The sequence below is a fragment of the Rosa chinensis genome, chromosome 6 (assembly GCF_002994745.2).
Source record: "Rosa chinensis cultivar Old Blush chromosome 6, RchiOBHm-V2, whole genome shotgun sequence".
Lineage (NCBI taxonomy): Eukaryota > Viridiplantae > Streptophyta > Magnoliopsida > Rosales > Rosaceae > Rosa > Rosa chinensis.
Genome location: NC_037093.1, coordinates 53,212,238 through 53,354,361, shown reverse-complemented (window position 1 = coordinate 53,354,361; position 142,124 = coordinate 53,212,238). Strand labels below are relative to the sequence as shown.

Here is a 142,124-nt window from a genome sequence, read left to right as displayed (position 1 = left end):
CACGTTTACAAGTTACAAGTGTTAGATCATTTTTAATTTCTATAAGTTTTTGAAAAATTCTGTGAGCTGCACACCTCGTGCTCTATTTTTGTTTACTCGTCTATAAAAGGAGGCAAAATCCAGGAAGCTCACGTATAGGTAGGTTTCCTTTTTTTTTTCCCTCTCTTTTTTGTTCTTCAGGGGTGTTTTGAGGCCTAAGGCGAAATATTAGAAAAACATTCTTAGCTCTTGATAAGAGATATATCCATTGTGTTTTAAATCTAGAAAAAGGGAAAGAAAAAAAAAGTTTACCAATTGAGAGACAAGAGATAGACAAAGACTAGCTAGAGCAGAATTGATGAGAAATTTCAAGTCGTTCAGGAACCAAATTCACATTTTTAAATAAATGGATAATATGAAGAGGCTATTCATTTTTTATTTTCATTTTCTATTCCCTACAGATAACAAAAGGCAAAAATTTTGAGGTTTGTTAAACTAAGGCATTAAGCTTTTTGGATAATCCGATCTATGCGATGGTTTTATAAATTCTCATCACAAATTAGGATACAAAATAGGCTAGTCAATTTTAAAAAGCCTAAACTCTTATCTCATAGGAAAATATGAGGCATTCCAAAGCCTGAGATCTATGACGACCGCCTTAGTTGCCTTGGCCAAGGGACGGCCTTTCTGGCCTATTGCATGTTTTGCCACTGTGGCATGAGTTTGTTACGTGATGGAGTTTGAGTGGGTTGGGGTGGATATGAGGTTCTGTTGACACGTGTTAGGTTAAGGAGTTGATTAGTTCTTTGACAGTTATTTGCTGGCAATTGATCGACATGGTTGAGGTTAGATATTTCTCTGATTAAAATTTAGAGCTACATTGTTAGGGTATAGAATTGATTGGTCGTTAGATATTTCTCTAATTAAAATTTAGAGCTACATTGGTTAGGGTATAGAATTGATTGTTCTCTAATTAATTTAGACCTAATTAAGTTAGGGATTTGACCAAAAAAGAAATTTATGTAATGTATTGCATGTTGCTTTAGCAGCTTTACATGCAATAGGCTAAATATCAAGAGTATTATAGAGCAATTCTTGCGATTGCAACTGCAATTTTATTTCACTTTTGGAGTTGTCTACTACTTCTTTAGCTCTCTGATATAATTAGATTGTTATTGGCAATAACTAATTAACTAAATTTGAATACTTGATTACAATCTTAATCATTTCATCATTTGAGTGTTTGATCTATTGATCGACAATACTATATTTGTATATTAATTTCTACAAAGATGCGCGATTTTTTTTTTTTTTGATCAAGTAAGAACTTCATTAATAAAACGAAGATTACAATAAGAATGAGAGATAAAAGCTTCGACCGAAACTTTTCCCACTTTAGACGTCAACCTTGACGTCTATACTAACGCACTGTGGAAACCACACTAGGCCCCGACTCCAAACATACTAGAAAAAACTTAACTAAAAAGACTAAACTGGCAGAAACAACAAAACGTTTTGGAGCAGAATCAACCAAGAACACTAACGCCCACCCAGAATCCACCTAGCCAACATTTGATCGACCAAGCCAACACTTGTCATTGCTTCAAACCCGACCAAAGGGATTGCTGGACAGTCAGACCTAGAACTAAATAACTAAAAAATGTAAAAGAACAATGATGGCGCTTTGAATGGAAAGTTGATAAATTATAGTCTAGAAGGTAGAACTGGTAGAAGTGGGGTTTCTAATTGTTACTGTTGTTTACATAATCAACAGGTAAGACTCGAGAGTCACTGACTTCCTTTTGGTGAAGGGTGTGATCGAGTTACTATATATAACTATCAGTTATAGATTCCACAACTAGCATACATGCCCGCGCGTTGCTGCGGGTTTTGGAACCGACTGTGCAAGTTTTGAATGACAACATTTAGTTAATATATATAAAACAACTGCTGTTAAAACAGCTTCTCAAAAATACATCGATTCATGCTCCATATCAGGAGCTAACATTACCATTAATATAGATGTTCTGGTAATGTTCAAATATATATTACAAATGCTGTTAAAACAGCTTCTCCAAAATACAGTGATCTACTTATAGACTAACCTAGTGACTATATCAAAAGTGACGTCAGTTGCTGAGAGGTTGTTAGCCTAGTGATGATTAGCTGTGGAGGTTGTCCAAAAAGTTGCTGCCTCCATTTCTATTTACGCAAAAAGTGACATGATATTTCAGTCCATTTTTTCCTTGTTCATAGTGTTTGTGGATGATGTTGCTAATTCAGTGCTTCCTTCCCTGTTATTGTGAAAGTAAGAAGTTATAGAAGAAGTCAAAGAAGTGATAGGTAAACAAATGAAATTGACATGCATGTAGTTGTTACTTGCGGGGCTTTTTGTCTGGATTGCTAGCTGCCTGCCGTCTCTCTCTGAAATCTCACTGCTGTCAATTAAAACATTTAGAAATCATAAATTTATATCAAACCAAATATCAGAATACTTATATATAATATTCAATCAGCAAACCTAATACTATAAAAATCAAAGAAAGGAAAATAAAGACCATTACTAAAGAATCATCATCAACCTTAAGGTAAAGGACTGTATAAGGCAATTGTTAGGCTCCAAAAGTTATTCTTGTTAAAAGTGAAGAAAGAAGATAATATGAAATCGTATAAAAATATTCATTCAATCTTTGGAAGCATAATACTGGAAGCATACATTCTTCATGATTAAATAATAAGGCCGGTAATTAATTTCAAACCATAGTAACTTGCAGTAAACACAAAGTTCTAAAAAACGCTAGGCGCTAGTCGGACGGAAGGTCGGGGACTAGGCGGTTTTAAAAAAAAAAAAAATTATAACATATAATTATATAAATAAAAATATAAAAGGTATTATAATGTTTGAAAATAGTAAAAATACTCAAAATATAGATAAAATGTTCAACAACAATGAGATAATGAGTTCTTAATAATAAAAAAAAAATTGCAAATTTGATTCTTCCATCTCCGACATTGCTGAACAACAACCAATCAACCATTTGACCATTTCTATATATGCAATTCAGTTTACCAAAACTGAGCCTAATTCAAAACTTTAATGAATTACCAAAAACTCAAAAAGTCCATAACAGAGCATAATTAAAAACTGAGCATAGGCAATAATCAATCACTAATCATGCAAAATAGATGAATCAATTGATTCAATTCCCATTCACAGAGGCCAAAACAGATGCAATTCAATTAATCAACTAATTCAATTCCCATCCAAAATAGATACAGAGGCCAAATATCATCATCTCAAAACAATGCAGTAAGCAAAGTCCAAAACAGCTCCAACAATCATGAATCAGAAACACCACAGTCCAAAATCCAAAACTTAAGTATGAGATACACAACTACAAATCAATTAAGTTTATAACATTCACCGAGCTTGCAGAATGCCAGAATCACTTCAATTATGACTCAAATCAGTGAAATCACTCAATGCCCAGCAACTTAACAAGACTAACCGAGCTTGCAGAAACACCGAATCCAAAACCCATAAATCGAGCTTGAAGAATCACCAATTGAACCCAGAAATCGAGCTTGAAGAATGAAGAATCACCAAGCTTCGAGGTTGAAGAATCACCGAGCTTGAAGCCTTGAACCCAGAAATCCAACCCAAAATCAAACCCAGAAAGCCCTGAAAAGTGTGAACCCAGAAATTGTGAGATTGTGAGAACAAAACCTAGAAATTCGATTGAGAGTAAAACCCAGAAAGACTGAGAATCGAGTTTACTTGCGAGTTGGAGAGCTAAAGAGCTGGCCGGAGAGCGACTGAGAATCGAGTCAATCGACTGATCGAGAGAGAGCCTGTAGGATAGAGAGAGAGCGACGGAGCGACGAAACCCAAAAGAGAGAGCGACGGAGCGTTTCGCGTTTTGAGTTTTGACTTTCAACCCAGAAAATAGGGTTCTCTCACCTATCTTCGCGTTTTGGTTAAGAGAAAAAAAAAAAAAAAAAAAAAAAAAAAAAAAACCCAAACGCTTAGGCGCCGACCGCCCAGCCCCCACCCAGGACCGCTCAGCCCCACCTAGGCGGCCGACTTTATCCCCAGCGCCCAGCTCGCTCGACTAGGGGGAAATCGGAATGGAACTGATGTGCCTAGAGCCTAGGCGGCCGCCTAGGCCGATTTTTAGAACCCTGAGTAAACATAGATCTCATCAGGAAAAAAATAAAAATAAAAGACGAACAGTTTTCATTTTATTAAGTTTTAACAAAAAATCTGAATAGGTAAATTCAAATTCATCCATCAAACTTGCAAAGTAATAGCTGAAGTTGAAGTTGATGTTCAAGCTCTCTCTATGCTAATCTGCAATGCTGCAAAAACAACACTTTAAATGAATAACTAACTCACTCTTCCTTCCATTGCTTCCAAGTGCTAACACTTTAACATATAGTTTCAAATACATTAACCAAGCATACATTTAATCACAATTAATTAAACACCAAAACTGTAGATTTAAAAGAGGATAACAAATATAAACTGCAACCAAGCCACTCGAAGTAAAGAATCAATCTAATAAACAAAGAGGAGCATATTATGCCAATTTGTTCAATACCAATACCAATACCACAGTAGCCACTTTAACCAACCATATTTGCAGAAAAGGATTTTTCAAATCCCAAAGCATAACACAAAACAGAGAAAAACAAACAGAATTTTCTTTTTACGAAAAAATATTTAGCGTCACATGATCAAAATAAAGCAAAAACAATGATCAAGTTCATACAGTAATGCTAATGATCAATTCCATACAATGATCAATGTCACACATGTCATTGTATTAAAATATGATTGAAAATAATCTTCACTTTTGCCCAATCTGCAATCACTGTTCAATAATACTAATGTTAATATCCATATATTAGTGTTGCTTAGATGGATTACATTACATAAATATGTAAAGAATAAGCAACAGAAGCATACTTGGAAGACTTTGACTATTGATAGGGTTGCACTAACATTATTCTGTACTTATTATTATGCCAGCTTAGTAAACAATTTATTCTTTTATGCGCACTCTAGGATTTGGATCCGGCTCCTCTAAAGTGAGCAAGTCATGAAGTTCGTGAATTTCATAAAATCTCAAACCTCCATTTAATCTAATGGCTCAAAAATTTCCATGCCAATTAACAAAATTTTAGAAATTTCTTTTCCATATTAACTTTGATGCTATGCATTTTTTTTCCTTTTTTTTTTCTTTATTCAGTCATCACCTTCGTGATTCTCTGCTTCTAAGAACCCAGGTTTCCATGGATCTCATAGAAAACCATGAGTGCTTCAGTCCTTCATACTCCACATAGATAAAATTATTGTAGTTCATGAACAATTGGGATTTACTCCAACGAATTTATAAACCAAAAGCCATAAAATAGCCAATTGGAAACCCATCATCTCCAGTAATCAATATAGGATATAAACTACAAAGCCCATAAATGAATGGTAGAGGAAACTGCAAAATCTCAATTTGATAGTGAAGAAATAAATTAAAGCTTTTGCTATTCAAAGCTGAAAACAATCCTAAGAAAATTAGCATCATGTTTAAACTTATGAATTCAGATATGAAAATTCGCTTGATCATAAAGGCAGGCAAGACATTTTTTTTCCTCTTTTTGATAGAGAAAAACATGACTTATATATAAATGAATAAATAATCCAAATAGTTGGTATTTTTTAACGTGGATATGTTTGAGCCATTAGATTAAATGGAGGTCGGAGATTTTATGAAATTCACGAATTTCATGACTTGCTCACTTTAGAGGAGCCGGATCCCTCGGATTTAGCCTCAACCTTACAGGTTCGCTTTGACATTGTATATTCATTTGTCACATCTTTGCATATTGGCAGATAGTTGAAACTGAAAGATTATTAAAGTCAATCCTTTCATTTGAAGAAGTTCTGAGTTCTTTCTCGCGAGTCTTTTAGTACCCAACTTTCTTGTATTCTTAGTCTTTATCTTCTGTCTCAATAAAAAGAATTATTGATATTGGATTCTTTCCCTCTTTCCTCCCTCCACTCCCCTGCTCCTATTTTTTAAATTTATTATCATCACTCAGGCTTATAGTAATTCTCTCCTAATATCTGTTGTTTATCATGCCCATCATAAAGTATTCGGATTGCACTATCTTTTGCCTAACTTAAGACTCCAAATGCAAACAAACCTTATAACAAATAATGAAAATTTATAAGAATATAAGCATATGTTATACTGATCAGTAAGATGTAAGCTTACTTACATGCAATCTCTACTTGTTACACACCTTCTTATATTATTCATATAAGGTATTACACATTCCATTATTAACCATAACAATGACATAAATATGAAAAACAGAGGAATATAGTTATTACCTGATCTTGAAAGATAGGACAGGTGGCAAGAGGGAGAAGTTCTCGTCTCTGATCTCTTCTGATATTCTGCTAACAGACCGTGCAGTAGGAATTGTTTTGATCATACTGATATGACTCGAATTATGAATGTAGCAAAGCAGGAAAAGACATGCACTTTTACAGGTTAGCTTCTTTGAAAAGTCATGATTCCTAGTTTCTACTAATGTCTTATTATTATTAAACTGTTATAGGATTTTCAAATTACAAATTTCTTGTTTCCATAGAAATAATGATCAGTGATGATCAGATCATTGATTAATGACCATAAAATATTGTAAAATAATATGTTTCCATAGAAAGTAAAAAAAGGAAGAAATAACAATCATGACAAACCATACCTCAAGAGAAAGGCAACTGCATCAAGGAAGCAAAGAACAACAATCCAAAAATCAGAGAACAGAGCAATACTACCACCTCCCGTTTTTGTTTATTGAAATCCCTACCAAATGCAAACAATATTACATTACTACAATAAAAAAGAGAATACTGAAAGATAAACCACAGAATCTTAGATTAAAAAAACAAAACAAAACAAAACCAACAAATCAGATCAAATACCTTCCAGTTCTTTTCTTTCAAGCAAACAAAAGCTCCTCTCTTCTTCCTTCTCCGTCTTTCAAGCAAGAAGGATTCCTCTCCTCTCTGTTTGAGAAATAACAAAACTTCAAGTACAAATAACAAAACTATCAAAACAAACTCACTTTACAAACCTTTGATCCATAATTAAACTTCATAATCTCAAGATTATGAACAAATCGAAATAAACACATCAAAACAATCAATGCTAATCAATAATAAACTTTCCGACAAAAACCAAAATAAAATAAAATCTCACCTAAAGTCGTATTCTTTGTAGAGCCTCCAAAGAATATCTCTATCCACACAAAAATATGATGCAGCCTAAACAATAAACGATTACCTCACAAATCAATTGATTTATTCACAAACCAAATCAATTAGATTAGTCCAAAATCAATAGCTCACTCACCTGTTAATCTTCTGCTGTCAATTCTTCTTCCATTTCCTCCACAATCACTCTACCTCTCCTACCACAAATCAATCACACACCGAAGAATCTGACACGAAAACATCAAATTAGACACACACCAAACAGTATCTCACAAAAACCCAACAAATAAGCATCGAACCGAACACCAATACACAAAACAACAACATGTAGAACCCATCACCCAACAACTGCATACCTTTAGATGCGAAAAGCCCAGCCAAGAACAAACACAGAAAGAAACAGAGAAGATCACGCTAATCACCCCAACACCTTTTGATCTAACAAAATCCAAACCTCATCATCCCTCTCCTTCCTAAGAACAAATGAAAACACAGAGCTCATCAGAAAAACCAAAACGCCAAATTAATCACATGCAAGGAACAAACAAACTCTCAATGGAAGAAAAACAAACAGGACGACGACATGCACAACCTATTCTCCCTAAATATCACCCAAGAACGCAGAGGTGAGGCAAAAACAAAGAGAATGAACGAAGAGAGAAAGAAGATCGCATCTCTGACCCCAACACCTTTTATACCTAGGTCTAACAGCAGATCGCAATTAAGCAAAGAATGAAGGGCAAAACGGTCTTTTAACAAAATCGGCTCCGCTCAAGCCGGTACTGTTCATAAGCCGATGAACAGTTAACTGAGAATTAGAAGATTATAAATTTTGACAAGAAAGTACAAAAACTGCGGCTCAACTACTACTGGCATGAGTCTGCTATAAGTCTGGTTGAAGCGAATTTAATTGCAGCATATGTATAAATATATAAGGGTTAAATACTGTTTAGTCCCTGCATTTTGTCTCTCTCATCGTTTCAGTCCCTGACATTCTAATTTAATCTAAAAACTCCATGATCTCAGAATTTCCCTCTAATAGGTCCCTTCCGCGTCAAATTAGGAGTTGGCCTTGGGTGAAATGTCAAATATACCCCTCTGTTATTTCTTTTTCCTTTTTTTTATTTTTCTTTTTTCCTTTTTAATTTCTTTTTTTCCTTTTTTCTTTTTTCTTTTTCCTTTTTAATGATCATCATATCTTGCTGCATCAGTAGCGCCATGTCGGCGAACCAATCCAGATCAACCCGAAACCCCAATTATTGTTCTCCACGCCGGCGGCCATTTTTCTTTTCCATCACTATTCTTCTTCTTCACTTCTGGTTTTGGTCAACTTGGCCATCAAAAACCACCATTTCAACCAGACCCAAAATCCAAATCACCATTTTGAGCAAAACCCAAAAACCTCAGAGTCTGAAAAAATGGTAGTTTTCAGTGAAAAGTTTCCAAATTGAGGCCTGATGTGGAGAGAGAGTGGGATTTGAGTGGGAGAGAGAGAAGTAGGCTGTGAAAACAAGAGGGGAGTGGTTGAGCGGCAAATTTCCGAGCTGATTGGGATCTGCTTATGTTTGAGAGATGGCGTCGGCGACGATGGAGACGATGGCGGATCCGCTAAGAGACAACGGAGGGAGATGGCTTCAGAGAAAGTGAAGAAGTGATCGATCAGCTCCTAGCCTCTTGCTTTTGCTCGATGTCCATCTATACACTGCCAAGCTAGGTCTTTGCTGGGTTTGGTTTCAATTTGGGGAGAGAAACAGATGAGTTGTGGAGTTTGATCGGAATGGGATTGGTGGGTTGAGGAAGGAGAAAGTAGGTAGAACGAAAAGGAAAAAAAAGGAAAAAATAAATAAAAAGGAACAAGAAAAAAGGAAGAAAAAGAAAAAAAGAAATTAAAAAGGAAAAAGAAAAAAAAGGAAAAAAGGAAAAAGAAATAACAGATAGGTATATTGGACATTTCACCCAAGGCCAACTCCTAATTTGACGCGGAAGAGACCTATTGAAGGGAAATTGTGAGGTCAGGGAGTTTTTAGATTAAATTAGAATGTCAGAGACTGAAACGATGAGAGAGGCAAAATACATGGACTAAATAGTATTTAACCCAATATATAAACTCGTTTTCAAGTTTGACTGAATTAGCGTAAACCAGTGAAATGCATGTTCTCGGTTTGCAACTGATGGAATATCAATGCCTAACATTGTTCGATCTTTCGTGGATACAGAATTCATGGTCGACTCGACGAGCCAAATCCCTAAAGTCGGATCGCGCAGCCGGTGGAAATCATTCTTTATATTCCCACTTTGATAATTATCTCTTTGCTTACATCATATCTTTCATCTCTGTTTGCTTGTTTAAGTAATTGCATGTGTCATAGATAGAACAGTTCATCTTCTTTCTTTTCAAGAAGAAGATTAAAATATAAGCATTTTGTAATCTTCTTAGACCTAATAGGGAAGGAAAGCAGAAGCGTTTTGATTTCTGAATGTTCGTTCTAGTTGTTAGAGTACCAAACGTAACATCATTACTGTATAGTACAGTGGAGTGTACGTACGTGCACCCAATTCGGCAAATTGACCTAAAGATGAATAACTCTATCTCACAAATCACAATCATGCATTAATCAATCAAGCATTAAGGTTAAGTTTGAAACGCTATCTGACCTTAACCTGCATGGGCCACGGCATATTCGGAACTTATCACTTTCTCCCGGCCATTTTGACGTCCTACGGCTTGAAAGTTTTGGGTCCAGTTTGACCCAGGTCACCTCAACCCTAGAAAAATCTCTTGCAAGAGTAATTAACCTGTCAAGAACGTCATACGGCCACGTAATAACAGTCTATTTTTTTTAATTAAATAGTGATAAATCAATGGGAAAATGTCAATTTACCTAAATTTGAGCTAAACTAACCCTATTTACCCAAACATCTTATAAGATTGCCCATTTATCCAACAAATTATATATTTTTTTGCCCTAATACCTAATTAAGTTATTTTTTTATTAATTTTTATTAATTTTTGGGACAATTTTGCCCACTCTCCCTTTGTCACTTAGAGAGAGAGAGACTTTACCGGAATTCGGTCTCCTGAATCAGATCACCTGCCGCCAGAATCCGGTGACAGGCCGCAGGAATCCGATCATTGATGGCCGAAATCCGGCGACCGGTGTCTTGTTTTATTGCCCCATAATAAACTTTTTATTACCTCCAATAATACCCAATAAACTTTTTATTACCTCAAATAATACCCAATAAACTTTATTGCCGCCTAATAAACTTTTGATTGCCCCCCAATAAAAATAAACTTTTTATTGTACCCCAATAAATTTTTATTGGGGGTTAATAAAAGTCTCCGGCGACCTCTTTGCGAACTTCTAGCAACCTTCGGACCGGTGACCGAAGTCCGGCATCCATTTTTATTGCCCCCAATAATATCCAATAAACATTTTATTATCCCCCAATAAACTTTATAAAAATTTATTGGGGGGTAATAAAAGTCTTCGGCGAGCTCTTTGGAAACCTTCGGTGACCGGTCAAGGGATTCCGCCGGCCGGTAACCCGAGTCCGCGCAAGGTCTTCAATGATTTTTTAATTATTTAAAGGACAAGCTTGTCTTTTTACATTTAAATTGGGTAAGTGAGCATACAAATCTTTTAATTGAGTAAGTGAGCATTTATTAGGCCCAAATTTACCCAGAGCCCTAAATCAATGTTAAAATCGTACGTGCTTATAAATGTTATTTCTTTCACAATAGTCAAACATGTTTTTAAAGGGTTACAATAATTTTCAGATCAGATTAAAAAAGGGTTACAATAATTTTCATAACCAGTTTAAATATTTTATATTTCGGAGGTTATAGAAAAATTGCGTTAATTTCTTGATGAAGCACTCGAGATTTTAATTTATTTTTAACTTCTTTGAGATTCTAAAATTAACACAAGTGTTTTCAGATTAATAAAGACGTGACAGTATTTGGCAAAAGAAGTTAAGAGTCTTTTGTAATTACACGAGCACTTTCTGTAATTTTTTAAGAAGCACACTACTTCAAGTACTTTTAATTGTGCAAAATATATTAAAAGAATCATACATGCGTTGCACACTTTTCCAACAAAAGATATAATTCTCCAAAAAGAGTCTTTAATCTTGTATATGCATTTTTGTTCCCAACAAAAGCAACTCCAAACGGCTCTTCATCTAAAATTAAGCTCTAGGATCTTGAGCTCTGCTCAAATTATCTTTAACCCCAATTCTTAATGTGGCCATTGGAAGTCTCTGAAAGACACAACAAGATCGATATATGGGGTCTCATTGTCATGATAATTAAGAGGCGTACTTTTATGTTTCCATGTTCTTTTGGTCAGTTGTAGTGGTCTTCCGGTACCAATATGTTAGCTTTAATACCAACTTTAATTTTGACCATCCAATAAGGTCTTAGAAAGACGCCCACGTACATACCTATCATTTTTGAGTGAAAGTTCGATATCAAATCCAATTTGATCAGCTAGATCGAGAACATCCCCGTGATTAGGATTATTGTCTTATTTAGAAAAATCATCACTAAAATTATTCAAGTAGCTATTTAACAAGTCTGATGGTTATGATCTAGGCTCTAGCCAGGGTATGTACATCTCATATCTGCATACCGTTAATAATGTGAACCATAGATTGCCAAATTAAAGAAATAAACATTTTTTTGTTTGTGACAGTGTCACGGGTATGAGGTTCACATAAGCCAAAGTTGGACAACTAATTAAGGACGTTTCTAATGTGTACGTACACACTACTATCTCAGAAAAAAAAAAAAGTGTCCATCAAGCTGACAAAATTGGCTAATCTTATTATTAGGCATAATATTGATATTTTATTTAGCCCTTTAGCACCTTCATTAGTAGCTTCATAGTTTAATTACAAAAATGAATAATTGTACTGGATAAGCCCAGGCAACCAATAAAACAAATCAATTGATTAAAAAAGAGGAATAGAGGATTCAATTTGTTTGAATACCTAAGATTTAGTAATTAGTAGACGAGCGTCTTTTAGGTTTTAGACTTGTCAATAATGTTGCTCGATATCAATAATGTTGATCGAGTAGTATTTTCTTAAAGTAAGAAAACAAAGGTGTAAGTAACAATTAGTAATTATATATTATTTTTGGTTAGAGCTATTAGGTCTTTTTCAATGAGAAACTGAGGGGTATAATAATCTATATCTCTGTCAAACACAATGAGACATTCCAAAAACTATAAGCTGGTTTCGAGTGTATTGGTGTGAGCTAGTCTATACCTACCACACAAACTGTGTCTTTTACCAATAGTCAAAAGTTTATTATCATTTTTCACTTTTCTAAAAGAACGCATAAGAATGGAGCTGAGATTTATATCCAATCCGGTCAAGTTCCTTCAATTGTTATTTAAACAAAAAAAAAAGTTCACGTTTTTCTAACTATGCTATATATTCTAGTGGGATACACATTATTCTCTCAACCCCACTTATAATTTCATTAATTTCATGAATGCTAAATATTAAACATAACATAGCCGTTGACACAAACCGGCCAACCCCGACTGCTCGGAGGAACTAAACTTCTGCATGCCAGCAGTGACTAATATATATAGTTCCGGCCCCACGAATAAAGGGTTTCTCTAATTTCTATTTATCATATTTAACACATGCTTATGTTTGGTCTCTGAACCCTAAAAATTGGGAGCCACAGACACACATTTTAATTTGGAGAATCAGATCGATGCATAGTCACCACACCAGAAATTAATAAAACTGCAGAATGAGTAGATCGATTATGCATGTTAAGTTTGTGATCGTAATTAACAAAGATTTTGTGAGAAATGTGGTCACTTAGAGAATACATTTATGGATGGGAGTTAGTTAATGTTCAATATTTATTACAAATATATAGATAATTAACATGAAGACCACAAAATTTATAAGCAATTATGTACGTGAATGCTAATTATTTGTGGCGAGAGTTGACAAATTTCATTTGTTTTCCCTCTTTTTTCTTTTTTTTTTGGATTTTTAATGTACCATGCTTTTGTCATTGCTAGGTATATTGAATCCGATATCCCACTTCAAATATCTAGATAATGCATGTAGAAGTCTCTGGGTTCAGAAAAAACCTGCTCAAGTTAGAACCTTCCTAGACAAAACTTCCATGACATTTCCATAAACCCAATCGATCGATTAATTTCAACTTCTTTTGCTTTATTCCAGAGACCCAGAACTTTCTCAACTACTCATCCATGTTGCTTTGGATTAAAATATTTGTTTTACCTCCACTTAACCTTAATAATGGGTTACACGGTGAAGAAATTATGAACTCGATGATTGAATAAGCATAATATCCAAAACTTGTGGTATTGGTGAAATGCACAATCATGTCCAATATCCATGGTTTATCTCAAGTGGCAGAATAATTGAACATAATTATTGCTCCTACGAAGAATTTGATTTGGCCGGCTTTCATTGTTTCGTCTCTCGGATTTCCGTATGGATATGGTAACTAAAAGGAGCCACTCCAAATTAGGGTTCAAGGTGTCTGCCCACAGGGGGCTAAAAAGCCAATGAAAACCTGCCTTTACTACGATCCCATCATCTGCTAGACCTTATTATTTCAAGTTGTTTAAGTGAAACACGTAGAAATGGGGAAGCTTTCTTAGCAACAATGGATCAGAAAGTCGATCATTCATGCAGAGATGCACTGATGCACATGCTCTGCTTTACTCCAACTTCAGTAAAGGTTGATTTTAAGAGCTTAAGGGTGTTTTGGAGGTGTTCTAACAATGTCACAAAATAGCTGGCCTATCCTAAATTTTAGGATTTAGGGTTGGGCCGAGCCGGGTTTAGTTAAAGTTAACAAAATTTAGGGCCGAGTCGAGCCTGGCTGGGGCTTAAATGCTAACCCTTACCCGCCCATTAGGGCTAGGTCGCTAGGGCCGAAAGAGCGGGTCGGCCTTCCGAATATGGCCAATTAAGGCCGAAAAATGCCTTATTTTTTATAACAAAAAGAAATATATGTTTTTTCTTTCTCAAAATGTGGTTCAATGGTTATATAGGTAATCCAAGACCTTTTTTTTTTGTTGAACATATTTAATATATATATATATTTTAGAATTAATTTAATAACATTTATAAAAATTAGTCAAGGTGGTTATATTCAATTAAATATCTCTCTAAATCTCCGAAGGGAGCTTCTATTCATACCTCTCAATTTGACATTTTGACCTCCCCACTTAATAGACCTCCAACTTACTTTTACAAATAACCAATTTGCTATCTACACCTCTCTAATTTTCCTATAATGACCATCGTCCAATAAAATCAATAAAAGTCCTTTTTTTTTTTTAGATTCTATTTATACTTTCAAAAATTAGTAGTTAGACCTCCTTTAGTTTTTGAAGATTTAGAATTGCAGCAATTTTTTTTTTGGAATTTCATCCTCCATATACAAGTAACAGAGGAATGGGCGCGAGCAACTGAAGGAATACCAAAATTTTTATGATCTTCAAGAGGAGCATCATATTAGGCCAGTGATCATTTTGTTTGATATGGGTGATGAGGTATTTCGTAATATGTTGCTTCCAGAATTTGTATATGAGACCTATATGTGGAGTTATGTTTTGCGTCTTATGGTGTGGAATGAATCTGTAGCTATTTTTGGCCTAGATCATGGTATAAGTTTTCATGAATCCTGGGGATTATGGGTGGTGGAAGACTTTGGTGGAGTTACGGGTTATTGGATAAAGCAATTTTTTTTATTTTTTTTTGGAAGTTCATCCTTCATTTTACGAGGGAAGTCAAATTCTGAAAATTTTGACTACAACGTTAAATAATGTTTGACGATATATATTTTAAGGTTTACATTAGAGGAGAAAGTTTTTCCCAAGTTGAAGACTATTATTGTTCATAGAGATAAAAAGATATTTTTTTTCCTTATTAATGTCTTTATTAGTAATTTGACATGAGTTGATCGACAAAGTCAACTATTACTTAGAAAAAGAGAGAGGTCTAAATATCAATTTTGGAGGTATGAATAGAAGCATATTATTATTATTATTTTTTTTTTTTTTGAAATAGAAGTTGAATTCATTAGATCAACAGCAAAATGGCTGAAGTCTATCAAAATTTACGTAAGAAATCCGGCAAGAAAATCCCGAGTAACCTACCTAAGCTAAAGTAAACCTTTAAAGATCACTGGGACGCTCACATTTAAGCGAGCCTATACAAGAATGAAAAAACCTCGCCTCCTATGGAAAAGAAATCATTTAACTAGCCCTCACTTGTCAATCACGCAATTGTGGTATAAAAAAGTAACTAGAAATGTCATAGAAGACTCACAGAAGTTAATCCAACCTCACATAGGCTCATACCTTAATATATTAGGGCCCAGATTTTCTTGACCTGAGCCCAAGTCCGTAGGCCTAAACCCAAGTCAAAACCTTCCTAGTAGGAATAGTCCCCTGCCCCATCAGCCCAAAGTTGAGCCCAGGCAGAAACCCAAGCCAACAAGGGAGGAGCATCCCTGCTCACTGCTCCTTTGCCGCCACCGTTGTCCTATCCTCCGACGTAACACCATTCGAATAGCTCTGACGGCCAACTTCTCCAACCGTACATCACCATCCTAAGCAAAGATCGCTGAAGCCTCTTCCTGCTACACCTGCAGTAGAAGCAGCCGAAGCTCCGAGATCCCAACCTCTCAACCAACATGATCAGATCACTGCCCCCAATTCAGGCACGATCAGCTGCAACACCTCCTCAACTGCCCAATGGCTGTCGCGATTAGAGCCTTACTGCCTCAACCTGTTTCCGTCGAGCACTCCACCCGATCAGCGACGCCACCGAACAAGAAGTCTGCACTCCTTCCCCTCACCGTCGCTGTCCTTGCTGCCTGGTCTGGGGACCTCTAGGTCGCTGCCGCCACTACACGAAAAACCCTAGGTGGGTTTTGCCGCTCGAGATCGCTCCGAAAGACTTGGAGGTCCTTGCTATTTTGCTCCTTTATGAAGCCTGGGTCTCCCAATATTAATTGTTGTTTAACAAAGAAAATAAAAATTAAAGAAAATAAAGCTTACAAACAAAGAGATAAGTTGTATGTTATAGAAAAAACAGAAAACATATTTAAAAAATAGAAAAAATATAAAATTATTAGGGCAAATCAGGCGGGCTTAAAGGGCTGGGTCGGGCTTCATTTGCATGGCCCATACCCTGCCCTATTTGAGAAAGGGTCGGGCGGGCTTGGGGCGGGTTTAGGGCCGAAGGGCCAAATGATTACCCCTACCACAAAGAATCCCTTAAATGGCCAAAGAAAAGATCCCTTAGTGGAAGGGCGGTAATATAGTCATATATATACATGGCTCTTCTAGTGAGGGATCTATTGTTTTTGTCATTTTAAGGGATCACTTATTAGACCAACTTTTCGATCACATATTGGATCTCGACCGTTCAGCTTTTAGGTCCTTATGAGTAGATCATTTCTGTAAATTTTCAGCCAAGTTGATAATCGTTAAGGTACCGAACTAGATCAAATCAACGGACGAACCGAATATGTCCAACCTGAACCGTTCATGTTCATAATTGTAAATCAGGATTATGAACACCCAAACGATCATTAATTTGGCTGAAAATTTGCATAAGTGATCTACTTATGGAGACCTAAAAATTGAACGGTCGAGATGCCGAAATGTGGTTGAAAAGTGTGTGCCACAATGAATCCCTTAAGATTGCAAAAAAAAGAAAAAAGAATCTCTTAGTGGAAGAGCCCACACACACACACAGATATATATATATATATATATATATATATATAGAGAGAGAGAGAGAGAGAGAGAGAGAGAGAGAGAGAGAGAGAGAGAGATGTAAAAGATCTTCTTCTCCGATCCAACCTTAATATTTTCCTTTGTTGTTTCTAAAGGTTTCTCTGTGATCAAAACTGTTCATTTTAAATTGCGTTTAAAGATTAAATCATTAAGTTTTCATGCAATCAATCAAGTCAAAAACGTTTAGTCTTCTAATTACTATCTGATATATAAATAAACAATTACGATGCAAATTCATAAGTAAACGATCTTCAAATTAATTGTGATAAAAAAAAGAATAACGGTTCCTATCAAATAACTACTCTGAGAATGATCGGAGAATGAAGAAAGTTCCAAGAATAATACACTGATATTTTTAGCATATCTCAACGACATGAGTGTATCTTCTCAAAAAAAAAAAAAAAACAAAACAACATAAGTGTATCGCACAGTCTGCGCGGCTTATAACACTGAAGTCGTGAGCCATTCAAATTAATGTCTAATCTTACATTACGAGTCTTTAGTAATACTACATTACTACGAGCACATGCATAGCTTCATATACTAGCTGATAGCCTGATATGACATCAACAACTGATGATCGTTTCAACTTTCAAGTACGTAAGATGAAGATGATATGACTTGCTAGCTATTCCAGTGTTGTATTAAACAGGATCATGCATTTTGAATTTGCTTTCAGGAATAATGCAGGATTTACGTTGACTTAATCTGGATTATTGGGGTTGACTTCAATGAGAATTTCTGGAATTTGGAAGACACCATAATTTGCGTTTCCAATTCTAAAAGAAAAGCAAGAGAGCATGATTACACTATGTCCCTGGGGAGCAAAATATGTGGATATAGAAACAAGGTACCAATATTCTACCTGAACTATGGTACCAAAATCCAGCTTTCTTTCGCAAACACAGTGTACTGTTTCAACAAATCCACTATGCTATAATTGAGTAACAAGACATGTGGATTGTGATCCCCCCCATTTCAAATGTGGAAGCACTGTTGTTTCCATCACAATTTTGATTATTATTGAGTTAAAAAGATTTTGGTGCCTATATACATGTGGTTGTTGAAATCATTGCAGTTCATGTTGCGTAAGAGCATTGTATCTGTGCCTTACATTGAAGGTTCATTTGCTTTCACCAGGTAGAAGGAATTAGAAGATATATATATATATATATATATATATATATATATATATATATATATATATAGGGACCCCCATACAAAAAGGAATATACGACCACTTCAGATGAAATAATAAAAGTATAAATAATGGCCTTTGAAAAGGGTATGTAATGGTGGTGGTGGACTGGTGGGGGTGACCCCACCAAAGATGCTTCTGATATTGCCTTCTCAAGTCGTAGAACACAGCAAATGCTGTCCTTAATTTCAGGTTTATGGAGGTCATTGGTCAAAGAGTGTGTGGTTCTATAAGAACCAAGAGGAAAAGTGGAAGAGATTGATAATCTCCCTGATTCCGCAATCGGCATCAGCTTTTTGGTGTACTAATAAGCTCACAATTTTTGTATTTTTATAATTTGAGATTGTTAAAAACTAGTCTTGATCAGCTTTATCAACTTTAATCGTCCTCTCTCACTAACCTTTTCCTCTATTTTTCCACCAAATGAATTTTTCTCCATTTTGAAAACCACCTTGACCTAATAGGAACTTTCAATAAGAAGAAGAAAATGAAGTGAAGGACTCATAATAATGGTAGTTGAGGATACCATGGGTAGTTAATTAGAGTGGATCGGATTGAAACTAAATAAATTTGAAATTATGCATATACAAATAATAAGCAAAAGAAAATATAAAAAAAAGGAGCAAAGTTTAGATAACAACTAAAAACTTTTCAGTCATATCAAAATAATTAACCCCACTCCATCCGCCACCTTTATGCACCTTTCTGGTGTTGTATGGATACTTTTGGCCGGTGAAAGTTTAAGCTCTTTTAGGGATCACAAGAAAAGTAGAAAACATATCAGTAAAACAAATCAATATATATGTTTTTTTCGATCTCAAAATATTCTGAGCTTTATCGTCTATGTGATCAGAGACTCACTATACGTACTGTTATCAGTTATCACTATAAGAGCAAGTCCACCGGTTTGTTTTTGACCGGTCACCAGCTAGATTTGGTGAGGTGGTGACCAGCCAAACACCAAAACTTGTTTCCACCGGCCCTTCCTTGACCAGCCAATATCTGGCCTTTCTTGACCAAGTCGAAGAAAAAGGGCAAAGCCCTGACTAAAATTATGACCAGTCAAAGGAGACGCCAGCTCGGCCCAAAACTGGACTTGGCCGAAGTCAGCGATAGACAAGCAGAGAGAGACGCGGAGGAGAAGATGCGTGGAGGTGATAGACAAGCAGAGAGAGACGCAGTTGACTCGTTTGTCGCCTAGCGACAAGAATTGGGTGGAAGAGAGGAGGCGTTTGTTGCCGGAGGACGATTTGCTCCGCTTGGGGTTGCTTCGATCTCGGCCTGGGGGCAGCGTCTGGGCGGGATGACGCCACGGAGCGGCCTGACGAGGTGAGACGACCTCGGGGGAGCCGGGTCCGTGGACGGAGGACGCCGGAGGAGGGAGAAAAAAGCGGGTCGGGTCGGACAAAACCCGCCAGGTTTGGGGGGGAGAGAGAGAGAGAGAGAGAGAGAGAGAGAGAGAGAGAGAGAGAGAGAGAGAGAGAGAGAGAGAGAGAGAGAGAGAGAGAGAGAGAACCGGAGGGGGGAAATGAAAAAAAGAAAATTTTTCGTCCTTTGAAACAAAACAGATTTTTTTTTGTTGCTATTTATAGAAAATTTTCAGATTTTAAAAATTCATAATAAATTCATATGAACTCCGAATATTGCGTTCCATATATGCACGAGATCGTATCGACGAGCTCTACAATTTTTATGAAAGAAGTTTTCACAAATTCCGAACGTATAAAAAGTCAATTTTCACGACCCCCTAAATAATGTTTGTTTCGAAAATAAAAATAGATTAGAAACCGAATTTCTCGTACAACAACTAAATAACATTGTATTTTACTTATTCCTAGTTTTTCATTTATGTAAGAAAAAATCGATGAGCAGTGAAAAATGAACAGTCTTGACTGGTCAAGAAAAAAAGAGGGTGGAAACCCATGTCTAATGGCAGTGAATAGTTACTTGACTGATCGACGCCTTGACATTTCTTGACTATGGGTGAACTTGCTCTAATGACCTTCGCTCGATCTCTAATATTCCCTCCACCATTTTCATTATAAAACACCCAGGCCTTATCAGATATTCTCTTGCATTCAGTATTCAACCATATCAAGCCATCAATTCATTTCCATATCTCCTGATGCTTTTTTGAGCATTTACCTTTTCCAATAATTAATATATAAATTACAAGATATAATTTGCCCAGCTAGTTTTTTTCCTTTAAAATGGCATTCATATACGATTCCTTTTTTTTTTTACATAAAAAATACATGATTTTATGCATTGCAGCAAGAGTTTTGCAGATGAGATATGAAATCTACCCTCATTAATTTTTCTTATATATTAATTTGTTAAATAAATGATGTGACTAATATCCTCTCTAAAAAGTTATATATGTATGAGTATAGCTAGAGCATGTACTTTATATATATGGCTATTGATCGATCCAGAACATCTCATATATTAGCTTAATTATACAACATTATAATCCTTTTGTCATATCATATTGAAGGAGACAAAACATAATGTGTAGAGATTGGATCGATCGAGAAGAATAATACAGAAAGTAAAGGAGAGAAAGATACATATATCTGCAAGAAAAGGATATAAAATGTACCTACAGCTGCAAAAGTACCAGTAAACCCTAGAATATCACATTTTATTGACAAAAAACAACGCTTCTCCCTCTTGTCCTTCCCCAAATTCGATCAATCACCTTTTCCCCATCAAAATAAAGACGCAAACCCTACAAATCGATCACTCGCTAGCTCCATTCTGCAGATACCTGTCAAGTCTTGACTTCTTTAAATTTTGCGTGAGATTGAAGCTAGCAAAGGCTAATCCCACCATGTATACTTATATAGCTAGAGCAGTTGAATATGGCCGGGTCGATACTTGATATATACCAGTGTGTACGTAGTGTAGTGGTTCAGAATCGGAGATATGCTATTGGATCTTGTGAAAGAGGGTATTGATGGATCTTGTGAAAAGAGGGTGTTGATGGACCCTTTAACCTAATTTATATATATAACAGCTTCAGGATTGACCCTACCTATACATATAAATATACTTGCTACCATATCATAAAATCCAAACGAGTCTTATCGATCCCATACCTGATGGCTGATGATCTGCTTTACGACTTGCAAGTTGCCCTGGTAGAATAATGCAGGACTCGAAAGAGCACGCAAGTACTGTGACTGGCTGGACTAAACCACAAGAAACAAATCTAACAGAATATGCAAGGGAAAGTTTCTTGTAACTTAATTTTCTCTCATTTCAAAAGTGCAAGATTGATGGACAGGCTACGAGACTAGTCGATCACTCACGGATAAAGACTTGATAAAAACAGAAGAAGAAGTGATTTTCCATGAAGATTCATCACTAGCTAGCTCGAACACATTTGCAAGATGCTTTATAAATTTCAGAATTCTTTATCTAGGCTCCGATTGTACATTGTTGAAACGGTTTGCACTTTTATCTATTAGGATCATGCTTTAGAGAGCTTCAAAAGCCAACAGAATAAACAAAACTAGTTTCAAGTTTAAAACTCGAAACACAATTTATTAGAGAGCTTTAAAGTGCTTCAAACGATTATTTAGTAACTGACCTAAATTGTTACAAGACCTTAGCATGTCGTGCATTGCTTGTCGATCTTGTCCAGAACTTCGAAATGCCATCACACACTACATTCTTACACCAACTCAGAAAGTTACCCTTTCAACTACTTCAGCACACATCAACAAATAGAGACATTTGACCACAAGTGTGTCCCAACCTTGTCTAAAATCGCCGGTGTGTCAGCAGCATCTAGGTCCTGATCACCAGAAAAAATCAAGTGAATAAAACCGAGTGTGGTACCACAAACTCAATCAAAGGTCAATTCCTCAATCTGTTTGTTCATCTTAATACACTACAAGACGGGCACAGTTGGTTGGTGATGGTTCCGCACCACCTTATTTGATACATCGTTTAGAGAAGTCAGAGGCCCATTGGCAGAAAAGAAGTCCGAGGCTCAGTTGCAAATTTGAAGTCCCAAATTTGGTTTCTTATGGGCTATGGGCCATGCCCAAATGCAGAGAATTGGGCTTAGCACATAATAATAATAGACTTATATTTAGGGAGTAGAGCATCTCAAGAGTCTCTACTCTCTAGTCCTCCCCAAATGTTACTTTCCAATTCATTTGAAGGACAAGGACTTCTAGCTGCTTTGAAAGCTTCCACCCAAGTGAATCTAGGTTGAAGGAGACTTTAATGGTCATGTTGATATCCTTTGGCCAGCATTGACCCTTATGAGAAGTATTGAGTGCCTCTTTCATTTCTTTGAAGCTATCACCTTAAAGTTATCAACCGGAGTCCTTAATACCATGACGAATATAGGACATGACATCACAAATTACAGGATTTGGTACATAATGTTGCCAGCAAAGGCCGGCAAAGCTTTTGCTCCGTTGTTTTGACCATTTTAGTTTCATTAGAGGCAATACACCCTCAGTGCGCCCATACTTTTTTATTTTTTGAAGAGAAGGACGACAAATTTTATTGATAGGGCTCAGTTGTACACGAACTAGAAAGAAGCCCATCGAGATCTGGAGGGACACTCCCCCTCCATGAAACTTACAGCCCTGAAACTATGGCATGTTTAGCTAACTTATGAGCTAACATATTCGATTCCCTATAGATATGAGAAAAGAAAGAACCTGCTAGATAAGGAAGAGAAGCAGAAATATCATCAACAATCCTCCCCAAGTCAGAAGTATCATCACCCTCAGCTCTAATGGCTTGAACTAGTTGAAGGCAATCAGACTCAAAAATTACCGGAGCTAGATGATTATCCGTCACCACACTGCAAGCCAACCTACTAGCTAATGCCTCGACCACCAATGGAGACCAGACATCATCACATTGCTCACATACTTGATTTGGTACGAATAAAACTCGAAAAACATAAAGACTACAACATATTTTAAATCCATCTATTTCGATAAAAGTCCCGCCGATATCGAAATACACCGATAATAATTTAAGGTTAAAGGGTTCGACTTATTTATTTTTCTAATATCTCAACTATAAATACATCAAACATTGCTGTGATTAATGTCAAGACTCCTCTCAAAAGTCTCCCAACATTGAATCTCAAAAATCAATGTTTGGTAGAGGAGATGCTGTTGGGCCTATCTGGGATTTGTATATTTGTTTTCATGTCGGAAAAGAAAAATTCTCCGTCAAATTTGAAAACAAAACCAGAAAAAGGGAAAGAGGGGCAGAGCCTTGTTTTGGCTCTTTCCTCTCACCCGTGCAGTGGGCCCCTTTCTCGATTTCATGTCAGTCTCCCTCGAGAATCTTTCCACTCTATTATTCTACTCAACTCCCTCTCTCTCTGTACTTCTACCCTCTGCAAATTTTTGAACTTGAATTCTCCCATTCCTGTTTTAGCTTTGGCTTTGCTTTCTTTCTAATTCTATTGGCGCTCAATCTCTCTCTTTCTCTCTATGTGTCTATATGAGCAGCAATAAAGTAATTAGGAGAATTAGGTGAGGGGCTCTTGTCTAATCTCAACTCCTAATTTTTTTTTGTCCCTGTGTGTGAAATATCCACTTCACTTTCCTACCTCTCACTCCCTTTCAACTTTCCTTAAGCTGGGAGATTCACTTGCTCCTAAAAAAATCTCTTCTTTTTCTTGGAGCTCTATGCTGCTCTTGAATCTTGGTGAGTTATGCTCTTGATTTCAGTTTCTGGTGCAATTTCTTTGTATGCTGTTTCATGTTTCTTAGCCATTGTTTGGATTTAGCTGAAAAAAGATATGTAATTGAGTCTTTAATTGAGCTCAAGGTGTTAATTTGGTAGGGGTTGCTCTGAATTTATTCTCTGTTTATAAAAATTGTGCCTTTCTGAATTGTGATTTTGCCAGTTGCTTGCTTACTGCAAACCCAAGTTTGTTTCTTCATGTTTAAACCCTTAAACAGTAGAAACCAGGTTTCTGTGTATAATGTCTGTGAGACCTGACCCCTTATGGTTTTTGGCATTCTTTGTAGGAGTACAGGCGTTTTCGAAACAGTGAAGAAAGAGGGTGGTTAAGATGGACCAGTATGAAATTCTGGAGCAGATTGGGAAAGGTTCTTTTGGTTCTGCTCTTCTCGTGCGGCATAAGCACGAAAAGAAGAAGTGCGTATCCTTATACACTACATATGATAGTATAGTCATTTGAGTCTTGAGATGAAGTGTTTTTCATATATTCGTTCATTTATGCATGGATAGGTATGTGCTGAAGAAGATCCGTCTTGCTCGTCAAACTGATAGAACCCGCAGATCTGCTCACCAGGAGGTTGGTGTTGTAACATTTGGTGTAGAACTCAATTCCATGAGCACATGTGATAGTAATGAGTAATACTAAATTGCCGTCTTGGTTTGTTGTGATGCAGATGGAGCTTATTTCCACAGTGCAGAATCCTTTTATTGTGGAGTACAAAGATTCCTGGGTTGAAAGGGTGAGCATCGCATGAGAGTTATTGTTCTTTATTTCCTGATGAGCTTGTAGGAATTCTTGTTCCTCAGTATTCTCTAGTTCTGCAATTGATGCTTCAGTGCTTTCACTTTCAGGGTTGCTTTGTCTGCATTGTGATAGGCTACTGTGAAGGAGGAGACATGTAAGTTTTGCTTCTTGGTTAAGTCTGTTCATTGCTGCTACTTTAGGAATTGTTATGAGTCCCTAGTTTCTGCTACTTTTCTTACCTCTCCATGTCACTGTTTTGGTGTTGTACAGGGCAGAAGCTATAAAAAGGGCCAATAACGTTTATTTTACTGAAGAGGTTGTTACATTAGCAGCGGAGTTTCCACTTGCTTTTGTAAATCTACAATTGCGTGCTAGACATTTTATCAAATTGGGATACTTCCAGTAATTTTTGTTCATACTTGAAAATTGGGAATGTGCAGAAAATTTGTAAATGGTTAGTTCAACTCTTAATGGCGCTTGATTATTTGCATGCCAACCATATTCTTCATCGTGATGTCAAGGTCAGTGTTAAGCAGAGACTAGTTGACTTACTTGTTTAAAATTTCAGAATTGCTTTGCTAAAAACAAAAATCCAGAATTTTCCATGACTGTGTTCCTTTTTGCTTCAGTGTTCAAACATATTTTTGACAAAGGATCAAGACATACGTCTAGGTAAGTTATTGTTCTTTTGGTATTCCCCATGCTAATTGATACTACAAGTTTGTTTACACATCTTTTAGTTAGCCTTTGGTAGTTGTGTAATAGTATTAATAATACATGTCTAAATGTAGGTGATTTTGGTCTTGCTAAAATGTTGACTTCTGATGATCTAGCTTCCTCTGTGAGTATCTCAGCTCATAGATACAATTTTATATTTACATGCTGTCCTTTTGTGTGATTCATGATTTTACTGCTTCACATGTAGGTTGTGGGAACTCCGAGTTATATGTGCCCTGAGCTTCTTGCCGACATACCATATGGTTCTAAGTCGGATATTTGGTCTCTAGGTGAGTTTCCCCTTTTCCTTGGCAGCTCTTAACATTTGGTGACTTGATCAGCACACCTCCCCACCTCTGCTGCACACAATTTCTGTGTTACTTTTTAAGAAACACATAAATGTAATGAAGTGCATATTCCAGGGTGCTGTATATATGAAATGGCCGCTCACAAGCCAGCATTTAAAGCCTTTGTAAGTCTCTGCAGATTTTCTGAATTATGAATGCTGTGCACTCTTTCTGGTATTTGTTTATTAAACAACAATTGTAAGGAATGATGAAGTGAATGGAATGACAAATTTAGCTTTGTGCTAGATAACTTATGAATTTTATTTTCAATGCTTCTGCTTATGATTCATATTGCCTTTGCTTCAACATTGTTCTCTGGTGTACTCAGTCAGCACCATTTTAAATTTTCATTTACTTTTATTTCTGACGCCTCCTCCTCCCCTGCAGGATATACAATCTCTGATCAACAAAATCAACAAGTCAATAGTGGCTCCACTTCCAACAGTTTACTGCGGTGCATTGTAAGTTTACTTCCCTCTTCATGTGCCTCATAGTCTCAAGTTCTATTGTGATTGTAATTTCATACCAAATGTTAGTAATTGGAGTTGAGTTTAGACATTTGCACTGGAAACTTTAATGTATCATGTTTTCTTTACAATTAATGAAAGGTGTTGCTGCTACTGTGTTTTTTTTTTTTTTCTTTGATATGCAATAGAAATTTTGAGATAGTTTTGTCAATCCATCTTTGCATGTGCTTGTCAATGAATCTATTTGTTGACTGATAAAGTTGTTTCCCTCATATATTCTCCTGCTTTCTTCCTTTCGCAGTCGAGGTCTTGTTAAAAGCATGCTGCGCAAAAATCCAGAACTTAGACCAAGTGTAAGTTTAAGTTATCTATTTTGCTTTCTTGACAATATATTCTTTTATTGATACCTGCATGTAATACCATGTCATTGAGGATTCAGTCTGAGTTGATTTCGTGTGTTGCATAATGTCTCTTAAGCTGCTTGGACTTGTTTCTTGGTTTTGTGTGGGTGTATGACAAGTGCCATCTAATCTTTGTGTCTAGATACTTGGCCTGGGTTTGTTGGAATAGTGAGATTGATTTTTTAAACGACCTTTTTTCTTATGTTTTGTCATTTATAGGGGGCAGTCCCATTAGTGAAGAGAGTAGATAGGTCAATTAAAACTGTCATTGCATGAAGTATAGATTTAAATTTGATGCATGGACATATTATCTCCATCAAAACACACAACTTGTTATGATTGGCATGCCTTCCATGTTTTGTCTATGGGCATGCCTTGGGTACAATTACAACTTGTTATGATTCTGCAGCATGTTTATACAAATGATGGCTTCTGTGGATTCCTTAATGACATTGAATTTTGTTCATATTTTGTCAGGCTGCAGAGTTGCTTGGCCATCCCCTGCTTCAACCGTATGTTATTAAGATCCATCTAAAATTAAATAGTCCTCGAAGAAATACGCTCTCAGGTGACTGGTTTCACTCCAGCTACGAAAAGAAAACAAGATTCACAGAGCCTGAAGCTATCCCCATTAACTATATCAGAGAGAAAAGGCGGTCATACAGCAATGACAGGAACTTAAATCCAAGTATTTCTGGAACTGAACAAGACTCTCTGGGTTCTAGCGTGAGAGATTATGACATCATAAAGTCAGTGGCGACAAAGTTGACTGTTGCCAATACTCCAAGATTGACACCAGCAAAAGTTTCTGCTACCCCCAGGAGACAAATAACACGATCAAAAATTTCTCACATCAGCTCAAAACGTGATTCAGTAAGTTCATGCTCAATTCATGCATCTTAAAGGTTCATACTTACTGGATTTTTCTTATATTTGACAACTTTATGGGGGAAATTTGTAAAGTCACTGAGGTTCATACTCACTGTAAAGTTATTCTCGTAATATAACCCTACTCTTGTGACTGTAGCTTCCAGTGTCGCATTCTCCGGCAAGGAAATCTTCCCTGTCAACACGAAGACAATCTCTTCCATTGTCAACAAGAGCTACTCCTTTCCAAACCCCATATAGAGCCATTGCTGGTCGACTGGGGAGTGTGGAGTCACCTGACGTTTCTGTCAATGCCCCTCGAATGGACAAGATGGCTGAATTCCCCCTAGCCTCTTCTGAAGATCCATTCATTCGCATGCGTGGAACTTCATCCACATCAGCACAATGCTCTTCTACGACCCCAGACAGCATCAACCGCTCTATCACAAAGGACAAGTGCATGGTCCAGGTTGTTCACAGAACCTTCTCCAAGTCCAATGTGATCGATGGCAACCATGAAGCTGCTCGAAATGGCAGCGAGTGCTCTGAGCAGAATCCTGCAACTGCTGTTTCAAGCCATTCTTCTTCTGAATCACGTCAGAATCGGTTCGACACCTCATCGTTCCAGCAACGTGCAGAAGCATTGGAAGGGTTGCTCGAGTTCAGTGCACGCCTTCTACAACAAGAAAGGTTTGATGAGCTTGGTGTGCTTCTGAAGCCCTTTGGACCCGAGAAGGTTTCGCCCAGGGAAACTGCCATTTGGTTGACCAAGAGCTTCAAGGAGACGACGGCCTAGTTCGTTTTCCGTTCACTCTGATCTTCTTGTTGTAACTTGTATATTACCGGCTTCCTTAATGTCATGGAAGTCAGAAAGTGAGTAGCGGTTAAGAACCTTCATGCTGAAGGTGACATGGAGAGTGTTAAAGTGTGGTAAAAAAAAAAGAGTGGATTTTTAGACCGACAACCAAAGACAATTTCCAATGGATTTGAATGTAATATTGTTGGTTTCTTGTTTCCTTAATATCTTTCCTCATGTTTCATCAAACCAAGTGAAGAAAGTCCCAACTTTCACACAAGACCCTCGTACTAAATATATTCAACATATTCTGGGTCAGCTTCCTAAACCCTAAACCATGGAAGTCCTACAACTTTATGAGCTCAGCTACTCTGATCTCCTACTTGTGTCGTCAAACGATGTTTCACCGCCGTCACCGGAAGAGCTTGAAAGGGTGGAGTCAACTAGCAAAGCTATAATGGAAGCCCTAGGGCCCATGGGCCCAGGCTTGCTGTCGATCACCGGCGTCCCCAACGCCGCCGCTCTCCGCCGGAATCTCCTCCCTCTGGCTCGCAAGCTCGCCCTTCTGGAACCCAATCACCGCAAGCTCATTCTCAAGGTATGTTCAGCCTCTGCTAAAAAAGACTATCAATTTATATTTCTTGTGCCTAGGTAGTGAATTTGTGTGTTTGTTTAGGATCACAAATTGGGGAGTGATGTGCCTTTGAAAAACCCAGAGAGAAATGTTTCATCTTTCGCTATGCAAATCAAATATTCACATGATATTGAAGATACCCAGTTGAATTCAGAGCATGAATCAGTGAGTGGATTTGAGAATCTTGGAAATGGGTTTAGAGATTTGGGAATTTGCATGATGGAGCTTGGTCTCAGACTAGCCAGAATTTGTGATAGAGCCATCGGTGGCCAAGAGCTTGAGCAGAGCTTATTGGAATCTGGCACTGCCAAAGCTCGGCTTATACACTATCATTCATTTCTAGAGAAAACCATTTTGGTTCAGGAAGCTAGACCCAAAAAGGCTGTTAATTCGAAGAGGATTCGGATTGGTGATGAAGATAAACGGTCAGGCGGAGATGATTCTAGTAATCTATGGCAACAATGGCATTATGATTATGGGATTTTCACTGTGTTAACAGCTCCATTGTTTGTGTTGGCTTCTAATGCACAAGCACCAGAAGAAAGGGAAGAATGTGCTTACCCAAATGGGCATACTTATTTGCAAGTATTTGATCCAAGCAAGAACAATGTGTTCATGGTGAAGGCTTCTCCTAAGAGTTTTATCATTCAGGTTGGAGAGTCGGCTGATATCATATCGCGAGGAAAGCTTTGTGCCACCCTTCATTCGGTTGCTAGACCTCCCAAGTTTGAAAATTTGAGCAGAGAAACTTTTGTTCTGTTCTTGCAGCCTGCTTGGAACAAAACTTTCTCTACCGAAGATTATCCCATGAACCAGATCTCAGGGACATCTTTTGAGGTAAAACGGGATGATGAGTTGGAAAGGAGTAGGCTAACTGAAGAAATACAGAAAATTGTACCACCTCTGGCAATGCGGTTGAAGAATGGGATGACATTTGCAGATTTCTCGCGCGAAACCACCAAGCAATACTATGGTGGCACTGGTTTGCAGTCTAATAGATAACTGTTTCTAGCAAATCTATACTGCTAATTGCTAATTTCAATATGATCAAATGGATTCTGTAATCATATCGTTCGAGTCTTTTTCTTCATATTATAGATGCTGAGCTGCAAAGCCTAAAAAATCAAGAGGCTTTCCTTGTTCCTGTAAACATTAACTAATGGTTAGCAGTACTTCTTGTACCTGAAGTATTTTGATTGCCTCTAGAAACTTATTTCTGTTACTTAGTGTGAATGTTTCTCAAGTACTTCCATCGGAAATGATAGTGTTTTAAGGACATAACTTAATTACTGCACCTCGTTTTGGTGGCCTTAGAGACCTAAAATACATTTGTATATATCAATCCATGGACGGAGCCATTGTAAAACAACCTCTTCTCACATGCTTGAATGCTGGATCACTCGTTGTGACAGCGGATTATATAAAACGGTTGATCACTTGTATGCACGAATTTCTCCATCTTTAAAATCGTAACATCTTAAATGGTATTTGTGAGGATCATCGTTGGACATCCAAAACTACATTATTGCATTTGAGTCTTGAGTCATTGATTCCATAGTCGAACCTTGTATGAAAACCTTGCAAAACAACCTCTTTCTCACAACCATGTCATAATTTCCCGTATTTGTGAGGATCATCATGGTTGAAAATGCAACATTACTACCTCTATCGTGTTATACTCATCATTTACTCAATTTTTACTACTGAACTGTAGGGGACAATTGAAACTACTAAAGCCAGATTCAAGCATCCTACTATAATTTGCCTTAATTATTGCATTTGGGTTCTGTGTCATAGATTCCATAGTAAAGCAAAACAGAATCTGCAAACCCTCGTCGCAGAAACAGTCTGATGGAATAGTTTCAACTTTGGTTCAGGCAAATGTGGTACCAGGGGTCTCTTATCTATTGCAGTGAGTGATTGATCCTCATACTCTTATTAAAAGGTATGTATGGCTGTAATCTATGATGGAACCATTTTAAAAAAGCTCTACAAGAAAAAATGGAAGCCTGGTTTGTCTCAAGGAAAAATACAGATAAGTTGAGCTTCAACCATAGATTCTCTTGTAGGAAACCTAGCAACAAAATGTTGTAAATGTGATTTGTTCATGAAAATGAGGCAAAAGGAATAAAAGGGTGTCCCTTTGAGTCAAATATTCATTTGCTAAGAAACAAAGAAAGCCTTACAGGTTAAACAAAAGGCTGCCCCGATCTCTTCTTTCCCGCCTTTTGATCGGAAAAGTTTGAAAAAGGGTCTGTATATTACGATGTAAAAGCCAAAGTTGAAGATGATGACGTGCGCAGGCACGCGTATTTTAGCATAGGTCCCTCTCCGGTGCGCAGCTTTGTGTCCCAAAACAGCACAGTAGAGAAGCAAATGGTTCGTTTTCAGTTTGTCTTGACCTCCAAACATGTCGGTCTTGGACGTTGCCTACACCTTTAGCTTAGAAAACACAATCACTCATGGTTCACTACCACTTCTGACATCTCATTCTTATGTTATGTGATCTACCTCTATGTCACCACCACTCCAACTCTAGCTTAAATAAATGCTTCATTCCGAGTTTGTTGTTAATACAAGCCCAAATTAGGGGTTTATGCATTTGCTAAATGTGTGGACCTCCGGATTCTATAATGTAACTCTATAATTCCATTTATTTACATCTTTGCGCAATGATTTCTTGACTATTTGGATATAATAATTATCATTGTTGATTGATCGGACGAGTTGTACTTACTAGAATAGTTTAGATTAGTAAGAATCCTATAAAAGAACTTAAAAAATAAATGATTCTGACAATTGGATTAAGGATTTTATAATGTAATTCCATGATTCGGACAGTTTATTTATATATTTGGGCAGTGATTTCTTAGCCAGTTAGTTATAACAATTACTCAATTATCATTTGTTGATTAATCGGACAAGTTGTACTTACTATAATAGTTTAGATGAGCGAGAATCTTATGAAAGAGCTTAAAGAGTAAACAATTTTGATGACTGAAATTAAGTACATGAAAATAGAAAGGAGTAGAATGCAAACTCTCTATTTCGTGAATGTCCATTTTTCTCTACTAAATTGCTCGATGCATGTGATGGATTTGGGTAAAAGCCTAAAGGGGTTTGGTATGCTGTAAAAATGGTGTTGATCACTTTTGTTTTATTTGGGTGTGTGTGTGAAGACTGAACTAGAGAAGCGGGTTGATAAGTTTCCTATCATTCTAGCAAAAGCCCCTTTGAAGAAAGATGATTAGTCACATGATCAAACTAGGTCCAAAGTTGGGCCTAAACCCTAGAAAGCATCCTAAAATCTCTTTTTGCACAAATATGAAATATCCAATGTATAAAATTGTCATTTATGCTCTAATCATCCCTTACCTTCAATCCTTCATAATCTCCAAAAAAAGCTCATAAAACACCAATCTTTCCATGTGGCACCACCAAAAGTACTTCAAAATTCAATTTGACCAAGTGACCTATGTGGACTCATTGAGCATTATTCATACAACATGGGCATACTTTAGTGTATATATATCTCCAGTGTGTTGATCCCCAAAACCCACTTCTTCCTCTGATCAAATTCAAACCCATTTCCTCTGTTTCACCAAGTCCAAGAAAGAACCCTCCTTTCATGGAAGAAACACTCCCAATGTTGAGCTCTCGCCGGCCGGAGCAGACTCCGGTGGGTCTTGACAACCTCCCCAAAAGCCCAAGAGTCCCAATGGAGTTCCTCTCAAGGTCTTGGAGTGCTTCTGCTCTTGAAGTCTCCAAAGCTCTGTCTCAACCACCCCCTGTTCCTCAATGCATGAACTCTAAGTCCACCCACAACTCTTCTTCTTGCACCACCACCACAGCAGCTTCTATACCCGAAGATGTAGCCGGAGAATCTGAAGAGACTCCAGTTCTGTCTGGGAATCAATTCTACTTTGCTACCTCTGCTACTTCTCAGTTGGTCCTGGACCGCATTATGTCACAGTCCATGAGAGAGGTGGCTCAACTTAAGTTTTATTCTTGGATTTTCATTTCTCCATTTATTTTTGGTCAAATTTTCATTTGGGTTTTGTGGGTTTTGGCAGGAAGTGTCACCATTAACATCAGGGAGGCTTTCACACAGCTCTGGACCATTGAACGCCGGAGGCTCATTTGAGACTGATAGCCCTCCTGTTTCTCCATCGGAGGAGTTCGACGACGTCGTTAAGGTCTTCTTCTTCCCCTCCTCTGTTTCTGAGCTCTTTTGTTTTATTAAAGATCATATAAATATGTTTAAAAAAATTCCACCATACTTGTCAAAGAAGGAAACAAGGGGACCAACCAATGTACTCAGCTGCATCTCTGTTTCCTTCTGTCACCCACAGACTATCTGATGCTCTCTGCAGTGTTACTGTTTTAGTTTAGTAAAATCTTTTTTTTTTTTTTAATTATAGTAAAGAGAAAATAATCAAAATATGCTTTTTCTCCTTTCTCTTCTTTTTAGGATTAAGAAGCCTTTTCTATATTTCCTTTAAAATCTGGAAAAGAGTCTTATCAACAAAGGCATTATTTTCTTTCTTCAAGTCAAAATTGAAAAATAAAAAGGAGTGGAGACAAAAATTTAAATCATGGATGCAGTAAGATTGGACCTTGCTTTGGCTTCGGTCAAATCCAGGCTCTCTGCCTTACCTTAGAGCTGACAACGTGTCTAAAATGAAAAGACCGGTGGAGTGTGCAAATGAATTAACTCAGATACTTCAGTTTGGTAACTAAAATCTCTGTGCTCAGTTATGGTTCTCTGTATCTTTGCCTCTTTTGTTTCTCGTAAGCAAAACATGGTTGGATTACAAAAGAAAAAAAATGCTGGTAAGCCAGATGGCACTGACTGAGCTTTGTAGAGTCTCCCACCTCACCTTGCATAAGAATCATATGGGAGATGGAGTGTGCATATGTGATCATGATTAACCTGGTTTAAAACATTTACACATTCTTTCCAACTATCCTTCTCTTCCTATGTCATTATGTACAGTTAAATTGTCAATATGCATACCAGATATGTAGTACAAATTTTTTTTACCTTTTTCTTAAAATAACCCTTTTCTCTGTTAAGTTGAAATAATGTTTTTCTTTGATCAAAGATAAAAGTTGTGTGAATTAAACTCTATGCTAACTTTGGATGCAGTTCTTCCGCAACCACAACAGCATAAACCAGCTGTTCAACAACGGCAGTCGGAGCAGCGCTGTAAATGTCAGTAGTACCCCTGCTACCGGGGGAGCCAAGACAGTTGGGAGATGGTTGAAGGATCGAAAAGAGAAGAAAAAGGAGGAGACTAGAGTCCACAATGCTCAAGTCCACGCAGCCGTTTCAGTTGCCGCAGTGGCTGCTGCTGTAGCTGCCATTGCGGCAGCCACAGCCGCTTCTTCTTCAACCTCATCAAGAAAGAACAACGAACAAGCGGCCAAGACGGATATGGCTGTGGCATCTGCTGCTACATTGGTAGCTGCACAATGTGCTGAAGCTGCAGAGGCGATGGGAGCTGAGCATGACCATCTTACTTCTGTGGTTAGCTCTGCAGTCAATGTTCGCTCTCATGATGATATTACCACTCTCACTGCTGCCGCTGCCACAGGTAACGAGCTTTTGCTAATTACTAGACAAATTGTCCCCTGCATACTTTATTAGTTTATTAAACAATAGAGTAATGTGAGACTCGCCGAATTTGTTCACTAAATGATGTTGCGTTGTTTTGTTTAATTATACTTACCAAATATTGTTCACTAAATGATTATAGTGCATTGTTTTATTTAATTAAATGCGAAATCATAGCCTCATTTGTATCTGAGACACATATCAATTAGCAAGTAAATTTAGTGTCACTAGCATTATTATAGAGCTAATTCAATAGAATACCAACTACTTTTATTCGCCAAAGTGTTAAGAATTTATGAATTAATTCAAACATTTATAACCTCATTTATATCTGACAAGCAACAAGTATAATACCGGCCTATCTTTGGTGACCATACAATTGTTATTGAAGCTCATATCAAATATTGTCCACCAAATAATGTGACATTGTTATAATTAGTTCGGCAATCCAATTTTCTTTCTTGAGAACCGAGTTAGTTCTCCTTTCAGTGATATCAAAATCTGTGTTGATTGTGTGCACAGCTTTAAGAGGTGCAGCGACTCTCAAGGCAAGGGCAATGAAGGAGGTGTGGAACATAGCAGCAGTGATACCAGTGGAAAAAGGAATGGGAATCGGGGTCTGTGGTAAAGGCAATAACAACAGCAATGGCAGCTTTAGTAGCAGTGAAGAGCTTGTCCCTGCTCCTAACACTTTTCTTGGGGCCTCTAACCAAGACCTGCTTGCTAGGGGAACTGAACTCCTCAAACGCACCCGAAAAGGTTACTACTCCCAAATCAAACAACTCTCCATATATCTTGACTCTTGTACTGAACAATATTTGGTTTGCACCTTGCAGGTGATCTTCACTGGAAAGTAGTATCTGTTTATATTCATCGAACAGGCCAGGTAAGATCCTGATGTCTGCTATAAGACTTTATTATTCAGCATAGTGTCTGTCCTATATAATTTATTGATCATTCATGTAACTGTACGTCTTTTATAGGTGATGCTGAAAATGAAGAGCAAACATGTTGCAGGAACATTCACCAAAAAGAAAAAGAGTAAGCTCTATAACTATACTTGGTTCTTACTTCCTGTAGCTATTACAGCGCTTTAGTGATGTGGAACATACTATCTGACAATTTGACAATGGATAACATAAGTTTCTTTTTGGGTACATAGATGTTGTGTTGGAAGTGTGCAAGAACATGCCGGCATGGCCTGGGAGGCACTTGTTCGAGGGTGGAGAGCAGCGCCGTTACTTTGGACTGAAAACAGAATCGCGAGGAGTCGTGGAGTTTGAGTGCAAGAATCAGAGGGAACATGACGTCTGGACTCATGGAGTTTCGAGGCTGCTCTCTATTGTAGCCGAGAGAAAGAACATGCATTAATATGATTGAAATCCTAGCAGAGCAGTAGCCTTGTAATCTCTTGAGTAGAAGGTAGATGAATAATGTTAGGTGATGTTATCTAGGGCTATAATATAAAAGGTCATGAGCAAAAGCACTGAATTGTTTTAGTAAAAAGGAATTGCAGAGAGAATTGTGTTGTATTATTGATAATATGAATCCTTTATATAGGGAATTACAGAGTACAAGAAATGTAATAGTATCCGATCATAACTAAGATATCTAGAACCTTCTTCTATTACAATTCTTAACATTAAATCCTAGTTTGGAGAGGCACACATGATGTCGACATCCTTTAACATTCCCCATTGTGCCGCTCAAACTTAGTGATGACCTTTTGATCGTTGCCTCGTTAAAAATCTTGCCAGGTAACAAAAATCTTGCGGGACAAAAATAACCCTGGTCGAAGGACAAAAAGAGCATAACACGTCCTTCACTCTTCGAGATCGAACATGTAGACATCATGCCTCCTCCTGATGTCAATATCTCCTTCTAATTGCTACAATCATGGGAGTTCTGATAACTTTCTCAATTCGATGCTCTTCACATGTTTCTCGAAGGTGGATTTTGGTAACGACTTAGTAAATAAGTCCACTACATTATCCTCTAATCGGATTTGGTTCACTTCAATATTTAGAAGTGCTTGTTGTTGCTGATTGTAAAAGAACTTAGGCGATATATGCTTGGTATTGTCGCCCTTGATGAAACATAATTTCATTTGCTCAATACATGCTGCATTATCTTCATAAATGCAGCATAGATTCATCTGTGGCAGACTTCAAACCACAAGTTCCTCGAATGTGTCTAACTACAGACCTTAGCCATATGCATTCTCACATGGCTTCATGTAGAGCAATAATCTCTACATGATTTGAGGAAGTAGCAACAAGGGTTTGCTTTGTAGACCTCCAAGATATCGCAGTAATTCCCATGGTAAAGACATAATCCGTTTGGGAGGGTCAGAGAGATACCCTATATCAGCAAATTCCATCAAAACATCATCATCGTTTTGATGCAAGGGAGGAGGATGGGTGGCCGGCGGCTTTGCCGATCACGGCGTCTTCGACAGTGCCACTTGGGCTAATCAAATCCGTTCTCATTCTTCGGTCATTCTTTTCTTTCTGAAGGGATAGAACAAGCCCATATCTATCGTACATTTTAAGTAACGAAAAATTGTCTTTATACCAATCCAATGGAGTTGCGTTGGCACAGGGCTACATCTAGCCAACAAGTTCATAACAAATGAGGTGTCCAGTCTTGTATTGTGTTAAGTACAATAATGCGCCTATTGCACTTAGGTAAGACACTTCTACCAATTAACACGTCTTCGTCATCATCCCTGGGACGAAACGTATCCCTCTTAGGGTCAAGACTACGGACGACCATGGGAGTGCATCTTTGACTTTATCAAAATGCAAAGCATTTATTGACACGGTATACAAGTTCTAAATCTAGAAAAAACCATGTTCTCCCAAGGTCTTTCATCTCAAAACTCGGATTTCAGGTGTTCGGCGGTTTCCTTTAACTCTCAAGGATTCCAATTATTTTTATCAACATAAACCGTGACAATTGCAAATCCAAAACTTGTCATGAAAACGCAGGGGCATAGTTCATCATATCCCTTCCCAATCAAGTAGTCACTTTAGTGAGCGTTTCACCCTCATTGCAAACACGCTCCGTGATCAAGAGCCACTTGATTTGGGTAAATGAAGTCCACAAGAACCTTCATTATATTCTGTATCTAGATCCCCATAGAGATACGTAGTGACCACATTCGTAAGCTACATGTTCAGTTATTTAGAAACTACTAAACTGACAAGGTAGTGGAGTGCAATGACATCCATTGCGAGAGAGTATGTCTTCTCGTAGTCGATTCCAGGGGGTTTTGTGAGAAGCTTTGCGCCATAAGGCAAGATAATCATCTCTTTTTCTCATCACGCTATCTCACGAATACCTATTAATGTCAACAGGTTTTATGTTAGGAGGTGTTGGCATCTCAGGCCCGAAATCCTTCCTCTTCGTTAGTGAATCCAATTCAACCTGGATTACATCTTTCCATTTAGGCCAATTTTCTTTACGTTGGCATTCTTCAATGGAGTAAGGTTCGATGTCATTGGTCTCAATAATTCCACATCTTCATGTACACTAGTGTAATTCGTAGAGATCTCTATATTCTCAGGAATTGGTTCTAACATTGAGGCGTCCCCCAACGATGTCTCCTGGACATAATCACAATCCAGAATATTCTCATGAGACGGATTTTGAGTATCAATGATCAATGGATCAAGTTGTGCCAAACTCGCTCTCTTCCTAGGGCGAGAATCCATCGAACCTATGGGTCTCCTACGCTTTCTAGCGGAACCCATGGCCTATGACGCCATTATGCCACCTTGTGGCGTCACCATACCACCATTCATGGTAGCGGTGCAGTACCCATCTCCTCTAGGTGGCACCATGTCCTCCTGTAGGGACATCAATCATTGCAGACATGTTTGCAGCATGTATATGTGATCTCGTCACTTTTAGGGGACCAAGATGAGACATAGTGGGGACAGACCATGACAATTCCTATCGTTCCTGTTGAACATTGACGTTCTAATCTCCCCTTAACGACGGGAAGACTGTCTCATCAAGGTGACAATTCACAAATCTAGCCAAAAAAAGAGATCGCCTGTCAAGGGTTCTACATAGTGGACTTATAGTTGGAGACTTATGTCCAACACAAATATATATATATATATATATATATATATATATGCATTCGTTGCATTGACTCATGTTGATGCGCTGTGGCAGCGCAATTGGCACATAAACCGCACACTCAAATATGCATATGTACGAGATATTAGACTCGAACCCAGTCACTAGCTGTAACGCAAATAAAAGTTGAGTGGCTGCTATGAGTCGTAGACGAAGTAGCATAGCTGCATGCGATATTGCATAACCCAAGCGGAAATATTGGTGCACATTACCAAAGTCCGGGCTACCATCGTAGTCTTTTAATGGTGGCTTTTCCGCGAGACCAATTGGGTGTGTACATGGGAATATGATACTTAATATCAATACCCAGTGATATGAAATAGTCATCGAAAATTTTCGATGTAAACTCTCTAGCATTATCAAGTCAAATTGACTGAATGAGATGATCTATGTAGTGAGCCCGTAACCATATGTTCTGGGCTAGGAGTTCCTCATAAGCAGCATTATGAGTGGATGATGGTGCGATATGTGACCAGCTGGTCCGCACATTAACTAACACCATAAAAGATCTAAGCAGTTCGCAAGTTAGTTGAATTGATCCACAAAATCCCCTTGGATTCTATGTAAGAATGTAATTATTTCTTTAGTGTCATTTGCATAGGATGGTCTTGATCCTAAAAAACAGGCTTTATAGAACGAAAGATTGGTCTTAAAATCAACCAATAAAGGTTTTGGTTGAGCCAGAATGTCACAATTTACTTTGAGAAGTACAGAGAGGAGCCAAGTCTCCATACATGGAGTCAATGCCATGTATTGGCCGCAGGGGGTAGGCGGTGTCGGACATGTGTGGCTAGTCTTGCACAATCATGACGCCATGAGGCGCATGTGCAGCTCCTCGAACCAATTCTTGGTTCTTACTTCTTTTCATTCTGAAAAATGGATGTCTGTGTGAAATCTTTAATACACGGATCATCATGTCACAACCTGGGTGTCCCAAAGGGTCATGTCAAAGCCTATATGTGTCAGAATCCCATAAATCATCTCTCATGACGTAGTTGGATTCAATGACTCAAATAGTGGTTGCATACAACCCACTAGAGCGACACATAAGTTTCTCTAATACTCGTTTATGTCCGTAGTCATTAGAGGTGATGCAAATGAACTCTTGTCCATTCTCACAATGTGTTTCCACATGAAAACCATTGGCTCTTATATCTTTCAAATAATAAAGTTTGAATTAAGGTATGTCCAGGACATTAAGTAAAAGAATCGACACTTTATTAATAGTCAATGATTACATCAAAGTTTCCAAAAATCTAATCCAAAATAAAGAACATCAAACTTAGACAAATTGTAGTTACTCAGTCCGTTTGGTAACTCCAATCAAATATGACCAGGAAAGTAGAGAGAGATGTTGGTGGAGCGAGGCTCTCTTAAGTACCACTAATCTCAAATACTTTCCTAGACATCATATTTCATTGAGTGCGCCACATGAGAAAGAGTTAATACAATTGTCATTTATTGACTAAGGCATATTGCCATTACAAAATTCATGGAAAATAAAAAGACTATTCTAATCAAAGTCTGTGGCATCCTTGTGCACTTTATCTCCAGCTTTGAAGTCCTCTATGGTGAGATTGACATCTTCACCATCTTCTTCTTCTGCAAGGTATACTTCTTGCTCCCTCAGGTCCCTGTATGCCCTGTATCCTACAACAAGTTTCTCGCTTGCCTTGCATTGCTTGAACCAATGCTCACTTGATCTACATCGATGACACACATCATTGTGGTTGCCTCCCTTTAATTGAGGTGCACGTTGTGGGCATTCCCTAGGAGGGTTGGTGCCGCCACCACGACCCATAGCGCTACCACCAAGGCCAGGGATACCACGACCACCTCTCCCACGTGTGGCATTGCTACCACTTGTATCCGCACCAAACTTGCGGTTTCCTTCCTTGTTAGGGCGGTTATATGGACCCATACGTCCTTCATGTCCCTTATTAGGGTTCCGCTCCTTGCGCCCTCCTTTGGGTGAATTATAATTCGCCTCATGAACGCTCTTAGTTCCAATGGGCCTTGAATTATAATTCCTCACGAGTATGTTATCATGTTTCTCAGCTACAGATATAACATTGATAAGCTGATGAAACCTCGTGATCCGTCCAGCATTGACCTCAGTACGATATTGCTTTGATACCACAATGGCTGAAACGTGGAAGGTGGAGAGAGTTTTCTCAATTAGCTCTTGCTCTGTGACAGGTTGTCCACAAAATCTCAACATGGATTGTAGGCGAAGAGTTTCTGAATTATATTCAGCAACAGACTTGAAGTCAGCGAAGCGCAGATTGTTCCATTGAACATTCAAGTCAGGGAGGAGGGAATTTTGGACATTGCCAAAGTGCTCTTCTAGCGCTACCCATAGCTCTCTTGCATCTTTGATTGACATATACTCCAATTTGAGTGCTTTGTCCATATGACGTCGCATCAAAATAACTGCTTGAGCATGCTTTGTAGGTGTTCGTGTGAACACGAGGTCCGGGTTAGGTTCCTGGATTATGGGTAATATTCCCTTTGAAGTGAGGTGGTTCTCAACATCGGTTACCCAACTATGGTAATCCGAGCATGTTGAGTCAAGCATGGGAAAGTCGAGTCTAGGTTCATTCGACATCCTGAAAATAAGAAGAGAAAATATATTAGTTTCGGAGCTAAACTTTTACGAAAACTAAAATAATAAGATTTCCGAGGTATGCTACCAAGAAATCAATTTCCAAGAATATTTGGATTAGACCAAACAATGATATTTTAATATGGTCACAATTTGATGCTTACGGACTCTCTTAGTCAGAGCATTATGAACACTCTTAGTTCGTTTAATTATGAACACTCTTAGTTCATTAGTTATGAACGCTCTTAGTTCGTTAAGCGTGAATCCTCACAATTCCGCTCATTAAATACTCAAAACCATGTTCATATATTTCAAAATTCTATAGAAAATAAAAGTAATTTAAAATACATGAAAGCAGTAACTTTAGTTACAAAAACTTACGTGATGATTTGGGGTTTGAGAACACGCGCGTGTTGGAGCAGGCGTGTTAGGGCAGCAGCAGCAGCAGTAGCAGTTTTCAGTACAGTTTTCAACAGCAGCAACAGTTTCCAGCAGCAGCAGCAACAGCAGTAGCAACAAGTTGCGGTAGGCAGCAACGCAGGAAAGCAGCAACAGCGGCAACAAGGGCTGCAGTGAGGAGGTAGGTTGGCGGGCTTGCGGCTAGGGTTTGAGGCTGCGGCAGCTTTTAGGTTTTAGGATTTTTTTTTTCTTTTTTTTCTTAAGTTAGGGTTAAAGCTCGTGCTGATAACGTGTTTTAGTAAAAAGGAATTGCAGAGAGAATTGTGTTGTATTATTGATAATAGGAGCCCTTTATATATGGAATTACAGAGTACAAGAAAGGTAATAGTATCCGATCATAACTAAGATTTCTAGAACCTTCTCCTATTACAACTCTAACACTAAACCCTAGTTTGGAGAGGCACACATGATGTCGACATCCTTCAACATGATTAGTATTCGGAAGCACATGTACAATATTGATGAAATTCTTTGTGGGAACATATCTTGCTTAGTTTCATATTTTCAATTCAAAAACCATAGTTAAGTACAGGCAGAGTTAAAAGTGACATACACTAGCAATAAGCACATACATTAGCAATTATACACTACGGGTGGTATAGATTGTGGGATTTACAGTTTCTCCTCCTAATTAAAACCCAAACAGAGGCTCCAAATATCATCACATAGATCTTACCAAGAGGGAAAAATGCCTGCAACCAATTAGCCACATCATATATCAATTTTCACAAACCCTAACAGTACTCGAAAACCTGAAAAATTGAAACACAAGGAAGTGCCTAGACGGTTCAAAGTTCAAACAAGCACAAGATACATACCTGAATGAGTGCATAGACAACCAGACAATGCAAGGCTTCAAATAGGAAAGTGTTGAGGATATATACATCCCACATGAAAAAAATGGGACCTTACCTATGGGTTCATAAGGGTTTGGGCCACTCCATCCATTGCCAATTGGTTTTGGATGTGAACCTCAGATTACTTTATTAGAAAGGTTCTAGTAAGCTATGACTAGAATGTGTATAGTGTGAGAGTAACAAAAGCCACAACGGTTATATCCTTGTTACCGATCAGGGATGTAGCCAAGATGCAGATTTGGATTTTGAGACTAAATTTTAGAGAAAGACTAAATGTTGTAACTAAAGAAAAAAAGAGAGAACAAGATGTGGAAAGAGCAAAGAAAAACAGACAAGATTTGCCTTTAAGAGAAATTTTTTTTTAAGCAATACTAATAGGAAAAACTGATAGAAAAGTTGTAACAAAAGAAGGGAAAAAAAAAAAAGAGAAAAAGGAAGGAGAAAATGGGGAAAGAGGCAAAAAGAAGAAGAAGAAGAAGAAGAATAGGAACTAAAGAAATGAAAACGATGCAAAAAATGGAGAAAGATATGAGTTAATAACAAACAAAACAACTTAGGGGACTCGAACCCAGGTTAGAACAAACAGCCTAGGGGACTCGAATCTAGGTCAGAACTTCAGAAAGAGATACAGAAGTTGTCACTTTGCCAATTGAACCAAAATCTAAGCCTTGATTAAGTAGCACACTTATACAATGTAAAGAATTGGAAGAATTTTGGGTTGGGCTACCCCTCACTTGGCTTCGTCCTTGTTACCAATTGAACAAAAATTACACAATGTGAACCAATTATGGTTGCAAAATCAGAAAAAAGAAGAAGAAGAAGATATATTTTTCGAATTTAACTATCCCACTATAAGTGTACTGTGTACATTAACAAATTCTGCAAGATCAATACTCAACCACTATATCAAAAAGTCAAACAATAAAGAATATGATCAGCACATACTGACCAGGGGTGAGTACACAAACAATTCTGACTTAGAAAGCAAGGGAGACAGTGAAAATTGCGATCAAGAAGCAGTTAATCGGCTTGAGGTGGCTGAGACAAAGCATTGGGATCAGCACTGTGATCGATCAAGCCAAAGCAACAAACAGTCAAAACCAAAGCCCACCTAAAACGCTAAAGGAAGAGAAAGAAGAAAAGGAAGCGCACCAACGAAGGGTGTGGGGATGATGACGACAGAGACGACAATGTCGGCATGGGTTTTGAGCAAGAAGTGGGAAATTGAAGGGACCAATCTGAAGGTGGCACCGACACCAAGGGTGACGAGTAATTGAAAGGTGAGGATGGCATAGACTTTTCCAACGAAGGACCAGCAGTTCATCATCTTGGAGGATTTTCAGGGAAACCAAGAGCTGAAAATTATTGTGTGTGCAACAAATGGAGAGTCTTAAATATTCTTAAGGAATTTGGAGTTTAGTCATTATTCAACAGGTGCAACTCCCTCGTATGGTTAGGTGGCTTTCTCCGACTTACTCCCGGGTTAAGCTCAACATTGATGGCCTTGCTAAAGGGAACCTTGGGCCAGCTGCATGTGGTGGCATCTTTAGAGTTTATGGTGGGCATTATGTTGGAGGCTATTGTCAGAACTTGGGTTTCTAGAATGCTTTTTATTCAGAGTTAATGGCAGTGATTATTGGAGAGAGTTTGCTTATCAATTTGGTTGGCATACTCTCTGGTTAGAGAGTGATTCTATGGGTGTGATTGAAGGGTTGAAGTCTTCTACCTTCATGCCCCCTTGGCCTCTGCGTGTTCATTGGCACAATTGTTTATCTCGTCTTAATTTCATGCTTCATTGTAGTCATATTCATAGGGAAGGCAACTCGGTGGTAGATTGCTTGGTAAATTTGGGATTGGCATTTCCTTCTCTTACCTGGCTCCCTACGGCTCCAATGGAGATTGTTTCTAAGCTTCGTGATGATGCCTTAGGAGTCCTTCATTATCGCTGAATTGGTTGGGATTCTGCAGTTATGGGTTGCAAGTATATTTTTTTGGTGCTTTTGGAAGCAACATTGTTGCCGCAGCATTTATACTTGGGGCAAGCTTTTGTCTTGTCAGAGTATGCAGCTAGAAGCATATCTTTTAAGTTGAATTGGAGCAACATGTAAACCAAAGGCTACAAAGTCCTACCGATTTGCAGCTTGCACTTTATATTTGTTGTTGCATAGCCACCTATAATTGTTTAATTATATGGTGCATTATTGCAGCTGCAGTGAGTCTCTATAATTTATTTTTTGTTTTCTTATGGCTACTTTTATGGGTGATCCAAATTTGCTATGGCCACTCGTATATTAACCTATAGCCTTTGTTGTCTTGTTTTTAGTCTAGAGTTGTTATTGTTTTCTTTTTAGGGGAGAAGTTTTGGTCTAGTCCCCCTTTTCCTTTCTTTTTGTATAAATGGAATCGGGCGTGGGGTTGAGCCTCCCAGTTAGGTTGGGTTCCAAACCCCTTTAAAAAAAAAAAAGAAAAAAAAAGGAGAGGCTTAAACAAAGCACAAAAAATTAAACAAGAAAATAAAAAGGAGTGATAGAGCTATCTCTATCTCTGGGTTACCAAGCTAGCTAGCTTTACTTGGTTAGGAAGTGAAGGAATCATTAATATTGTAAGAAAATTCGAGTTTAGATATAACAAGATAAAAGACAACATTGTGACTAAGGCCCAGTTTGGCCTTGAGGTGATTAATTTAAAAGCAGTCTTAGTTGTGCTATGTGATTAATTTGCTGTGAAATTTATTAAGTAGATGAGTGTTTGGTAAATTTTGGTTTTAGAAGTGTTGTAAAGTCAAAAGTTGGCAACATGGGTATATTAGACAAAAGTTGGATGGCTTTTAAAAGCCCTGCTTATAGTTATAGTATGGGGAAGTGAGAGCGTGTTTTATAAGTGGCTAGCTTTTGTACCACCAAACCCAATTTACAATTTAAATTATTTTTTGGGGTCCTTGACTCAAAGCACCAAAATGAGCCAAAATTATTCCACTTACTCCAACAACGTATTTTTATTCACACTAACCTAATTTAAAGTAAAATAACTATTTTGCCCTCAACCTAATTAATAAACTACATCATGCCACTCTCTCCAGCACGACCCCGTCACCGGTATTCTCTCTCTCTCTCTCTCTCTCTCTCTCTCTCTCTCTCTCTCTCTCTCTCTCTCTCTCTCTCTCTCTCTCTCTCTCTCTCTCTCTCTCTCTAGATTTGATCTCGCCAAGCTCCGCCACATTGCCACCGACCTACTCCTCATCGCTGGTGAAATTTTCAGCGTTCCTTCCACGACATCAAGTTCTCCTTCTTCAACCACAAAACCGGCTCTCTCTCTCTCTCTCTCTCTCTCTCTCATCATCTCTCTCTCCTCTCTCTCTGCAAAATAGCCGCCTCAGCCCGCTTCCGGAAAATCTCAGTCAGTCGATCCCCCTCTACCTCCGCCTCGATACTCTTTTCTTCCTGCTCTGGGTACTGGATAGGAAACATGCATAATCAGTCTGGGTTCGGCATCAGCAGCTGCTCTTCTGGAATCGGAGGTTGCCGCCGTGCACCGTTATCATCATCTTCATCCTCAGCGATGGAGCACAATTCCAATCTGACCAGTTCGACATCGCGAATTCCTTGAACACTAGAGCGAAGTTGTAGCTGTACTTGCGCTTTTTAACAGTGACGGAGTCAAATTAAATCATGCCTCGTCTCCTTTTTTTTTGGGGGTAAAATAGGGGCACAAGGCCCAGAAAGAAAGAAAAGAAGGAAAAAAAAAGTTTTATTGTCTCCTAAAAAACATTTATTGGAGGGCAATAAACGTTTATTAGGGGGCAATAAAACATTTTCCAACACTTATTGCCCTCCAATAAAAGTTTTGTACTAATGTAATCTCCTCATCTTTTTCTTTAATCAAAATTTTATTTGTCTAATTTTAGAGAAATCAGTTCCCATTCCTGCGACCTAAAGGTTTATTGGGGGGTAATAAACCTCTCCGGCGACCTATGAGATCTTTGACCACCTCTTTAGCGACCTCCGGCAAGTTTTCATAAACTTTTATTGCCCCCAATAAATGTTTATTAAGGGGGCAATAAACCTCTCTGGTTACCTATGAGATCTTCGATGACCTTTTTGGAGACATCTAGCGAGGTTTTCAGATAAGTCTGGCGGCTGGAGTTCGGTGACCTGATTTCGGCGATATGTGACCAGAGTCCGGCTGCCTGTGACGGGACTCCAGTCAAGTCTCCTATGGCTTCTCTCTCTCTCTCTCTCTAGATCTCTCTCTATGTAACAAAGGGGTGATGACAAAATAGTCTAAAAAAAGAAAAAAGAAAGAAAAAATTTAATTAGGTATTAGGGAAAACCTTATTAATTAGAGTCTTTATGGATAAGTGGGAAAAAAATAAGTGGATGGTCTAAGGGAGAAAAAAAATCCCTAAAATTAGGGTAAATGGTCAAAAACCCTATTTTATAAAATTATAAGCCATAAGTTCATAAGCACCAGAAGCCAAATTAGGCTTAAGTGACTCTATTCTTTTGTGGATTATATTCTTATTTAGGGGGACTACTAACGAAACAGCACCCAAGCATAAGACTGAACAACTATCTTTATTCTTCTTTGTGAACAAAAAATTATAACAGATAATATGTGATAATAATCTACTATACAAATTACATAATTTGCACTTCAATTCATAAGACAAAAGTTTCATTTTTTTTTTTTGAAATAACAAAAGTTTCATTTCTATTACAAAATAGAATAATACAATTCTTGTTCAGTACGTAATTATCTCTGGATGCACATATTAATACCATTCATAAATTCTCTACGTTAATGAGGGATAGAGTTTAATAATCTTGAACCAAAACTGTCACTTGATGATAAACATAAAGAGCAATCACGTTAGAGAAAGAGTAAGCTCTATAGCCTAGCTACTGTACTTGGTTCTTACTATCTTGATCGTAAGTCGTAACTACCTGTATTTTGAGGTGGCAAACGGGCCGTTAAGCACGAGCACGGCACTGGCCCGGCAAGATTAAAAGAGGCCCGGCACGGTCCAAGTCCGTTAGTGGCCCGGCATGACCCGAGCATGTTAGAATAATGGGCCGGGTTGGGCCTAAGAATATTGGCCCATTGGCCCGGCCCGGTCCGAGCACGACATATTGTGGGCCGGCCCGTTACAAACACAAAATTTCATTTTTGTTTTTAAAAATATTTAAAAACCACAACGATGAGATTTGAATATTAGACATCTTTATTTAAAATCTCATGACAATTCCACTAATGCTATTTCTTTATATTGTCAAAATAGTGAAATAAAACATTATATCCTTATTTTGACATAAAATATTTTTTCTAATCTCATAATAATACAACTATAGAATGAAGGAAAGAATAATATGATACTATATCTTAATTATATTAATAAAGATTAATCTCGCAATAATATACTACAAGCAATATATTTTGACTTATTTTTTTTTTCTTTCTTTTTTGTAGTGGAATATAAAAAATATTAAAAAACTAATCTTAAAAAGCTAAGATTAAGAAAAATATTGTAGAACTTAATTTATTTTAATTTTCTAAATAGTTAAATAAAATTAATTTTTATTTATTCAAATTAAAATTTTAAAATCGTGCTTTATAGTAGGTAGGCATGAGCACGGCCCGTTTATTGGTCCGGCACGAGCACGGCCCGACACGATATGGGCTCGGGCTTAATGTTTAAGTAAATAGGCCGGAACGAGCCTGACACGATAATAAATGGACCGGTCCAAGCATGGCACGAAGCACGACTAGGCCTGCGCCCGTTTGCCACCTCTACCTGTATTCCAACTTACAGTGGTGCTGAAAGGCACTTGCTCTATATACAGTTCCAAAAGTTACTGCCTCTGTGACATTATGCCTGGCTCGAAGGCACTTGTTCAACTTTACGTGGAAAGACCAACTTCTTGTTATCTAGGACTGGAAACAGAATCCGAGAAATCATAAAGCCTGCATGCAAGAATCAGAGGGACGCGCTGTGGAGTTTCGAGGCTACTCGATATCTATAGAGAACAAGAGAAAGAGCAGGCATCATGTGCGATAGGATTGCAAACATTATTTGGATTTTGGATGTTGGAGATCAGGAGACTTGTAATGTAAGGAAAGTCCTGAGCAAAAGCAAACAACTCTTGAACTCCAAGGACAATCTGTGTGCCTTATTTTTCCTGTAAACTCAATTTGAAGCTGCATATTATTCAACGAACCAAACCTTCATAAGGCAAAGTTGAAAACCTATAGCTAGCTAGGTTCATAAGGTCAGCTACACATACAATTACCCACTTTGGCAAAGCTAGTGCCTTAGCATAGGTACCTTAAACTAGTAGCCACTTTTGAAACAGATATGGCAAAATGAAGAAACAAGAGCAACCTGAGTCAAAGGACTAATGATCTAAGAGACTCAGTTTCCATTGAATGAAATCAAAGCATTAATCACAATGTGATACATAATTATGGGCTAAATACTATTTAGTACCCTGTGGTATTGTCAAAACCAAAAGGGGGGTATTTGTGGAATTCGATAGAGTCTAGGTTGATTAAGCCTGGAGTCGATTGGGGTTTTGGTTCTAGTAATGGCGAGGATTTCGAGGAGATCGATGTGCTGCTGAGGCTGAATGGGATTGAGGAAGAAGGCGATGGAATCATTAAGGATGAAAATGGGGGTTTGGTGGTGTAGTGCCCTCTATGTGAAATCTACATTTCTGAGCTGAGCAATGAAGAAAGACAGCTCCACACTAATGATTGTCTTGACAAACAACAAGTTCGACTTCCAAAGGTAAGTTTAAAGTGTTTTAGATTGTAAAGATTTGGTCTTTTTGATTGTGAGTGCTGATTTTTACTGTAGGGTATTCATTTCCTATAGGAACAAGAGGCTGATGATCTGATGGGGCCTCGAGTTTATGGGCAAAAGTGTGACGATGATGACACATTGTTTTAAAAAAAAAAAAAAAATTCTTATATAGATATATATTATTTTTGTTTGCAATATATCAATACCATGCAAGTGGTCTGGTGGTTGGGACTTTCATTTGCATATGTGTTGAGGGAGGTTTGAGTCTCCCCAACCTCAAAGTGTGAAATTTATTTTGGATTTTTCCATATTCAGTTGGCCAGGGACAGTTTGGGAATTTCACTTCCATGTGGGCCCCACTTCTGATGAGTTGGAAATGCCACGTCAGCACTTAACTGCTGAAATTGTCGGAATTGAGTGGATTCAAAATTTTTTTGATCGGGTAGTTAGCTGTTAGTAACTCACACACTCATGTAGTGGTATCCCAGCACATTTATTTTGTGGTGATATCACTAACCTATTAAAACTTGTCACGTCATATAGAATTAATTGAATACTTAAAATATAATTTTTTAATAAAACATCACGATAAACTATAATTATGTTTTATAACACGTGATAGTTTTGTATTGAGTGGTGGTATCACCACCAATACTTTGGTGGTGAGCAAATTTGAATCCGAATTGAGTCGGATGGACCTATTGGACGAGAAAATGATATTGTAGGGGTGTTTTTGATGAAATTGAAAGTCGAGGGATTGAATCGATGTTTGGCTTAATCCACATGGTACTAAATAGTATTTAGCCCATTATATATAAGAGACTTTCAGTTAGTGGTTATGAGTTAGGACATTCACAATTACACCGGCCTAAACTTGTTACAAATCTCAAACTAAAGCAACAGATATAGGTCCAGAAAAATCTTACAAAAATTCAGTAGACTGGAAGAATAGGAAAATATCAAAATACCAATCGAGCACAACCTTCTTAGCTATCACTAGCTGCGATCACATCCAAATACAGCTCGATTGCAGCCAGCATGTAGTCGTCATAGTGGTGGCGCTTAATCAGCTTATCCATGTCATAGACAATGTAGTAACAGAAGATGATACAACCCACAATGCCGTATATCATATGACTGATCTTACCCAAAGGGTGAAAAATCTGCAGCCAGCCAGATATATATGATGATTAATACAACAAACAGTTAAAAACCCCAGCAACTGAACACCTAGCCTGCACACAACCATTGGAATTAATTGGAAGTTTGGAACCATCTCAAAACAGAAAGAGCTAGATAACTGAATCAAACCAAATCCAAGAAGAACAACCAAAGCTGCAAATAGAAAAGGACCAAGAAAGCCGAAATCGCGGCCTCTCCTTGTAGCCCAGAATGTGTACAATGTCAAGCCAATGAAAATCACAGTGGTTAGACCCCAAGCCTCCAAAATCACCTTCTCTGTTTTCCAATTCATCAAACTGCACAATGTCACCCAATTGCAACTAGATATATCCCCAAATCCCCAAATCACTAGAAATACATGATCCAATTGATCAAAATCTAATGCAAAACTATCAAATCAAAACATTCCCCATTTCCCTATCAAAATCTTAATGTAAATAAAAGAGGACTGACCAACCACTCCAACCATAAGTCCAAGACAGATGGTGAAAAGCCCAATCAAGAGGTTATTCACCGGGTGCTTAGTGGCGTAAAAGAGCAAAGCAACCAGCACTGCAATTAAACCCTAATGTTCCCAATCATTTCACCAAATAATTAAAAAACCACCCTAAAAATAGAATCGTCTAATTAAGCTTATTATACAGCCGAGGGCAATGACGAAGACGGCCGGTGATATTGACAGCAAGCCGGCGAGGGTTTTGAAGAGGAAGTAAGCGATCGGACGGACCAAATCGACGGTGGCGGCGACGGCAATGGTGAGGAGCAACTGGACGGTGAGGATGGCATAGACTTTGAGAATGAAGGCCCAGCGGAGCTCCGGGCTGTCCACCATCGATGGGTAGAGTCGGCGGTGGCGGAGGATCTCTCCGACTTCCAAGTTGATCTTCGGTGTCATCATCTTCTTCCAGCTCTTTGCAAAATTAGTGGCATGGGGTAATAGTGTTTGTTTGGCGCAAAAGAGCGGGAAATATGTGATGGTTTGGACTTTGGTCATCCCAGACTTGCAGTTACAGCATTACGAATAAAATTGGGTCAAAAAAAAAAAAAATATATATATATATATATATATATATATATATATATATATATATAGACAAGTTAGTGTACTAGTGAGTATGAAATACCCTCATTTACAATTATTTAAACAAAAATTTACAACTATTTGAACCAAAATTACAACATTGAGAACAAAACTTATCATATTTATTTACACTATTTACATATAGTTAAACAAAAATTACAACATTGACTACGAATTTGTTCAAAAGCTTGTAAAAATGTCGTAAGAGGTGTAATTACCATTATTAGAACTAAGATTACAACATTGACAACGAATTTATTTAAAAACTTGTAAAATGTCGTAAGAGGTGTAATTACCATCATTAGAACTAAGATTACACAAAGTAGGACTCAAATTACAACTTTGACAACAAAATTTGTTCTCACTTTTGTAAATGTGGGTATGAGATACCCCACCACTACACTAGAATATATATATATATATATATATATATATATATATTTTGGGAAGTTTCCACATTTTTCATTTCTCGACTAGTGATGAACTGATAACATTCTCAAATTATTCCTAAACAAGAACTATTACAAAGTAATGTATCACTCATCAAGTTTTGTTCACCAAATAATATATTCGGAGAGCCTTTAGTGAGGATTTTAAAATGAAGACTCAATGAAGAGTTGAAGACTTTCAAATTAACGGTTGGATGAGTGGTCTCAATTTTAGTTGAGATTTTAATTCTACAATACACATGTCATCTAGCCATTGATTTGAAAGTCCTCACCTCACCCATAATATATGTATCTTATGAACTAAATATATGAAGATCTAATTCTTTTCTTGAGAACCTTTCGAACATCAGTATTATCCAAGAGAAGCGCCAGCAATGCCAGTGCAAAAGAGAGAGAGAGAGCGAGAAAAAAAACAACAACAACAACAACAGCCACTTTAGTAGTAATAAAGAGTTCCTTTGGGTCTCTAATCGGCTTTGTAGGCCGGTCGTAGGCCAAGCAGATTGGTATGTGGCCCATAATCCAATGAGGCCCAAAATAATTACATATAAAAAGACACATAGTTTTACCAACAAAGAATTCATTGCACAAAACATTTCATGAAACAAAAGAGATATATCTTTGCCAACGAAATTTTCAGCTTAGAAGTCTCTCCGATCCCATAGGTCGATCAATTAACCTCTCATAATTTACATTTTAAAAGATAAAGTAATTTCATAGGTCATATAATGTTACAATGTAATTCACTTGCCAATATTACATTTTTGTCACTTGACTAATAATCTCAAACCAACAGTCACTTGTCATGAATTTGATGACTATCCATTTATATAGTTGATGAAGGACGTACACGTCACACAAAGAGTAAGCTCAATACCTAGCTACTTTATGTGCATGGTCTTTACTAGCTCCTACTTCCTACTTCTATTCCAACTCATTAGTGGTGCTGAAAGTCAAGAAATTTCCTCTATTACTTGGTTCTTTACTAGTGATTTCTACCTAATATACTTCCTTCCTTACTGTATTATTGTCATCATCTTGCCTTACTTTCTTGTGAAATCCATTATAATGCTGCATTGTTCAATGCACCAAACCACAAAAATAAAGCTTAAAATGAAAACGAAGCCAATCAAGCCCAGGTACACATATAGCTAACCAATTTTGGCAAAGCTAGTCACCGAACATATATAGGTCAAGTCTTCAGAATCTTAGGCACCTTGAACTAGTGGGCATCCCAGTCAGTCAAGTCTTCATCCCAGTCAGTATTCACATTTGCAACAGAAGGTAAAGTGTAAATCAACAGCAATCTAATAATGGATTCAATGGTAAACAGATCTACAAGTAATCTTCCATTTAAACATCCATTAGTTATTTGTCATGACATTCACAATTTTACCTAAACCATAAGTCCATAACTAGGACCAAATGCACAAAAGAAGGTTACTGATCTGAGTTAAGCAACAGCTTCAATTCTCAGCTATCAATAGCTGTGATCAAATTCAGGAAGAGGTTGATAGCATCCAAGTAGAGCTGGATTGCAGCCAACATGTACTCATCATAGTGGTGGCGCTTGATCAGCTCATCCGTATCATAGACAATGTAGCCACAGAAGATGATACATCCCACAATGCCCAATATCATACGACTGGTTTTCCCCAGAGGATGGAGGATCTGCAACAAACCAGATATGATCATCATTAATATATGAACCCAACAAACCCAATCAATGAAACACACACGCATCAGAATTGGAAAGAATTCAATACAGCAAGAGCCTATAGGCAGGGATCAAAGCCCCAACCAGAGAATTCAATCAAATTAATATACCTGAATCAGACTAAATCCAAGAAGAACAATCAGAGCTGCAAACAGAAAAGGACCAAGGAAGCTGAAATCATAGCCTCTCCTTGCAGCCCAGAATGTATAGATAGTCAAGCTCATGAAAATCACAATGGTCAGACCCCAAGCCTCCAAAAGTACCTTCTCTGTTTTCCAATTCATCAAATCACACAATGTCAGCCAACTGGACTAGATATCCCCAAAATCACTACACAGATATATGTACCAATTTATCAGACCCATTGCTTCAAGAATTGAAAACCATGTACCAATCCTAAAGAAAACTATCAAAATTTTACATCCCCTTTAAGAAAAAATTTACAGAATCACAATATAAAAAGAAAGAAGAGCAAGATTATGATTATGGGAACCAACCTTCAGTATAAGCACAACCCACTCCGACTATGAGTCCCATCAAGACTGTGAAAAGCCCAATCAAGAGGTAATTCACCGGGTGCTTCTTGCCGTAAACTCTCAAAGCCACCAACACTGCAATTAAGCCAAACAATAGTCAAACACCGAAACCCTAATCTCCACAGCAAAAACCCTAAAGAAACCATCTTTACGGAAAAAGAATTACCGGCGAGGGCCATGACGAAGACGGCGATGTCGACGCCCAAGCCGGCGCGGGTTTTGACAAGGAAGTGAGCAATCGGACGGACTAAATCGACGGTGGCGGCGACGGCGACTGTGAGGAGTAGCTGGACGGTGAGGATGGCGTAGACTTTGCGAATGAAGGCCCAGCGGAGCTCCGGGCTCTCAACCATGGACGGGTAGAGCCGGCGGGTCGCTCCGGCGTCCAAGGCCAAGTCCGTCTCGCTCTTCGGGTTCGACGTCATCGATCCTGTTCTTGCTAATCGGAGAGAGGAAACTGGAATTTGCTACTAGTGTGTTTGTTTTGGGAGATTTTGTTGGCGTGAAAGTGCGGGAAAATGTTTTGGTATGGATGTAATACTTATAGACCCTACTTATAAAGAGGCTGGGTGAAGTTAACCGACTAAATTGGAGGAGAATGGTAGCTACCTTCTCTGGTAATACTTTACTTTCACCGTCGGTGCATAGAATAATTTCCATTACTTTTTATCTTTCTTGTTTAATAAGTGACATGTGAATTTCACTGAAATTTAAAGCTATATCAATGATAATACTTTGCTAATCATACTTTTCAAAGCTGACCATATCCAATTTTGAGAGGACATGTGTCCATTTATAATTTTTAGTTTATTTAATTGTTGTTCTTACCATTTAACGTTAACAAACCTCGTTCTGCTAAAAAGCTGCAAGAAGGGAAATAAAATGTTTCAATTACTGTTATTCGGTTTATGGTGCGATTTGAATCTAAACCCCACGATCATAGAACAAGAAGCTAGGGGTGGGCACGGGTCGAGCCGGCTCGGTTTTGGGCCCAACTCGAGTTCGACCCGCATTGATCGGTTGGGCTAAAATTTGGACTGACAACTGTTTTATAATGGACTGGGTCGACATATTCAGGTTACTCGAATTTTCAGTTCATCCCAGTGCGGTTTCGGTGTTTGTTGGCGACGGGGGCGTTGTGTAGAACTGCAGATTGAAGGCGAGTTGAAGGTCAGCGTTGTGCAGATTGAAGGTCGACGGCTGAAGGTTGGGCTCGATGTTGTGCAGATCAAAGGCTTTGCCCAGAAGTACAGATGAAGTCGAACTTGAAAAACTGAAATCAAGACTAACAAAGATGACGGCGTCGTTGGCAGGCGGCTTGGTCGGCGGCGTTGGTCAGTGGCTGTGACTCTGTGAGAGGGTCGTTTGAGTCTAGACCCGAGAGAGATGAGAGGCTGATGAGAACACGAGAGAGAGATTAGGGTTTTCTTGAGAGGAATCAGGTACAATAGATTCTATGTGCAACCTGATTTCATCCAATGAGAATTCGACAACTAATTTAAATAAAACTAATGTTAATTTAAATAGAAATTAAATAAATAATTATTCGGCCAATTCGGTTCTGTCAGATCGGTTCAGAACCTGAACCCGGTTTCAAACCGGAAAAATCCTGTCCGGTTCAGAATAGAGAGTTTTTCTGCCGTATTTTGTCTGGTTTGGTTCCCAATTCAGTTTTCAGGGCCGGTTCGGTCGGTTTTGCATATTCGGATCGGTTTATGCCCAGCCCTACAAGAAGTAGTGGAATCACTGATTCAGGTGACGAGCTCAGAAGGATCGAACAAGAATAGCGGATCGAACACAAATAGCTCAGATGAGTCGAACCTTGCTTGCTTGGAAACCGTGACCACGTCAAGAAGCTTCTTTTCCGGCCAAAGGAGAGGGCAAATGTGCAAAGAGATAAATTAGGTATTTAATACGTCAATTGAATGACGCGTTTTTAAATTTTAGTGGGATCCAACGTCCGTGAACTTTTCTTTGTTCTTCCTTTCTAAGGAAGTGGTGGAATGAATTGAGTGACGAAAATTGGAGAAGCATCTAAGGTAAAATCATATTGGTATGTTTACAAACTAGAAATAGAAACCAATTGGTCATAGTTTCTATATGGAAGGTTTGGCGTGTGGATTGGTGTGGTACTAGGGTAGAATATTGAGTATAGGGCGTGTTCAAAGAAAAGCTATATGTGTCAAATTCCATGCAGAAAAATAGAAATGAAGGAAAAAGAAATTTCATCTTCCAAGTCTACTTCGTTAGTAAATAGGTCGTGGACTACTCTGGCTTCCAAGTCTTCGTCTTCGTCTTCGTGTCAAATTCGAAGTGAGGAAACTGAAATTAGCTCGCGTTTGTTTCCGACTTTCCGAAGTGAAAGTAAAGTGTGTTGAGTGAACTTGGCCTTGGCTGCCTCACGTAGTATCGTTAGTAAGGTATTAGGACGTTTGGGGTTTATTGCCTTTCAATCGATTAGTATGAACTAAAGGCGTCAAAGTCATATCCAACAAGGCAACAACCAACCAGTAATATATGAAGTTACGAGCAAATAACACTTCTGAGTAACATAAGAAAACTATTCACTGTCTTATTAAAAAATATAAAAAAACTATTCACTGTTACGTAATTATAACATTTTCGCTTACTTCTCAAAGTCTCAAACATAACTACGCAAACAGCATTTTCTCAAAAAAAAAAAAAAAAAACCAAGCAAACAAACAAATGAACTAATGATTTCCACGGATTAAAGAGGTCACATCATCATTATTGGCCTTAGAAATTCTTGGGAAACTTGATCAACTCGAGGAAGAGATTAACAATTAACATCCTAATTTGAGATGGACTAGAGCCAAAACGTAGTCAATAAAGTCCGTAGTGGCGCTTAATTAGGTGACTGATGGCATACACAATGCTGTAAGGAGCTATGCTCAGTCCCACACTCCCGTATTGATCATAGCAATACTACCCTGAAAGCGGTAGAGGACCATAAAATTCGAAATCAGACCAAAGCCGACGAGACCCATCAACCCTGAAAGCGGGAGAGGACCATAAAATTCGAAATCATGGCCTTCCCTCATTGCGCACATTGTGTCTGGTGATACTAGTGAAAACCGCAATGGTTGGAATTGCAGCTTCTAAAATCTTTCTCCCGCCATTTTGGCTGACCAAAAAGATGGTACCGACTGCAGCTAGAGTTGCGAGTATCTGAACCCCGATGACCTTGATCGTGACGGCAGAGTCGTCAACCTAGTTCTCAGTATTCACTAACACCAAGTTGAAGAAACAAAACTACAATTAGCCAGTGCTTTGGCCTTGGTTTGTGATCTGAAAAGGAACCTGGCGTAAAACACCACTGGCCACATGATTCGGCTAGCTGGAAAATCATATCCTACCTGCAATTGGACAAACTCTCTCTGTATGGATCATATTCCATAAAAACTTGGAAACTTCCAAATATATTAGCCTAAAGATTAACCGAATTAGATGAGATAATGTCACTCTTCACGTTTGCTTGGCCATCATGTAAATAATATGTTTGCTTGGCCATCATGTAAATAATATGTTTCTCTTATGAGAAAGGGATTGAACACTGCTTATAGTCTTATGCTACACAAGTCGTCTCAGTTGACAGATATGAAATTGGCAAAATAGAAGATGGAGTCAATTTTGATAGGTCAGCCAAATTGAAGTCTTGAACAGAGCTCTGGTGATTCAATGATTATATACTGGCAAGAACCAAGAATCATCCATGAAATCAACTATGTATCGACGTACAATGACAGAGTTTTAGTTCTTTATGACATTCACAATTACTCCTACACCATATCGAGGACAAACAAGAGACACAAAGAAAGCAGAGATTATCTCCTCAGCTATTCAGCACTTCTGAAAATAGTCAGCAATGCAAGGAACAGGTTGATGATATCCAAATACAACGAGACCGCAGCCCAAATGTACTCGTCGTAAGAGTAGCGCTTGATGAGATTGTCTGTGTCATACACAATGTATCCACAAAAGATGATCGATGCCAAGCACCCGTATATCATCACAGAGAGCTTACCCAGAGGGAAGAAAACCTGCAACCAGAAATGCATATAAATCCGAACAGTTTAAATCCGAATTCAACATTAGACACATTGCCAAGAAGGTCCAAACAAGCACAACATACCTGAATCAGAGAAAACACAATGAGAACGAGCAACGCTCCGGTCAAGAAAGGACCAAGAAAATTGAAATCATGACCTCTCCTTGCAGCCCAAAATGTGTACAGGGTGAGAGCAATTACAACCACAACGGTGAGTATCACAGACTCCAAAATAACCTTCCCTGTTTCCAATCCAACAAATTGTAAAAAATTTCACAATGTCAGCCCCAACTGGAATTGAGTCCACACAGTAACAGTCCTACACTCCACTGCTCACATAGACAATTACTTCAAACCTCTACTAAATCATTCCTATCATGAACTTCAATTATCAAATTCACCATTTCCAATCGAAAATTATCAAATTCACCATTTTCAATTATCAAATTCACCATTTACTAACCGCTAGTAAAAGCGCAAGTCAATCCCACCACAAAGGCAAGAGAGATGGTGAAAATCCCAAGCAGGAGGTAATTCACAGGATGCCTCTGGTGGTAATAGTACAGCGGGCACAACACTGCGTCCAAACCAAAACCAAAATCAGAAACCCTAATTTCACAACAAGCTCACAAAAAAACCAAAAGGGGGATCGACCAAGTAGAATCAAGAAGGTACCGATGAAGGGAATGATGATGAGGACTATGTAGAGGGCCAAGCCGGCGCCGGTACTGACGAAGAAGTTGGCAATCGGGTGGTAAGAGACGACGGTGGCGGCGACGGCGATGGTGACGAGCAGTTGGACGGCGATGATGGAGTAGATTTTGCGGATGAAGGACCAGCGGAGCTCGGGGCTCTCGAGCATCATGGGGTAGAGCGGCCGGGATCCGGACTCCAAGTCATCTTTCCGGTAGGGTTGGCTCCACATCTCGAGAGTTGTCGGTTAGAGTGAAGATGAAGAATACTGGAAATGGCGAGTTGATTCTTGTTAGAGCAAAATGAGGGGAAAACTGAGTCTGTCTTAACTCTTAAGAAGTAAAGGGGGCGGTTTCCTCTTTCTTGTTTTGGGGGCGGTTAGAGGCTTCGGGATGGGTCGCGTACACGTGTGAGATTGAGGCGGTTGATTCTCGGAGTGGCGGAAATGTTCTCGATGTGTCTCGGGTTTGCTCCTTAAGGAGTTCGTGATGTGACGCGGGTGAGAAGTCGTTGAAAATGTGAGAAGACTTTGATCCTCAGCATATACTTTCTTTAATTTTAATTTTAATTTTAATTTTGGGTCCTTTGACCCAAAACATCAAAATTAGTTAAAACTATCTTACTTACTCTAAAAACAAATTTGTATTCTCACTAACTCAATTTAAAAAGAAATGACAACTTTGTTGATAACTTAATTAAGAAATTGCAACTCTCTCTCTCTCTCTCTCTCAAACGAACCAATGATAGGACAAAAAAATATGACGATATTATTGAATATGTCCCTCATTTTAACCTTGTTTCTCCCTTAGTTTAATGTTTTGAGTCATTAAGTCATTTTGAGAGTCTTGTTGAGTGTTTGGAGTGAAATAGGCGGAAAATGTAAAATTCATGAAAAATCCTAGTTGGATCAGGATTCCTCACTGTCGACTGTTTTTGCGGTCTTTACATTTTAATTCCCTTTATTTTCTCTAGAAAATTCTGATATTCTCCTGCTTGTTGTAGGAAACATTGCCTGCTGGAAATCTTGGAAACAGTAATGATGGAGTCATAAAATAAAGCATTAAGATATTTGATCGAGCAATGAAGAAGGGAAATAAAGGAGAAAGACGTTTTCAGTTGGGGAATAAAGGAGAAAGACGTTTTCAGTTGAGGCATAAAAGAGAAAGATGTTTCAACTGGAAAATAAATAAGAGAAAGATGTTTCAGCTTGGAAATTAAAGGACTTGCCCCATTATGAGAGGAGTTAAGGCCTTAAAGGAGCGAGATGTTTCAGTTGGAAAATTAAAGGAATTACGATGCAATCCCATCCGTCCAATGATGAAGGGTAGGATCGACAAAAGCCAACCAATGCTCTCCTATAAATAGGCAACTTCCAGACCAGAATTATCATCACTTCCCAGCCAAGATCACTTCCCAGCAAAGATAATTCATTGCCTATCACTTTCTGGCCAAAAACCATTCCAAGACTGCCCAATTCACTCCTCAAACCTCCATCTCCTACAAGACCGTGACCACCATCCATCCATCAATTTACGAAGCTCTTAGGCGCAGAGTCAAGGACGCTCCACCACCATAGCAGAGACAAGTTCATCACCTTGTTGCTAAGCCGCTGAGGAAAGCTTCAAAGTGTAACTATGACTCTACTTATAATTTTTGTTTCGGTTTTGTTTGTTTCAATTTGCGAGTTGTGTAATTGGAGACATGAAATTTTCAGAATATTTTTATTAATATTTTTGAGATTTCAGTTTATTATTGAGTTAATTTCGAGAATTCTTTTATGATGCATGTTACAATCTTGTGCCATTTTACGTGTTTAGGTAATTTTCAGAGTTAGGTTAATAAGTTTGCATGCTAGAATAACGGTGAGAGTTCTTGTGTGTTTGCTTAATTAGCCAAGAGTAATTGTTATTTATTAAGACGCTGAGTTAAACAAGTAGTAATTAGTTCTAACGAGTGGTAAAAATCATGCTTTAATGATTAAATGATTATGGAAATTACGTGTTAAATTCTATGTGTAATGGTTAATTTGTACGTGTGAGTTGATTCGAGGGTTAGATAATACTACTAGTTAAGAGAATTACGCTGAGTGTTTTCGAAAATTAGTAGTATTAGGCTTGGTAAGGACTTTTCCGATCCAAGCCTACATTAGAACGAATTAGATAAATGGATTGATCCGCTGAGGCTTTTCATTTGAGCTCTTATCTAGCATTTAAGATGGGCACATTTTTGTAGCATGTTGAAATGGATTTTCTGTTTTTACACTTAGTAATTTCCAAGTGGTATTGGTCTAGGTTAGGGAAGTCGATCATTGTATATAGGTTTATTTGTTTTATTTTTATTTTAAGTAGATTAGGAACCAAAATTCAAAACCCCCCATTTAATTCTTTTATTTGTTAATTGACCTTTTTATGTAGGTGTACCCTACAATCCCCAGACTGAACGATCCCTGCTTATCCTATACTGACAACTACATTTTGCAGGGTTAAATTGTGAGGCTATTTCAGCCGCATCAACCAATCACCTCCTTTATACCCAAACTAGCCGAAAGTCCAGTCTACACTAAAGAATTTCGATTCCGAAGTGAAGGTAGAGCTTTTAATCTGAAGCGAAGGCAGAGCTTTTGATTTCTCTCTCCGGAGTTTCTCTCTCTAAATTTCCAATTTCCAAATATCAAAGGTACGGTCTCCGATCACAAATCAGAGCGACGAAAGAGGAAGGGGTGGTGGTGGAAGAGAGGGAAGAGGAGTTGATCAAGAAAGTGAATGGCGTTAGTGGTAGTGGGAGTTGTGTTATTCTTAGGGCTGTAAATAGACTCGATACAGCTCGTGTTTGACTCGTATTCGGCTCGATTTTAGCTCGTTCGGCTCGTGTTTGTAAGATAAATGAGCTGAGCTTGAACTCAATATTAAGCTCGACAAAAAAAAGAGCCGAGCTTGAATAAAGATATATTCAACTCATCTAAATCGTGAGCAACTCGTTTTTTCATGAGTAGCTCGAGCTTGTTAAAACTCGGCTATTTTGTTAAAGCTCAACTCATGAAAATTTATATATAGTATAAATAAAAATATAATTTTTCTCTCAAATCTTTAATTATTTTTATTACCTTTCTTTTCAATTGGAAGAGAATCTGAGAATCTAAGTAAAATATATTCCAATAAAGTCAAATTTGGATTATTATTTTAAATTTTCTTTCTTCCTTCTTTATTTTTTAAATTTAAAGTCAAATGAGTCAAGCCAAACTTATTGAAGCTCGAGCTCGTTCAATAAATCAAGTTGAACCGAGCCAAGCTCGGGCTTAAAAAAAAAAATTCAAACTGAGGCGAGTTTGAGCATGGAAAAAACAATTCAAGCTTTAGCCCGGCTCGAGCTCGATAAAAAGCAAATCAGCAGAACATGAACACTTTGGTATTTGCTCCGACTCGACTCATTTACACCCCTAGTTATTCTCGACGATTTCATTCACCACCGTGAAAGCCATTGCTAATAGCGTAGCTCTGCGCCAAAAACTTTGTTGGCGTGGGTGCCCAAATCAAATTTTTTTTTGTTTTTTTTTTTTTTTGGATAAAATGGGGGCAGAAAGCTCATAAGGGAAGAAAAAAAACTCTATTGGGGGGTAATAAACATCAATTGGGAGACAATAGACGTTTTGAATTGATGTAATCTCTTCGTTTTTTTTTTAATCAAAGTTTTATTTGTCTAAATTTAGATATATTAATTCCCATTGCAGTGACTGAAAGTTTTATTGGGGGGGGGGGGGGGCGAGGAAGGGGCAATAGATATATATTGGGGGCTAATAGACGTTTTGAATTGATGTAATCTACTTTTTTTTTTCTTTAATCAAAGTTTATTTGTCTACATTTAAGGAGATTAGTTCCCCATTCTGGTGATCGAAAGTTCTATTGGGGGGCAATGGAAGTTTATTGGGAGACAATAAACCTTTATGGAGACCTCTGAGATCTTCGACGACCACTTTAGAGAGCTCCGGCGAGGTTTTTAGAGAAGTCTGGTGGGTGGCGACCGTTGACCGGATTCCAGTGACCAGAATCAGGTGATCGGTGACCGGACTCCGGCGATGTCTCTCTCTCTCTCTCTATGTAACAAAAGAAGTGAGCGTAAAATAGTCTTTAAAAAAAACATAATTAGGTATTAGGGAAAACCTTATTAGAGTCTTCACGGGTAAGAGGGAATTAAAAACTTAATAGGGTAAGTGGGAAAAAAATCCCTAGAATTAGTGTAAATGGTCAAAATCCCTTTAATTTTTTATCTAGGCCAAAAACAAATATTTGGTTATTTCTCATCAACTTTTTTGACCTGTTTGTAATTAGTCTGTTTCCTCAGCCTCCCTTGGAGTTTTGATTTAATATTATGTTCAAATATAAGCAGCTGGAATGTTAAATTGAATTTAGTGCAAATTTTTTATTGAGACTAATAAGAAAAATCATATATTACTTTGACAAATTTACTTATAAAAATGTAATGACATTTACATTAGGCGATGTCAGAAAATTATTGCCTAGAAACATGTTGATATTGTCAAGAACGTACGGGAATTATTCATATTAAGTGTTTGACAGTGTTGCAGATGCCGGTCTATGTCTTTCATTGTTATTGTGAACTCCTCTCTTCATCTTCAAATCGGGATTATGAGTAGGGTTGTCGTTGGCTAATGCTCATTAGAGAGTAAAAATTTAGTGAGCAAATAACAGTATACAGTATTAAAAATAAAAAGGGAGACCAGTACTACGTAGAATGTTCTCTTGTTCTCAAAACAAGAAAAACAAAACAGACTATTCCCTTTTAATTCAAGAGACTTCTCTTGACCAGACAAACAAACTCTAAGCCTCAATCACATCAAATCTTCGCAATTCAACTGCATTTTTCTCTAGGGTGTGGTTGAGTAAACAAATTAGTCACAAGGTAGCTAATTAAATCTTCTACTCCAAGACATAATTCAAAGGTTTCTTTCTCCCAAAAAAAAAAAAAAAAGGAACTACTGTATGTTTTAGTTCTGAAATTGAGGGTTCCATGACCTTGGCCCATATCATCTCGCATATTCATTGGGCTTTGAAAATTTCAATGTACAATAATTGGAAACCTTGGCCCATAAACAATGACCTGAGGAACACCTTGTGTATAAGACCTAGAAGGGGCAAGAGAAAGATGTCGGTTCCTTTTGTTTTGAACCCTAATTATGATGGACGCCGACTGGTCTGATCTTCCTCCAGATCTTGTTGCATCCATCGCTAAGAGAATTGTCTGCTTGGAAGATTTTGCTGCTTTTGGTGCTGCTTGTAAATCATGGAGATCAAAAGCTACCAAGGAAAACTTTATTGGGGAATTCACTCATCAAGTTCCAATCCGGCAATCCTCATGCTCCCAATGAACGAAGACGACGTAAACCCTGTGTGTTATAGTATCACCAAAGGCTCAACCTGCCAGAAGCTGAAGGCAACCAGTGTTTTTCTTCTCTAGGTTGGCTCCTAATTGCATATGATATCACGCTTGGAAATTGACTCTATTGCATCCTTTAAATCATACACGAATCGAGCTGCCAAGATTTTCCAACAGTAATTACGTACTGGAGAAGATGGAACTATCCAACCTCCCGTCCTCAAGTCATAAGTAAGTTTGGACTGTCATCAAGCCCTTCTCAGTCATCGGATTACACTGTCATACTCATATATGAAAGGAAACATTTGGCATTTTGCAGACCAGGAAAGGATGAAAATTGGGCAAGTATTCGTGTTAGTTATTATCTAGATAGAAGTATAGTGGATCTAACTTGTTTCAATGGAGAATGTTATGTTGTGGACTATTTGGGGGAAGTTTTTGTTCTTCATTTTGTAAATATAATCAAAGTGAGGAAAGTTGCTGCACCACCAATGCCAGGTTGTTCTGGTCGTTACAAAATACAAACTATACCTTGTGGAATCAGCAGCGGCCTTACTGGTGGTTTTATGTTATGTGCAATTTAAAGGCATATATAATGGGTGCCACAGCCGAAGCTACCATATCCGAAACTATTCAACAACTGCAACAAGTTTTAGGGTTTTTGAAATGTCATCCGGAAATCGCTTTGGATATTCGGAGGTAAATAACTTAGGGAATAGTCTCTGTTCCTTGGTGATAGAAGTGCATCAATCTCGGTTGACGTCTCAGACATATGTGGCTGCAAAGCCAATTGCATTTTCTTCACGGATGATGAAAGTCAATCCCTAGAAGAAGGAGCAGTCATGGACATGGGGATTTTTGATATGGATTTTACACTTTGGGAAGTCTTATTCTATGGTTTTGCAGAAAGAAAACCTTCTAAATTTCATGAACGACATTTGTGGATTCAACCAATTAAGTTTATAAGCTGGATATCCTTACCTTCTTACAATAATACAGATAAATTGTTCACATCCAAAACCAATTGCCAAAGGATGGAGTGGCCCAAATCTTTAAATCCTTATAAACCGATAGGCAATGTACCATTTTTCCCATGTGGGATGCATATATTTTCAACACACTCCCGCACGTGTGGTGAATTTTCAAGCCATACACGTGAACAACTTTGGGTGATGTGGAGCCCGTACGTATGGCCACGAGGCATGCACACGTGGGATAACTCACTCTGATACAATGATAAAGTAATTTGAGATTCATATCCAAAACCAATTGACAATGGATGGTGTGAACCAAACTCTTATAAACCCATAGGTAAGGTCCTATTTTTCCCATGTGAGATGTATATATTTTTAATAGATGCATATACATCAGTCTCATATAATCTCTCAGTCAATTTTATGTAAGGCAATTGTTTTACTATCATCATCCCCAATTAGTTGTACTGCACTCAGTAATCAATTTTGTTTTCAAAACACTTATATGGAATGGGCGCAGGATGACAAAATTGAATTATGAATATCATTGCCATTTTGATGTAAAATAATTAAAATTTTAAATTAAGGAAAATATTCAGTTTACCCCCTTGAACTTTGGGCCTAAAATCAGACTGGTCCTTAAACTTTTTTTTAATCAGGCTGGTCCTTATACTCTCAAACAAATCACCTGAGTCCAAATTTTGAATCCGGGTCCAAAAATGACGTCATTATAGTCGTTGGAGCCGACAGCATGGCCCACAAGAAGGGCAAAATGGACATTTTAAAATAAAAAGATTTTTTTTAAAAAAAACTCCAACCTCCCCCCTCCTCCTTCTCTCCCCCTCTCTCTCTCACACAAAAAAATGCAACCCCGAGGCCTCAAACGTACACCGCCTCACCGACGGCCGTTCCATTACCTTCAACGCCCAATTCGCCGACAACCACCAATCCATTGTCTTAATCTCTCGAATCACCAATCCATTAACTTCAATGCCCACTTTGGCCTCACCCCTCACCGCCGCCCTCACTACCGCCGATCTTCGCAGCGCCACCTAAGTAATCTACTCCTGAACTCCCTCTAAGATCACCCAAATTCAATCAACTCCAGATCTGCAATTCAAGATCCAAAATCTGAAATTTCCAGATCAAACATATATTTAAAGAAGGAAGGAAGGGTGAGTTGCCATGTTTTACGGTGATGTTTGGATTCCAACCAGGTATCAAACTTCGTCTAATTATCGACCTCTACATGTCTGTTACTTTGGATTTCACTTCAAGTTCATATTTTGAGAATTGGGATTTTGATGTTACTGTTCATTTAGGGTTTCACTGTTCAAGATTGTCTGTTGATATTTGTTGGTCCATTTCCGACTATATATATGAACATGAGATCGTGATTCTTATTGTTGGGTATAACTTAATTCAAGGTTTGGTTGAATTTGGAGAGTTGGAGTTTTGGGTTTTGTGGGTACTGTGTACTCATGGATCCGGTTTGGTACCGGCTTTGGGAACCATTGTGGGTCTTGTGACCGAGGCCATGGTTGGGCAAGAAGGGGAAGAGGTCGCCGAACAAGGGGTAGCCAGAGTAGTTGGAGAGGAGATTGAGGTTGAAAGTGGAGGGGAGCTGCCGAATGTGGATCCAATGGTCGGTGCAGTCTGTTGGGTTGGAGTTGAATTGATCGATTAAAGACTCGGAAGCTACCAACGCGAAGAAAAAGAAAGAGATTAGTAAGCGGAGTTGCAGGAGGCCATGATGGAGAAGAAGAGAGAAATGGGGAAGTGGGATTTGATGGGTTTGGGTGGTTTGAAGAAGAGTTGAAGGAGTCGGGTTCTTGGCCGAGAAGAGCATGCGAATGTTGATGCCCATGTACTGGACGCCTACCTGTTGTAGATCAAACTGGGGGTTCTTGGGTTTCACGCGCGAGGATGACGGCGAGGACCAGCAGGGGAAGGAAGGAGAAAAGCAGTAGCAGCCTCTGAAGGAAGTAGGGGTCGAGGAGGACAACGATGGATACGACATCGTTGGGTTTTTTTTTTTTGGGTGAATTTAGGCCCAAAGGTTAGTTTGGGAATTTAGCCTATTTGGGGATTGAAAAGCTGAAAAGTGGAGCCCCATGTCGGCTCCAACTCAGCATGTGACGTCACATTTGGAGGATAATTTGAAATTTGGACTTGGTTGATGTGATTTGGAAGTACAGGGACCAGTCTGATTAAAAAAAAAGTTTAAGGACCAGTCTGATTTTAGTCCCAAAGTTCAGGGGGGTAAACCGAATTTAATCCTTAAATTAAATATGAATTTGTTGAAGGAAAATTGACTTTGTGTGCCTTATCAAACTAAGATTAGTTTCGTGGTTGTAATAGGAGAGAAGGTTCTAGAATTCCTAGTCCTATTAGGAACAAGGTTCTAAAAATCGGCCTAGGCGATAGGCGCGTCCTTACCGTTCGGATTTTAGGCTAATCGTTGGAGCTGGGCGGTGGGAGGAAAATCGGCCGCCTAGGGGGGTCGTCCTGGGCGCTGGGCGCTGTGCGACTAAGCGCTGCTTCCTTTTTATTTTTTTAATTTTTTAATTTTTTTATGGACACTCAGTCACTCACTGTCGAACACTCAAACACTCACTATCGTCGTCTCTCCTCTCTCTCTCTCTCCGACACAGCGACACGGCCTCTCTCCGTCTGTCTGTCAAGGCCGCATGACCTCACGGGATCATGACCTCTCACCTTGAGGACCTTGACTGACTCATCTCTCCTTCTCAGCGTCTCAGATTTTCTGGGTTGAAATCGTTGAATTGCAGAATTGGTAAGTTGAATTTCTGGGTTTTGAATTGATCTGTTGTGGGTTTTGACTTTGGAGTTTTGAATCGATCTGTTTCTCACTCTTTCATGAATTTATGGGTTTTCATGTCAAGTATCGAGCTCGCCTTCAACTGGTCGCTTCTTGCCTTCTTGGTTCGATTGAATCGATTCAGAAATCTTCAATTTTTGGGTAAGTTGTTGCCTTGCTTAGTTGCTTTTGGTTCGAATAATGATTATTGAATATTGCTTTTGGTTGGATTGAATGAATATTGAATATGCTTATGTTTTCGACTTGAATTAGATATATGGGTTTGTCTATTTGGGATTCTGGGTTTGTCATTCAAATGAATGCTATGTATGTTGTGTCATCCATGATCCATGATGCTGCTGTTTGATTAACAGAAGTTGTGTTTTTCTGAGATTCTGAGATAGTGAGATTCCGAGGCCTTCCTATTCTGAAACTTCAAACTTTTAGTTATAATATCATGGAGAACTTAATAATTATGAACTAGGAGTCTAGGACACGATATTGGTGTGTTGCATTATGGTGGTGTTTGTTAATTTGCTTAATGCCTTGCAGCCCTTGCTCTGTATCTGTTTTGAACTTTCAAAATTGTTAAATGCTTTTCCTTTTTTAACTTAATTTCAGCATGCAGTTTTGATCATTTGGTAATTGAATATTTGTTTGCATCTATTTTGGTAATTGAATATTATTTGCATCTATTTTGGTAATTGAATATTTGAAATGGTTGTTGAAGCAACATTTTAACTTGTTTAGGATAATCAGGAGGATTATATATCGGATGAAGAGGAAGAAGATGAGATGGATTTTGAGTTTGAGTCCGATGAGGAGGGAGTACAAGAGGGATATGGAGAAGAAGAATTTGAGGATTAGGCTTGGAAGAATAAAGTTTGCATTTTTTTTTCTTCTAAGAACTCATTATCTCATTGTTCTTGGACATTTTATCTATATTTTGAGTATTTTTACTATTTTCAAACATTATAATACCTTTTATATTTTTATTTATATAATTATATGTTATAAAAAAACAAAAAAAAAACAGCCTAGTCCCCGTCCTTCCTCCCTACTAGCGCCTAGCGTTTTTTAGAACCTTGATTCGGAATAGTTTTCCTTGTAACATTAGAACATGTACATTGTAATCCCTATATATAGGGCTCCTATTCTCAATAATGAAACACACAATTCTCTCAATTCTATTATTCTTAAACACGTTATCAGCACGAGTTCTAACCACAAAAACCTAAAATCCAAAAACCGAAATTCTCTTCAACATCACCTTTTCCACCGTTGCACCTAGCCCGAGCTAGCCTAGCCGCTGCTGCCCACCTGCGCGCCCCTGTACTGCACACTGCCCCTGCAGCCCTTACTCACCCCTGTGCAGCCTATTGTCCCTGCAGCATCACCGCACGCCTGCTGCCCCTGCAGCACAACAGGATGCTCGTTCCTGTGCAGATCAGCCTGCTTTCACGCCCCAAAACGTCTTGATTTGGACCTCATATCAAAATCATTTCTTCATTAAAGTTATTCGTCCCTGTCTCTTCTATCTGACCTCCAAATTTCAGCCATATTGGAGTCTTTTTTAGATCGATACATCAATATAAGTGAGAGCTGTTCAGAAGCAAATCTGCTCTGAATTTCAACAAGTAAGTTTTTAAATTAAAATTCCTGCTTTTGAAATTTAATTTCATTCTTCTTTTTCCTTGGGGACTTGCAACCTCCCTTCTTCTACATCCCACCTTTCTTATAACGTGGGTTCGATTATTGAGAAAGCGGAATCGTGGGGATTCACTCTATACGAACTAAGAGCGTTCATGAGCATCGAAATATTACTAACTAAGAGTGTTCGTAAGTTTCGGACTAAGGGCATCTGTAAGCATCGATTTATGACCATATAAACATCATTTTCGGTCTAATCCATTCTTGGAAATCGATTTCTTGGGAGCATTAAGGCTCAGAAACCTTATATTAGTTTTCGTGGAAGCATTGACTCCGAAACTAAATACGTTCTTGCTTTCCTTTCCTGGATGTCAGACTTGAATGAGTTCGATTTTACTCCATTGGATTCTATGGGTACTGGATATTTTCATGTGGGCTCATAATGTTGAGCTCCACCTAATTGCCCTTTATTTATTGCCTACAATCCAGGAGTCTTGTTCTAAAGGAACCACTCAAGGCTCTCAAACTGAGATAGATAATTCCAAGACATTTACCCTGATCAAGCACCACATGGAGATGGCCCTCCAGTTTGAGTACATGAATGAGGATACCGCTAAGAACCTTTGGGTTGCGCCTCGTAAACGTTTTAGTAACGTGTTCACGATTTTCCGAACTTAGAAGCACGATGGAATAATATCCGCTTCTCTAAACTTTGAAAGAGTTATGAAATATTATTCGGAAGCTCTCCGCATGAGATCATTGATGCATGATTGTAGAAAATCACAAAAGAAAAAATTGATTGAGAAAATCCTAACATGACCATAGGAGTCATGATGTTGAGGGTATAAGGTTGGACACCATGGCATCACTTTTGGCCATGGTAGCACTATTCCAACGCCATTGGTCCTAGGGACTATATGTATTGCGTCAATACATCTTAATCAAGAGAGTATCCACTTCATGGTATTTTAAGGAGTACCTGATCAATGGTGATCAAAATATCGAGCAATGGAAGACTTTAAATCTGGCGATAGACAAAATGGTGCAGATTTTATTAGTATAGTCTTTTATATTTCTAAGAATTACGTAATGGCAATTATGGCTTAATCAATAAAATAGCTTATTGGATTAACGCTTTCTCACCAGGCTCATCTAATTAAGTATGATGTCTAGGAAAGTAGCTTGAGATTAGTGATTACACGCATTTATATGCATGTAATTGTATCTAAAACACTAGAATTAAGCTAATCCTCATGCCAATTAATATGTAATTAATCCATTTTTATTTACTTTGTAGAAAATAAGCGAAATTGCGGAAACGAGAGAAAATGGTGCGAAATTGGAGCAAATTGGAGTTTCCAACAAAAGGACGAAAAAGTCAACATGGGTCAACACCATGAAGGGAGCGGAATCAAGCCATCTCTGATAATGTGTGGAAGTGCATTGAAGAAGAAGAGAAGAAAGAAAAAAATGGGGAAAAGAAAGAAAGATGAAGAAAAGAAGAAAGGAGAAAGAAAAGAAAAGAAAAGAAGGAAAAAAAAAAGGGAAAAATTCACCAACGGTGTCTGGACACTTAAGGGACTTTCAGAATGATACCTGAACTTACAAAGTTATCAATGTGATACCTGGACTCATTTTTTCGTATCAATGTCGTACCTATGACTAATTTCCGTAACGGCTCCGTGACGGAAATTGGCCGTAGGTATCACATTGATACGAAAAAATGAGTCCAGGTATCACATTGATAACTTTGTAAGTTCAGGTATCATTCTGAAAGTCCCTAAGTGTCCAGACACCGTTGGTGAATTTTTCCCAATTTTGCACGTGAGTCACTTAATGAAGACAAAATGACCGATTTACCCTCAAATTCTTTCTTTCTTTTCCTTTCTTTTCTTTTTTTCTTTATTCTTCTTTCTTTCTTTCTTCTTCTTCTTCTTTTCTGGTTTCTTCGTCCCCTGATTTGAATCATCAAGATTCAAATCATCTTGCTCGTCCGATTCCCACCGCCGCTGCGTCTCAATCCACCGCCGCCCACCACAGATGTTTCTGGTTCCCCCAACTTCAAATCCTATAGCAAATTGAAATTGTGCATTGAGGCTTCACTGCACACTCCGAGTTAATCCCCGCCGCAGTCGCCAATGACTTGACCACAACAACCTCCACCACCGCACAACAACGTCATCCTCCGCTGCTTCTCGATTGGGTTTGGGGATAAGGACTGCTTCTTCCTCCACCGCTAGCGAAATCGTGGAGGCTCAAGGCCACATTCTAAGGGCCACCAGCCGGAAGGACAACCACAGCAAGGTTTGCACCACCAAAGGCCCTAGGGATCGCAGTATCAGGCTCGTCGCCCACACCGCCATTCAATTCTACGACATGCAGGACCGGCTTGGATACGACCAGCCTAGCAAGGTCGTCGATTGGCCGCACAGGACACGCTGAACGTGAGCCTCAATTTCTCAATGGTGGAGGCTCTGAGTCCTTTGTTTACTAATCGGCGAGGCACAATGGTGGGTAGCAGCGGAGTGGCGAAGCTGGTGAATAAGAACAGCTCGAATTTTTTGCAGGTGAGGATGGTGTTGAGGCCGAAGTTGTTAATCTTTGTCTGCCGAAAATTGCCTCTGATCGAAGTTGGGCTAGAGGCCGAAGTTGTCGGCTAAACAGATGAAGTTGCAGGTGAGGATGGTGTGGAGGTGGTGTTGCATGTCGGGAAGAAGGAGAGGATGGAGGGGTGTGATTGGAGCTGTGATTTGAGAGTGCAAGGCTGGCGGGGTCTGAGTTTCTGATCAATGGTGTATAAAAGAGGGTCGGAGGAGAGAACGAGAGTGGTGGTGGTCAAGTCATTGGCGGCGGCGGCGGGGATGAACTCGGAGTGAACGGTGAAGCCTCAATCCACAATTTCAATTTGCTATAGGATTTGAAGTTGGGGGAACCAGAAACATCTGTGGTGCATGAAGGTGGATTGAGACGTAGCGGCGGTGTTTGATTGGCGATCGGCGGTGGGAATCGGACGAGCAAGATGATTTGAATCTTGATGATTCAAATCAGGGGAAGAAGAAACCAGAAAAGAAGAAGAAGAAGAAAGAAAGAAAGAAAGAAAGAAGAATAAAGAAAAAAGAAAGAAAAGAAAGAAAGAATTTGAGGGTAAATCGGTCATTTTGTCTTCATTAAGTGACTCACGTGCAAAATTGGGAAAAATTCACCAACGGTGTCTGGACACTTAGGGACTTTCAGAATGATACATGAACTTACAAAGTTATCAATGTGATACCTGGACTCATTTTTTCGTATCAATGTGATACCTACGGCCAATTTCCGTCACGGAGCCGTTACGGAAATTGGTCATAGGTACGATGTTGATACGAAAAAATGAGTCCAGGTATCACATTGATAACTTTGTAAGTTCAGGTATCATTCTGAAAGTCCCCTAAGTGTCCAGACACCGTTGGTGAATTTTTCCCAAAAAAAAAATCTGGACTGTGCTGACGTCATCATGACGTCAGCAATATCATCATTTTTCCCCACGTTGTGCTGCGGCTTCTTTTGATTTTTATTATTTTTTTTCTCTCCAATGATTTGCTGCCACATGTCATTCATTTTTATCATTTTCTCTTCCTCTTGCAGCCACACAAACCAATTCCAACCATCCTATTCTCTCTATTCTCCCATCAGACATGACCTAATTATATATATACACACCTTACCACACGAAGAGGAGCATAGCCGCACACACCACCAGATCCCATTACTCTCTCTCTCCCTCTCACCCTTCAGCTGCACACCACCTATCACTCCTCTCTTCTTCCTCAAAACACCACACCACCATCCATACCCACTTTATATTTTCTATTAATTTTCACTACTCTACATCAAATCCTAATCAATTTCTCAAGGGATTTCAAGGAGCATCAATATTTGAGTTGGATAAAAGTGGGAAATCATAAATCAAGGCTTGTCATACTTGCTCCATAGCAATTTGTGACTTGTTCTTGTTGCTTCTCACTCCTCTTCACCTTTTTCTCTTTAATTGATGTATATTTTTGTTGATTTATTGATGGGTTGTGACTAGTCTATTTAGAAAGCTAGGGTTTCAGCCCTAGCATGGATTTAATGTAATAAATATGTTTTGATTTAATAGTTTTCAATTTCGTGTTTGGCATATGTTCTATTCTATAATATTTGGCTTAGATGCATGTTTAGGAACTTGATTAACTCTTGAATATGTAGATGAGCATGTCTAGAACAAGTTAGGGGACCCAATCACTTCTCTAATTTATAGCTAGGACACTTGTTTAGAACATGGTTAGCTACAATACCAATTTCGATTGTCGTATTGGCTAGCTTAGGAACCTTGATTCTAGGACTCTTCGCCTTTTGGTGCAACTAGAGGCCCTAATAAGGCTCTAGATTGTCCCAATGGAGTTTCTATGACCCTTGATCCGGAGTAGGAATACCCTTTAAGGAATCTAATGACCCTTGAGCCTTGAAAAGCCTTAGGTACGGTTCTTGATGCCATTATGAATTGAATAACCATTGTCGGAGCATATTTATGCATTAAATTTGGCTCGGAGGATACCCTAGTGACCTAATTTTCATTTCTTGATTAGTTTATATTATCTTTATCTTTAGTCGCAATTTTAATTTTCAATTGTCAATTTTATTTTTCAAAATCAAAAATCAAATTTCACAAACCACTTTCATTGTCCATACCATTTGGTTGTGAGTTTCCGCATTCACTTGTGGTTCTCTTGACCAATTTTAGGCTTGGTTGTTCCGAGCCGGGCATGTAAATAGCTTGGTGCTATTTTTCTAGGTTTTTTTTGTTGAATTGTTGGTGACTTAGTAATCGGCATAAACAAGGATTAAAGTTAGCTTTTCAATCCCCGCGGTACGATAATTTCGGGTTCAAATATTTCCCACTTCTTTGATGACCGTGCCCTTATTGTGCGTAAGTTGCATTTAAGCACTCAAATCAATTAGTGGTACTTAAGTGAGCCTCGCTCCATAGATATCTCTTCCCACTTTCCTGGTCATATTTAATTGGAGTTACCCAACGGATTGAGTGACTACAATTTGTCTAAAGTTTGATTTTTATTTTGGATTAGATTATGGTCACGAAACTTTGATGTAATCATTTGCTATTTTATTAATAAAGTCTCGATTTATTTTATCTCATGTTGTGGACATAATTTTCGAACTTTATTACTTCAAAGATATAAGGGCCAATGGTTTTCATGTGGAAACACATTGTGAGAATGGACAAGAGTTCCTTTGCATCACCTCTAATGACTACGGACATGAACGAGTCTTAGAGAAGCTTATGTGTCGATCTAGTGAGTTGTATGCAACCACTATTCGAATCATTGAATCCAATCATGTTATGAGAGATGATTTATGAGATTCTGACACATATATGCTTTGGCATGACCGTTTGGGACACCCAGGTCATGACATGATGATCCGTATATTAAAAACTTCACACGGACATCCATTCTTCAGGACGAAGAGAAGTAACATCCATTTTTCAGGACGAAGAGAAGTCAGAAACAAATATTGGTTCGAGGAGAAGCACATGCACCTCATGGCATCAAGATTGTGCAAGACCGGCCACTTAGGGTCGGCGCTGTCTACCCCCTACGGCCCCCACATGGCTTTGACGCCATGGATACCTATTTGACTCCTCTTTCTACTTCTAAAGTCAATTGTGACCTCGTGGCTCAACCAAAATCCTCATTGGTTGTTTCTAAAGCCCATCATTCTTTTTGCAAAGCCTGCTCTTTAGCAAAATTAGGATCGAGACCATCCTATGCAAAGGACACTAAAGAAAATATACCATTCTTGCAAAGAATCCAAAGGTGATATCTGTGGACTTATTTAACCATCTTGCGGACCATTTAGATATTTTATGGTGTTGGTTGATGCATCGACACGCTGGTCACATGTCATGCTATTGTCCACAAGGAACACTGCATCTGCTAAACTCCTAGCACAAATTATTAAATTAACAGCTCACCACCCTGATCATCCTATTAAGTCTATAAGACTAGACAATGCAGGGGAGTTTAAATCAAAAACTTTTGATGAATATTGCATGTCCATTGGGATTGAAGTTGAACGTCTTGTTCCTCATGTTCACACCCAAAATGGTCTCGCAGAAGCCGACATTAAACGACTATAAATGGTCGCTAGAGCATTGGTAATGCGCACCAATCTCCCTATTTTCTGCTTAGGGCTATGCAATATTGCATGCAGCTGTGCTTATTCGTCTGAGACTCACTACCGCTCAACCCTTTTCTGAGTTCCAGATGGTGACTGGGTATGAGCCTGATGTCTCACACTTACGCATATTTGGGTGTGCAGTTTATGTGTCAATTGCGCAGCTACAGCATACTAAAATGGGTCCTCAAAGACGATTAGGCATTTATGTTGGATATACGATTGTCTGCTACATAAAAACCCTTAACATGCGATCTCTTTACCACTAGATTTGTGGATTGTCACTTTGATGAGATAGTCTTCCCGTCGTTAAGGGAGATACGAACATAAATGTTCAACAGGAATGACAAGAATTGTCATGGTTTGTCCCCACTCTGTCTCATCTTGATCCCCAAACCGCATAGTCCGAAATTGAAGTACGGAGAATTCTCGATCTTCAGAACGTAGCAGAATCGATGCCTGATGCGTTTTCTGATATCGCTAAAGTGACGAGATCACATATACCTACTGCAAATGTGTCTGCTAGGATTGATGTCCCTAAAATTAGAGGACATGACGCTATCTCAAGGATACCTGAGCATGGCGCCAATGTCCCCCCCCCCCCCCCCCAATGGTGACGTTGTGGCTATGCCACGACTCCTGCCAGGAAGCATGGGAGGGCCATAGGTTCGATGGATTCTCGTCCAAGAAAGAAAGATAGTTTGGCACAAAATAATCCATTAATCATCGATGTGAATAATCCATCTCATGACAATATTCCGGATTATGGTTATGTCCAAGAGACATCATTGGGGGACGCTCCAATGTCAGAACCAATTCTAGAGAATAAGGAGATCTCCATGAATTACACTAGTGTACATGAGATGATGGATAGAAATTCTACGGCTATTGATGATGCATTTGCATATCATGTTGTAAAAGGAATTATAGAATATGATGATATCGAACCTCGCTCTGTCGAAGAATGTCAATGAAGAGCGGATTGGCCTAAATGGAAAGATGTGATCCAGGCTAAATTAGATTCGCTAGCAAAGCAAAGAGACAGGTATTTGGGCCTATAACATAGACACCCTCAGATGTAAAGCTTGTTGGCCATAAATGAGTCTTTGTTAGAAAGCGTAATGAGAAAAATGAGGTGGTTAGATATAAAGCTCGCCTCGTGGCGCAAGAATTCTCTCAACCCTCTAGAATCGACTCCGAGGAGACATATTCTCCCATAATGGACGTTCAGTTTTGTAGTTTCTGATAAACTTGACATACAGCTTATGGATGTGGTTACAGCATATCTCTATGGGGATCTAGATTCAGAGATATATATGAAGGTTCCAGATGGACTTCAATTACCCAAATCAAGTGGCTCAAAACCACGAAGAACGTTTTCAGTAAGATTAAAACGCTCACTATATGGATTAAAACAATTCGGACGAATGTGGTATAACCGTCTAAGTGACTACTTGATTGGGAAGAGATATATTAATAATGAAATATGCCCATGCTTGTTCATTAAAAGAATAAGTTCCGGATTTGCAATCTTAGCAGTTTATGTCGATGACATGAACCTAATTGGAACTCTAGATGAGTTAAAGGAAACTGCTAAATACTTGAAATCCGAATTTGAGATGAAAGATCTTGGGAAAAAACGGTTTTGTCTCGGTTTAGAACTCGAGCACCATAGTGATGAGATTTTGATCCATCAGTCTGCATATACTCAGAAAATTCTAAGGTGCTTTAATGAAGATAAAGCAAAGCCTCTGAGTACTCCCATGATTAGCCTTAGTTTTGAGCCCGGAAAAGATCCGTTTCGTCCAAAGGATGAGGACGAAGAATTATTAGAGGCCGAAGTGCCCTATCTAAGTGCAATAGGCACATTATTGTACTTAGCTCAATGCACAAGACCGAACATCTCATTCGCAGTGAACTTGTTAGGTCGTCATATCTTTGCGCCAACACGCCACCATTGGATGGTGTAAAGAAAATTTTTCAATACCTAAAAGGTACGATAGATATGGGCCTATTCCATCCGTACAAAGAGAAAATGAATGACAGAAATTTGGGATTGGACCCCAAGAGGCAAAACGCCATCGTCCAAGACTTTGCCGCCGGCCATGTTTCCGCCACCGTCCATGGTGGCCGGCGGCCCCCTACTTCCCTCCATCAAAATGACAATGATGTTTTGATGGGTTTTGCTGATGCAGGGTACCTCTCTGACCTTCCCAAAGGTTGCTCCCAAATGGCTTATGTCTTTACCATGGGAAGCATCGCGATCTCTCTCTCTCTCTCTCTCTCTCTCTCTCTCTCTCTCTCTCTCTCTCTCTCTCTCTCTCTCTCTCTCTCTCTCTCTCTCTCTCTCTCTCTCTCGCGGGTCGAGTTCTTGCCCAGATTCAGTTGCAGCTCGCCAGTGAGCTCTCATAAGTTCGGCCCCGTCAGCCCAACTATCGTTGCACTGATAACGATGACCAGATTTCAACCATGTCCAAACTCCTTTCCTCCTCATTCTTCTTCCTCCTCTTCACTCTCTTTGCCGCCTTCTCTCTCTCCTCCGCCGAGATCCACACCTTGTCGGTCCGCGACAACTGGCGTCCAATCATCCCCTTCGACGAACTCAGCTTCACACACAAAGGTCACCTTGAGCTCAACGTCTCCAAGATCGCCCTCTCCCAGCAACTGCCTGGATCTGGATCTCGCTCAAGTTGGCTTCTTCCTCTGTACCTGGGACTTATGGATCCACGTATTCCAGCAGCTCGAGGAGGGCGAGATCAGCTGCGCCCTCCTCTCCAATCTCGTCAAGCGCGTCGACACCTTCGGCCAGCTCAAAGACAGCGACAACTTCTCTAGCGTGTTCTTCGAGATCGACGTCAATCAGTACACTTGTCGCCGATGGCCTTCTGGACGCCTCTGCCAATTCCTTGGCCTCACCGAGCAACATCATCAACGTTGCGTATCGTCCGGTGCTCGACCCAGGTTGTGGCAGAGGAGAAAGATGATTGGGTGCCCAAATCAATTTCTCTCTTTCGTTTGTTTTTTTCTTTTTTGGTAAAATGGGGGCAGAAGGCCCAGAAGAAAAAAAAAATCTATTATGGCAATAGAAGTCTGTTAAAGGTCTACTGGGAGGGCAGTAGACATCTATTGGAAGGCTGGAGGGCAATAGTCGTTTTGAATTGATATAATCTTCTCCATTTTCTTTAATCAAAGTTTTATTTGTCTAAATTTTGGGAGATTAATTTCTATTCCGGCGACTGAAAGTTCTATTGGGGGGCAATAGACGTTTTGAATTGATGTAATCTCCTCGTTTTTTTTCTTTTAGGGAGATTTGTTCCCATTCCGGCGACTGAAAGTTCTATTGGGGGGCAATAGAGGTTTACTGCCCCTCTATTGGGGGGCAATACAGGTCTATTGGGGGGGGGGGGGGGGGCAATAAACATTTCCGGCGACTTATGAGATCTTCAACCACCTCTTTAGGGACTTCTGGTGAGATTTTCAAAGAAGTTCGGTGGGCGGCAACAGGTGTCCTGAATCCGGCGACCAGTTAAGGGAATCCAGTGACCGGTGATGGGAATTCGGCAACCGGTGACAGGAATTTGGCAGTCAGCGATCGGCGACGGGACTCCTGCGAAGTCTCCTATGGTTTCTCTCTCTCTCTCTCTCTCTCTCTATATATATATATATATATATATATATACACACACACACTAGATACCAAACACACCCTATGGATAACTACGTAGGCAGTTATTTCACAAAATGTGGAGAAAACTGCTCCACCTTTTTTTGTTAAATTTCTTTATATTTTCTTTTATTTTGTGAATTGGCCTTTTTGTCATTCTCGAATATTTCAGTTCAAAGGTTTTTTAATATTTGAGGGCTAATTTGGTAAAATATTTCTGTTTTGGTTGACAAGCTCTATTCTCTTAATAATAGTATAAATATATATATATATATATATATATATATATGTATATCAAAGAGGTGAGGGTAAAATAGTCTTAAAAAAACATAATTGGGTATTATGGAAGACCTTATTAGAGTTTTTATTAGGGAAGACCTTATTAGAATTAAAAAAACTTAATCGGGTAAGTGGGGAAAAAATCCATAGAATTAGGGTAAGTGGACAAAAACCCAAATTTAAACTAGTCAATTTCATGAAAGGATTTACTATTGAGATGCAAAATAAGATATCAGAGAGAGTTAAATTGAAAATATCCATATATGGATGTATAGGATGGATTTTAAAATATCTAGATTAAGATATTTGGTTGTTGATCGATTATGAACAGAGTGATAGCGTTATACTCTAGATGTTGATCCAAGACAATTATCTGTATAAAAGTTGCATAATCGCGAAATTTAGAAATTGTTGTTGAATCACCTCCTGCTAATCAAGACAAAATGATCATTAAATTTAGATAGCAGAGTTCGGAATAAGTATCTCAAAAAAAATAATTCCAACTCAATATTTGAAAATATTAGTGTCTTGTCCAAATTGTTTACAAAGCTGTTGAAGACTTGAAGTACAGTTCATCATAGCTGTGTACCACTTATACATGTTACTAATCTCTTCTCAATAGTTGAATAGATCCATTTGTGACATATATAAACAATACCATTGAAATGTAAACAACCAATGTGAAATACACAACATTTCAACATTGTCCTATAAATTTTCGTTGATCTCAAATGGCAGTATGTGTTGCTTTTGAGAATAAGAATCAAACCGTCATGGACTGATGGGCCTTTATGGCCTAGTTGCTTAGTTTAAGATCATCAAGAAGCTCACACCTCCATCTCTAATAAATCATCAACATACCGAGTCTATTCAAGCTCATGTCTTGAATTCTTCTCAAAAAAAAAAAAAAAAAAAGCTCATGTCTTGAATCTGACGTTACTATATACGGTGGTGCGTGTAATGCCTTCTACATTTGCCCGATCATGCATGAGAAATCTACCTCCTAATTTTGAGAGAAACGGTAACACTAGTCACTACATCCAAATTACAAGCATTTAATTAAACCACTAGCCCTACTACGAAATAAAAAGTTTGAGGATTTTTTGCTACTTAAAACCAAAAAAGATGTCTCTTTGGACAATCATCATAATAGGGAAAAAGAAGGAAGTTAGAATTGGTTCTGTAACTTCTGTTCAGTTTTTAAACATCGGTTCGGTTCTTTTTTTAATTTTTTTTATTACTATGTTTATTTTTTATTTTTTATTTTTCACTCAATTTTCAATTTTAATTTCATGAACCGACCGCATGAAATGATAGATCTCTGACCGCATCACTTGTAGTGCAAGAAAAATTCATTTTCCTAAGAAAACAAATTATTCCAAAAATTGTTTAATATACTAGGTGAACTTGACCATTTTGAATCTACTAATTTTATCTTGTTTAATTTCTTTGTTGGTAAGGTTTGTAATGACCATACAGCGTTTTGGTCTAGCTTAGTACTTGCTTGTCCTGAAGAAAGCAACCCCTCTCTTCAAGAGGATAAAGAAGTATAAAGGGTTATTAAAAAAGTAAAAAAGAGAGAGTATAAAGGGTAGAGATAAATGACCAGCCAAAGCAAAAGTTTAACTAATTAAAGAGAAAATTTGCCTTCCTGCTTGAGCTACCTAGCTTTTGAGGTGTGTATGTCTCATATGAAGCAACAGTTTATTACTAACTTCCTATACACCACGTTGTATAAGTTTTGAAGTAAAATTTAGCTCTTAAATTAAAGTGTTAGATCCATAATGATGCTATTTATTTTTTATCAATTGTAAGTCGAATATCTCGAGTTGCATTTTTAAATGATCAATCTTATACGTAACTTTGTTATTCCTAGAAAAAGGCAAAACCCACCGCAATAAAAAAAAGGGTATAAAGGAATATGGAGTTTGCCACGTTACACTTCTTTAATTAAGGATAGAAATAATAATTAAGGATAGAGATAAATAGCCAGCCAAAGTTAAAGGGTAACTAAAGAGAGAATTTGCCATCCTTTTGCTTTCTTCGCCGGCCACAGCCTGCAGCAGCTGGTCCCCTCACGGAGTCATGAATCACATGCAAGAGTACAATATGCTCTATGCGGTTCGAGTAAGTATTTTGTAGTCTCTGCAGTACTATGTGGCATTGTTATGTTATAGTTCGGACTAATTATACTATTTAAATTTGATGGCTGGAAATCTTGTAGGGGTGAGGCAAAAAAATTAATAGAACCAATCAAAAATAAGTGTAAGTTATTAATTTGGACCAATGACATCAACTCGGACCACCACGTGTACTATAATTCGGGATCATGTTATAATTTTCCTTGTATTGTGGTTCTTATAATGAAGATGAGATAATTAGGGATTCTAGAATGATTAATTAATGTTCTGTTGTTAAATATCTGGCAATTGGTAATTAACCTAGCACATAGTAATCAGGAGAGTTTTTAATGAGAACCACTAATGAGCAGGGGCGGAGCCACATAGGGGCACGGGACCCACCGTGCCCCAGTGAGATTTTGTAGATATATTTACTATCTGGCTTCCAAATTAGCTTGTATGTTGTTCTGTTATAGTGGTAGAGGCACGTAAGCCTAATAGGTTGGTCTACAGTTCGAATGCTGGTAGCAGCAATATGTTAATTTTTTTATTTCTTTGTTTTCTTTTTAAAGTTAATTCTTATTATTTGTTTTCAGCAATGTGCTAATATTTTTTTAATTTCTTTCCTTTCCTAACATATTATTTCTTCTCAGCAAAAAAAAGATTAATAGTATTCTTTCATATAGTTTCAAAGTTCAAAGATAAATTATAGTTTCATTATGAAAAATTGTCTAAAATCTAAAAACTATAAGTTTGATCAATAAAATATGTAATTTAAAAAAAAATATTGATCTTTTTTAGCAAAAAGATAATAATGATCTTTTCGATAACCCTATTCTAATTTTATTTTAATTTTAATTTTGATATATTTTAAGTTTAAGTTTCAATTATTTATTTATTATTATTTTTTAAAACTTTTGAGTGCCCCAGTTGCGATTGATTTCTGGCTCCGCCACTGCTAATGAGGACTTTATGAGGACTGTCTAATCAACGGTTTAAGAGACCCGCTTTTTTATTATATTGCCGCAAATCAACCGTTAGATGTTTATGTATGCATTAGTAGAAACCTTATGAAAATTTTCTTCCAAATTGCTATCCTAGATCAACTTAATGGATGAACCAAATTTGTCAAACATAAACCTTTCATGTTCAGAAATGATAAATCACGATTATGCATGAATGTCTTAATGATTTTCAATTTGACTGAAAAATTACATAAATGATTTATGTATGAATATCTACACATCTAACGGTAGATTTGCGAAATGTAATCGAAAAATAGATCTTACAAGAAAGTCCTTATAGCTAGAGTCGTCATTTTAGTGATCGTCATTAGAAGCTCTCCCCATAGCAATAGTCTAACAATAGAAATTTTGCATGATCCTATGACCGATAAAGAAAAGGCGTAATGATGAGATTCTAGCATGAAATGCGTTGGAACAGGAATAAAAATTTACTTGGGATGCAAGTCTCATAGGCCGGCCCCTTTAGAGGCATACTGAATACTATTCTTTCAGTCCTTTTTGTGTTGATAAATATATGCGCAAACGTTAGTATTAGTTGCCACTTCCACTTATAGCTACCTCGAAGGGAAGAAATGTCTTCTGTCAGAAATACCATGACTGGCATGGACATTGAGAGCATGGACAGTGAGAGCATCAAGAAATACTTGTTCCAGACAGCCATGAAAAGCCAATGGGAAGAAGTTGTCCGAGCATATAGGCAAAACGAGCGGGCTCACAAGGCAAGGATCACCAAGTCAGGTGACACAGCATTGCACATAGCAGTGTCGGACGGCCAAGAGGAAATTGTTGAGAAACTAGTAAAGCTGGTTTCCAAAAAGGAGCTGACGCTGAAAATCCAAAATGAGCGAGGGAACACCCCTCTCCATTTGGCTGCAGCACAGGGGAATGTGAGAATGTGCAAATGCATTGCCGAAGGCCGTGCTTATTTGGTTGGTATTCTCAACAAAGATAAAGAGACCCCTCTCTTCTTGGCTGCTCTCCATGGTAAAAAAGATGCCTTCTTGTGGCTCCACTACATTTGTACTCCTGATGATTCTCATCCAAAATGCTACAATTACTGTAGGAGGGGTGATGGAGAGACTATCTTGCACTGTTCAATTTCTGCGGAATACTATGGTAACTTGATTTGATTCTTTGCGTATCTACATATAATTAATCTATATATTATGATGAAACGAATTAATATAGTAATTTGTGTTGGGGTTGACAGACTTGGCATATCAGATAATTAACCTGTATGAAGATCTAGTTAAGTATGTTAATGAAGTTGGGTTTTCCCCTCTCCATCTTCTGGCGAGTCAGCCTTCTGCCTTCAGAAGTGGTAGCCACCTTAGCCCTTGGAACAGAATCATCTACAACTGTAAGTACAAATTAACTGTAGAGTGATTGATCAAATGATTCCAGATCTGGTGTATTAAGTGAACTGCTTATCACTCTTCTGTATGGTTATCTCAAAGGTATATTGGTCGATGAGCTGAAGGTGGAAGAAGCACATCACTTCCATGACCGGGTAATTAATACAATTAACTCTGAAAAGGCTGCAGAATACCCAGAAAACTACAAAACCTGCATCAACTTCTTGCTGGTGTTCTGGAAGATGGCCCAAGTATTTGGTATGTAAATTAATTAAATCAATCTGAACATCAAGCAACTATGGATTCTATGTAATGCAGAGAACGAATATTCTTGTAGGAAAAAGATCTACAGATCCAGAGAACCCTGAACCTAAAGGAGGAAATCCAGGTCATTACAATGCCTGCTTTGATTATGTCAAGCTTTTATCGAAGGCAATGCTGATTCTTCTTGGACTAGGTATGGCAACATTCCCATCTTATGGTATCTTGGTGATGAGTCTACACCAATATTTCCTTAGTTCCTTACATTGAGTATATTTGTCTGTAAAAGTCGATCATATAATTGCTTACAAGATATATACTTTTTCCTTTAATATTTTGAAGGGTCTAAGGAGATACGGAAGCTAAGGAACAAGAAAGAAAAGCACAAATGGTCTGTTCAGATCATGGACAAGCTACTAAAAAGTGCTTCGACGTATGAATATGAAGACAGTGGTATGAACCCGCAGGCAGCAACAACTGATGAAACAAGTCCTTACAAAATTTCTGATGGTGGCGACCGTATCACCCTTGGAAGCATTGAACCTAGTACTACTGATCACCAACAAAACGAAAACAAAGGAAACAACGGAACCATTGGTCAAGACCAAAGAGGAGTCATGAGAGAAGGTAATTACTTTGCTGTAGTCTATGTCAGTGACTAATCAATTGTTCATAAAAGGAACAAAAAGGAAAAATTTCTGTTATGACCAAACTCAGTTTGTCTATGTCAGATTGTCACTTCGTTAAATGGCTATAGAGGCCCGTAATTAAATTATGTAACTATGTACATAGGGTCGTTGCCGCCAGAGGTGTCGACAGAGAAGAAAAACCCTGAGATGGAAAAGAAGGAAACACCGATATTGATTGCTGCGAAGAATGGCGTCACTGAAATGGTCGAGAAGATCCTAGAGCTTTTTCCAGTGGCCATACATGACCTTAATGCACAGAAAAAGAATATAGTTCTGTTGGCTGTGGAGAACAGGCAATCCCATGTGTACCAACTCCTGCTAAAGAGAAAGATCATGAAAGAAAGCATTTTCTGCAAAGTGGATAATGATGGCAATAGTGCATTACACCTTGCAGCAAAGTTGGGGGATTACAAGCCTTGGCTAATTCCCGGTGCTGCCTTGCAAATGCAATGGGAAATCAAGTGGTATGAGGTAACAAGTATATTCGAACAAATCTTTCATACGGCCTTTATATATTATTCTGTGTTTTCATTATCTCACTTGTTCGAAATAATAAAATGCTTCTAAATTTGTAGATGAAAAAATAATTTTGTGAATATTTGGTGAATTGGAATTACTAATCTTGTATGTATATTATTGATACAACAAGTGGACTACTTTGATAAATGGGTAATATAACTCCATGTATAAGTATAATAATATGGTTTGTTCTCAAATTAGTCTACTTATAATATATTGAACTGGTCTACTAATGTGGTTGATTGATTAATGCAGTACAGAGGAACCCATCTATTACCGAAAAGAAAAAAAAAACTTAAAAACTCATTGAGTACTTACGTCCAACAGTTCGTGTGCAGTTCGTGAAAACCTCAATGCCGTTCCACTTCTTCGTCCGCTACAACAAGGAAAGCCAAACCGCAAGGGACATCTTCACCAAAACCCACACCCAGATCGTCAAAGACGGCGGCAATTGGCTGATCAACACCTCCCAGTCCTGCTCCGTCGTCGCCACCCTCATCGCCACAGTCGCCTTCGCCACTGCCTCCACCGTCCCCGGCGGCACCAAAGAGGACAACGGCGAGCCCACCCTTGAAAACCATCCGGCTTTCGACATCTTCGCCATCGCCTCTCTCGTCGCCCTTTGCTTCTCCGTCACGGCAATGGTAATGTTCCTGGCCATTCTGACGTCACGGTATCAGGAGAGGGACTTCGGGAAAGCGCTGCCGAGGAAGCTCCTGTTTGGCCTGACGTCGCTGTTTTTGTCCATCGCTTCGATACTGATATCGTTTTGTGCCGGACACTTCTTCTTGCTCAAAGATGAGCTGAAATATGCCGCGTTTCCGGTTTATGCAATAACGTGTTTGCCGGTGTCGTTTTTCGCTATGGCGCAGTTTCCGTTGTACGTTGATCTGGTGTGGGCTACGTTTAAGAAGGTGCCGCAGCGGAGTTACAAGGTACGTAGCTCTCTTTAACTCACTCATTATGCAGGGCTTATGTATCAAGTAATTTTTGCATGCATCTTTAGTATTAGTTAGGTTTCGTGTGCTAGGACGAATTCATTATGATTGATGACCAAACATCATCATAATCACTAGGTGACCAAGATTATCCTAGAGATCGCTACTCTGATTAACATAACACATACTACTATTTTGTTTCTGGGTTCAATACAAAAACATTCGTATCAAGTTGGTTTGCACTACATTTTTGGATTCATGCACTTGTTCTATGATTGTTTTCTTGAGTCAATTTTAGAGTGGAAGTCCGTACTTTTTTATTCCGACTTCTATTCTCCATCGATCATAAGCCCTAGTACTCAATAAAAAAATGATGAATTGCTCGTCTGTACAAAAATATATAATATCATGCATTGTAAATTAACTTTCAGCGCAGCAATTACTATAATTTTCATTTTAATTTTATATAATTTTTTGTGCATATTTTATGACTAACTGGTTTTTGTGTTTTTATGTTGTTTTGCAGGAATGATCGTTGATAACCTGGAAAATGTGGATCTGTGAGTTACATATGGTCATCAAAAAAGTTGAAAGTCCATTCTCATGATTAGCATGAGGCTAAGCGTGTCAATTGTAAGAGCCCTAATGTAATTTAGAGCCCAAAGCCCACAAAGTTCATGAAATATGCATGCTCAAAGCCTGCTGAAACAACGAGCTTGTTCAGATTGTTTTCCAGGCAATATTATTATTAACTTCATTCCAAATGGTTTTTGGTTTTACCCAAACTTACATCTATCATCATGATGAAATCAGAAACAGCAAAAAAAAAAAAAAAAAACAAAAGAAAAGAAAAAGGAAATGCTAGAAAACAATGTTTGATTGGAGGCAACTTGTTCAGAGCAGCTATCAATTATGTATGGTGTTGGCGCCGAGTCTATTTCCTCATGATGATGATGATCTTAAAAATGGCACACGATGAAACGATGGAGATTCTTCGGGGGCGCTCACCTGCTTTGAGTGAACAGCGCGTGAATCCACGTGCTAACAAAGAAGTAAAAACAGGACGCTGAGTAACAAAGGATTTTACCGGCAAGCTCATCACATATTCACATGTGCGTCTTATTTATTTGAAGAAGTAGTGGAAGGTGGCCCTGTCTGTTATGAGTGTTTTCTCGCTCTCAAAATCATAACCGAGCAGAGGGCTTAGCTATCGAATTTGCATGGTAAGAAATCGAAATGATGTAAAGGTTAGTATTTTTGTTTTTTGTTTGGATGTAATGTATGCTGGGTGGCTAGGCCGGTTTTGGATCTATTCCTTTGCTTATCCTATAATTTAGTTCACAGATTGATCTAATCATCTGAAATACGCTCAATTAATCTCAACCTCTCACTCAATGCGAGAAGAATTATCCTACTATAATAGGCTCTGCTTACTTTGATGTCGACATTTACTAGAACACATTTTCCATGCTTGTGGTCTTAAGCTAGTAAGCTTCAGTACTATAGAAACAGAACTGACCGAAGCTTACATTTATGAACATAGTTCTCAGAGTCTCATATTGAGCCCCGATGGCATATGTTTTTGATGAAGGAAAGTTCCCCTTTAAATTCATTACAGAGGAAACTCCATTTTCTTCCTGTTTCGATTCCTCAGCCCCTCCAAAACCATTGTTAATTGCGACACCAACTGTAAGCGGCACTTATCCAGTACTCTTGCTTCTTCATGGCTTCTACCTTCGCAACTACTTCTACAAAGGAATACTCCAACACATAGCCTCTCATGGATTTATAGTAGTTGGACCTCAGGTATGGACACTATCATGCATATACATCAGTCTCATATAATCCCTCTGTCAATTTTATATAAGGCAATTGTTTTACTATCATCATCCCCAATTAGTTGTACAGCACTCAGTAATCAATTTTATCTTCAAAACACTTGTAGGGAATCAGCGCATGATGACAAAATGAAAGTAATATCACCGCCATTTTGATGTCAAATAGTTAAAATTTTAAATTAAATGTGAATTGTATTTTTTAGTTATATAGCTTGGTGCCGGCAACTGGACCTGAAGAAATTGAATCAGCTGCAAAAGTGGTAAACTGGTTACCAGAAGGCCTTCAATCTCTTCTGCCTGAAAATGTTGTCATGGACTTGACCAAATTTGCTCTGTCAGGCCACAGTAGAGGTGGCAAAGCAGCATTTGCATTAGCACTTGGATATGCCAAAGCTGCTTTGTCCCTCAAATTTTCAGTGCTAATTGGGATTGACCCTGTCGCAGGCGCCAACCAATATTGCAGAACTAATCCCCACATCCTCACCTATGTCCCTCGCTCTTTCGACCTGAATATTCCCGTCTTGGTAATTGGCACTGGCCTTGGACCGGAAAAGAAGAACGATTGCATGTCGCAACCGTGTGCTCCCGAGGGTTTGAACCACAAGGAGTTCTTCAACGAGAGCAAACCCCCATGTGCACATTTTGTGGCCAAGGACTATGGTCACATGGACATGTTGGACGACGATCTACCGGGCGTGGTTGGAGCCATGTCGGGATGTATGTGTAAAAATGGAAGCGGTCCGAAGGACCTAATGAGGAAGTCTGTGGGCGGAATTGTTGTGGCTTTTTTGAATGCATATTTGAATGGTGAAGATGGAGATCTTCTTGCTATTGTAGCTGATCCTGCTCTTTCTCCTGCAAGGCTTGAACCTGCGGAGTTCATCAATGCGTAACATCGTGGTCAAGTTTATCGTTAAGGTCAATTAATTTCTTATCTGATGATATTTTATTTGAGTCACATGTTTCTTTCTCTTGAATTTGAGGTTTGTGATATGTTTGGTTTGTCACTTTGTGATATGAAGGGTGTGGTGGAGTGCGTTCATTTCCAGCTAGAGTGGTCCTTAAATTCTTATATGCAGTAATTTACAATAAGCCAAGTGAGATATGAACATTTTTGGAACATTTCTAGATTTATTTATCATTAATAAGACAAGAGAAGCGAGATTGCATATGTAGAGCTCTCATATGATATTAAACTAGCTAGGCCCTAGGCCGTTGCTTTAACATGTTTATGACTATCAATAACCATTGTATTGGTATGAATTATTATGGTTGTTATCTTTACGTGATAAGCTGTTGGTCATAAGAGAATTATTTTTTTTGTCCAATTAAATGTGATAAGCAAACATAAATCATAAATGGGGAAAACCTTTACTGCAAGAAATTTAAAATAGTCAATTTCATGAAAGGATTTAGTATCGAGATACAAAATAAGATATTAGAGAGAGTTATATTGAAAATATCCACATATGCATCTATATGATGGATTTTAAAATATCCAAATTAAGATATTTGGTTGTTGATTATGAACAGAGTGACACCGTTATACTCTAGATGTTGATCCAACACAATTATCTATGTAATAAGTTGCACAATCTTCACAGAATTTAGAAATTATTGTTGAATCAACTTCAGCTCAATCAAAACAAAATGATCATTAAAGTCAAATAGCGGAGTTTGGAATAAGTCATTTCAAAGCTGTTGGAGCACAATTGACCGTAGTCGTGCACCACTTGTAGATATGAGAAAAATTCATTATCAGTGCCCACAATTTAGTGCCAAGGCCAATTTCATACCAAGACTCACAAAGTTATCAATGTGATACCTGAAGTCTTATATTGCTATCAACAACATACCTACTACATTAAATTTCCTTGACATATCTGTTAAAAAGTTGATGTGGCAAGCACGTCAAAAAAAAAAAAAACAAAAGACCAAAATAACCTTGATCTTAATGCTTATCACCATTTTTTTTTCTTGGGGGGTTTTTGAGAGCCGAGCTGCTTGTTGCTGCTGCACTTCTTCCCCTTTTGATTTTCATCTGCACCGCCGCTGTCGCCGCCTGCACCTCGAATTCAATCGGACACAATTTGAAGGATTTGGAGAATGGGGTTTTGAGAAGGGTAAAGGATTGGACATCAGGTTGGCTCAAGCACTGGCGGACGCACGTGGAGACCAGTGAAGGTAGTGGCCCCCAATGAAACTTTGGTTTTTGCTAAATGGTCATTCATTTTTATGTTATATCTCAGTTTGGCCCTCAGACTTAATCATATACACACACTAATTTTCAGTCTTGACCCTTGACAAGGAAGGAAAATCTGCAACCCGCCACAATTAACGAGGTCTTTAAATAAAGTGTAATTAGACAATATTGATATGGAACTACTTTATTGGGCTTCTTGCTCCTATAAGCTATTAATTAGCTTCTTCTTCTTTTTTTAATAAAGGGCTGGTACGGCTGCCCTCAAGCATTGATTAATGAAACCATTGAATACAAGGGGGGGGGGGGACATTGAGTCTAAACCCCTGATTACAATAAGCATCTAAAGAACATTCCAAAATAATATCAGAAGTCTCTACTAAAACAATGTATTCAACAAGGCACCAACTAGCAAAGAGTGTTCTACTGACTACTCTATTTGCTTTAACATAGCAGTGACATAATGGAAAGATAACTCGATTACAGCATAGCATAATTACCAAAAGCACAGCTTTCCCACTATATTGCCGCCGGAAAATAAATCCGACGACACTTAGCTTCACCCTACCACTAGGCGGCAACGACCATTTGACGAAGCAAGAAACTCGTCGCCTACCTAGACCAGACAAGGCACATTGAGTGCACACACAGGCACAAAGCCCGACTAGCCCTACACACCAAATGCATGGACTTATTGCTCGCAAAAAGCGCAATCTGCAAACGGCGTTCTCTCTCTCTCTAGGGTTCTATTATATTTCTTTAGTTTGCATGATTTTAAAAAGTGTTTCTTGAATTCATGGACAAAGTTTTCTTTCTCTTTCTAGTTGTTCCACATATGATACCAACATTAGGTAAACCCTGAATACGATCCTAATGTTCTTTTTCATTGTTATTTTGTTCCTTTTTTTTTTGAAAGATTGACTTATCATTGGGTTTAATTCTAGTGTATGGAATTCAAAAATAACTATAGAATTTCTACTTCATTTTCCCTTGACCGCTTGCCTCTCTCTCTCTCTCTCTCTCTCTCTCTCTCTCTCTCTCTCTTTTTAATTTTATTTTTTAAGGAAATTTATGAATGTTTTCAACGTACAAAAAATTACCATTCTGTTGTAAATATTATTATCTATATGGCTGTCCACATAAATACTCATTAGTTGTGTACTTTGATGTAAACCCTACCTCTATTTAAAGGAGGCTAATGAGACTGAATGATATACTTCTACTTCCTCCCTACTATTCTCTCTACTTTATAACACGTTATCAGCATGCTTGCTCTATTTTGTTTAGACTTCATGATGATCTTAAAGTTTTTGGTGCAGTCTTGTTGCTTTTGACCTTAACTTTGATCTATGAGTTTAATATCTTCATTCACTGTGCGATGTGGAAGTTAATCTCCCAATTTTGTTCTTGACATGATCGCGTATTTCTATTGCACATACCACTTGCATCGTTTCTTTTTTGAATCTGTTTTCATATCGATGCGCATTTTTCAAATTTACCAATATTAATTGGGCTTGATCGGTTTGTTAAAGATTCATGGTGGTCTTGGTTTGGGACTTGTGACGGAATGGGTGGTCTCCATTTATTTACTTTGACTACTCTGTTGCTTCTTAATCTTATAGTTTGAATGAATTCATCTGCTGCATGCTTCTTTTGCTAAACCTTGATAATGGCCTATATGTTTCCTTTCTTTATATGCCAAATTTTTCATAACGAAAGGCCACTGGGTGATGTTTTTCAATTTGATTTACAGCAAATTAATGGATTTGTATTATTCAATATATAAAGTATTGGCTTTATAGCACTGTTAGTCGTGAGGACGTCATTACTATGATTAATTATTGTTAATTATTGTCTTGCAGGCTATAATATTTTGGCATGCTCCAGTTTGTATAATTTTTAAGGGAAAAACTTATCCAGTTACACAATTCTATGCATATATATGATCTTGGCATATATTAGTCTTTTAATTGAAAGAGCTTCAGGTATGTATTTATCTATTTTGACCTTTTGATTCACCTTCTTCTTTCTTTCAATCTGGAAAATTTATATGGTGAACTCACACCTATATCTACTTGTGAATTTTGTAATCAAAATAGATCGAGACCTGAAGTCTCTTGATTCGATTACAGAGGCCTGAAGTTCCTCAAGAGTTACATATTCCAAATTGTGAAATGAAGGGACTCAGAATTATACAATGATCAAAATAGCATGTTGCTTGATCCCTGATCATATGGGGACCTGAAGTTCCTCTAGGATCATGAAATGTAAATTGGAAAATTGTGACATGAAACTCTTCAAAACTTATGCAATTATGAGGGCCAGAAGATCCTCAGAGTTATATAATCGAGCATATGAACTCACATATTTTTTCTCCCTAATAATTATAAGAGGGCCAGAAGTTCCTCAAAATGTTTGGGTATTGGGGTTCCTGCCTCCGCATGACAATGTGAATTTGAAGTTCCTTACCTTATTTTGAGATTATGTTCTTGTGCAATTAGAGGAGAGAAACAAGATTATCATATTTGTGAAGTTAAGCAGACCAAAAGTTCTGTGTAGTTTCTTCATTCAAGGAACCAGAAGTTTCCACTATAAAATATATTCCATTATCTATTTTTTCCCCTGCAAGTTTCCTATTTTGTTATGTACTTACATTACAGTACTTATCTTTTAAATTAAATTTTTTTTTGTTACTCATACGGACCAACAGTCCTATACTTCGAACATATGAATTTTGAGTGTAATATTTTTGAACCAGAAGTTCAAAATTTCATAGCAAAACTTGAAGTTCTAACAGTAAAACTCAAACCCGAAGCTTTGAGTATAAAATATAAATTAGTTAAAAGTGAACTTGAAGATTCATTTTAGTCACCTCGAGCCTGAAGTTTCGAGCATCAAATTTTTTTTGAACCCGAAGTTCAAATTACGAAATCTTAGAACTTGCAGTTCATAGGAAAAATATTCGAACCTGAAGCTTCGATTACACATATAATTCATTCATAGTTTATTTGACTTTATGTCAACTCGAACTAGAAGTTTTGAGTAAGTTGTTATTCAACATGAGATTGTACAAGAACCTGAAGTTCTAAATCCTGACACATCCCATTTATGAAAACGTTGTGTCAACAACATAATGCGATCGTGTTCATGGTTTTTAAAGCTCTGGTAATAACAATAATCTCAGGTCTTGTAGATCTGATTGATCGATGACTCCGGAAGAGTTCATCTAGTGGAGTATAGTTGCATTATGCACCTCCAAAAGAGACATATGTTGGAAGTGCTTGCCATCTTATATGGGTTGTATCATAAAACCAATTTTGAAATGGCTAAATCATAACCACAAGAAGAAGAATAATGGCAAATGAAAAGACCATATAAGTGGTGCCCAAAAATCATGGGAATGTTTCTACATGTTAGATGGAATTAAGCATTGGGCATATGCATGTTTTGCACTCCATACTACGGCACATTTTTATCAAGCCACTCTGGAAGAGAAGTGACCAAAGTAAGCACTGAGATGTTTTCAACATGCTTGATATTCCACCGTGCTATGTTAAGAGTCATCCTTTATTTTGGCTAGGACTTCCACCATAATAATATTGAAACATGGTGTTGTGAATTTTGTGATTGAAAGATATTAGAACCTGAAGTTTCTTTATCTTTAGTCACATGAGAACCTGAAGTTTCTCAAAGGTATCGCCAAAAAGATATCGAAACTTGAAGTTTCTTGATTCTTGATTATATGAGAGCTTGCAGTTCTTCAGTAATGTTAATGTGGATCCTCTAAATAAAGTTCATGCTCCTTTTGGAACCTGAAGTTCCGAAAATTATTTAAACTCAACCCAGAAGCTTTGAGTATAATTAAAGGGTCACAAAAAGCACAACTGTTAACCTCGAACTAGAAGTTTCGAGTAAAATATTGTGACATGAAATTCAAAGATGTCGCCTTGTTAAGAACCTAGAGTTCTAACATTTATAGATTTCAATGCATCGTTTCCTTCTAAGTAAATTTGGCGAAAGAAAGAAGGAAAAATATGTGCTGCAATGATGCGCATGATCTCTAAAGATCATAAGTAGCTCTCAACATTTATCTTTACCAAAGTAAAGGTAATCTATCCCAGATCCTATAGATCTTGGTGGATAGCTCTAGAAGAGCTCGCATTTATGTTACCAAAATGAGAGATGTTTTTGTGTTTGGTACCTTCAGTACTTAAAGTCTGTGGTGTATATTGGAAAAAACATCCGCTAGCTCTCTCATTTGGATTATATTACACAACAATAAGAGGCATATATGGTTATGAACCAGAAGTTCACCAAGCCAAATACATTAATTTGGCATAACCAAATTAGTCATTCATGTTGTGTAAGATTACCAACAAGTTCCAATGAGATTTATTGTCTAGTTCAAATATTATTGTGTTAAACAATAGTGATTGCAAAATTTGCTAATGAGGAATTTTGTCAATGAGCAGTATTGCACATATGATTTGTCACTTCAATGAGACAATATTCTTGCCGTTAGGGGGAGAAAAGAGTGTCTTTAATGAACGGCGTGAATTGATCATTTCTTGTATTAGGCCTCATACCTGAAGTACGACAGGTAATTAATCATTCATGCCTGAGCATGAATCAGTAAATTTTATCATGTCTCAAATTGAGCCTCGTACATAAAGTATGAAGGATTTATTAATCACTACTTCTGAAGTGAATTGGTTTACAAGTGACAAAATCATGTGCTAAATACAATCCTCATACTAGGGATAAAAATTCCCTAAAGCAAAAATATTGTACAAGCAGTCTATACCACACTCGAATTATGGAAAACGTGTTGGTCCAAATGGCATGATTCTCCTGATAAGACTGCCTTACTAAAATGTTAGCGCTCCTAACGAGGCTGCACAAATAAAGCTTGCAAAAGCTATTATAAATGATGTCATGGTTGGACATTTCATCAAATATGTCAATCGCCTGAAGCGTGACATATCTATAGGTTCCAAAGTTGTAACTATTGTGAAGTAGAGGTCATAAAGCCCTATATCACTCTAATGCTCTAGATGAGGTTATGAGTAAAAGATCCACATTCTCTAAATAAGTTTATCCATGCGATATGACTGCCCTGTAAGAGATACAAGTCTATTGAGAAAGGATGAAAGCCCCAGAAGAGGAATGGGTACCCGATATTAATAAGCTATATGGATAGCTAATGCATGCATATGAGAATAGTGGGATCACATGATCATCGATGATTGATATTATCTATGGTAGCTACCAAAATTATCAAGGGCTATGATGACATTGAATCACGTTCTCATACAAAATTTGATATTATTATTGGCCAAATTGGAAAGAGGCAATTCCAATGAATTTGAAACGTGATGAAATACTTGGACCTTTAACCCTACATGGTACAAAAGGGTATTTATCAAAAGTGAAGATAAATCACTATGACACAATGTCTATTTATAGAGACATGAGATTATGAATATCTTTCCCTATACGAATGACAATTTTCTATAAGTACAGTGTTACATATAGCTGTTATATTGACAAGAGATTTATGGCACATTGTTATCGTATATTATGAAGATCTAAAAGACACATTGCTAAAAGCAAAATCTCAAAAGTAAAGTGTCATTATAAGCGTATTGCTTATCAAATCCTCAAGGGATTCAAATACATGAATGATTCAAATGCAAGTCCATGAAAGGTTGAAAGAGCCTGAAGCTCACTGATGGAATCAAAGAGTCTAAAGCTAGCTCATATGTACTCATTTCGTTCTAGTCAACGAGATCTAATGCCTTAATGAGTAATATGATGAGACTACTATCGAATTCGAATTATTATTATAATGTTGCAACATATTCTAACTTTCAAAAAGTTATGAATTACTTAGAGCTCTTGAAGAGCTTATATGAGACATATCAATACGCAAAGATATTGATATGTATGGCTAGGTATCCCATGATGATTTTTCAATGTTTTAAACTATACAAAGTTAAATGTGTCAATTTCTTTATATTGTTTAGCTATTACTTTGTGTATGATTTTAAGCATATGAGATTGTTTTCTAACCTTTTAAGCATATGAGATTGTTTTCTAACCTTACCATATGAGGTAAGGCTTATTGAAAATCGTCTAGTTTTGTTGGTATTGCTTAAACTTTGCAGGTATGAAAATTTGTGATGAGCCCCCATATGCAAAGCACACATGGTCTCACTTTAGTGATAGACACATCAAACCACTATACATGGTATATGTAGCTTATTGCATAGATAAATGAGGCTTGCAACAATCAAGGGGAGATTCTCATCAGGGGGAGCATCCAGAAGCATGCTACCTAGGACATATGCGCGTTGTGCTCTTTTTGTCCTTCGACCAGGGTTATTTTTGTCCCATTGGGTTTTTGTTACCTGGCAAGGTTTTTAACGAGGCAACAATAAGCGCGTCCAATACTATCATTCATTAGTGGACATCCAAGGGGGAGTGTTGTAAATATTATTATCTATATGGCTGTCCACATAAATACTCATTAGTTGTGTACTTTGATGTAAACCCTACCTCTATTTAAAGAAGGTTAATGAGACTGAATGATATACTTCTACTTCCTCCCTACTATTCTCTCTCCATATTCTCTCTACTTTATAACACATTCATCAATTTTTTTTCGCTCCCATGTACAAAATATTCTGCGTCCGCCATTGCCGCTCAAGGGAACTGCTAGAACAAATATTCCTAGACATTTTACCACCCTTGTTGGGTCGCCGAGATTTGATTTTTACAGTGACCTTGATTTTGGTTGGGGGAGACCCAAAAAGAGTGAGGTGATTAATGTTGATTTAGGCAGAGGTGTTTACGTGAGTAATAGTAGAGAAGAGGAAGAAGGGATTGAGAATTTGAGATTGTGTTGGCGCTTAATAGGGAACAAATGGATTCCTTCAGTTCCATCTTTAAACAAGCTTTGAAATTTGCGGACGTGGAATTGTAAGGCATAAGGAGTTGGGATGGATTCCTTCAGTTCCTTCTCAAAACCCCATTCTCCTCCGGCTCTGACCTCGCCACCAACCCCAACTCTTGATCTCTGCCGGACTCCCCTTCTCTCGTCACCTCCGCGGCTGCCAACCCAACCCATCCTTTTCAATTTCTCAGCATCCAACCCCAAAGCTCGAAGAAGTAGCAGACCCTAGAAGAAGAAAAAAAATTAAAAAAAAATTGGTGATAAGATAAGATTTAACATCAAAGTTATTTTGGTTTTTTCTCTTTTTTTTACTTGACGTCACAAAAATTTAACGGGAATATGTCGTTGATAGCAATATAAGACTTTAAATATCACATTGATAGCTTTATGAGTCCGGGTATCAAGTTAGCCTTGACATCAAAATGTGAACTTTAATGGTGAATTTTTCTCTATAAAAATTACTAATTCTTTACAATAGTTGTATAGACGATACATTTGTGACATATAAACAATACCGTTGAATATAAACAACCAATATGAAATACACAAGATTTCAACATTTTCCTATAAGTTTTCGGTTGACCTCAAATGGCAGTGATGTGTTGCTTTTGAGGATAAGAATCAAAGTGTCATGGAATGATGGGACTTTATGGCCTAGTCGCTTAGTTTAAGATCATCAAGAAGCTACGCCTCCATCTCTAATAAATCATCAACATAGTGTACGTGTCTATTCAATCTTATGTCTTGAACCTGACCGTGGTGTGTGTAATATGTCTTCCACAATTACCCAATCATGCATGAGAAATTTACAGGCTAGTTTGGGATTGCTGTGACTTTTAAAAAAAACTGCTGCTGTTGTGTTATGAGAATAATCAGCTGTGAATTAAAACAATTTCGTGTTTGGTAATTAATATTTTTAAAAGTACTGTTAGTACATAAAACAACTTCAGAATGTGTTTTGATCCACAACAGCTTCTAAAAACAACCTCTAGGCTGCTTCTAAAATCTGCTGCCAATGACCTATAACTTTCAATTAAAGCTGTTTTTTATTTATTTACCAAACACAATAAAATCTAAAATTTTAAACAAAAGCTGATTTTTTAAAAGCGAAGCAAATCTCAAACGTGGTCTACATCTACCTCCTAATTTTGAGAGAAACAGTAACACTAGTCACTACATCCAAATTACAAGCATTTAATTAAATCACTAACTCGACTATACAGGAAAGAAAAAGTTTGAGGGTTTTTTGCAACTTAAAACCAAAAATATGTCTCTTTGGACAATCATCATAATAGGGAAAAAAGAAGGAAAATAGAATTGGTTATGTTCAATTTTTAAATTTTGGTTCGGTTTTTTTTATTTTTTATTCTTATTATGTTTATTTTTTTATTTTCACTCAGTTCCCTTTCAATTTTAGTTTCATTTTCCAATCCTATTGGAAACTGTAATGACAAATCTCTAACCACATATAACATGTAGTGCAAAAAGAAAAGGTCATTTTCCCAAGAAAACAAATTATTCCAAAATTAAGTTTAGGTGAACTTGACCATTTTTGAATCTAATGATTTTGTCTTCTTTCTTTGTTGGTAAGGTTTGTAATGATCATATAGCGTTTACGTCTAGCTTGTCTTAAGATGCTTGCTTGTCCAGAAGAAAGCAACCCATCTCTTCAAGAGGATCGATAAAGAAGTATAAAGGGTTATTAAAAAAAAAAAAAAGGAGTATAAAGGGTAGAGATAAATAACCAGCCAAAGCAAAAGTTTAACTAATTAAAGAGAGAATTTGCCCTCCTGCTTGAGCTAGCTTTTGAGGTGTGTGTGTCTGATATTAACTTCCTATACATCACGTTGTATAAGTTTTTAAGTAAAATCTAGATCTAAATGTTCAAAATAATGTTATTTATTTTGTCAGTTGTAAGTCAAATATCTCGAGGTGTATTTTTAAGTGATCAGTTTTGTAGGTAGCCTCGTTATTTCCAGGACCCACCAAAATATAAAAGGGTATAAAGGAATATCCGAATATGGGAACATGTATGTTTAGCTGGCAAGAGTAACGAAGTGTAAACGGTCGCCAAAAATAACCGGTAGACAGAGTTTGCCACGTGTAAAGGATGGAGATAAAAGTAAAAGTAAATGTAAAGAGAGGATTTGCCATCCTTTAATTTGCTTTCTTCGCCGGATTGTGTCAAGTTTTTATCAAAGGCAATGCTGATTGTTTTTGGATCAGGTATTGCAAAATTCCCATCCTATATATGGTATCTTTACTTCATTAAGTTTCCTTGCATTAAATTTAGTCATCTTTACTTCATTTTGTTCCGGTGGGGTTTTGGTTCCTATCCCCCTCTCTTCTTGTACTTTCTTTTCTTTTATTAATAAAATGAAATAGAGGACGGGCAGTGGGTTTCCAGTTGTGAGATTGTAGGTGGGTGCTAGTCACTCCAAATCGGCTGTCGCAGATGAACTAATATTGCTTTATATATATATATATATATATATATATATATATATATATATATATATAAAGAGTGTATTTCTGTAAAAGTCGATCAAGTAATTGACTACAATATATAAACCTTCGTTGATACAGAAGATAAGGAACAAGAAAGAAAAGCACAAATGGGCTGTTCAGCTCATGGACGAACTACTAAAAAGTGCTTCCATGTATTCATATGAATATGAAGACAGTGGTATGAACCCATATGCAGCACCAATATCGTCCGATGAAACAAGGCCGTACAACATTTCCCATAGTGGCGTTCACATAGCCCATGAAAGCATTGAAGGAGAACTAATGACTCCCAGTGCGTACTACTGATTACCAGCAATACGATAACAAATCAAAATTATGGAAACAATGGTATCGTGGTAATTAAAGAAAAGAAAAAGTTTTTTTTTTTTTGCCATACTGTTATAATTTGCTTAGTAATGGCGATTTGAAGTGTCTAGCAGCATAAACAATATATGTATCTATATACAGGGAGGATGACCAAGGAGGAAACACCCATATTGATTGCTGCTAAGAATGGTGTGATTGAAATGGTGGAACGAATCCTTGAATTATTCCCAACGGCCATCCACGACGTTGACTCAAAGGAAAAGATTCAAAAGAATATTGTCTTGTTGGCTGTGGAGAACAAGCAAACCAATCTGTACCAACTGTTACGAAACAGCGGTCGTCTGATGAAAGATAGGGAGTTCGGTAAAGTGGATATTGATTGGAATAGTGCGTTACATCTCGCCGCGAGGTTGGGAAACAGTAAACCTTGGCTAATTGTTGGCCCTGCCCTGCAGATGCAATGGGAAGTGAAATGGTTTGAGGTACGTACTTGGTTCAGGATCCGGAATTCCGGATATTTATTTTCTAACGAACAATTAGCAAACAACAACAAAGATAAGCATGTCTTGAAGAATTGTTTCACCAAATACTATCATGCTGATAAGATTGCCTAACATAATAAACTAATCTAATACCATATTAGCCTTTCTTAAAAAATAAAAAAAGTAACCTTAATTAGTGTGGCATATACATGCCGCATGCGCGCATGCAGTACGTGAAAAGCTCCATGGAAGCCCACTTCTTTTTCCGCTACAATAGGGATAACAAGAAGGCAGAGGACATCTTCACTGAATCCCACAGTAAACTCGTCCAAGAAGGGGTGGAGTGGCTCTCCAAGACCTCCGAGTCCTGCCCCCTTATTGCCTCCCTAGTCGCCACCGTGTCGTTTGCGACAGCAACCACCATTCCCGGCGGCATCAAAGAGGAATCTGGAAGACCAATCTTGGGAAACCAGCCACCCTTTGAAGTGTCTGCTATCTCATCACTTCTTGCCCTCTGCTTCTCAGCGACGTCTACGTTCATATTCCTGTCCATCCTCTCTTGTCTCGATACCAACAGAAGGATTTTGCATTGGAAGTGCCGTGGAAGCTTTTGCTGGGCCTGACTTCGCTCTTCGTGTCCATGGTTTCCATGATGGTTTCTTTTTGCGCCGGGCATTTCTTTATGCTTAAAGATAAGCTCGGACACGCTGCGCTGCCGGTTTATGTAATGACGTGCTTCCACTGTATATACATCTCATTATACATATATCTAAAGCCCGGTTAACTGTTCATGACTGTGCAAAATGAAGTGGCGCTTTTGCCCTTGCTGTCTCCGTCAATTACAAGTTTGCCATTCTTCTACACCCTTCTTGCGCGATGGTTTCTGTTTTAGTTTGACGGTGGTGGTGTTTCACAATCGAAATCATTTACCACAGTCCAAAGTTTGTTCTCATAATCTCATCATCATCGAGTTCGATCCCCTCTGATTCAGTAGAAGAAGAATTCGAAGCAGTTTTATACGAGACTGGAGTCTGCGAGATTCAGATCGGTGGAGAGAAGAGCGTTTCGTATCGAAGGTATTGTTTCCCAGATTTCTATGTTTTTTCGTTTTGGTTGGGGTTTTTGTTGTTCTCTTCTGATTCAGGTTATTGATTGCGGGTTCGGAAATTGGGAATTGAGTTTTGTTGTGTTGGGTTTGATTAGCTTTTACGGTTAGGGTTACCGAATTGGGGGTTTTCTCGGGTGATTGAATTTGATTATATAATTTCAGAGTTTCGATTCTGAGTTTGTTGAAAGTTAAATTCAGTTAGTTGCTTTGCTGTTTTTATGCTTAATTGATGAGTTGGCTGATATGATTAATTGAAATGGTAATTGAAGTGAAGTTTTGTAATATGGTAGTTTCTTTTCCTTTGGATTTGATATAAGGTTTTTGATTTTGATGGTAGATCGTTGGGGTACGACCGTACGAGAAAGAAGAGGAGAGATTGAAGATTTTGGTCGAAGAGGTTGCTGGGTTTTCGAAGAGGTGTGTGTTTGATTTGGGTATATCTGTGGTAAAATCTCCTCTTTTTGCCATTGCTCTTAGTGCACGTATACCCCCTTTTTAGACGGTCATTATCATAACCGATATTGTTTTGGGGATTATTTGTCTTGCGAGTTATGCAAATTCCAATTGATTTATAGCAACTTAAGGAATCTGTCTCAATCGTTGGACTTGGTCTTTTTAACAAGAACTTTTTAACAAGAACACATATTGAAGCCAAATATTGCTTTTAAAATCACAAGAATTACAGAACGACATGTAGAATCAGTTAAAGAGTTTGTAGAACTCAATGAATTGTCAAATTATTAAAGTTTCGTTGTGCTATTTAGACTTTTGTTGAGTAGTAGTCTTTTTTTTTTTTGCCTCTAGATATTTCATTACTTTGCATTCACATACCAATATTAAAGTTAGCTGGACTGTTTTTGGCTTGATTACTAGGTTGGCTCCAGGATGATTTACTTTGGCTTGAAATGATGTTTAGTGGTTGTTTTTGTTGCTATTAGGTATTTGATTTCACTCTCTGATTCTAACATTGAAGTATTCGGATTACAAAATCTTAATCTTTTGGTGTTACTATGCTAATGAAGTTTTGGTGGTGTTACAGTTGGTACCAAACGAAATTATGTTTTTGACTTTCAATAACATACATAGGCTTAATGGTGAATTTATCTACTTAGGATTGTTTTTTGAAAGCAACTTTTGTTGGTACTGTGCATTTGAGAAATTGCTATGCTGAATTTAGAGGCTTTAATTTGCTGCTTTTGTCTTAGGTTGCTGATAAGCTGTTTGCTGCAAAAAAAACTAACTTCCAAAAGCCTTACTTGAAATCAAGAGCATGGACGTGTTTTGATTATCATTGTGAGTACCCTTGCTTCTGCGTATCTCCAATCTGTGCAAGCTTTAATTATTATTCAAATTGCATGAATGCAGAGTATTGCCCTTTGATAATAAAGTCTTGATTGATTTTTAATATTGAATACATCCATTTGTTTCACATGAAGAATCTGTGGGAGTATACCTTACATTTTGTTCATATATATGTAAGTTGAATTTGGTCAAAGTCATGTATATAAATTGAATCTGAGGGTCTATAATTGCTTCTTTGATTTTTTTCAAAACCTGATTTGCTTTTGTATTGTGATTAGTTACTGTTTGGACCCAAAATGAACATTTTGGCCTGACAAGGCATGTGTTGGAGAAATTGAGCCAATATCAGTGGCTCAAGATATATATTGTCGACAAGCTCGAAATATATATTTAGAGGCTAAATAAAGCCTACTATGGAAGCATGGAAGCATGAAAAGTCAACTTTAGCACATTTTCCTACTTCGGCTAGGAGAAACCGAGCTAAACAAGGAAGGAGGGGCGGCAGACTAACCAAATGAAATCTAAATGAGCTAAAACTTTCCAGATTAATACTCCACATCCCAAGAATCATTTCTTATGAAGAGTTCCAGAGCTAGTTTTGAGTGGAAGGCCTTCAAACAATCAGTCCAATTTTCTACAGAAGCAAAACTGGAAAACTGGACCTGTAAGAGGTCCAGCAGCATTTTCGGCCCAACCGCATGGAATAAAGCTCTGAAAATTTTTCAGGATGATCTACACTCATAGTGAAACATTTTTTATGAAGAAGTCGAAGGCTCATTCTGAAGTCTTGTTGGAGAAATAATTGAAGGAATAAAGGGGCAGAAACTGACCTAAAACCAGCTCAATATTCACATGTTCATGTTTCCTACCCACATGAAGAAAGCTAGATGCTTTTCTTTTTTCCTTGGATATATTTTTCTACTACAATCTCTTTAATAGATCATCACCACTTCCATGTTTCTGCACCTTCATGCTTTGCTTTCATTTCATCATTTCTCTATCTTTTCCATATTTTACAAATCACTTTCATACTCCACTTTCATTATTTTTCTTCCACTCATCATTTCACTCTTCTTTTTCTTCCCTATATAAACACCTTCTCCTCTCATTCTAAAACACACATTCACAACATCAAAACATCTCTAAGATGATCTAAGTTCTCTCTAGAGCAACCTCTCTAAGAGCAACTCCTCTCCTTCTCTTTCTCTTACCGGTGATCACACTCCTAGTCCTAGTCTTCCCAGAAGCCGACTTTCAGTGCCACCAAACCCTCTGTCAACGTACTTCGGTTCTAGTCTCCTCGGGAGCCGATTGTAGTACCACGACCACAAAGACACATTCACAACATCAAAACATCTCTAAGATGATCTAAGTTCTCTCTAGAGCAACCTCTCTAAGAGCAACTCCTCTCCTTCTCTTTCTCTTACCGGTGATCACACTCCTAGTCCTAGTCTTCCTAGAAGCCGACTTTCAGTGCCACCAAATCCTCTGTCAACGTACTTCGGTCCTAGTCTCCTCGGGAGCCGACGGTAGTGCCGCGACCACAACGGTTACAGAACCAGCCAAGCAAGGGTAACGCCCTAGCAACCCAGCCAAGCTAAAGTCACGCTTTAGCAAGTTCTCCTCACTTCCCAGTGGTTCTCGCTCTGCTCGATCTACAACATCGAGTATCGATTGTGATTTTCAAGAAGCTCAGCAAAAGTCCTCGCCACGAGGCACAAAGAATCCCACGACGAGGTTGGTGCTCTCCTCGTCCACAATTGCTTGAAAGAAGTCAGGTCAAGGGACACCCCCGACGACCTCACCCGAACGGTGCTGGCACGCCCGCGCAGAAAAGAGACTGTTGACCAGCTGCAACAAAATTAGAGCCAAACAGTTACTTTCAAAGATATATATTCCTGCAGCTTTATAAATACCATTAAAAGGTGAGCAATTTGGTTTTGGTTTGTTGAAATTGGAATTGGTGGTTTTATTGATAATTTCTGTAAGAAGATTTATAAGACTGGCGAAATTGTTTGCTCTCCTCCAGAAGAGGAGCAACATAGAATTAGTACTACGTATAGGTTAGAGTCAAACCAGAACTAGATAGTGCTATTTTTTTTCATTAAGTGAAATTTGGTGTTTGCACCTTACGACTGGATTGATGAGTGGATAAATTTAGGGATCGTTTATATATATGCTTTTGTATTGAATAGGGTGCTTAGTTTTTGTACAATTAACTAACATGTTATTTCTGCAATTTTGGATTTAGTTTTGAGTTTAGGATCGTTTTCTGGACTTTGCCTTTTGACAGATGAAATAGAATAGTAGTGAGAAGAGGCAAAAACAAAACTCAAAACTGGAGGATTGAAGTTCAGTTAATACTTTTTAATTTAGTCACTACAATTAATACTTTTTAATTCTCGAATTAGGATCACATCGGCCTGTTACGATTGAAGTTCCGTTAATACTTTTTAATTTAGTCACTACAATTAATACTTTTTAATTCTCGAATTAGGATCACATCGGCCTGTTACTGTTCATAGCTTGGTCAATAACTAATTCAAACTCAAAACTGGAGGATTGATGAGGATAATTCAAAGTAACACCATTTATAGTTTCTGATTTCGTCCGTTTTGTGTTTCTGATAATTCGAGAATTTGATTCCTATTTTTAGTTATTCTTGAAATCAGTTACATTCCTATCTTATAACATAGTATACTCAAATTGCTAAATATCTCAACACTCATTGCACTCTACGTTTCACTTCACATCAGTATTTTGCAGAGCTCTGATCACGTCATATGCAACTGGGTTGTTTATAGGTAACCTCATCTCTACATTCCAATGCCTCATTGATTAATGTTTGTGCTTACTCCATACAAAACCATTTCAATGATTTCAATTTACAGAACCAAATAATCACTCTTTCTTATTGATTGACATAATTACTGTGTTTTCCAATTACAACAGCTCAGCTGAAATTTCGGAGGACTTATCATTTGTTGCAAATGACGAATCAGACTTTGTACACAAACACCTACTGTTGTTAGGATATAATATATAATGTAGCAATGTATTATAACAATGTTTCTAAATTCAGTAGCATCGAATCAAACAATATTGCTCATATTCCCGCAGCATCGCGCGGGTGCATTTTCTAGTTAGGGCTAACTATAGCAAGGTTCCTTTACAAAGCACTGCTACGGATCCGCTTTGAGGCCGGTGTTTTTAACTATTTATTATTATATCCGTCACATATTGCAATGGATATGTATTCCGTTAAATTAATAAATTTACTGCTAGCAACTTTTGTGCTATGTTTATCTCAAGCTTACCATTTAATGCTAGATGGAGTACGTTTAGATCAAGTTTGCTGATTTTATTTTATTTTTTTGGATCAAGAGTTTCGAGTTTGCTACCATTCTGCCCAACACCAAATGTACTGTGCGTGCATGCATAGATCAGTATGCACCCCAAGTTTGAAACCATATATATATATATATATATATCTTTAAAATAGCTCACTACAGGAAAAGTGATAATTTACGACGCGAATGAATATTATTTAGGAAGAATAATAAAAGAACGCCGTGAGTGATACATTTGAAATGCAGTTTACGCACGCCATTAAACTTGCAATAATGGCGTCCTCTCCTTGAAATTTTTTGGCCAAATATATCTGAAGCCTTCTCTCCCTCTCTTCCCCAATTTCCCTGCACCAGATCCCATTCCATGTCGACCCTCCACTCCCAACCCTATCCCCGCCGCCCAGCCTTCCCTCCTCATCTCCGGAGAGACCCCCTTCGTCGAGGAGCTCACCACTCGCGTCGCCCAGATTGTCCGCGTCCTCGGTAATGCCTAGTGTTTCTTTTCAAAATTGAATGCGTTTTCTGTTTGGGGATTATTGATTTAGAGGTGTTTATTGTGGATTAGGTGGTCCGGCCGTCGGAGATACACAGTCCAGATGCATGAGATTGGCCGGTAAAACCCCCTCCGAGGCGGTCGCCGTCCGGCAATTGCTTGGTCATCGTTTACCACTTGATGCACGGCAAGCCAAATCTGAATGGTGAGACTTTGTTGTTGTATTAGGAATCATGTTATTTAGGATTTGCATTTGAAATGATGAGCATATTGTCAAGTGTGATGGAAATGTATGGTTGGTTTCTTGTCTGCTTTGTTTTACTCTGGGTGATGTAATTATATTTCCTAAATTACTCTCATTTACTTGCCAGGTGTTACTGTGGCGGGGTATTGAGTCAAAGTATGACATTGTGGAAGGAGAGAGCACTCCTTCTGGACAGGAGTAACAAAGCCCTATATATAGGGAGACCGTTCGAGCTTTTCTGGTTTATTTTCAGAATCAGGTGAGTATCCAATGGCATTGCTGTAATGTTTTGCCTAAAGTGGCTGGAGAACACTCTTTAAAGTGCTGCTAAACCATTTAAAAATGCTTTAAATGTTGCAGAGCCAGGAAGAAAAGGGCTGTATATGTGAATTGTATTGTTATTGAGTTTTCTAGTCAACTGGATTTGTTATCAGTCTTCTAGTCAGATCTAAGAGTTTGTGTTGACTGTTTACAGATCTTAGCAATGTTTATTTTTGTTATCAGTGATCCAGATTTCTGAATCATTGGTAATTAGTGCGATTACTCGTATATGTGAATTGTTGTAAATTTGGAATTAATTACATGTATATTTGCTTATCTCGTCTTGCAAACTATTGTTTTCTATTACTGGTCAACCAATTTAAGATGAGCTAGTTGTCTTCTTTCTAGATGGTCTTTTCTAAATAATTTTCTTACATATAAGTTGTATGAGCTTGCAACTATTTGTGTAAACATGAAATAAAAACAGATGCAAAGAATTTTTCAAATAACAGAAAATTAAAATATATAATCTAATTATATGTCTTCCTCAGTAGTCAAATGAAACTGTTCTGAATTTGATTGAAGTAGTCTTGATGTTACTTAATTGATACATGCATATATAAAGATATGGAAATCTTTCTCTTTTCTTTTTTTGACCAAAAGCAAAATAGAAGTCTCTTTTTTATTAGAAAAGTTGCACGCATGCAGCTATAAAATGTTTATACATAAAACACCACACAAAAGCTACCTAGAAAAATCTCATTTGGATTACATTTTACACGTACAGGACCTTTCATTTTCAAGCTAACCAGAACCTGAACCACATATATGGCTAGATATAGGAACTGCAGGTACTTATACATATCCTAATCCCTAATGATCTGCCTGCTTATAGTAATGATATATAAGATTCCAGATCAAATATTTATAATAGTAAATACAAAATACTGAATATATCGTATTGATCATTCTATACCAACTCCAGAAATGTACACAAGAGTCCAGCCAAATTGATTTTAAGAAATAGAACAAGATGCATGCGACTGGACAGCAATGCTTATCTATATCTGTATATATCAAATCAATAAACTATAATGAGCACAAAAACGTGGATTCACAATTGAATCAACAAGTAGAAACCGTAGAATTGAATCAAAATATATGCCACTACCGCTAGGGTTGTTCTACAGTTAATTTTCTAGTAGTTTGCAATTTTAAGATTTTGTCCATCTTTTAAAATCACATCTATCTTTACGCTAATTAAATCAATGAAAATATTTTTGAGGAATCGAAATAACATCATATGCATGCATTTATAAAAATAATTAAGAAATGTATTAAGAAACCCTAATTAGGAAACAGATATGTCTTTGTAAAGTAAATGGATCATGGATGGCATTTGAAATGAGTTTGTAGCTTATTTTATATAAAAAAGTTTCTTTAACTAAGCATTATAGAAATTTGTAATTTCTACACTGGCAGCGGTTTATAAGTCTTATGCTTTACTGCGAGCTTCTACTTTTTCATGTGTTTCAATAGTGTCATAGTATGTCCATGGATTAATTGTTTTCCAGTCTTCACCGGCTTTTAAAAGTTGTTTCTAACCGTTGACCCTTTACTATGTAGAATGGCAGGCTTTGTACACCACACAGCTAACTCAGAAGCCGAAGAAGTATCATGATGGTTTCTTGCAACTAGCAATTACTGGGTCTCGTGGAAAGCAGGTTGACTTATCTTGCTATCCTTATATCATTCTCCATAAGTCCCATCTTTTTATTTGTTAGTCTCAATAAGTGACCACCAATCTTATGTCTTCCATTTACCAACCTTATTTATGATCAAATTTATCTACAATGGGTAAAAAAAAAATTGTATAATGTAGCTAAAATGGGTATCAATAGTTTGTGTGCAGTGATTACCTTCTTTGTCGTCGCCAAGTGAATCTTTGTCTTGCTCTATACTTTTTGTCTTTCTCTAGTTTTAAGTGATATTTTTTTGTGGGAACCTGATGCATGTATCTAAAATGTAAATGGGGAAATTTTACTTTGTCTAAGCTTAGTTTGCTTAATAATGGTTCGGGGTTTTTTCGTGCAGGACAATAAGCGTAGACGAGTAGTCTAGTTTTGCTTGGAAGAGAATGAGAGCTTGCATTTTGAATTTATGAGGTATTTGATATGACTGCTTTTCATATCTCTTTTTGTTTTGGCACTAATCCAGCATCTTCATCACATTGGTTCCCAGATATATGTAGTTTCATAAATGCAGGGGTTACTATACCTTTCTCATGTGGGATGGAAACAGGTTCCTGATGTCTTAGATATTGTTACTTTACCTTTCAAATTGGTTTTGCGGTCAAACTATTGATTGTCAATACTGTTTATAGTGTCTGGTTCATTGTTTTAAGATTTAACCTTGTTGCTGGCTTTGGAAAATCGGTTGAAGTTGACTATTTACAATGGGTGTGTATGTACATGTTGACAGGGAAGCATTCACTTCTGCATTTTCAAAGGAGCAAGCTAGTGCGCTGGTGTTGCCCGCTGCCAGATAAATCTGGTTCTTGTGATAAGGTGCAAATTCAATTGGCACCTGAGAAATGTATTAGTTTTTCCTCTTCCTTAGTTGACTTGTTTAAAGGTTGCTAAATTGTCTGACTAAAAGAACATTGCTGAATGGAGTTTTCTCATTCCTTTTATTGTTGATTTGGTCGATATATCTAAAAGAACATTACTAAATTATGCACCCTATTTTAACACCATCTTTAAAATAGAGAAGACGTCAGGAGCAAACGTGCAGTACTGCTTTCAAGCTTTGAGCCTGTTGAGGCATGAGTTTTTTGTGCATTTTGCATTATTGTGTGTGAAGAAAAATTGTAATTAACACGTGTGTTGCGCTAGTAAGAGTAAGGAAGTGTAAAGGGTGGCAAAAGAATGGAATAAAGAGGAGGCCACGTAATGAAGTGTAAGGGATAGAGATAAATAACCAGCCAAAGTAAAAGGGTAACTAAAGAGAGAATTTGTGATCCTTTGCTTTCTTCGCCGGCCACAGCCTGCAGCAGCTGGTCCCCTCATGGAGTCATGAATCACATGCAAGAGTACAATATGCTCTTTGTTCTTATAATGAAGATGAGATTAGGGACTTTTAGAGTGATCGATGTTCTGTTGTTGTATATCTGGCAATTGGTAATTAACCTAGCACATAGCAATTGCCTTGCAATAAAAAATTCACACTATCATTTAGCTGATAAAGAGAAGGCGCAATGATAAGATTCTAGCATGAAATGCATTGGAACAGGAATACAAAACTTCCTTGGAATGCAAGTCTCATAGGCCGGCCCCTTAAGAGGCATACTGAATACTATTCTTTCAGTCCTTTATGTGTAGATAAATACGTGCACAAACGTCAGTATTAGTTGCCACTGTCCACTTATAGCTAGCTTGAAGTGAAGAAATGTCTTCTGCCACAAAAATCATGAGCATGGACAGTGACAGCATCAAGAAATACTTGTTCAACATGGCCATGAAAAGCCAGTGGGAAGAAGTTGTCCAAGCATATAGGGAAAACAAGCTGGCTCTCAGGGCAAGGATCACCAAGTCAGGTGACACAGCATTGCACATAGCAGTGTCGGACGGCCAAGAGGAACATGTTGAGAAACTAGTAAAGCTGGTTTCCAAAAAGGAGCTGGAAATCCAAAATGAGCGAGGGAACACCCCTCTCCATTTTGCTGCAGCACAGGGGAATTTGAGAATGTGCGAATGCATTGCCAAAGATCATCCTTCTTTGGTTAGTATTCTCAACAAAGATAAAGAGACCCCTCTCTTCTTGGCTGCTCTCCATGGTAAAAAAGATGCCTTCTTGTGTCTTCACTGCATTTGTACTCCGGGCGAGTCTCAGCCAAACTACAGTTGCTGTAGGAGGGAGGATGGAGAGACTATCTTGCATTGTGCAATTGCTGGGGACTACTTTGGTAAGTATCAGCACTAAATTTGATCCCTTTCGTTTATGACTATATGAGCTCTCTAAGTACTCTGATGATATGAAATAACAAACTGAATTGTGGTTCACAGATTTGGCATTTCACATAATAGCCCTGTATAAAGATCTTGTTAATTCTGTTAATGAAGTTGGGTTTTCCCCTCTCCATCTTCTGGCGAGTAAGCCTTCCGCTTTCAAAAGTGGTAGCTACCTTAGACCTTGGAGCAAAATCATTTACCACTGTAAGTACAAATTAACTGTAGAGTGATTGATCAAATGATTCCAGATCTGGTGTATTAAGTGAACTGCTTATCACTCTTCTGTATGGTTATCTCAAAGGTATATTGGTCGATGAGCTGAAGGTGGAAGAAGCACATCACTTCCATGACCGGGTAATTAATACAATTAACTCTGAAAAGGCTGCAGAATACCCAGAAAACTACAAAACCTGCATCAACTTCTTGCTAGTGTTCTGGAAGATGGCTCAAGCATTAGGTATGTGAATTAACTAAATCAATTTGAACATCAAGCACCTATGGATTCTATATAATGCAGAGAACTAATATTCTTGTAGGAAAAAGATCCACAGAATCAGAGAACCCTGAACCTAAAGGAGGAAATCCAGGTCATTACAATGCCTGCTTTGATTATGTCAAGCTTTTATCAAAGGCAATGCTGATTGTTCTTGGACTAGGTATGGCAGCATTCCCATCTTATGGTATCTTGGTGATGAGTCTACACCAATATTTCCTTACATTAAGTTGAGTATATATGTCTGTAAAAGTCGATCATGTAATTGCTTACAAGATATATACTTTTTCCTCTAATATTTTGAAGGGTCTACGGAGATACGGAAGATAAGGAACAAGAAAGAAAAGCACAAATGGGCTGTTCAGATCATGGACAAGCTACTAGAAAGTGCTTCGATGTATGAATATGAAGACAGTGGTATGAACCCGCAGGCAGCAACAATATCGCCCCCCAAGGACGATGAAACAAAGCCTTACAAAATTTCCGATGGTGGCGACCATATCACCCTCGGAAGCATTGAAGAACAACCAATGATACTTAGTCCTAGTACTACTGATCAACAAAACGAAAACAAAGGAAACAGCGGAACCAACGGTCAAGAACAAAAAGGAGTCATTGGAGAAGGTAACTACTTGCTCTAGCCTCTGTCAATGATTAATCAATTGTTCATAAAAGAAACAAAAAGGAAAAACTTTTCTTATGACCAAACTCAGTTAGCCTATGTCAGATTGTCACTTGGTTAAATGGCTATAGAGGCCGGTAATTAAATTATGTAACTATGTACGTACATAGGGTCACTGCCGCCAGAAGTGAAGGAGAATAAAACCCCTGAAATGGAAAAGAAGGAGACACCGATATTGATTGCTGCGAAGAATGGCATCACTGAAATGGTCGAGAAGATCCTAGAGCTTTTTCCAGTGGCCATCCATGACCTTAATGCACAGAAAAAGAATATAGTTCTGTTGGCTGTGGAGAACAGGCAACCCCATGTGTACCAACTCTTGCTAGAGAGAAAGATCACGAAAGATAGCGTTTTCCGCAAAGTGGATAAAGATGGTAATAGTGCATTACACCTTGCAGCAAAGTTGGGAGAATACAAGCCTTGGCTAATTCCAGGTGCTGCCTTGCAAATGCAATGGGAAATCAAGTGGTATGAGGTAACAACTAACAAGTATTCAAACCAATCTTTCATAGGGTCTTCATTATTCTGTGTTTTCATTATCTCACCTGTTTGAAATAATAAAATGCTTCTAAATTTATTGAAGAAAAATAATTTTGTGAAAATTTGGTGAATTGGGATTACTAATCTTGTAATATTATTGATACGGCAAGTGGACTAATTTCATAAAAATGTAAAATGATTTCATGCATAGAAAGACTAACATGGCTTGATCTCAAACTAATCTACATATGAAATGAACTAATCCATTGATGTATCAGTTTATTAATGCATTATAGACCAACCCATATTCCACTACCGAAATGAAAAAAAAAAAAAAAAAACTTAAAACTCATTGAGTACTTATGTCGGACACTTCGTGTGCAGTTCGTGAAAAACTCAATGCCGTTCCACTTCTTCGTCCGCTACAACAAGAAAAGCCAAACCGCAAGGGACATCTTCACCGAAACCCACACCGAGATCGTTAAAGATGGAGGCGATTGGCTGGCCAAAACCTCCCAATCGTGCTCCGTCGTCGCCGCCCTCATCGCCGCCGTCGCCTTCTCCACTGCATCCACCGTCCCCGGCGGCACAAGAGAGGAAAACGGCAAGCCCACCCTCGAAAACCAGCCGTCTTTCGACGTCTTCAGCATCGCCTCCCTCGTCGCCCTTTGCTTCTCCGTCACGGCAATGGTGATGTTCCTGGCCATTCTGACATCACGGTACCAGGAGAGGGACTTCGGGAAAGAGCTGCCGAGGAAGCTCCTTTTTGGCCTGACGTCGCTCTTTGTGTCCATCGCTGCAATGCTGGTATCTTTTTGCGCCGGACACTTCTTCGTGCTGAAAGATGAGCTGAAATACGCGGCGTTTCCGGTTTATGCAATAACGTGTTTGCCGGTGTCGTTTTTCGCCATAGCGCAGTTTCCGTTGTACGTTGATCTGGTGTGGGCTACGTTTAAGAAGGTGCCGCAGCGGAGTTACAAGGTATATAGCTCCTCTTTAACCCATTGATAATGCAGGGCTCATCTAGTAATTTTTGCATGCATCTTTAGTATTAGTTAGGTTTCGTGTGCTAGGACATGTTCATTATGACCATATATCATAGCAATTACTATAATTTTCATTTTCATTTTATATAATTTTTTGTGCATATTTTATAACTAATCGGTTTTTGTTTTTAATGGTCTATTACAGGACTGATCGTTGATTACTTAGAAAATGTCGATCTTTGAGTTACATATAAAGTCATCAAAAAAAGTCAAAAGTCCACTCTCACTATTAGCATTTTTGATGCACCAAGTGTGTCTTTTGTTTTTCTTGAGTGTTGCTTTCTTGGTTGTATGCCTCTTTGCTTGCCCTTGTGGCTTAATGAATTCTCATTATCGACCAAAAAAAAAAAAGTATGTCTTTTGTAACTTTGTAAGATCTCTATTGTAATTTAGAGCCCAAAGCCCGCGAAGGACATGAAACATGCAAGCTTAGAGCCTGCTGAAAAAAGGGGCTTGTTCAGATTGTTTTCCAGGCGATATTAACTTCATTCCAAATAGTTTTTGGTTTTACCCGACCTTACATCAATCATCATGATGACATCAGAATAGGCAAAGAAAAAGAAAAAAGAAATGCTACAATAATGTATGATTCTTTTTTTAGCAAAGAAAACAATGTATGATTGGAGACAGCTTGTTCAAAGCAGCTATCAATTATGTAAATAAATGGTGTTGGCGCCGAGTCTATTTCCTCATCATCATCATGATCTTAAAAATGGCACACAATGAAACGAATCTAAACTCTCACCACTCATGACACTGTCACTGCTCTTACTTTAACTACAAGAAATTACCCATTTAGAGACAAAACTATTTGTGACAAACCTAGATTTCATCTCCTTAACCTGTCATGGGTGATGATATTTTGATATTGTCGCTAAAGTTTAGTCTTTTAAAGAAACATAATTCACTGTTTTTTCAGAGACAAAATTATCAAAATGGGGGACAACTATTTTTGTCACTGAAAGCGGAAAAGAATATGACGTCGTCCAGTGCTGGTGTTTAGAAAATAAGTAAAATAGTTGAACAATTGCGTCTCAACTGCTCGCCTGCTCTTTGACGCTCAACCTCGGCCTCCACCAGAAATCAACCTCCATGGAAAATGATATTTGCCATTGTTTTCTCCTTTCCTCGCTCATATTCGTCAATTATAGTTTCGTTATTGTGCGATTTGATTTGGTAGGATGGTTTGGAGCCCCAAATAAAATTTCGATTCGGTTTTCTTTCTAGGTTTTCCAGGGATCACAGTGATGCTATCTATTGCAGTGCTGGGATGGGCTCCTGTTGCCGGGCAGTAATTTACAACACAAGGTTACTCTTCCTCTTTCCCATTTGAATTTGGCACCAATTCTCTTCCTCTTAGCCATGGGCGGGGCTTCAGTCATCAACAACGGCATTCACATTCCCTTGAAATTCAACTCAGACCTTCCTAGGGTTTTATCACGATCCCCAGCCCCAAAATGGAGTAGGCCTCACTGTATTCACCATCTTGTTCTTCGCCACCACACATGTCTTTCCCTTCTCTTTCCTTCAATTTGCTGTTCTAGCTAATAGTGGGATGGCCATCCTCCATTTTACATATTTGTATTCATTGAATTTGGATTGTAGGTGGTGGCCATGGTCGACAGTCTGCCAATTGTGTGTTCTAGAGCAACTGAACAGGACGATGATGTATCCACTTCAGGTAACTCTTATCATTCTTCATTCATCAACAAAATTTTTGAGATCATGCAACTGAAAATCATAAATTTCACCCAAATTAGGGATCTTTATGCAGTTTATATGAAAAGTCGTATTGGCTTTGGCGAGGGGATTCATCCTCAGTCATATATATGATGGCATTAGTAATGTGGACACTTCTCACAGTTCCACTCCTGATAAATCTAAGGGAGCCAAAGCTTTTGTTACTTCTGTAAGAATTGTAGCTTTTTGGGTGAGCATCTCTTAGCTTAACTGGAATTCTTTATGTTGATGGTGCTAATAAAAGTCGATCGCTGTTAATTCTTTTTCATGCTTTTATCTCAGTTTTGTTATGAAAACCCTGATTTTATGTTTAATTCATAAACAATTCACATGGGCATTTTAGAAGTTTAGAAGATACAGATTGTAGCTAGTTTAATATACAATTTCACATAGGCATGTTTAATTTATACCTAGTTTGTGGTGTTTGTTGTATGAACAGAGCACTTTGTTCCTAAATTTGATTAACAATGTAGAAATGTGTTCTTACCCAAATTCTGCTGAAGCAATAAGCACCACTACAATTTCTATGCCCAATTTGATTACCAATGTAGAAATGTGTTCTTACGAAAAGCAACTTATGTTCTATCGGGTTTTTGAGGGACTTTCTTGCTCTGGATTTAATTATTTATGACACTAATCTTGAAGGTATTTTAAATTGAGCATGCAGTCAAGGAATGTGGAAGACATACGGCTATGGTATGCTTCTTCTTGCACTTCTACTGTTGTTTATTCGCAATTGTGCTACTTGTATCATGAAAATAAAATTATATCTTAATTAAGGGTTATTATCACAAATGGTACCTAAACTTATCCTCTATTTTATTGATGGTCCCTGAACTTCAATTTTGATCACAATCAGTACCCGAACTTTTCGATTTCATTTTAAATGGTACCTGAAACCATATTCGGTCACTATTCCGGCCAAAAATGACATGTGAGTTGCACATGTCTCATTTATTAGAGGAAATGACGTTGTTACCCTCACATGGATCTCTCATGACAATTCCCTCCAAAAATAGGTAATTGGCTCCATTTCTTTCATTTTTAAGCCCAAGCCAAATCAATAGACACTGAACACTTGAACAATCCATCTCAAATACAACAATAATTAAAGGTCTATTATCATTGGAAACAGAAAAAAAAAAAAAAAAAAAAAAAAAGGGTTCAAGGCAAGTCCATTACCAAAAAGATCATCACTATCATCATAACCCTTGAAATCACCAAATAAAACACAAGTCTATAACAAAAAGATCAATACTGTGATGATCATCAAAAGAAAAAAGAAGAAGAAGGAATAATTAAAATCCTCCCACCATTCCATCACTTCTTTGTGCTTATAACTGAACATGCTCCACTACATTTATTTGTTCATTTCCATGACTTCTTCTGACATGGTTGCGAGGAAGAGACATTGGTCTGTCTTGGTTTCTTTGCAGCTCCGCTCACCTAAAAAAGTGAGAGTACACATCTTGTTTTCAATAATAAACCAAAAATTAAGTATACTTTAATTGTAACAATTAGCATAAACTATAGCATTATTACCTTTGCCTGCAGATGTGTTTGAGGTTGAGATTGAGGCATTTTGATTCCTATTGTCTTTGGGACAGCTGGCTTTTGAGATTGAGTCAACTTTCTTGATGATTTATTTGGACCAGTTTTTGGTGTTGTCGCAGTACTTTTAGCATCTGAACCTTGAGATGCTCCTTGAGCACATGAACCATCAGGTTGGGAACTTGATGCATCCACAGCCTTTTTCTTTGGACATCCTCTGACATTGTGGCCTTTAATTTTACAGAATCCACATTTAACTTTAATAAATAAGGTCCTCTTAAGTATAGTTTCTGATTGTGCAGGTGGTTCTACTTCTCCAGGTTCTCTTATTCTTAACTACAAATAAACACAACAATACCAAACCAATCTTAAGAACATGAAAAAAAGTTGGTAGTATTATATCATACATCTTAAACAAGTATAAGCACACAAGCAAATTTAAATAATTAAGCACGCAAGAAATTTAAACAAGCAATGATTATACCTTTTTAGGCCTCCCTGGTTGAGGTCGATATGCTGGAGGTTCCAAGGGTGCTATAACAATAGGCCACTGGTCCTCCCCAGCAATTGGGTGAATTATGGGGTCATAGGCTTCCAAATACTTCTTTTGGCTATAGCAGCTATCGACATATCCAGCTGGATCTTGATCTTTGACATATATTGCAGCAATTGCATGTTGGCATGGGATCCCAGTAATGTCCCACTTCCTACAAGTGCAAGTTCTTTTTGCCAAGTCAACAGCCTGCATATGATTGTTTTCCTTCCCTGTCACTTGAAATTGGTGACGAGATCCCTCTGCTGTGTTGTAGTTGCAACTCTTTTTACACTTCTTTTTCATGATTTTTTGAATTCTAGGACCCAAACCACCATTCCACTTAGCCCCTGCATTTCTCCTATTAGCCATCCTTACCATCAGGTTGATTCTAATCATCTCCAATTGAGCTAGTATGGGTTTGTCCCTGGACTTCAAGATTGATGAGTTAAAAGACTCACATAAATTGTTGACCAACAAGTCACATTTGCAGAGACTATTAAAAAAAGCCTTGCTCCAATTTCTAGGATCCTTTTTAGCCAACCATTCCCAAGCGAACCAGTTGTCAACCTTCATTTCCTCCATGTGCTTCCTCCAATAAAATTCAGTTGTATCCCTTGCAGCTGCCCACAACAGTTGTTTTAACCCAATTCCAGGAAAATCAGCTTTAAAATTGTTGTAAAGATGTCGAACACAATGTCTGTGTTCGGCATGTGGAAAAAATATATCTGTTGCAGGCAAGAGACCCTTCTGCTTATCACTAATGATAATATATCTTGTATCATTAACAATTTCCAAATCTCTGACTAGCAATTCCATGAACCACATCCATGTCTCTTTGTTCTCAAGTTCAACAACTGCATAAGCAATTGGAAACATGCCATTGTTGGCATCTATCCCCACAGCTGACAATAACTGCCCTGGGTATGCACTTTTGATGTGGCAGCCATCAAACCCTATCAGCTGCCTACATCCAGCAAGAAATCCTTTTTTACATGCATCCCAACATATATAAATCCTTTTGAATTTTCAGACATCGCCCTCCATCTCTGAGTGTATGTAAACAGAAGAATTAGGATTTGATCTTCTTATCTCAGCTGCATAACTCTCAAGTTTGTTGTACTGGTCCCTATAAGCACCTGCATTCAACTCTGCAGCCTTGTTTTTTGTTCTATACACCATCTGTTGTGATATAGACATGCCGTAATCGCTAGAAACTTGTTTTTGAAATCCCTCAACTGTCCAATTAGGATTGAGCCTCCATTCATGCACATATTTTTTTGCCATCCTTGTAGAGCTCAAATGATAAACTCTACGCACCCCACCACATTTGTGGTCATCAATCAAACTCTTAATCATCAAAGAGTTTGGGTGTTCATCATCATATTTGCTTGCATACAGCTTCCAAGGGCACACAACTCTCCCCATGTTCTCTTGAGATACATTGCAGCAATCATTTTTTTGGTTTTTTTTCTTCTGGGATGCATTACCATTGTCTTTCTTGTTCTTTTTCTTCGAACGGTTGCTCCAACCACATTTGACCTGGACTTTATCTTTCCTATTGAGTTCAAACCATACCTTCTTCCTGTTAATGATAGAGTACTCTCTAATTGCATCCCTGAGAGTCTTGGCATCTGGAAATGTCATTCCTATCACAAAAATTGGATTTTTCATGTCAGTTTCTTTGTTGAACTTCTTAAACTTCCTTTCTTTCTTGCTTCTAACAAAAATCCAATTCCCATTCTCGTCTTCCTCAATTTCAGATCCTTCACAATTGGTGATATCCTCATCTGATCCCTTAAAATCATCAGAGATCTCTCCTGCATAACCCATTTCAGCAAACTCTTCAATGGCATTTGGTTCTTCTATCTCCTCTTCAAAGAAGATTTCATCATCTGCATTGTTCTGCTCAAAATCACTCTCTATAAAGAATTCTTTGTCTTCCTCATTAGTTGTCTGATCTTCCAAGTCAACTTCTTCAAATGATTTCTCTCCCTTGAATCGAGTGTTGTATTGCTTTGCTTTTGCACTCTTTCTTCCCTTAGCTTTTTTAGATTTGTCTCCATCAACAACTTTAGCTTTGCCTTTTACAGCCTTCTTAACTTTTGCACTTTTTTCCATTAATAAGTCATCATCTGCCACATAACCTTCGACATCATCATTCTCTATAGCATAGTCATTCTCTACCACATCATTAGTATCTCCCACAAAACCATTTGGTGACACTTTGACAATAGCCAACTCATCATTCTTAGACACTTCAAAATCAGCCATAACTTGGATCCTTTCCACTAGGGGTGGGTTCGGTTCCGATCGGTTCGGTTTTGGGCCTAAACCGAAAACCGAACCGAAGTTAGACTCGGTTCGGTTCGGTTCGGTTTTGCGTTTTTGAGAAGTTGAAACCGAAAACCGAACCGACCCGAACGGTTCGGTTCGGTTCGGCCCAGTTTCGGTTTTTTTTTTTTTTTTTTTTTTTTTTTTTTTTTTGAAAAACAGATTTTTACTACTTTATTTCTACCTCTCTGGTATTGCAACTCGATAAGTTTTTTGTTTCTTCAAACCTAACAATGATTTTACAAGTTTAATAATGCATACTTTGTACTTCAATAGACAATAATCTATAGTTCTATACTCCATAGTCCATATAATTCAAACTTCAAAGCTTCAAAATAAAGAACCGAGTCCAAAATTTATAATGTCCACCAACAATATAGTCCAAGGCCATTGGAGCCTTTTAGACAATTAAAAACCAGGCCATTGGAGCCACAAAACAAAACAAGAATAAAAATAAAAAGAGCAAACTATCCCAAGAATTGAATAACCCCAAAAAAATATATATATATATCCCTCTCCTACCGGAGCCGAAGTGCATGAATGGTGGCCCTACTGCCCTTACATCTCAGCCTCAGGTTCTCTTCAAGATCTGGTGGCAGGATGGCCTGCATTGCACCCACAAAAAGTAGTAAAACATTAAAATGAAATGGGTTTATTACTGGTAACTACTATAGCAGAAACCAGGAACACAGAAGATTGAAGGTGGCAGACTCAAGCATTCAATAACACCTACAATTAAGCATAAGCACTTGGAACTACTTCAACTTGAACTAGTAGCCATATATCATACCCACAAGCATCCAAAGGCAAACATAACCTGCTACCTTTGTGTTTAAAGGCAGAACATAACCATTTAAGAAAATACAACTTACGAGCATCAACAATTTATAACACCTTGAACACATGTACGACAACCACTCATCCTACAATATGATCCAAGCAAATATGCTAGAAAACAAACACGTCCAATGCTGTGGATTGAAAAGTAACTAGCTACCTTCTTAATGAGAATCATGTGAAAGAAATAGAGCTGTCCCATTGTTGCTGAACCATAAGCTATCAATAGAGATAGTAAGATCTTTCAAAAATAGGCCAAGCTACAGAGCATTGCGAAAGAGATATAAAGTTAGTCATGTAGTGACTATTGTTAAGTTGTCAATACTTCTTGAATTCAAAAAACAAAAATTTAAACGGAGTAATTACCCGAGGAGGACTACATATTGCCCTGTTAAGTTGTCAATATTTCTTGTCCTTCGCAACAGCACCAGTTGAGGAAGTGTGACGACTGACGACTGCTTCCAAATATATGGAAAAAGCCCACATCACCTGATCAATCAATTCAGTTAGATCGCACAAGTAATTGAACAATTTGATCCTCAAACAATTTTGGTACTGCACAAAACTGTTAACATCAATCATAATCAACAGAGAGAGAGATCTATAGATATATACAAATATAGAGAGAAATAGAGAGAGTACTTGAGAGCACTAATCAATCATAAAGCCCCAAACTTTGGGCCTATGTTTAACCAAACAATAAGCAAATAAATCACAGAAAGCAAAAACGTACCAGCGCCAAGGATGTTCTTGAGGTCTCACCTTCATCTAAGTTTTCACGAAATACAAAACTATCAATATCAACAAGAATCAGAGAGAGAGAGAGAGAGAGAGAGAGAGAGATCTATAGATATATACAGATACAAAGAGAGATAGAGAAAGATAGAGAGAGAAAGAGGCTCCAGATCTGGGGAGTATGAAGAAGAAGAAGGGTGCAGTCAGAACATCGGTCCCGCTCAGGTCATTGTGCTCGATGTTGTTGACCTTCTTGCGGTCGGGATCCGGCTCCTTGAAGGCCTGGATGACCAGAGCTGCAGCGGAAACCAGAGACGAACAGAAAACTGAGAGAACTGACGACCTTCCACTCCTTGGTGATCTTGTGTTCTTGACGACGACAAGAAAACTATGAGGATTGATGAAGAGAAGAAATGGGAATTCACCCAATTGAGAAATAACATCAAATTTGTAAATGGGTCCAGAAATTTCAATAAGATGGTACCTTTGTGCGAAGATGTTCATTGGGGATGCGGGAGACTCTTCTGATCTGGCCAGGCCTATACTCGACTAAAGCGTCGGCCGAGAACGATGTTGATGGTGTTGACGAACCCATCACCAGATGATGTAGTTGATAACGCTGGTGACGACGACATCCTTATGGCAAGGTTTGGCGGCCTTGATCGGTGTCTGATCTGGTGCGATGTGGCTGCGTGATAGAGGAAGAGAGCCTAAACTAGAAGAGTCTGAGAGAGGAACCGAAGTCAGAAGTGAGGCTGCGATAAACTATTTATATCACGACATTAGGGTTTTCTGATCCCTAAAACAAAACGACGTCGTTTTGTGAAATATGAACAGTAATTCGGTTCGGTTCGGTTTTTACGGGGCCGAAACCGAAAACCGAACCGAACAGAATCGGTTCGGTGCGGTTTTTTTTTTTCGGTTCGGTTTTTTTCGGTGCGGTTTTGTTCGGCTTCGGTTCGGCTTTCGGTGCGGTTTTTTTCGGTTTTCGGTCTCGCGAGGCCACCCCTACTTTCCACACCATTATTCACTTCCTCTTTATTCATTCTAGTAAGTTCTGATGGCAATAATAGGTTCAGAGGATTATGCCAATCTTGTGGTTTTGGTTTTTCATCCTCTAGCTCAGCCTCTTTGATCTTTCTTGGACCACCCCCAGTTATGAATAGCTGCATTACCCTCTTTCTTGGTGGTATGTGCTTAGTCATCTCTATAGCATTTGTATCGTTATCTATTCTATGAAAACCCTCAGTTTTTGCACATCTAGATAGCTTGTACCAATAAGAAATTGGCCTCACTCTATAACCCAGATCCCAAGCTATGTTGTTACATTCCACCCAACAACATTGATCAGGATCGACTCCATCCAAAAAGTGCACGCTCCCACCCTTGTACCTCCTTCTATCATTATCTAAATGCTGCCAATATCCACCATGATGGATTTCAAAGCTAAAAGCATGATCAGCTGCATTAAGAAGCAAATAATCTTCTAAGTTAGTCAAATAGTAGTCTTCAATAACTCACTAGATTCCAAAACAATAATTGCATTTAAAATCATACAGACTACCACTTGACCATTGAACATAAATAAACAATCATAACCACCACCCACAAAAAAATATATTCATGTATGCATCAAGACAAAGAAAGCATTATTATGACCGTATTTGCAGACAATAAAGCCACTTCTGACTATATTTGCAGACAATGGACCACCGAACTCAATTAGAAAATTCCAACAGCTAGTTTCAATAACATATGCATACAGCATCCATGAAATAAACTACAGACTACAAAACGGAACTGTAATTCAAAGATTCACTTACGATATTTTGCAACATCTCCAGAAACTCTAAAGTGTCTCCAATACGTGGCCATCAATCATTCAATAGATTCAATTCAAGAATCAATTTCAGCTTTTTGAAGACAAAAAGTAATGAATTTCTCTGCAAAGTTGCTTTGGGTACCCAGAGTTGGGGTCTGGAAATCAACTGATGGAGAACAAAACGAGAGGGAAATAACAAAAGGGATTCCAATTTTCCCTCCTTAATGGATTTTTTTAGGTCATGAGTAGAAAATGTCCACAATACCCTCAACGACTTGTAAAATGTCATCTTTAACCCTGATAAATGAGACATGTGCGCCTCACATGCCGTTTTTAGTCGGAATAGTGACCGAAGGTGGCTCTAGGTACCATTACAAAACAACCCGAATAGTTCAGGTACTGGTTGTGACAAAAAATAAAGTTCAGGTACCATCGATAAAATTGAGGTATAGTTCAGGTACTATTTGTGATTTTTTCCCCTTAATTAATTGCTTTTAGTTAATGGTTATGTTATTTTAAGACCGTTAGATCATATTCAACCTATGGCATTGAACTGTGTTTGTCTTTTTGTAGTCCTACCCTTGTCTTATTAGTAGTTATGGTTCTTAGCATTTGTTGAATCTATTGGGTGAAAGTTTACTCATTAGACTGTTGGCTGAACCTATTCATGTTTGTTCATCCATGGGGCAAAAATCTGCTATTGCAGATAAAAGAATCTAAAGTTAATTTGGCAGGTTTTTAATTTATAGGTTTTCTTGTCTATATTGACAGGCACTTGGTTCTACACGCTTCAATTGAAGTGGTACGCATATCGTTTTAAGGGAAAGCTCTCATGCATTAGCCTTCTCTGCACACATTTTCCAGGTCACTCATCTTACTGAACCATTGTCATTTTGGCTGTATGTTAGGACACCAATAAATAATAAATAAACAAGCATTTTTAACTAATTATGATTCATTGATTTGGATAGCCTGCAGACTCTGATTGTGATGTTTTTTTCTTGTTCTTCTTGCTTCTTCCCCTCCCCCCCCCCCCCACCTATTTAGTTATGTACAATTTCCTCCATTGTTTCTTTGATTATGCCTTGTAACTTTCGTGTAAAGTTCAATGATGTCTTGAATTTGTTCCTTTTTACCATGAGTAAATTGTAAACTGTTTGTTACCTTGTTTATTTCAGAGATATCCTAAGTACTTGCCATCTGTGACATGGGCATTTCTTCGAATGCGTGCTTACGACCTGGCTTCTCTTATGCTATAACAAGGATCTCACATAGGCCTCGTCAACGGGCCGGGCTGGGCCCGATCCGGCCCATTCATAGCGGGCTTGGGCCGAGCCAGGCTAGGCCTTATTATATTTTTAAATAATGACGGGCCGGGCCTTATTGTAAATCGAATTATCCAAGCCCGTCCATATAAAGCGGGCCTTGCGGGCTTTTTCGGGACGGGTCTTGTAGGCTTTATTTATAATAAATATTTAAAGACACTAATTTTTTTATAAATATATATTTATATATCATATATTCCAAAGAGCAACCTCTATCAATTCAAAGAAAATGGGAAAACCGACCGTTGGATGCGATTATTACAATAAATTATACTTGTGGTTAAAAATTTAATCAATTTCACCATAGTTTCGAAACCGATCGGATTGGTCAACCGTAATCATTTGTATGTTTTCTTAGTTGACCGATGGCATAACGATTGCGAAACGTGCTTATTTTTTTACATCACGTTTGTAAATATTTCATCGATGGATGTGTGTGGACATAAGATAAAAATTTCATTTTTAATTACAAATACATTGGTCTATACCAATTTGCCTCCTAAAGTTGTATAACTTATACATTGCATTTAAATTGTTGAGGTTCATTCTAAAGCAAACATGAAGTGGAAAATGAATTTGGAGAAACCAACCGCTCGATGGAGAGATTGTAATATTTTATGGTGGTTGTAAAAATTTCAACCAATTTGGTTCTCATTTCGAATTCGATCAATTAGGTCAAACTTAGTTATTCTTATAAACTTATATTTATATATCATACACTCTAAAGAGCAACCTCTATCAATTCAAATAAAATGGAAAAACCAACCGTTATATATCATACATTCTCGTTCAATCTGAACTTCCTTCACTTAAATTGCCATAACTCCTTCTAGAAAAGTCAGAATTGCAAACCGTAAAATTCTTCAGAAACTAGACACATGGGGTTTTCTGTGCATATATGGTACAACTCCTAATTCCGTTTGAGCAGTTCCCAGTAATTCAGCGAAGTTAGGTATTCTGCACAACAGTTTCTGTGTTATTTATATAATATTTTCTGTTTGCGGGCTTTTACTGGATTTTTGAGGGCTTTTGACGGGCTGGCCCACTACCCACCAAGGTGGGCTTTTTGACGGGCCGGGCCGGGCTTTTGGCCCTCAGGGCAGGCAGGCCTCCATCGGTCCACTTGATCCGTGGCCTTTTTTATGAGACCTAATCTCACATGAGGATAGATGAAAGCTCCCATCTTATGGCTTACACTAACGAACAAGTTTGTTTCTGTGAGGTTGCATGATTAATCATAGACACACTTTTGTGAGAGGCTTTGCTGAGCAAAGAGCGAGATGAAGTTTGAATACAATTGTTTTGTTTTTAGTCGAACGTTTTTTTTACTATGATGGGTACAATGTAAAATTCTTTTTTAATCTAATAAAAGAAGTTGAATTGTGTTCCATAATGGTCTTTCTTATTTTGGTTTGTAATTGGTTTGTTGGTTTCGATTATGGTTCAGTTATTTAATTTAATAAAAACTAAAGAAGAAAATATTATATTTGGGATCCAGTCAATTTCCCGCCATATATCATGAATTCCCGAGAATTCTAGACAGCAAGGGAGACAACTATGGAGGAAATTATAGACGAACAAGATTTTGTCTATGATCTTTTTTGGTGATTGTTAATGTTAGAAACCAAGGACTCTAATTAACGTTAGAAAAGAAAGAGAGAAAGAGAAGACACGATATATTAAGGCGGGAGACTACGTCCACTTTAAATGTTTGACTATATGTGTTTGGACCGTGCGGCCCAACATGGATTACAAGAGTTGTAATGGAGTGGATGTTTAAGTGGGAGGAGTGGTCACTTTTATAAGGAAGTGAGCCACTCTCCTTTACATTTTCTTCAATGTGGGACAAAGAGTCTCACTTCTAGTCTTCAAAGCATGTTGTGCGTGCAAGTTTGCAAGGCCAGGAAGGTGGCTTCCCGGCGAGGTATTTGTCGCTTCCGACTACAGTGGCGTAGCTTGGTCATCGGGTTACGGGATCGATGCATGTCGTGGTTGGGTCCCACCATGGCTTATGGGTCCCTCAAAGAGGGTGTTACATATGTTTGGTGACATAGCAAATCCTCCATAATAGTGGAGGTATGTACAAGTCCCCGAAGTCCCCAAGTAAGATGAGCTTCTTGGTTGGGAAGTTATACACATGATGTCATCAAGCATAAGTAACGTTCGGGAGGCGCCGAGCCCCTACAAGTCCCCGAACTCCGTAAGCAACAAGAAACTCTTCAACCTGTAAAACAAATATAAGAACATGCGCACGGAGAATGCTTGTTGTTTTGGGAAACGGACGTGAGTTGCATTGATATGTGTTGGCATATACAAATGTACGAGGTGCATGATACATTATGATGTATATATGTGAATGACGCTGAGTATGATTGATTATGACGTATAAACTCGAGAACGCATATGGTTGTGTGAACATATTAACAATAAGTAAATGCATTGCATATGATGCATGCGTGATGCGCGCTAGAAAATAAACGAGGTCGAGTTGTCGGGGTTACGCTCGTGAGGTGTAAGTTGATGAGTGCCGTGAATGCTAGAGTTTGTAATTCATGAACAATGAACACGCAAACGTTTGTGTTTAGTTGGTTTTCGCTTGTATTAATGGAATGTGAAAAGAATTCGATTGTTGCAAAAGACAAATGGTAGAAGAATTCAATGTTCCATTAATGTGTACTATGTCGAGGAGACACGAATGTAAAGCTCGGGAATGCCGGGAAGGCGTGAGCATGAAACTCAAGGTTGCCAGAAAGACATGAGCGTTTAAAGCTCGAGGATGCCATGAGGCATTAACGGGTAGCTCGAAGGTGATGCCCTGAGGCATGAGTGTAACCGTTGCTAATTATGCTGGGTTGTATGTACAAGTCCCCGAAGTCCCCAGTCAAGGAGGGTTTTCTTGCGGGGTTGATACCAAAGCGTGGCTTTGTGCCGTATATCGAGCGTAATTAGCGCGAGTGCGTCATCCATCTAGAATTTTTTAGAGCGACCGCTTATGCCCTTTCGGGTGGGCTCCTGCTAGGCCCTCCAAGGAGTTCCTCACTCCTAGTTATAGACCTCCGTATGGTCGGAAAATTATTTGATGAGGAGAGTTGCGTTTAAGCAATGAGTGCTAGGTAGCAAACCTAATCTTTTGATACCCAAGCGTCATGGGTTAACTGCCGGATCAATGGCTACCGTGGGCTGCGTTAACCGATCCCTTTACTCTTTCCCGGAGAAGAAAAGCTTGACTGCAATATCGTGCAGCGGTCATTGTCATTATGAGGTGTTGCCTTACCGCTTGGCGGTTGGTCGTGGACCATAGATTCATAGAGTCTAGACCCATTTAGGTCTCTTTCCTATGGAGAGAGTTTGACAAAGTATGGTGCCGAGAGGCTAGACAAAAATATTTACATATAGAGTACATGTAAAGTTTGCTAATTGTATGAACAATGACAAATAATCATAGCAAGAATGTTATGTGGATCTTATGGCCATGTAACATGCACAATAGAAAGTGACAAGTGTAATGGGTGTCCATATAAAATTTGAGGGTAAGTTCCCCATGAATAGTAAGAAGCGTAGTGAACTATTAGGACTTAACTAAAGCATGTTAGATATGTTCGAGCGAGTGGGGTTGTGTTCGAGCAAGTTGGGTGTAGTTGAGTGGGTTGGCGTTGTTCGAGCATGCGGGGCAAGTCGTGGCCATGATCGATACTCAAGTGAGTCGTAACCCAAACAAGTCGCAATCTGAGCAAGTTTAGTAAAGTCATAAGTGTCACAAGCTTCTAGGCAAGACATAATTTATTTAAGTGAGTGTAACATGTTTATTTAATTGAGTTGCAATTAAATAGAAGCATGACATATGTTATAGCATGTACTTGTAGTGAAGTTGCTAATAATATTTTGCAAATTTGTAGACATGCTTAAGGGTCATGAAGACATATTAAGGCATGGTATAGTATGTAACCATAGTAGATGCGCTACTAAAATTGATACAAGTTGTAAGCATGCTTAAAGTCATAGAAGCATGTAAATGCATATCAAGTGTGATATATTATAGGAATGCTTAAAAGTAGTAAAAGCATGTAAAGGCATGGCAATAGCTCTAATTGCAAGAGCGTGTAGTGAGATATAGTTACTTATCTTATGCCGACTTGAAGTAGGTTGGATTTTGAAATCAATATAAGTACCAAATCACGTTGGAGTTGTCCAAGCATGATGCTTTATTGTTTCGGCGAATGAGGTGTTCCGGTAACATGTATCAACTCGTCATGCATCGAGGTACTCTTTGCAAGTAGTTAAATGATCGAAAGTTGGATCTCCTTGAAACAAAATAGGTGATTAGTATATGAGTTTGTAAAATCGACACTGATAGCTTATATACGTACTTTGATAAAATTTTAAGCAAAGTGCATAAGCAATGTAGTAGTATGATGATAAATAACTTGCATATATGTCTATTTTTGTACGCCGGATTTGCAAGGAACATACAAACTCTCATTATGTGTAACGACAATTGAAACATGGCGGTGACGGAAAAAATGCATCATTTATATGTACGTGAGTGGATTAATCATATGACATAAGTGAGATAACCATTTGATATATAGATATACAGCGGCAATATGTATGGTTGCTTTGACATGTAATTTAAGTAGCTGAATGTGCTCAGTTTTGCACAAGTTAATGTGTGAAGCTCCAAGTGCTCCTAAAATAATATGTTGAGGCCAAGGCAGAAGTGATAGTGGGAGTACAACCCATTGAACTATCACCTTCCTAGTGCTTTAATTAAAAGCCAATGAAGATAAGCTGAACACAATTGGTATTAACAGCTAGCCTCACCAACATGAGTATGTGTCTATGATCAAGTAACGGTGGAGCATGTATTCTCTAACAATCACGAGATGATATTACATTGAGTCTATGAGCAGCGAGTTACAACACTTGGAGAACTAAGACATGCCGGTCTATTTTCACATTTTAATAATCCCATGCACATAAACAAATTGCATGTGTTTCAGCAAGCTACTGTCATTTTAAATGCCCTACAATTGTAACATGTTTAAAGAATTGAACATGTATAAGTAGCAGATAGATGTGTATTGTAGGTGTGTACAAATAGACGAGTGTATGATGTTTCTAATACGTGGCATTGAATTAGAGCATAGCAAAGCATGCATATAATTGAATCATGACTAGCATGTATATCATCTGTAAGAGTGCAATATATTATGGTATCGTGCTTTGGGAGCTAGTGATAAATTATAAACTGGCAATTGAATTATTGGTCATGCCTCTGCTCAGCAGATGGCACTGGAATCAAATAGGAAGAGAGTAGGACTTATCTTGTTGTTTTTCAGTCTGGCTGTTCCAAACTGCAGCAGCAAACCAGATTTGGTGTTGCTAGGTACTGAGAGAGGATCGCCGGAGAGCAGACCCCCTGTTTCTCTGTTTTTGTAAGGCAACGGGTGTCGGGATTCTTTTCTGGGTTGGGTTTGACCACCGAGAGAAACAGAAGCTACCGTCATGGGTGGTGCTTGACGGTGCAAGACTTGGCAATGCGTCAAGACCTTTGGCGGAAATCGATTGCCAAATGTCGTTAGCGGAGTCGATTGGTAGATGCTCTTAGCGGTTGTCATTTGGCAGTTGCCGCTTGGTGGTGCAACTTGGCGGATCGCTTCATGACGGGCCGTGCTTGATGGAGATGGAGTCTTGGCGGCTAAATCTTTTGACGAACACTTGGCGGTGCCTTTGCTTAGTGTCAAGAAGATTGAAGATGAAGTTGATAATGGTCGACTCTTGGCGGTGCGTCAAAGAGATTAAAACTTGGCGGAGTTTTACACGACGACACACTAGATGAAGAGAGTTCCGATAAGTTGCATCGACGGCCGTCAACCAAAGTTTGGCGGTGTTTACTGCCTAGCGGTTGGCGGATGAGTTATGTCGGAGGCCTGAAGGTGATGACTTGGCGTTGACTTGATTCAGCAAATGGCACAAGTTGCCGCCAAGGAGGTTGAGCAGTGGTGATCAACACTGGGTAGATGGCGCTTGGCGCTGAGTATTGACGAATCAAAGTTGGCGGTGGGAGACAAGAAGCAAAGCTGCAATTTTTGTTGGCGGTGCGACAAGCTGCAGTTCTTGTTGGCGTTGACTTCCATCAGGGCGGTAAGTGTTGATGCTGATCCAAAAGCAGCCAAAGCATAGAACGTTGGGTGCCCTGAGTAGACTTATGGGTGTCCAACTTGCACCTCAAATATTTTTTTATTTTTTTTTGTTACGGCCAAGTACCCTTTGTGTGCATTTTACCGCAAAGGATGGAGTGGTGTTGACGCTAGAGCAGCATGCAAAGTTGACGGAGCATAAGTTGCCAAAAGAAAATGTTGGCGTTGACCATATCATTGAATTGTTGTTGACTGAACTCAAGTATGTGAAATAATGTTGTTGACCAGCCTTGTTGTTGTTGTTGTGAGAGCTAAGCTTGATTGGATGAACGGTAATCAGTGAGCTAGCTAATGAGCCGACAACCAATGGGTTGTTCAACATTGGGGCTCAGTGCACGAGCTAACTCAAGTGCGTGGTATATATAACGAAGCTTTTTTATCAAGCTTCCCACAGACGGCGTCAATGTTAATGTTAGAAACCAAAGGCTCTAATTAACGTTAGAAAAGAAGAGAGAAAGAGAAGACACGATATATAGTGGTTCGTCTCCCGCCTTGGTGGGAGACTACATCCACTTTAAATGTTTGACTATGTGTTTGGACCTTGCTGCCCAACATGGATTATAAGAGTTGTAATGGAGTAGATGTTTAAGTGGGAGGAGTGGTCCCTTTTATAAGGAAGGGAGCCACTCTCCTTTACATTTTCTTCAATGTGGGACAAAGAGTCCCACTTCTAGTCTTCAAGGCATGTTGTGCATGCAAGTTGGCAAGGCCGGAAAGGTGGCTTCTTGGCAAGGTATTGGTCGATTCCGACTATCGTAGTGTAGCTTGGACATCGGGTTACGGGATCGATGCATGTCGTGGTTGGGTCCCACCATGGCTTGTGGGTCTCTCAAAGAGGGTGTTATATATGTTTGGTGACATAGCAAATCCTCCATAATAGTGGAGGTATGTCCAGTGATAAAATTTACCTTTTGTCACTAATGAGAATCTGTCATGCTGTATTAGATATAAATTTAGCGACAAAATCATTTTGTCACCCATACTGGTTAGTGACAAAATTGTACTAATTGGCGACAAAACAATTTTGTCTCTAAAGGGGTTTTTCCTTGTAGTATTGTAATTTAGAGCCCAAAGCCCACAGAGTACATGAAACATTCTACCCGATGATAGTTTATTTCTGTCCACCTAAATAGATGCACAAAAATGCCTATAACTTAATCCTACAAGAATGTCAAAAGTGGTCTAACAATAATCTAATATAAGACTCAAACCAAGATATGTTAACGGAGAAGAATATTTCTTATTTCAGCTAATTAGGGTTAATTATTGTTAATTATGTTAATTGCATGTTTAGTTGTTAGGTGGCCTACAGCTGTTTTACATGTGTTGTAATCCTGCTCATTCTTCTACTTGTATAAATAGCTGTAGCTCTCTTTGCTTTGAGTTGGTTGTAACAGAAACCTCAAGTCTAATAGACAATTCTCATTTCTCCTTCTACCATTTTCTCTCTAGCCTAAAGCTCAAGAACCCTAGCTTTCATGGTATCAGCAGCTCAGGTTACAACCTAGGGTTTGCTTCTACTTGCTCTCGCTGCACAAGCTCACTATTCTTGCTTGCTTTTGTGCTCGCCTTACTTCTCCTGCAATTTTCAGATAAGTTTTTCGTGTTCTTGAAGAAGGAAAAGTTAGATCTACAAGTTTATACAGTGAATTTTTGGCTTTGAAGCTTCGATTTAGTATACTTAGTGTTTGATTGTGAACATATGCAAGTTTTAGCTACTTGATTGAAATTTTGTGAAAATATCATACTATATGAGGTTTCGAAACCCTAAGTCTTGAAGTCTGTTGTTTTGTGTGCATCTACAAACTGTAATTGTGGATTTGATGAAAGCGTCAAAGTTGATATACTACTGCTAGGTTTGAAAACCCTAATTTTTCTTGAAGATTTGTGAAGATTGTGAGAATTGATATCTTGTGGAGGTTTCAAAACCTTTGGATCTACTAATCATACACAGACATACACTCGATTCTTAATTTCTGCACCATTTATCATCAAGATGACTGCATCTACAACACAAGCTTCCACTATTACTACTCAGACTACTGTGTATCTTCCAAATGTTCTGCTTGATAAGTCCAATTACCCTACATGGTTATTTCGTATGGAATCGTTTCTTACAGGTCAAAATCTGTATGGCTATGTTGATGGCTCAAATCCTTGTCCTGCTCAACTTGCATCTGCATCTGATGGTTCTAGAAATGTGGTGTCACCTGAGTATACCAACTGGAAAATACAAGATCAGAGTATTGTTAATATGATTGGCCAAACATTGATTCCTGTGGCTATGTCATGCGCTGTTGGAAGTAAGTCTGCACAAGAAATGTGGAATAGACTGAAGCTTAAGTTTACTGCACCTAATAGGCAAAATATTTTTCAACTCAAGTCTATTATGAAAAATTTGAAGAAAGGTGGTGATGATATTGAGTCTTACATGGATAAGATTAAAGCTGCTAGAGATGCACTTGAGACAGTTGGAGTTTTTGTTGATGATGAAGACATTGTGGTTACAGTATTGAAAGGGTTGCCATCTGAATATGCTGCTATTAAGACTGTAAGCAGGGCTCAGTTTGTTGCTTGTTCTGTTGGTGAACTCAAGACCTTGCTTAAGGATGCAAAGATTGATATTGAAAGTGAAACTCAAGCATCATCAACTTCATCTCTTACTGCAATGCTAGCCAAGAGTACTACTGCTGGTTCTGCCTCTAGCAGCACTCATGGTGCCTCAATCTCAAGCACACAGTCTCATGTCCCTACTGTACCACCTGACTTTGGCCCTTTATTGACCACTCCAGCCAACAACAACATTCACTTGTCCTCACAAGCTCCTTATGTTTCCATTCCAGCAATACCATATGGTGGCAGTTCTCAGTTCAACCCATTTGTTGTGATTGATTCAAGTTCATCTATGGGTGGTTTCTATGCTGGCAGGCAAAATGGTCAGTTTGGTAATAACAATGCAAGATTCAACAACAATTCTAGTGGCTACAGGGGGAACAACAATTTTAACAATGGCATGAATAGGGGAAATGGGGTTCCATTCAATAATCAATTCAATGGTGGTAATGCAGGATTTAACAACAACTTTTTCAGGCCAAATCGAAGGGGAACTGGTCTCACTTGTCAACTTTGTGGTAAAACTAGTCATGGTGCCAAAACTTGCAGGACTTTACCAAATTTTCAGAATTCTCAACAAGGCAATTCCAGCATCACTGGCTGTCAATACTTTGGCAAACCAAATCATCCTGCAGCACCTGTCCTTTTCAGCACCACATTACATCAGGTACCTATCTTAACCACATTATCTCATCATAGTCAGATTGATTTACCATCACAAATTGTTGCTGCAACTCAATCTTCTAGTTCTTTTTCTGCATCTAATCATCCTACATCTGCTCCTAATGATAACACACTTCAAAATGTCTCTTCTGCTCTCCAAACTCCATGATCTGTTACATTTGGTCAGTCTACAAATCCTGCTTTTCATTCTGAATCTAATACTGTCATCAATTTTGGAGAAGACACTAGTACTGTCATAGTTGATACTCAACCAGGCAATGGTTCTATCTCTGTCATTCTTGACTGTGCTCCAACTAGTTCAACTGCACAAATCTCTAGTTCTAACATTCTTCACCCAATTCAAGGTCTTTCTAAGTCTATAGTTAATGATCATACAATCCTTACTAGGAGTAAGAGAGGGATACTGAAAAACAAGTGTTTCTTATCCATATTGAATAATACATCCTCTACTGATATCTCTGCTTCAGAACCTCAGAATTATAAGATAGCTATGCAATGCCCAGTTTGGAAAAATGCAATGTAGGAGGAGTATGATGCTTTGATCAAACAACAGACCTAGCCTCTTGTTCCATTACCTCCAAACAAAAATCTTGTTTCCTGCAAGTGGATTTTTAAGATAAAGAGAAATGCTGATGGTTCCATATCAAGACACAAGGCTCGACTTGTAGCAAGAGGTTTCAGCCAGGAATATGGTGTAGACTATGATGAAACATTCTCTCCTGTTGTGAGACATACTACTGTTAGATTGCTATTAAGTCTAGCTGCACAATCTGGATGGGTTTTGCATCAAATGGATGTTAAAAATGCTTTTCTGCGTGTCATACTTAATGAAGAAGTTTATATGGCACAACCTGGAGGATTCGAAAATGTTTCTCAACCTCATCTGGTTTGTAAACTTAAGAAATCCTTGTATGGCTTGAAGCAAGCATCACGGGCTTGGAATGAAAGGTTCACCAATTTCTTGCCTAGTCTTGGTTTCAAAAGCTCATATGCTGATCCATCATTATTTGTTAAAACATCATGGAGTTCCATGGCTTATCTTCTGTTATATGTAGATGATATCATTTTCATTGGTAATTGTGAAGATCTTATATCAGAAATCAAGTTGGCATTGCACGCTGAATTTGATATGAAGGATTTAGGGAGACTTCATTATTTTCTAGGCCTTGAAATAAAGTACACTTCTGATGGTCTCTTTGTATCTCAACACAAGTATGCAGTTGAATTGATTCATAAAGCAGGCTTGGATGATTGTCACACACATGTCACTCCTTGTCAATCTGGTGTGAAGTTGTATACGGAGGGCAGCACTCCCTTAAACACTACTGATATTCCATACTTCTGAAGCTTAGTAGGATGCCTGCAATATCTTACTTTTACAAGGCTTGATATAGCCTACAGTGTGAACTCTGTGTGTCAATTTTTACATTCTCCAACTGAAGCTCATCTTTTGGCTGCCAAACGAATTCTTATATATGTTAAAGGTACAGTCAATCATGGCATATATTTCAGGAGGGGTTTTCAGCAGCCACAACAGTTTCATCTTCAGGCTTATTGTGATGCTAATTGGACAGGGGATCCCAATGACAGGAAATCCACAACTGGATTTGTTGTTTTACTTAATAATTCACTGATTTGAGCGTTTTTCATTCGCCTATCGCTTAACAATCAACACGGTCATCAAAGATGGGAAGTATTTATGTCCCGGTTTATTGTACCTCAGGGATTATGAGCTAACTAAGAATCCTATGGTTCTAGGTCACCGAAAATCACTTGCACAAACAAATAAAAATAGAAAAAATGTTAAACAAGGCACCGAGCCTCATTCAAGCATGACTTTGCATCACACAAAGTCACGTAGACGGCCTTGCACCAAGCAAGGCCTAGATAGGGCCGTGAAACACACTAAAGTGTTTGTAATGCTCATGCCCACATGGATTTACAAATGAATGGTAGTGGGAAACTCACAATGTTTTTGGATTTTCATAAATGATAAATAAACTAACTAACTACGACATAAAAATAAGATAGATAGAAGGATGGGATGCATCGCATCAAGGTTCACCATGACATTCAAGGTTCTCCACACAAATCTAAAATCACATGGAATGATGATGATTAATTCAAATGATGCTTCAAATGTTTTGTCGGATTTCCATTTAGCATTAAGAGGTCGAAAAGAAAGCTAAATTGATTGTCATAAAATAGTAGTCAAACCCTAGGCAAAAACAAGAAGAAGAAAGAATACTTAGTTTTTGGCTACCCTATACTAGTCTCAAACCTTATGCCTTGTTAGGGCCATAAGTGCTCAAAACTAAATGCTTTATGTTTCGACAATCGATTGTAACACACTCTAGCAACCATCACCACAAATAATAAGGTCGAAAAGAATACTTGTGATAACAATTACCCTACCCATGCCAACAATTCCGAATACTATTCCGATACTTAAGGGTAATAATACTCAAAATTGGGTGATTGGAGGACCACAATCGAAGAAATCCAAATGGAAATAGAGATATGCAATGGGAAAATTCAACCATACTCATGCCATAATCTAAATTGAAATATAAATTCCCCAATTTAATATTCCAATTCCAACACACCAAACATAGATTAAGGAGGGGAAAACCTAAACCATTCATCTAGAGCATCTAGAGTGAAGAAATTAAAGCAAGAGTACACAAATCATATGAATAAACATCAATTTTATTAATTCCTCAACAAAACCATACAAAACTAAACTTGGGTTTCAAAACCTAAAACCATGAGAGGTCACACACAAGTATATATCAATACACATCAAACAACACCATAAGCAAGAAATAAAAGAGAGAAAGAAGAGGGAAAGAGAAGAGAAATCCATGAAAGTCAAGGCAAAGCTTGTCACTAGCTATTGCCATTACTTCATGGCTTCTCTTGCTACCCTTATGAAGCCATGGTGTAGAGATGGTGGTCTAGATACCGGAAATGTGTGTGCCTCCTCCTTGTGCAAGCTTACATGTGAAGAATGGGGGATGAAGAAGAGAAGAAGAGGTTAGAAAGGAGAGATCTCCCAAATTCGGCCAAAAGGCCTAGGGTGTAGAAAAATGGGTCTTAAGTTTGTGCAATGTGTGTGCAAAGGTGTTTAAATACCCCATTGGGTTCTAGGGTCAAGATTGGACTTGTACCCTAGATCCCAGGGCTAAAAAACAAGTAGAAAATGGGTAAAATGAAAAGACTAAAACAACCTAATAAAAATGTAGAGAATTAGAAGATTAGAAAACATTTTGGAAAATAAAAGGAAATCCGGAGGGTAAAAATGTAAGTAAGTGTGCGTCTAGTGTGAACACAAATAAATATCTCCATCCACATGTGTGATGTGTGTGAGGTGTGTGGTCCACTAATTATTATTGTCATTACATCAATTTTGAATTTGAATTTTGAATACAAAGATGTAATACAAATGGGCTTGGGTCTTCACTTGTGTGTTTCTTTGGTCTTGGGCCTCGGACATCTTGCTATTGGGTCAAGTTTACTTGGTTGACCCGATGGTCAACTAGTTGACTTTTCGTGCTTTAGTTGGAGTTGACTTTTTGCTCGAATTCGCTACTTCTTTCGTCTTTTTCCTCTCTTGACCATAATTTCCTACAAATGAAGAAAATAAAGTAATACTACAAAATAATGCTTGAATATTCGCTAATTTCAAGGTAATTAGGGCTAGAAACACACATAAATCACGTGTGAATCATTCACCTAAACTGTCCAGTTAGAAAGATCTGACTAGCAGACGATACTAAACTATTCTAAATGTCATGAAAATTTACAGACAGACTCTAGAGACAACAAAGTAACTACTGACAAAATTTGACGATTTTAGAAGATGTTTTGATCGGTCAAATAATTTAATAAAGATAATAATAAAAAAGGGGGTGATTCATGAATAATTTGATGAAAAAGTAAATGACTTCAAAAATAATAAAAATGGGGTGATTCATCAATAATTTGATGAAAAAGTAAATGACTTCAAAAATAATAAAAAGGGGGTGATTCATGAATAATTTGATGAAAAAGTAAATGACTCTGAAAATAATAAAAAGGGGGTCATTCAAGAATTTGAAAAACAAGTTAGGGGATTTGCATCCACCACCAATCAATCATTCAAACTATTCATGTTCAACCTAATTTCATTTATCTATAGATGAAGGTGCTCAAGCTAATTTACCGTTAGAACTAACCTATTGTTTTTGTTTATGTGTATGCTAGGTGGGAGACGCTCTACACCTAAACTATTTTTGTTGACGCAACTCTACATTTAACACAAAGAAATCATTAAGAATAAGAAAAACGAGACACCACAATGCATCATGAGTAAGACGCGTATTAATTAATCTAGGAACCTAATCACTTACCTTATAGACAATTCACTACTTAGAACTCTTAATGACCTTCTTGAAAAGAAACAAGAAATGTTATTCATAGCAATAGAACCCTAAATATGCATACTAAGTTGCGCACCAATAAACATAAATAGAATTCATCAATTAATGTAGAAATCACTTACCTTATAGACAATTCACTACTTAGAACTCTTAATGACCTTCTTGAAAAGAAACAAGAAATGTTATTCCTAGCAATAGAACCCTAAATATGTATACTAAGTTGCGCACCAATAAACATAAATAGAATTCATCAATTAATGTAGAAATAGAAATTAGGTTCACATCCAATAGATAAATAAGTTTACAATCATGATTTGGGGCTTTTACAAACCCCTAACTACTAAAGAGTTAGTTATATATTCATAGAAAGAAAAACAAAACAAAATAAAGAAAGGGAAGAAGAAGAAGCCACAGCAAAGGCCACGGGAAAGAGCTAGAGAGCGAGAGATGGAGCATTTTCAGATGTTACACAACCCTTTTATATTGCTCCTTGAGTCCTCATTTCCGGCCAAAGCCACAGAAACAGCAAAGAAGTTGGTGACATCGTCTATGGACGACATTATGTGGAGGTTTGCTGTGAGGAAGAGACAAAACTTGACTTTAAGAGATTAGGGTTTGGTGCGTGCTAGAGCGGCATTTGAAGCAACAAATTATCAACCTTGATCCTCATCTGATTGCTTGAGCTAGCTTTTCAAGTGTGTATACTACTAGTTATTACTAACTTCCTATACATCACGTTGTTTAGTTTTTAATTAAAATCTAGATCTTGTAAAAGTAAAATGAGAATTGGAATTGGTCTACTCATTTCATTTCATAGTCCCTTTATATAGGGAGAAAATTACAACAGAAATATCAATTACAATAATGACATTAAATGCTGATTGATCTGTAATTGATGTTGATTGATGGTAATCGCTAATTCTTTGATTCTTTCTTCGTCAGTCAATTTGACAAAGGCACATAATATGCTTGTCCTTTAACACTCCCCTTTGTGCCAAGTCAAAGACGAAATGGTGCATGAGTTGTTGCCTCACTAAAAACCTTGCCAAGTAACAATAAAAACCCTGTGGGACAAAAAATACACCTTAGTCGAAGGAAAAGAGCACAACCCACCTTTTACATTTGAGGATGACATGTTTGTGTTAGACTCCCCCTGACGTCTACACCTCCCCCTGATCCTTACATTAATCAAGGGAAAGTCTTCGCATTCCTATGTTTTTCACATGTTTCTCAAATGTAACCTTAGGCAATGATTTGGTGAATAAATCTGCCACATTCTCCTCAGACCTTACTTAATTCACTTGAATCTTGAGGAGTGCCTATTGTTGCTGATTGTAGAAAAATTTTGGCGATATGTGTTTTGTATTATCACCCTTGATATATCCTAGCTTCATCTGTTCGATGCAAGCTGCATTATCTTCATAAATGCAAGTAGACTCTTCAGTGGTAGAACTCAAACCACTAGTCCCTCGAATATGTGTAATGATAGCTCTTAACCATATACTCAAGAACCGCCTCATGTAGGGCAATGATTTCTGAGTGGTTCGAGGAGGTAGCCATAAGGGTTTGTTTGGTTGATCTCCAAGATATCGTCGTGTTCCCAATGGTAAGTACATAACCAGCTTGGGAACGACCTTTATGTGGGTCAAAGAGGTACCCAACATCAGCAAAACCAACCAAAACGTCATTTGGCGTTTCAGTGTAGTGAGTGGCGCTTTCGCTATCAACATTTCCTTTAGGGATTGTAGTTCCATCTGTTGTCCCTCTTGTCTCTCTGTAGGGAAAGAACAATTCCAAGTCAATGGTTCCTTTTAGGTATCTAAAAATGTTCCTAATATCATTCCAGTGACGCTGCGTTGGCGCTGAGCTAAATCTAGCTAACAAGTTCACTGAGAATGTGTAGACCCCCGTACTTTTTATTGTTTATTTTAATTTGTCGTATAACGTATGAAACTACGTATTCGTAAGGTACACAAGTATTCGCGCTTAGGTTAAGACTTTGAGGCCATTTAAAGGATTAAGAAATTAGAAAAAAAAAATCCAATTTGGGTCTAGAAAAGTATTTTTAAAGTATCGAGGCTTAGGACAAGCCAGGAAAATTTTCCCGAAAGGATTCGGTGAAGTATCGAAGAAATAAGGTTGTTTGAAGAGGTAATTTTCGGAGTGGGCTTAAGGAAAATTAAGAGAAAAAGAAAATTGGTGCAGCCCAAGCCCACTTGGTCCAAAATGAGGGGCAAATTCGACTTTTCACAATTAAATTTGGGAGAGGTATTTAAGGAACACATTCTCCAAACCCTAGCCTCAACCCACCTCATTTTTCATTTCAACTTTCTCTCTCTACCTGAGAGCTTCTCTCTCCTCATTCTCGCCGGAAATCGCCGCCGCTGCACCACCGCCGGAACCCGGATTTCAACCAAAATTACCAGATTATCTCCTCTTCCTCCCCTCT

At 38.1% G+C, this 142,124-nt stretch overlaps 9 protein-coding genes and 5 long non-coding RNA genes across 26 annotated transcripts in view; 9 read left to right on the top strand and 5 right to left on the bottom strand.

Moving 5' to 3' along the window:
- Positions 1-1,895: 1,895 nt before the first annotated feature.
- Positions 1,896-7,907, bottom strand: LOC112174101. 5 transcript variants are annotated; one of them, XR_005802161.1, is made up of 11 exons: positions 7,854-7,907; positions 7,618-7,734; positions 7,401-7,488; positions 7,248-7,312; positions 6,971-7,054; positions 6,751-6,851; positions 6,374-6,478; positions 3,758-4,338; positions 3,489-3,661; positions 2,359-2,417; positions 1,896-2,273 (listed from the first exon to the last, which is right to left on the bottom strand). It is a non-coding gene; the product is annotated as an uncharacterized LOC112174101 (long non-coding RNA). The 5 variants fall into 5 exon arrangements; XR_005802164.1 differs by having other exon boundaries at positions 6,971-7,074; positions 7,618-7,902; XR_005802160.1 differs by having other exon boundaries at positions 7,618-7,902.
- Positions 7,908-23,492: 15,585 nt separating this feature from the next.
- On the top strand, positions 23,493-28,572 carry LOC112172938 (serine/threonine-protein kinase Nek2). 5 transcript variants are annotated; one of them, XM_024310449.2, is made up of 16 exons: positions 23,493-23,799; positions 23,905-23,974; positions 24,301-24,430; positions 24,524-24,590; positions 24,688-24,753; positions 24,866-24,912; positions 25,029-25,074; positions 25,199-25,279; positions 25,388-25,430; positions 25,550-25,599; positions 25,684-25,765; positions 25,898-25,947; positions 26,210-26,283; positions 26,591-26,642; positions 27,168-27,563; positions 27,718-28,572. In XM_024310449.2, exons 3-16 carry the CDS (start codon positions 24,345-24,347, stop codon positions 28,351-28,353), a joined length of 1,776 nt encoding a protein of 591 aa, XP_024166217.1. In that variant the 5' UTR covers positions 23,493-23,799; positions 23,905-23,974; positions 24,301-24,344; the 3' UTR covers positions 28,354-28,572. The 5 variants fall into 5 exon arrangements, with proteins under 5 accessions (XP_024166217.1, XP_024166219.1, XP_040364757.1 ...); XM_024310451.2 differs by lacking the exon at positions 23,905-23,974; XM_040508823.1 differs by having other exon boundaries at positions 23,493-23,974; positions 24,309-24,430.
- Positions 28,573-28,653: 81 nt separating this feature from the next.
- On the top strand, positions 28,654-30,175 carry LOC112172939. Its single transcript, XM_024310452.2, has 2 exons — positions 28,654-28,951; positions 29,030-30,175. Exons 1-2 carry the CDS (start codon positions 28,691-28,693, stop codon positions 29,987-29,989), a joined length of 1,221 nt encoding a protein of 406 aa, XP_024166220.1. The 5' UTR covers positions 28,654-28,690; the 3' UTR covers positions 29,990-30,175.
- Positions 30,176-32,501: 2,326 nt separating this feature from the next.
- On the top strand, positions 32,502-42,344 carry LOC112173331 (VAN3-binding protein). 2 transcript variants are annotated; one of them, XR_005802078.1, is made up of 8 exons: positions 32,502-32,972; positions 33,061-33,183; positions 34,137-34,584; positions 35,127-35,363; positions 35,441-35,490; positions 35,588-35,645; positions 35,767-36,095; positions 42,250-42,344. XR_005802078.1 is itself a non-coding variant. In XM_024310944.2 (7 exons), exons 1-7 carry the CDS (start codon positions 32,616-32,618, stop codon positions 35,973-35,975), a joined length of 1,482 nt encoding a protein of 493 aa, XP_024166712.1. In that variant the 5' UTR covers positions 32,502-32,615; the 3' UTR covers positions 35,976-36,186. The 2 variants fall into 2 exon arrangements, 1 of the variants encoding a protein (XP_024166712.1); XM_024310944.2 differs by lacking the exon at positions 42,250-42,344 and having other exon boundaries at positions 35,767-36,186.
- Positions 42,345-50,459: 8,115 nt separating this feature from the next.
- LOC112171558 (protein LIFEGUARD 4) lies at positions 50,460-51,649 on the bottom strand. The gene is made up of 3 exons (XM_024308719.1): positions 51,314-51,649; positions 50,747-50,929; positions 50,460-50,636 (listed from the first exon to the last, which is right to left on the bottom strand). Exons 1-3 carry the CDS (start codon positions 51,647-51,649, stop codon positions 50,460-50,462), a joined length of 696 nt encoding a protein of 231 aa, XP_024164487.1.
- Positions 51,650-53,470: 1,821 nt separating this feature from the next.
- LOC112174585 (protein LIFEGUARD 4) lies at positions 53,471-54,947 on the bottom strand. The gene is made up of 4 exons (XM_024312385.2): positions 54,605-54,947; positions 54,400-54,513; positions 54,013-54,170; positions 53,471-53,856 (listed from the first exon to the last, which is right to left on the bottom strand). The coding sequence occupies exons 1-4, from the start codon at positions 54,861-54,863 to the stop codon at positions 53,659-53,661; spliced, it is 729 nt and encodes a 242-aa protein (XP_024168153.1). The 5' UTR covers positions 54,864-54,947; the 3' UTR covers positions 53,471-53,658.
- Positions 54,948-58,087: 3,140 nt separating this feature from the next.
- Positions 58,088-59,548, bottom strand: LOC112168913 (protein LIFEGUARD 4). Its single transcript, XM_024305845.2, has 4 exons — positions 59,183-59,548; positions 58,971-59,084; positions 58,592-58,749; positions 58,088-58,499 (listed from the first exon to the last, which is right to left on the bottom strand). The coding sequence occupies exons 1-4, from the start codon at positions 59,430-59,432 to the stop codon at positions 58,296-58,298; spliced, it is 726 nt and encodes a 241-aa protein (XP_024161613.1). The 5' UTR covers positions 59,433-59,548; the 3' UTR covers positions 58,088-58,295.
- A 24,348-nt stretch (positions 59,549-83,896) lies between these two features.
- Positions 83,897-88,411, top strand: LOC112169487 (ankyrin-1). The gene is made up of 8 exons (XM_024306521.2): positions 83,897-84,456; positions 84,551-84,700; positions 84,798-84,953; positions 85,033-85,152; positions 85,299-85,583; positions 85,749-86,116; positions 86,503-87,099; positions 87,629-88,411. Exons 1-8 carry the CDS (start codon positions 83,913-83,915, stop codon positions 87,632-87,634), a joined length of 2,226 nt encoding a protein of 741 aa, XP_024162289.1. The 5' UTR covers positions 83,897-83,912; the 3' UTR covers positions 87,635-88,411.
- Positions 88,412-88,552: 141 nt separating this feature from the next.
- On the top strand, positions 88,553-90,224 carry LOC112169488 (chlorophyllase-1). Of its 3 annotated transcripts, XR_005801623.1 has the most exons (4): positions 88,553-88,908; positions 89,144-89,858; positions 89,963-90,047; positions 90,098-90,224. XR_005801623.1 is itself a non-coding variant. In XM_040508349.1 (3 exons), the coding sequence occupies exons 1-2, from the start codon at positions 88,672-88,674 to the stop codon at positions 89,831-89,833; spliced, it is 927 nt and encodes a 308-aa protein (XP_040364283.1). In that variant the 5' UTR covers positions 88,553-88,671; the 3' UTR covers positions 89,834-89,858; positions 89,963-90,224. The 3 variants fall into 3 exon arrangements, 2 of the variants coding, with proteins under 2 accessions (XP_040364283.1, XP_024162290.1); XM_040508349.1 differs by having other exon boundaries at positions 89,963-90,224; XM_024306522.2 differs by having other exon boundaries at positions 88,554-88,908; positions 89,144-90,224.
- Positions 90,225-102,328: 12,104 nt separating this feature from the next.
- Positions 102,329-106,980, top strand: LOC112169413. Of its 2 annotated transcripts, none has more exons than XR_005801625.1 (5): positions 102,329-102,488; positions 102,858-102,937; positions 103,726-103,813; positions 106,589-106,626; positions 106,775-106,980. It is a non-coding gene; the product is annotated as an uncharacterized LOC112169413 (long non-coding RNA). The 2 variants fall into 2 exon arrangements; XR_002924653.2 differs by having other exon boundaries at positions 106,579-106,626.
- A 374-nt stretch (positions 106,981-107,354) lies between these two features.
- Positions 107,355-110,862, top strand: LOC121049914. Its single transcript, XR_005801624.1, has 6 exons — positions 107,355-107,655; positions 107,738-107,870; positions 108,037-108,168; positions 109,797-109,894; positions 110,265-110,335; positions 110,652-110,862. It is a non-coding gene; the product is annotated as an uncharacterized LOC121049914 (long non-coding RNA).
- A 687-nt stretch (positions 110,863-111,549) lies between these two features.
- Positions 111,550-115,478, top strand: LOC112173949. Its single transcript, XM_024311639.2, has 8 exons — positions 111,550-112,134; positions 112,235-112,384; positions 112,482-112,637; positions 112,717-112,836; positions 112,980-113,297; positions 113,466-113,830; positions 114,220-114,816; positions 115,027-115,478. The coding sequence occupies exons 1-8, from the start codon at positions 111,618-111,620 to the stop codon at positions 115,030-115,032; spliced, it is 2,229 nt and encodes a 742-aa protein (XP_024167407.1). The 5' UTR covers positions 111,550-111,617; the 3' UTR covers positions 115,033-115,478.
- A 6,035-nt stretch (positions 115,479-121,513) lies between these two features.
- LOC112173951 lies at positions 121,514-122,710 on the bottom strand. Its single transcript, XR_005801627.1, has 4 exons — positions 122,609-122,710; positions 122,242-122,364; positions 122,036-122,135; positions 121,514-121,643 (listed from the first exon to the last, which is right to left on the bottom strand). It is a non-coding gene; the product is annotated as an uncharacterized LOC112173951 (long non-coding RNA).
- Positions 122,711-141,998: 19,288 nt separating this feature from the next.
- Positions 141,999-142,124, top strand: part of LOC112173952 — a 498-nt gene continuing 372 nt past the window's right edge. Inside the window, exon 1 of the long non-coding RNA XR_005801626.1 lies at positions 141,999-142,124. This exon is cut by the window's right edge and continues 114 nt beyond it. This is a non-coding gene — a long non-coding RNA (uncharacterized LOC112173952).

What these genes read in the sequence shown, in the direction of transcription:
- LOC112172938 (XM_024310451.2), top strand. Translation starts at nt 24,345, where the DNA reads ATGGACCAGTATGAAATTCTGGAGCAGATTGGGAAAGGTTCTTTTGGT. An exon ending in CTGATGATCTAGCTTCCTCT is followed by an intron (nt 25,600 to 25,683) that starts GTGAGTATCTCA and finishes CTTCACATGTAG; the next exon opens with GTTGTGGGAACTCCGAGTTA. An exon ending in GTCGGATATTTGGTCTCTAG is followed by an intron (nt 25,766 to 25,897) that starts GTGAGTTTCCCC and finishes TGCATATTCCAG; the next exon opens with GGTGCTGTATATATGAAATG.
- LOC112172939 (XM_024310452.2), top strand. Translation starts at nt 28,691, where the DNA reads ATGGAAGTCCTACAACTTTATGAGCTCAGCTACTCTGATCTCCTACTT. An exon ending in ACCGCAAGCTCATTCTCAAG is followed by an intron (nt 28,952 to 29,029) that starts GTATGTTCAGCC and finishes GTGTTTGTTTAG; the next exon opens with GATCACAAATTGGGGAGTGA.
- LOC112173331 (XM_024310944.2), top strand. Translation starts at nt 32,616, where the DNA reads ATGGAAGAAACACTCCCAATGTTGAGCTCTCGCCGGCCGGAGCAGACT. An exon ending in TGTCACAGTCCATGAGAGAG is followed by an intron (nt 32,973 to 33,060) that starts GTGGCTCAACTT and finishes GGGTTTTGGCAG; the next exon opens with GAAGTGTCACCATTAACATC. An exon ending in ATTCACCAAAAAGAAAAAGA is followed by an intron (nt 35,646 to 35,766) that starts GTAAGCTCTATA and finishes TTGGGTACATAG; the next exon opens with ATGTTGTGTTGGAAGTGTGC.
- LOC112171558 (XM_024308719.1), bottom strand. Translation starts at nt 51,649, where the DNA reads ATGACCAAAGTCCAAACCATCACATATTTCCCGCTCTTTTGCGCCAAA. An exon ending in CAATATCACCGGCCGTCTTC is followed by an intron (nt 50,930 to 51,313) that starts GTCATTGCCCTC and finishes TGGAAAACAGAG; the next exon opens with AAGGTGATTTTGGAGGCTTG. An exon ending in GCTCTTTCTGTTTTGAGATG is followed by an intron (nt 50,637 to 50,746) that starts GTTCCAAACTTC and finishes GGCTGGCTGCAG; the next exon opens with ATTTTTCACCCTTTGGGTAA.
- LOC112174585 (XM_024312385.2), bottom strand. Translation starts at nt 54,863, where the DNA reads ATGACGTCGAACCCGAAGAGCGAGACGGACTTGGCCTTGGACGCCGGA. An exon ending in GGGTTGTGCTTATACTGAAG is followed by an intron (nt 54,171 to 54,399) that starts GTTGGTTCCCAT and finishes ATTGGAAAACAG; the next exon opens with AGAAGGTACTTTTGGAGGCT. An exon ending in TTGGATTTAGTCTGATTCAG is followed by an intron (nt 53,857 to 54,012) that starts GTATATTAATTT and finishes GGTTTGTTGCAG; the next exon opens with ATCCTCCATCCTCTGGGGAA.
- LOC112168913 (XM_024305845.2), bottom strand. Translation starts at nt 59,432, where the DNA reads ATGTGGAGCCAACCCTACCGGAAAGATGACTTGGAGTCCGGATCCCGG. An exon ending in CATCATCATTCCCTTCATCG is followed by an intron (nt 59,085 to 59,182) that starts GTACCTTCTTGA and finishes GTTTGGACGCAG; the next exon opens with TGTTGTGCCCGCTGTACTAT. An exon ending in GACTTGCGCTTTTACTAGCG is followed by an intron (nt 58,750 to 58,970) that starts GTTAGTAAATGG and finishes GATTGGAAACAG; the next exon opens with GGAAGGTTATTTTGGAGTCT.
- LOC112169487 (XM_024306521.2), top strand. Translation starts at nt 83,913, where the DNA reads ATGTCTTCTGTCAGAAATACCATGACTGGCATGGACATTGAGAGCATG. An exon ending in GAAGATGGCCCAAGTATTTG is followed by an intron (nt 84,954 to 85,032) that starts GTATGTAAATTA and finishes ATATTCTTGTAG; the next exon opens with GAAAAAGATCTACAGATCCA. An exon ending in GGGAAATCAAGTGGTATGAG is followed by an intron (nt 86,117 to 86,502) that starts GTAACAAGTATA and finishes GTTCGTGTGCAG; the next exon opens with TTCGTGAAAACCTCAATGCC.
- LOC112169488 (XM_040508349.1), top strand. Translation starts at nt 88,672, where the DNA reads ATGGCATATGTTTTTGATGAAGGAAAGTTCCCCTTTAAATTCATTACA. An exon ending in TTATAGTAGTTGGACCTCAG is followed by an intron (nt 88,909 to 89,143) that starts GTATGGACACTA and finishes TGTATTTTTTAG; the next exon opens with TTATATAGCTTGGTGCCGGC.
- LOC112173949 (XM_024311639.2), top strand. Translation starts at nt 111,618, where the DNA reads ATGTCTTCTGCCACAAAAATCATGAGCATGGACAGTGACAGCATCAAG. An exon ending in AATTGCTGGGGACTACTTTG is followed by an intron (nt 112,135 to 112,234) that starts GTAAGTATCAGC and finishes TGTGGTTCACAG; the next exon opens with ATTTGGCATTTCACATAATA. An exon ending in AAAAGGAGTCATTGGAGAAG is followed by an intron (nt 113,298 to 113,465) that starts GTAACTACTTGC and finishes GTACGTACATAG; the next exon opens with GGTCACTGCCGCCAGAAGTG.